We start from the raw sequence: 143,195 nt of genomic DNA, 5'->3' as shown, positions 1-143,195 counted from the left end.
TTCCAGTAGATTTCCTCGGAAGATCTCTCAGGGTAGATCTCCAGTGGATGTACAGGGACAACAGGAGTTCTTGGTAGAGAAGGTTCTCGATTCCAAATTGTCCCGGGATCGGCTGTATTTTCTGGTTCACTGGAAAGGCTATGGTCCGGAGGAAAGGTCTTGGGTCCTGGATAAGGATCTTCATGCCCCGAGGCTCAAGAGGGCATTTTTTCGGGAATTTCCTCAGAAACCTGGCTTTAGGGGTTCCTTGACCCCTCCTCAAGGGGGGGGTACTGTTAGGCGCCGGGGTCCGCTTGATGGTCTGCGCGGCCCGCCTATCAACTAGAGATGCCATGCACGTACAGCCGCCGGCTCCCTAGCAATGCTAGACGCCGGGCGCGCTGAGCCGCACGGACCCTAGCAACGGGGACGCCACTGGTGGACCGCGTTCCCCGTTGCTAGGCTTTAGGAAATTAAGATATTCACCTGCTCTCTGGCCGTGCAGCAAGGCAGCTGCACGGCATTTATTCTAATCAGCCTTTAGCAGCTGATTGGAGGACTCCTTGTTAAATACACTCCCAGGGCTTCTCACAGATGCCGGTAATAGCTTCCTGCATGCTGCCTTTGTTTGCTGAGAGTCTGTTTCCAGTCCTGCTGTATCCGGTCATTCCAGTCCGCAGAAGTCCGGTATTCGGGAGTTGTCATCTCATCCCAAGAGGTCGTTTGGTTCCCTGGAGTCCTGACTGATCACCGTTTTATATCCAGTGGTGTTCGTGAGTTGCGGCTCTGCCGTGTGTTGCGGCTCAGCCGCTTTACCTTTTATATTTTGTGTTTGGAGCATTTGCGGAGGGTTCCGCTTCCAGAAGTCCTCTCTGGTACTCGGCGGTGCCGGGTAGGAGAATTGGACAAGTGGATATTTTGGTTGTCCTTTTTCCTGGCGGTTTCTCAGCACATATTATAGTTTTGAGTTTGCTTAGCCCCTGGCCTGGTTGTTTAGTTAGAGGGCCTCTTGTTATCACCCTGTCTCGGGTTTCCCTTTGTCTCTCATTAAGACCGGGGGGCATCGAAGTTGGGCAGACATAATCCGCCCTTCAAACGCGGCTGCCAAGGGCTCAAGAAACCATAGTCTCGCAGGGGATTTCTGACAACACGGGTGAGACAACAGAGTTAGGGCGCCAAGGGCTATTTTCCTGTCCTGCTCCCTTCCCCAGCATTCCGTTCCAGTGCTCCGGTCCTTGCCATAAGATCTTCTCTGACCAGAGTGCTGGAATCATAACACATACTGGACACAGAAGAGGTTTTCTTCCACTGGAAAGGCTATGGAGATCCAGAGTCTGGTCAAACAAATTCTGAAACCAGCAAGAGTGTTAATCCATCAATGCATTCAGTTGCTGGGGAAGATGGTTGTGGCCTACGAGACCATTCAGTTTGGCAGGTTCCATGCCAGAGTGTTCCAGTGGGACCTGTTGGACAAGTGGTCCGGATCCCACCTACACATGCACCGGAGGATAATCCTGTCTTCCAAGACCAGAATCTCACTCCATTGGTGGCTGCACAGTTCTCACCTCCTAGAGGGGCGATGGTTCGGGATCCAGGACTGGATCCTAGGGACCACAGATGCAACCCTCCGAGGCTGGGGAGCAGTCACACAGGGGGAAAACGTCCAAGGAAGATGGTCAAGTCAGGAAAGTTGTCTCCACATAAATGTTCTGGAGTTAAGGGCCATTTAATAACTGCAGACACAGTACACACTGGGACGGGTGCCCAGCATCCTCAACAGACTAAGAGAAAAGGATTTACCGGTAGGTATTAAAATCCTAGTTTCTCTAACGTCCTAGAGGATGCTGGGGACTCCGTAAGGACCATGGGGATAGACGGGCTCCACAGAGTTCATGATCTTCACTGAGGTAGCGCACAGCACTACAGCTGTGCGCCATTGCTCCCATACACCTCACATACTCCGGTCACTGTAAGGGTGCAGGGCGCAGGGGGGGCGCCCTGGGCAGCAATATAAACCTCTTTTTGGCAAAAATATAACATATATACAGCTGGGCACTGTATATATGTATGAGCCCCCACCAATTTTACAGTTTAAGCGGGACAGAAGCCCGCCGCCGAGGGGGCGGGGCTTCTCCCTCAGCACTCACCAGCGCCATTTTTTCTCCACAGCACCGCTGAGAGGAAGCTCCCCGGACTCTCCCCTGCTTATACCACGGTAGAGAAGAGGGTTGAAAAGAGAGGGGGGGCACATAATTCGGCGCAAATTACATACAGCAGCGCTACTGGACAAACATTAAGTTACTGTGTTATTCCTGGGTTATATAGCGCTGGGGAGTGTGCTGGCATACTCTCTCTCTGTCTCTCCAAAGGGCCTTGTGGGGAAAATGTCTTCAGAAAAAGCATTCCCTGTGTGTGTGGTGTGTCGGTACACGTGTGTCGACATGTCTGAGGAAGAAGGCTATATTAGAGAGGAGCGGGAGCAAATGAATGTGGTGTCTCCGCTGACACCTGATTGGATGGATATGTGGAATGTTTTAAATGCTAGTGTAAACTCATTGTACAAAAGATTAGACAAGGCTGAAGCTTTGGGACAGTCAGGGACTCAACCCATGCCTGATCCTATGTTGCAGGGACTGTCAGGGTCTCATAAGCGCCCACTATCCCAGATTGTTGACACAGATACCGACACGGATTCTGACTCCAGTGTCGATTACGATGATGCAAAGTTACAGCCAAAATTGGCAAAATCCATTCGATATATGATTATGGCAATAAAAGATGTTTTGCACATCACAGAGGAACCCCCTGTCCCTGACAAGAGGGTACATATGTACAAGGGAAAGAAGCCTGAGGTAACCTTTGAGGGGGTCACACGAGCTGAACGAGTTATGTGAAAAAGCTTGGGAATCTCCAGATAAAAGACTGCAGATTTCCAAAAGGATTCTTATGGCGTATCCTTTTCCATCAACGGATAGGTTACGATGGAAATCCTCCCATAGGATGGACAAAGCATTAACACGCACAGCTACAGTTGGAAAATCAAATTTTTTACCTTATGTTCCCTCACAGCATAAGAAAGCTCCGCATTATCAAATGCAGTCCTTTCGGTCACAAAGAAACAAGAAAGTGCGAGGTGCGTCCTTTCTTGCCAGAGGTAGGGGCAGAGGAATAAAGCTGCACAACACAGCTAGTTCCCAGGAACAGAAGTCCTCCCCGGCCTCTACAAAATCTACCTCATGACGCTGGGGCTCCACTGGCAGAGTCCGGCCCATGTGATGTCATGCAGCTGCTCTGGCCACGCCTCCTGTTTCTCCGTTGCCGACCCCATTTTGAAACCGTGCCCCCGCACCGCTCCATCTCCGACTTGGAAATGGAGTGTTGTTGACCCCCCTCCCCCCCCCTTCACCGATTCACAGGCAGAGGTGATCGCATTATCTGCGGGGTGCCGCAGAAAATGCAGGCGGATGCGTATGCTCTTAGCAGTTTTTGCAGTTGGATTGCGATCCAACCTGAATTAGGCCCCATTACCTATCACAATGCACTGCGGGTAGTACAAAATGGGGTTAATATAGGAGAAAAAACCCCAGAGCTGTGCTCCTTAACTGTCCCTGGTGGCTAGTGGAGCGGCTGCCCAGTAATCAGTGTCCACGCCAGTGCGCACACGGCCCGCCCCCATCAGCGGCCTCGTGATCCCGGAGGGCGGTGTGTGTGTGACTGACCTTAGGAAGAAACCGGAGCCTCCGCTGCAGTGACCCAGCAACCGGGGCACGGGAGTATACTGCGCCACTGGGAGTGATGGAGCTGCAGTAAAGAGGTCTATTAGACCTAGCCTGCTGCAGCCCTTGTAGATTCTTATAAAAAAAGTTCTTCTTTTCTTGCCAAAATTAATAGCTAAGAATAGGCTGCCTGAGGCAGCCCCCTGTTAAGTGGCCTGCTACTGAAGGCACCAACTACAAACTGAGCTCCCTGTTCATGGAAGCGAGGTTATAGAGGAGGGGGCGCTGAGCATCTTGGGAACAGTCAAAAGCTTTGAGCCTGTTGGTGCCTCAGATCAAGATCCTACTCTGGTGTACATATACAATGTGAATCCTTGTGGAGTCCAGTGTACCCCACAGAAGAAATGAATGCGTCACACCCATTGGCAGCAACATTAGAATAGCTGCTGATGGGCACAATTGAGAAAGGAAGGGGGGAAAACATTTGAATCCAGCACATATATGTAATTTGAATATGTAATTTGTACCTTCCTACTTTAAAATGTAATGGATGAACCTCACCCTGTGAGAACTATCTTCATGATCAAGAGATCTCATATGCAAGATAAGTATGTGTTGGGATAGGGCTGTGGAGGGCGGCTGCTCGGGCACACCCCTGTCAAGTTAAGGAGATTCAACTGAGGAAGCACAAGGGAACTCTCATCTGGGAACAACAACTGCAGGGAGAACACATTTTCAGACGAATGTGGGAGGGCAGAAGGCTGCCTAATACTGAAGCACCCCCAAACAACAAACCAAATGCAACAACTACTGCAAGCATTCCTGGGGGAAGGCCTGCAGCAGATGGATTTGCATATAGTGATGTCATCCAAGCAGTGGGCATAGTTGGCTGCAACCCTCGTCTGCATATGAAAAGAGAAAAGGGTCACGCAGGGCATGGCGGCCTTTGTGGGGTTGCGCTTGGATGACCCCTAAATCGCTTTATACACCCCCACCCCCCATCAGTGTGGGCTCATGTTGGCCATGCCCCAGCCCCTGAAGCATTCAAGCTGATTTCTTGCAGCAGCTGGACCCAGAAACAGCTCCAGAGTTGCTCTACAAGACAAGTAAAAGGGTGTGAGCACTGCAGCACCACCTGTAGTTTGCATACACACATATATAGGACAGCATCTCTTATATGCCCCAGGGTCAATAAAATAGTATCCTTATCTAGGGTATCCATCCCCTCAGATAAGGTATCCGTCCATGCCGCTACAGCACTACACACCCAGGCCGACGCAATTGCCGGTCTGAGTAAGGTACCTGAATGTGTATAAATGGACTTCAGGGTAATCTCATGTTTGCGGTCAGCAGACTCTTTGAGGGTAGCCGTATACTGGGACGGGAGGGCTACCTTCTTGGATAAGCGTATTAATGCTTTGTCCACCCTAGGGGAGGATTCCCATCGTAACCTATCCGTTGATGGGAAAGGATACGCCATAAGAATCCTTTTGGAAATCTGCAGTCTTTTATCTGGAGATTCCCAAGCTTTTTCACATAACTCGTTCAGCTCATGTGACCCCCTCAAAGGTTACCTCAGGCTTTTTCACCTTGTACATATGTACCCTCTTGTCAGGGACAGGGGGTTCCTCTCTGATGTGCAAAACATCTTTTATTGCCATAATCATATATCGAATGGATTTTGCCAATTTTGGCTGTAACTTTGCATCATCGTAATCGACACTGGAGTCAGAATCCGTGTCTGTATCTGTGTCAACAATCTGGGATAGTGGGCGCTTATGAGACCCTGACAGTCCCTGCAACATAGGATCAGGCATGGGTTGAGACCCTGACTGTCCCAAAGCTTCAGCCTTGTCTAATCTTTTGTGCAATGAGTTTACACTAGCATTTAAAACATTCCACATATCCATCCAATCAGCTGTCGGCGGAGACACCACATTCATTTGCTCCTGCTCCTCTCTAATATAGCCTTCTTCCTCAGACATGTCGACACACGTGTACCGACACACCACACACACAGGGAATGCTTTTTCTGAAGACAGTTTCCCCACAAGGCCCTTTGGAGAGACAGAGAGAGAGTATGCCAGCACACACCCCAGCGCTATATAACCCAGGAATACACAGTAACTTAATGTTTGCCCAGTAGTACTGCAGCATGTAATTTGCGCCAAATTATGTGCCCCCCCCCCCTCTTTTCAACTCTCTTGTCTACTGTGGTATAAGCAGGGGAGAGTCCGGGGAGCTTCCTCTCAGCGGTGCTGTGAAGAAAAAATGGCGCTGGTGAGTGCTGAGGGAGAAGCCCCGCACCCTCGGCGGCAGGCTTCTGTCCCGCTTAAACTGTAAAATTGGCGGGGGCTCATACATATATACAGTGCCCCGCTGTATATGTGTTATATTTTTGCCAAAAAGAGGTTTATATTGCTGCCCAGGGTGCCCCCCCACCCCCCTGCGCCCTGCACCCTTACAGTGACCGGAGTGTGTGAGGTGTATGGGATCAATGGCGCACAGCTGCAGTGCTGTGCGTTACTTCAGTGAAGATTATGAAGTCTTCTGCCGCCTCTGAAGTCTTCTTTTCTTCTCATACTCACCCGGCTTCTATCTTCCGGCTCTGCAAGGGGGATGGAGGCGCGGCTCTGGGACGGACGGCGAGGGTGAGATCCTGCGTACCAATCCCTCTGGAGCTAATGGTGTCCAGTAGCCTAAGAAGCAGGACCTTGCAACTCAGAGAGTAGGGCTGCTTCTCTCCCCTCAGTCCCTCGATGAGGGAGTCTGTTGCCAGCAGTGCTCCCTGAAAATTAAAAACCTAACAAAATACTTTCTGTCAGAAAGCTCAGGAGAGCTCCTGAAAAGCACCCAGTCTCCACTGGGCACAGTATCAAACTGAGGTCTGGAGGAGGGGCATAGAGGGAGGAGCCAGTGCACACCCAGAACTAAAGTCTTTCTTAAAGTACCCATGTCTCCTGCGGAGCCTATCTATCCCCATGGTCCTTACGGAGTCCCCAGCATCCTCTAGGACGTTAGAGAAAATAGGATTTTAATACCTACCGGTAAATCCTTTTCTCTTAGTCCGTAGAGGATGCTGGGCACCCGTCCCAGTGCGTACTGTGCCTGCAGTTATTAAATGGCCCTTAACTCCAGAACATTTATGTGGAGAAAACTTTCCTGACTTGACCATCTTCCTTGGATGTTTTCCCCCTGTGTGACTGCTCCCCAGCCTCGGAGGGTTGCATCCATGGTCCCTAGGATCCAGTCCTGGATCCCGAACCATCGCCCCTCTAGGAGGTGAGAACTGTGCAGCCACCAATGGAGTAAGATTCTGGTCTTGGAAGACAGGATTATCCTCCGGTGCATGTGTAGGTGGGATCCGGACCACTTGTCCAACAGGTCCCACTGGAACACTCTGGCATGGAACCTGCCAAACTGAATGGCCTCGTAGGCCGCAACCATCTTCCCCAGCAACAGAATGCATTGATGGATTAACACTCTTGCTGGTTTCAGAATTTGTTTGACCAGACTCTGGAACTCCATAGCCTTTCCACTGGAAGAAAGCCTATTCTGTGTCCAGTATGACTCCCAGAAACAACAACCGCGTCATTGGGACCAACTGCGATTTTGGCAAGTTTAGGAGCCAACCATGTTGTTGAAGAACTGTCAGGGAGAGTAGATGTTTTGCACCAACTGGTCCCTGGATCTCGCCTTTATCAGGAGATCATCCAAGTACGGCATAATTGTGACTCCTTGCTTGCGAAGGAGAACCATCATTTCCACCATCACCCTGGTGAAAATCCTCGGAGCCGTGGACAGACCAAACGGCAACGTCTGAAATTGGTAATGACAATCCTGAATTGCAAACCTCAGGTAGCTTGATGCAGTGGCTAAACGGGAACATGTAATTAGGCATCCTTATGTCTACCAAAACCATGAAATCTCCTTCCTCCGGACTGGAGATCCCTACCCTGAGAGATTCCATCTTGAAATTGAATTTCTTCAGGTAGAAATTGAGGGATTTCAGATTTAAGATTGGTCTGACTGAGCCGTCCGGCTTCGGGAGCACGAAGAGGCTTGAATAAAAACCTTCTCCCTGCTGACTAAGGCCGATTTGAACAATCGGTGAGGGGGAACGTCTTGAAACCCCAGTTTGTACCCTTGTGACACTATTTGTAAAACCCACGAGTCCAGGTCCAAATTAATCCAGAACTGACTGAAGTGTTTTAGACGTGCCCCCACTGGTGCGGGCTCCTGCAAGAGAGCCCCAGCGTCATGCAGTGGATTTGGCAGAAGCAGAGGACGATCTCTGCTCCTGCGATCTTGAAGAGGCTACAGACCTCTTCCCTCTTCTCCTTCCTCTACCTGCAAAGAAAGGGGAATCTTAACTTCTTGCATATCTATTGGGACAAAATGACTGCGTTAGACAATGATGCGTCTTCATCCGTTGAGAGGGAACATAAGGCAAGAAGGTTGACTTACCTGCGGGAGCTGCCGAGATCAAATTAACTAGGCCGTTGCCAAACAAGGCTTCACCTTCATAGGGAAGAGACTCCCTTTCTTCTTGGAGTCAGCATCAGCATTCCCTTGGTGAATCCACAATGCCCTCCTATCCGAGACTGCCATGAAATTGGCCCGTGAACTCAAGAGTCCTATATCCCTTGCAGTCGTAAGTATGCTGCAGTGTCCTTGATATGATCCAACGTAAGGAGTATCCCATCTCTCCAAGATATCTATATCGGAAGACAAGGTATTCGACCAATTCTTGAATACTACTACTCACCCATGCGCATGTAATGGCAGGTCTAAGTAATGTACCCGTGGTTACATAACTAGAAATAATGTAGCTTCCTGCATATGATCCGCTGGATTTGTGACAGGGCCCCGTGCAGAACAGGGGGTGACTCCCACTTTATTCTGTCCGCAGCAGGAAATGAATAAACAATCGGAAACCTTTTGGGGATTTGAAACCATCTTGTCGAGCTGGCCCAGACTTTCTCAAACAGAGATGGAGGAACGTTACATCAGCTTTCATTATATATCTATATATACATACATATAGACCCCTTTGTCAGGAACAGCAGGGTCCTCAGTGATGTTAATATGTCCTTAATATCCACAATCATGTACTGAATGCTCCTTGCCAATATTGGATCTAATCAGGAAATATTATGGTCGACATAGGAATCAGTATCCGAGTCAGTATCAGTGTGTAGTAACATTTTTGCGGGCCTGAGGGAAAAGAAGCATAGCCATGAACATCACATCTATTCTCTACGTCTGTGTCTGGGACACAGATTTATCCAACCTCACTCTGATATTATTGAAACTTTCACCCAGTCAGTTATTGGTGGTGCCAACAGGGCCACCATCATATGTCTGCATTCCTAATATAGTTTCCTCTTGGGAAAAACATTCAGCCACCGACATGTTGACACACATGTACCAAGTACCCACAGACACATCGGCTTATCGGGGATAGACCTACAGTAAATCTGTCAGAGGGACAGAGAGGATTTTTCAGCTCACAACCCAGCGCCAAAAGTACACAGTCTGGGAAATAATAAACTCTATAGTGATAGACTTGTAACGCTCTATAGATGTGCTGGTGAGGTGAGGAAGAAGCCCCGCCGCTGTAATGGCACGCTTCTGTCCCGCTCAGAAACAAATAATTAATTACGCTGGCGGGGTAAGGACAGTGCCCAGGCACTAATGTCCACTTTTGCCAGCCTTTTGTGAGGAATTTATGCTGCCCAGGGTGCCCCCCCCCCCACCCACCCACATGCCCTGCACCCTGCAGTGCCTGTGTTTGTGTGGAAGCATGGCGCACAGCATTCCGCTCGCTGCGTGGTACCTCAGAATGCCGTCACTGGAGAAGAAGTCTTCTGTTCTTCTGCTACTCGCCTGTCTTCTGACTTCTGGCTCTGTAAGGGGGTGATGGCAGGCTACGGGAGTGGGCATCTAGGCGTACCCAGCGATCAGCACCCTCAGGAGCTAATGGTGTCCTGTCAGCCAGAAGCAGAGCCATTGAACTCACTAGAAGTTGGTCATACTTCTCTCCCCTAAGTTCCACGAAGCAGGGAGACTGTTGCCAGCAGCCTCCCTGAAAATAAGAAAAACTAACATAAGTCTTTTCAGAGAAACTCAGTAGAGCTCCCCTGTAGTGCATCCAGTCTCACTGGGCACAATTCTAAAACTGGAGTCTGGAGGAGGGGCATAGAGGGAGGAGACAGTTCACACCCTTTGAAAGTCTTAAAGTGCCCATGTCTCCTGCGGATCCCGTCTATACCCCATGGTTCTTAATGTGATCCCAGCATCCTCTAGGACGTATGAGAAAACAAATAACACACACACGAGGAGGAGAGAACAAAGGAAGCTATAAGGAGGGGAGGGGAGGGGAGGGGAGGGGGGGGGGAGGTAATGTAGTAAAGGGATATTGGATAAACTACAACCTTATACATATTCATTAATGTACCAGTAGTTAGAAGTAGAAGAGCTCTAACAGAAACCACAAAGCTTATCTAAAGCCACACCACACTGGATATGCCCAATCTCATTTGATCTTTGAAGCAAAGCAGTATTGGACTTTGTTACTACCAAGCAGTCTCCCATCCATGTATTATCAGATTCTTTAGGTGTTTTTAAACTACCAACACCCTTTTCTTGGTACTGTACATTTAATTTTTACACATATTCTTTTATGTACCAGAAGTTAGAAGTAGAAGAGCTCTAACAGAAACCACGAGCTCATCTACAGCCACAGCACACTGGATTTGCCCAATCTCTCCTGATCATGGAAGCTGAGCAGTGTTGGTCCTGGTTTTAGTACTTGGATGGGAGACCACCAGGAAACTGAGGAAGGGGTGACAGGGAAAGTGTGTGACTCAGGCAGGGGTGATAGGGAGATAGTGGGCTGCATATCTCTGCCTCACTGCAGCAGCACATTCCTGCTTCAATGACAGCAGCACATCCCTACCTCACTTATAGCAGCACATCCCTGCCTCGCTGACAGCAGCACATCCCTGCCTCGCTGACAGCAGCACATCCCTGCCTCGCTGACAGCAGCACATCCCTGCTTCACTGACAGCAGCACATCCCTGCTTCGCTGACAGCAGCACATCCCTGCTTCGCTGACAGCAGCACATCCCTGCCTCGCTGACAGCAGCACATCCCTGTCTCGCTGACAGCAGCACAGCACTGCTTCGCTGACAGCAGCACATCACTGCTTCACTACCAGCAGCACATCCCTGCCTCACTGGCAGCAGCACATCCCTGCCTTACTGACAGCTGTATATAGGGCCTAATTCAGACCTGATCCCTGCTGTGCATATTCACACAACAGGAGATCAGGTCTGAAGTGCGTGTGTGCTGGTGCCGCAGTGCACCGGCACATGCCAGAGATGCGATCAGCATCTCTGCCCAGTGAGCGCCTCTGCCTGATTGACAGGCAGAGGCGGTCACTGGGCAGGAGGAGTCGGGCCAGCGGCGTTGTGCCGCCATTTTGGGGGCACAGTCAGGACAACGCAGACATGACCGGACCGTATGGGGGCGGGCCGTGACGGCTGCGTGACATTTATGGCATTTATGTGCAGTCTAGTTTGCACAGTTGATAGAGTGTTGATCTTGCACTATCAATGTAAGCCTCACATAGGTTTGATACACATGTAAGTTTGTTTTTATTTTACTACATTGTGGTTTGTGGCTCTATACCATGTAATGCATGTCTTTTAACAGTAGTCAAGTCTTCCAATGTGCTTGTTAGTGAAACCCAATAGATAGCTTTATTTTATTTTGTTTCTTCAAATATTGAATGCATATGTCTTATAACTTTTTTTTTTCAATATACAGGTTGAGTATCTGTATATACATTTTTATTATAAGATTTTCAATGACACAAGTACATCCAAGTTGCAGATTATGGATTGTGAAGGACAAATCAACCATATAAACAATTTAAGCAATTTAAATTGCATGCAGGTAGTAGAATATCAAACTCCTTGGATGAGAGTTGGTCGTAATAAACTAGGATAGAAAAGAATAAAGTAGAAAATAAGATTTTAAACCTACCGGTAAATCTTTTTCTCGTAGTCCGTAGAGGATGCTGGGGACTCCGTAAGGACCATGGGGATAGACGGGCTCCACAGGAGACATGGGCACTTTAAGAAAGACTTTAGTTCTGGGTGTGCACTGGCTCCTCCCTCTATGCCACAGTTAGAGAAACTGTGCCCAGAGGAGACGGACAGTATGAGGAAAGGATTTTGTTAATCCAGGGCAAGATTCATACCAGCCACACCAATCACACCGTATAACTTGTGATAAACTACCCAGTTATCAGTATGAAAAAACAACATAGCATCAGTGCAGGACCGATGCAACTATAACATAACCCTTATTGAAGCAATAACTATATACAAGTATTGCAGAAGTAGTCCGCACTTGGGACGGGCGCCCAGCATCCTCTACGGACTACGAGAAAAAGATTTACCAGTAGGTTTAAAATCTTATTTTCTCTAACGTCCTAGAGGATGCTGGGGACTCCGTAAGGACCATGGGGATTATACCAATGCTCCAAAACGGGCGGGAGAGTGCGGATGACTCTGCAGCACCGATTGAGCAAACATGAGTTCCTCCTCAGCCAGGGTATCAAACTTATAGTATTTTGCAAAGGTGTGTGAACCCGACCAAGTAGCAGCTTGACACAGCTGTAGTGCCGAGACCCCTCGGGCAGCCGCCCAAGAAGAGCCCACTTTCCTCGTGGAATGGGCCTTGACCGATTTCAGTAACTGCAATCCAGCCATAGAATGCGCTTGCTGAATCGTGTTACAAATCCGGCGAGCAATAGCCTGCTTTGAAGCAGGGGCACCAATCTTGTTGGTTGCATACAGGACAAACAGCGCTTCAGTTTTCCTGACTCTAGCCGTCCTGGCCACGTAAATTTTCAAAGCCCTAACCACATCAAGTAACTCGGAATCCTCCAAGTCACGCGTAGCCACAGGCACCACAATAGGTTGGTTCATATGAAAAGATGAGACCACTTTTGGTAGGAATTGAGGACGGGTCTGCAATTCCGCTCTATCCACATGGAATACCAAATATGGGCTTTTATGTGACAAAGCCGCTAATTCCGACACTCGCCTAGCCGAAGCCAAGGCTAATAACATGACCACCTTCCATGTGAGATATTTTAACTCCACTGTTTTAAGTGGTTCAAACCAGTGTAATTTTAGAAAACTTAACACCACGTTAAGGTCCCAAGGTGCCACCGGAGGCACAAAAGGAGGCTGAATATGCAGCACTCCTTTTACAAAAGTCTGAACTTCTGGAAGAGAAGCCAATTCTTTTTGAAAGAAAATGGATAAGGCCGAAATCTGGACCTTAATAGAGCCTAATTTTAGGCCCAAATTCACTCCAGTTTGTAGGAAGTGAAGGAAACGGCCCAGATGGAATTCTTCCGTAGGAGCATTCCTGGCCTCACACCAAGAAACATAATTTCGCCATATACGGTGTAATGTTTTAACGTTACATCCTTCCTAGCCTTTATCAGCGTAGGGATGACCTCAACCGGAATGCTAGGATCCGGCATTCAACCGCCATGCCGTCAAACGCAGCCGCGGTAAGTCTTGGAACAGACAGGGCCCCTGATGCAACAGGTCCTGTCTTAGAGGGAGAGGCCACAGATCTTCTGTGAGCATTTCCTGCAGATCCGGATACCAGGTCCTCCGTGGCCAATCTGGAACAATGAGGATTGTTCTCACTCCTCTTTGTCTTATTATCCTCAACACCTTGGGTATGAGAGGAAGAGGAGGAAATACATAGACCGACCGGAACACCCACGGTGTCACTAGGGCGTCTACAGCTACTGCCTGAGGGTCTCTTGACCTTGCGCAATACCTCTGTAGCTTTTTGTTGAGCCGGGACGGCATCATGTCTATCTGTGGCAGTTCCCACCGACTTGTAATCTGTGCAAAGACTTCCTGATGAAGTCCCCACTCTCCCGGATGTAGGTCGTGTCTGCTGAGGATGTCTGCTTCCCAGTTGTCCACTCCCGGAATGAACACTGCTGACAGTGCGCTTGCGTGATTCTCCACCCAGCGAAGAATTCTGGTGGCTTGTGCCATCGCCACTCTGCTTCTTGTGCCGCCTTGGCGGTTTACATGAGCCACTGCGGTGACGTTGTCTGACTGGATCAGAACCGGTTGGTCGCAAAGTAAGGTCTCCGCTTGACGTAGGGCATTGTATATGGCCCTTAGTTCCAGGATGTTGATGTGAAGACAAGTCTCTTGACTTGACCAAAGACCTTGGAAATTTCTTCCCTGTGTGACTGCTCCCCAAACTTGGAGGCTTGCGTCTGTGGTCACCAGGATCCAGCCCTGAATGCTGAATCTGCGTCCCTCGAGAAGGTGAGCACTCTGCAGCCACCACAAGAGTGATACCCTGACCCTGGGGGACAGGGTGATCAACCAATGCATCTGTAAATGTGACCCGGACCACTTGTCCAGTAGGTCCCATTGGAAAGTCCTCGCATGGAACCTGCCGAATGGAATGGCCTCGTATGATGCCACCATCTTTCCCAGGACTCGAGTGCAGTGATGCACTGACACCTGTTTTGGTTTCAATAGGTTCCTGACAAGAGTCATGAGTTCCTGGGCCTTTTCTATCAGGAGATAAACCCTCTTCTGGTCTGTGTCCAGAATCATGCCCAAGAAAGACAGACGAGTAGTAGGAATCAACTGCGACTTTGGGATATTGAAAATCCAGCCGTGTTGCTGTAACACTTTCAGTGAAAGTGATACGCTGTTCAGCAACTGCTCTCTTGATCTCGCTTTTATGAGATCGCCCAAGTACGGGATAATTGTGACACCTTGCTTGCACAGGAGCACCATCATTTCCGCCATTACCTTGGTGAAAATTCTCAGGGCCATGGAGAGACCAAACAGCAACGTCTGAAATTGGCAATGACAGTCCTGTACCGCAAATCTGAGTTACGCCTGATGAGGTGGATAAATGGGGACATGAAGGTATGCATCCTGTACACAAATGCGGACAACAGGTGTCAAGCCGTGTGTTGCCTTTGTCAAGCTGTAATAAGTAGGGATAAGGACGTTAACCACCTCGGAACATCCTCCCTTATACGTCACCTGCAGCGCATTCATCATAAGTCAGTGACAAGTTCAAAAACTTTGGATGACAGCGGAAGCAGTCCACTAACCACTAAATCCCTTCCTCTTGTAACCAAGCTCCTGCAAACCACACCACCAACTCCCTCAGTGTCAATTTCCTCCTTAGACAGGAGAGCCAATAGTCCTGCAGGCCATGTCACTGGCAAGTCTGACGAGTCCTCTCCTGCCTGGGATTCCTCCGATGCATCCTTGAGTGTAACGCCTACTGCTGCTGGCGCTGCTGTTGTTGCTGCTGGGAGTCGATCGTCATCCCAGAGGGGAAGTCGGAAGACCACTTGTACTTCTTCCAGTAAGCAATTGACTGTCCAACAGTCCTTTGCGAGGAAGATGAAATATCACAGCAGTCATCCTGCTGCAAAGCGGATAACTCAGGTCTGGGTGGTGAGAAACGTGGTTCCGGTATCCATCGTTAATTTAGAGGCAACTAGAGACTTGATTGAGGTACTTTGTCCCCGGTACCAAATACCCTCTAGGTTCCATTTCTCTAGGCAGGCGATACCGAAAATGTACACAGACCTCAGAAAAAGAGTCACCAGTGTCCTAAAAAATGCAGTTGTACCCAATGTCCACTTGTCTGTGGTTAAGTGGAGCAGGGCAGACTCAGGACTATATGACTGTGACAGCCCACTGGGTAGATGTATTGCCTCCCACAGCAAGAACAGCAGCGGCGGCACCAGTAGCAGCATCTCGCAATTGCCAACTCGTTCCTAGGCAGGCTACGCTTTGTATCACCGCTTTCCATAAGAGGCACACAGCTGACAACCTCTTACGGAAACTGAGGAACATCATCGCAGAATGGCTTACCCCAATTGAACTCTCCTGGGGATTTGTGACATCGGACAACGCCACCAATATTGTGCGTGCATTACATCTGGGCAAATTCCAGCACGTCCCATGTTTTGCACATACATTGAACTTGGTGGTGCAGAATTATTTAAAAAACGACAGGGGCGTGCAAGAGATGTTGTCGGTGGCCCGAAGAATTGCGGGCCACTTTCTGCCTTCAGCCACCGCATGCCGAAGACTGGAGCACCACCAAACATTCCTGAACCTGCCCTACCATCATCTGAAGCAAGAGGTGGTAACGAGGTGGAATTCAACCCTCTATATGCTTCAGAGGATGGAGGAGCAGCAAAAGGCCATTCAAGCCTATACATCTGCCCACGATATAGGCAAAGGAGGGGGAATGCACCTGACTCAAGCGCAGTGGAGAATGATTTCAACGTTGTGCAAGGTTCTGCAACCCTTTGAACTTTCCACACGTGAAGTCAGTTCAGACACTGCCAGCCTGAGTCAGGTCATTCCCCTCATCAGGCTTTTGCAGAAGAAGCTGGAGACATTGAAGGAGGAGCTAAAACAGAGCGATTCAACTAGGCATGTGGGACTTGTGGATGGAGCCCTTAATTTGCTTAACCAGGATTCAATCTGTTGAAATCAGAGCACTACATTTTGGCCGCCGTGCTCGATCCAAGATTTAAAACCTACATTGTATCTCTCTTTTCGGCAGACACAAGTCTGCAGAGGTTCAAAGACCTGCTGGTGAGAAAATTGTCAAGTCAAGCGGAACGTGACCCGTCAACAGCTCCTCCTTCACATTCTCCCGCAACTGGGGGTGCGAGGAAAAGGCTAAGAATTCCGAGCCCACCCGCTGGCGGTGATGCAGGGCAGTCTGGAGTGAGTGCTGACATCTGGTCCAGACTGAAGGACCTTGCAACGATTACTGACATGTCGTCTACTGTCACTGCATATGATTCTGTCACCTTTGAAAGAATGGTGGAGAAAAAGAGGCAATTTGGAGGCCCTTGCACAAACTGGCTTTATTCTACCTAAGTTGCCCTCCCTCCAGTGTGTACTCCGAAAGAGTGTTTAGTGCGGCCGCTCACCTTGTCAGCAATCGGCGTACGAGGTTACTTCCAGAAAATGTGGAGAAGATGATGATCATCAAAATTAATTATAATCAATTCCTCCGTGGAGACATTCACCAGCAATTGCCTCCAGAAAGTACACAGGGATCTGAGATGGTGGATTCCAGTGGGCACGAATTAATAATCTGTGAGGAGGGGGATGTACACAGTGAAAGGGGTGAGGAATCGGAGGATGATGAGGTGGACATCTTGCCTCTGTAGAGCCAGTTTGTGCAAGGAGAGATTGATTCTTTTTTGGTGGGGGCCCAAACCAACCAGTCATTTCAGTCAGTCGTGTGGCAGACCCTGTCGCTGAAATGATGGGTTCGTCAATGTTTTTCTTTTCAATCTAAACCCCTGCAGTTTTCTGTAAGCATCTGCTTCGCTATGATGATCAACAAGTCACAAGGGAAAACACTCAGGGCTGGAGGCGTAGATCTTAGGACCAGCTGCTACAAGCATGGCAGAGGTGTCACTATCACTGGTGACACCCAGAGAGGCGGCGAGGGAGATTGTAATGCAGTGCGCGCAGATAAGCAGCGCAATGGTAAAAAGGAGGCATGGTCTCATAGGTAGGGGCGTGGCCTGAATCACCATTTTGTTGCTGCGGGTATCCCGGGGGTTGGGGGCTGTACCCGGGGACTAGTGTGTGAGTGGTGCTGGCTCCTGCACAGTGACAGAAACTGGGTGTTGCACGTAATGTCACAGTGAAACACCCATATTCTGTCACTGAAGAAGAGCCGGCACTTTGGTGTCACCCCACTTGGCGGGTGACACTCGGGTGTGTGCCGCAACCCCGTTGTGATGCCACTGACCCATGGGAAGCTTTACGTGGCTTACCCATGTGTTAGTAGCCCCAAGCATCTTTTGTGTTAGTCCCTGAAGAAAAACTTCAAATATTGTTTACAATTTTGTAATCAATGGCCTAATTCAGTAAGGATTGCAAATTCTGCTAAGTAACAGAATTTGCAATCCTTTGGTTCGCATGCTGGGGCCACCCATCACAGGGCATGGCCACCCAGCATGCCGCCTCCCTTCTTGACCACGCTGAAATTGCAGTCTCAGTGCAGTTCAGCGTGATCACAAAAAATGGGTTAGCCTCCTGTTGGTGCAGACTGTACGTGTGCGCAGGAAGCCGCCACCATTTTTGTGATCGCAACGGCTGCATGTGATGTCATGCAGCCGCTCTGACCACGCCTCCTGTTTCTCCGTTGAAGCCCTGCCCCCGCACCGCTCCATCTCCGACTTTGAAATGGAGTGTTGCTGACCCCCCCCCGCACCGATTGACAGTCACAGAAAATGCAGGCGCATGCGTATGCTCTTAGCAATTTTTGCAGTTGGATTGCTTATTGTGATTGCAATCCAACCTGAATCAGGCTCTATTACCTATCACAATGCACTGCAGGTAGTACAAAATGGGGTTAATATAGGAGAAAACCCCCCAGAGCTGTGCTCCTTAACTGTCCCTGGTGGCTAGTGGAGCGGCTGCCCAGTAATCAGTGTCCACGCCAGTGCGCACACGGCCCGCCCCCTACAGCCATGCTGGATCACGGTATAGTGTGGGCACAGAAGCCCCTTACCTCCCTTTCATCAGCGGCCTCGTGATCCCGGAGGGCGGTGTGTGTGTGACTGACCTTAGGAAGAAACCGGAGCCTCCGCTGCAGTGACCCAGCAACCAGGGCACGGGAGTATACTGCGCCGCTGGGAGTGACGGAGCTGCAGTAAAGATGTCTATTAGACCTAGCCTGCTGCAGCCCTTGTACATTCTTATAAAAAAAGTTCTTCTTTTCTTGTCAAAATTAATAGCTAAGTATAGGCTGCCTGAGGCAGCCCCCTGTTAAGTGTCCTGCTACTGAAGGCACCAACTACAAACTGAGCTCCCTGTTCATGGAAGCGAGGTTATAGAGCAGGGGGCGCTGAGCATCTTGGGAACAGTCAAAAGCTTTGAGCCTGTTGGTGCCTCAGATCAAGATCCTACTCTACACCACAATGTGAATCCTTGTGGAGTCCAGTGTACCCCACAGAAGAAATGAATGTGTCACACCCATTGGCAGCAACATTAGAATAGCTGCTGATGGGCACAATTGAGAAAGGAAGGGGGGAAAACATTTGAATCCAGCACATATATGTAATTTGAATATGTAATTTGTACCTTCCTACTTTAAAATGTAATGGATGAACCTCACCCTGTGAGAACTATCTTCATGATCAAGAGATCTCATATGCAAGATAAGTATGTGTTGGCAGAGGCGCTCACTGGGCAGAGATGCTGATCGCATCTCTGGCATGTGCAGGTGCACTGCGGCACCAGCACACACACACACACTTCAGACCTGATCTCCTGTTGTGTGAATATGCACAGCAGAGATCAGGTCTGAATACAGCTGTCAGTAAGGCAGGGATCTGCTGCTGCCAGTGAGGCAGGGATGTGCTGCTGTCAGTGAAGCAGTGATCTGCTGCTGCCAGTGAGGCAGGGATCTGCTGCTGCCAGTGAGGCAGGGATGTGCTGCTATAAGTGAGGCAGGTATGTGCTGCTGTCAATGAGGCAGGGATGTGCTGCTGTCAGTGAAGCAGGGATGTGCTGCTGTCAGCGAGGCAGTGATCTGCTGCCCACTATCTCCCTATCACCCCTGCCTGAGTCACACACTTTCCCTGTCACCCCTGCCCCAGTTACCCACTATCTCCCAGTCACCGCTGCCTCAGTTAACCACTATACCTGCGACCCCTGCCTCAGTCACCCACTATACCAGTCACCCCTGCTTTAGTCACCCACTATCTCTGTCACCCCTGCCTCAGTCAACCACTATCTCCATATCACCCCTACCTCAGTCACCCACTATCCCTGTCACCTCTGCCTCAGTCACCCACTGTCACCCTATCACCCCTGCCTCAGTCACCCACTATCCCTGTCACCCCTGCCTCAGTCTCCTACTGTCCCTGTCACCCCTGCCACAGTCATCCACTATATCCCTATCACCCCTGCCTTAGTCACTGACTATCTCCCAGTCACCCCGGCCTCAGTCACCCACTATCTCCCAGTCATACATGCTTCAGTCACCCACTATCTCCCAGTCATCCCTGCCTCAGTCACCTACTGACACCAGTGCAGACATTTCTGCTGCGGCCTCTCCACTCTCCAGCGTGAACGTACTGACGACTGAGGAAATCCGCTTCCCAGTTGAGGACTCCGGGAATGAACACTGCCGATATTGCTGGCAGATGACGTTCTACCCAACTGAGGATTTTTGATACTTCCAGCTTTGCCATGCAATTTCGAGTGCCGCCTTGATGATTTGTGTACACTACCGTGGTGTCGTTGTCCGATTGTTCTTGAACAGGCCTGTTCTGTACTAGAGGCAGGGCCAGTGTCAATGAATTGAACACTGCCCGCAATTCCAGAATGTTTATCGGGAGGAGAGATTCCTCCCTGGTCCACCGATGGTGAAGGGTCGTCATCACGGCCATGACCTTGGTGAATTTCCGAGGTGCCGTGGCCAAACCAGAAGGCAGGACCTGAAATCCAAAAACTAACCAGGCACAACACTGCTTAGCTTCCAACATCAGATGAGATTGGACATATCCAGTGTGATGCGGCTGTAGATGATTTTTGCTGTTTCTAACTTCTACTTCTAACTACTGGTACATCAATGAATAAGTTTCAAAATATAATGCATCAAGAGAACGGTGTTGGTAGTATAAAACTACCTACAGCACCTGGTATTCCCAGGTGGTCTCACATCCAAGAACAAACCAGGCCTAAAATCAGGTGATATTGGGCATATACAGTGTGGTGTGGCTGTAGATGAGCTTAGTGGTTTCTGTTAGAGTTCTTCTACTTCTAACTACTCGTACATAAATGAGTAAGCAGCCGATTTATTAAACCTGGTGAAATGATAATTTGCATGGTGATAAAGTACCAGCCAATCAGCTCCTAATTGCCATGTCACAGGCTGGGTTTGAAAAATGACAGTTAGGAGCTGACTGGCTGGTACTTTATCACCTTGCACTTTATCAGTTCACCAGGCTTAATAGATCTGCCCCAATGTTTCAAAATGGAATGCATCAAGAGAACGGTGTTAGTATTAGAGATGAGCGGGTTCGGTTTCTCTGAATCCGAACCCGCCAGAACTTCATGGTTTTTTTCACGGGTCCGAGCAGACTCGGATCTTCCCGCCTTGCTCGGTTAACCCGAGCGCGCCCGAACGTCATCATGACGCTGTCGGATTCTCGCGAGGCTCGGATTCTATCGCGAGACTCGGATTCTATATAAGGAGCCGCGCGTCGCCGCCATTTTCACACGTGCATTGAGATTGATAGGGAGAGGACGTGGCTGGCGTCCTCTCCATTTAGATTATAAGAGACTGAGAGAGATTTACTGGAGCTGACTAGGAGGAGTACTGTTACTGTAGAAGTGTAGAGACTGAGTGGAGAGAGTTTACTAGTGAGGACAGTGCAGTTTACTTTATAATCCGTTCTCTGCCTGAAAAAAGCGATACACAGCACACAGTGACTCAGTCACATACCATATCTGTGTGCACTGCTCAGGCTCAGGCCAGTGTGCTGCATCATCTATTATCTATATATAATATTATATATATCTGTCTGACTGCTCAGCTCACACAGCTTATAATTGTGGGGGAGACTGGGGAGCACTACTGCAGTGCCAGTTATAGGTTATAGCAGGAGCCAGGAGTACATAATATATTATATAGTGAGTGACCACCAGACACACAGTGCAGTTTATTTAATATATCCGTTCTCTGCCTGAAAAAAGCGATACACACAGTGACTCAGTCAGTCACATACCATATCTGTGTGCACTGCTCAGGCTCAGGCCAGTGTGCTGCATCATCTATTATCTATATATAATATTATATATATCTGTCTGACTGCTCAGCTCACACAGCTTATAATTGTGGGGGAGACTGGGGAGCACTACTGCAGTGCCAGTTATAGGTTATAGCAGGAGCCAGGAGTACATAATATATTATATAGTGAGTGACCACCAGACACACAGTGCAGTTTATTTAATATATCCGTTCTCTGCCTGAAAAAAGCGATACACACAGTGACTCAGTCAGTCACATACCATATCTGTGTGCACTGCTCAGGCTCAGGCCAGTGTGCTGCATCATCTATTATCTATATATAATATTATATATATCTGTCTGACTGCTCAGCTCACACAGCTTATAATTGTGGGGGAGACTGGGGAGCACTACTGCAGTGCCAGTTATAGGTTATAGCAGGAGCCAGGAGTACATAATATATTATATAGTGAGTGACCACCAGACACACAGTGCAGTTTATTTAATATATCCGTTCTCTGCCTGAAAAAAGCGATACACACAGTGACTCAGTCAGTCACATACCATATCTGTGTGCACTGCTCAGGCTCAGGCCAGTGTGCTGCATCATCTATATATATTATATATCTGTCTGACTGCTCAGCTCACACAGCTTATAATTGTGGGGGAGACTGGGGAGCACTACTGCAGTGCCAGTTATAGGTTATAGCAGGAGCCAGGAGTACATATTATATTAAAATTAAACAGTGCACACTTTTGCTGCAGGAGTGCCACTGCCAGTGTGACTGACCAGTGACCTGACCACACTGACCACCAGTATAGTTAGTAGTATACTTATATTGTGATTGCCTGAAAAAGTTAAACACTCGTCGTGTGACTTCACTTGTGTGTTTTTTTTTTTTTATTCTATAAAAATAAAACTCATTCTGCTGACAGACAGTGTCCAGCAGGTCCGTCATTATATAATATATAATATATACCTGTCCGGCTGCAGTAGTGATATATATATATTTTTTATATCATTTATCATCCAGTCGCAGCAGACACAGTACGGTAGTTCACGGCTGTGGCTACCTCTGTGTCTCTGCACTCGGCAGGCAGTCCGTCCATAATTGTAATACCACCTAACCGTGGATTTTTTCCATTCTTCTTTATACATACATAGTTACATAGACATCTTCTCTTTATCAACCAGTCTATATTAGCTGCAGACACAGTACAGTACGGTAGTTCACGGCTGTGGCTACCTCTGTGTCTGCACTCGGCAGGCAGTCCGTCCATAATTGTATACCACCTAACCGTGGTTTTTTTTCATTCTTCTTTATACATACATAGTTACATAGACATCTTCTCTTTATCAACCAGTCTATATTAGCTGCAGACACAGTACAGTACGGTAGTTCACGGCTGTGGCTACCTCTGTGTCTGCACTCGGCAGGCAGTCCGTCCATAATTGTATACCACCTAACCGTGGATTTTTTTCAGTCTTCTTTATACATACATAGTTACATAGACATCTTCTCTTTATCAACCAGTCTATATTAGCTGCAGACACAGTACAGTACGGTAGTTCACGGCTGTGGCTACCTCTGTGTCTGCAGTCGGCAGGCAGTCCATAATTGTATACTAGTATCCATCTCCATTGTTTACCTGAGGTGCCTTTTAGTTGTGCCTATTAAAATATGGAGAACAAAAATGTTGAGGTTCCAAAATTAGGGAAAGATCAAGATCCACTTCCACCTCGTGCTGAAGCTGCTGCCACTAGTCATGGCCGAGACGATGAAATGCCAGCAACGTCGTCTGCCAAGGCCGATGCCCAATGTCATAGTACAGAGCATGTCAAATCCAAAACACCAAATATCAGAAAAAAAAGGACTCCAAAACCTAAAATAAAATTGTCGGAGGAGAAGCGTAAACTTGCCAATATGCCATTTACCACACGGAGTGGCAAGGAACGGCTGAGGCCCTGGCCTATGTTCATGGCTAGTGGTTCAGCTTCACATGAGGATGGAAGCACTCAGCCTCTCGCTAGAAAAATGAAAAGACTCAAGCTGGCAAAAGCAGCACAGCAAAGAACTGTGCATTCTTCGAAATCCCAAATCCACAAGGAGAGTCCAATTGTGTTGGTTGCGATGCCTGACCTTCCCAACACTGGACGTGAAGAGCATGCGCCTTCCACCATTTGCACGCCCCCTGCAAGTGCTGGAAGGAGCACCCGCAGTCCAGTTCCTGATAGTCAGATTGAAGATGTCAGTGTTGAAGTACACCAGGATGAGGAGGATATGGGTGTTGCTGGCGCTGGGGAGGAAATTGACCAGGAGGATTCTGATGGTGAGGTGGTTTGTTTAAGTCAGGCACCCGGGGAGACACCTGTTGTCCGTGGGAGGAATATGGCCGTTGACATGCCAGGTGAAAATACCAAAAAAATCAGCTCTTCGGTGTGGAGGTATTTCACCAGAAATGCGGACAACAGGTGTCAAGCCGTGTGTTCCCTTTGTCAAGCTGTAATAAGTAGGGGTAAGGACGTTAACCACCTCGGAACATCCTCCCTTATACGTCACCTGCAGCGCATTCATAATAAGTCAGTGACAAGTTCAAAAACTTTGGGTGACAGCGGAAGCAGTCCACTGACCAGTAAATCCCTTCCTCTTGTAACCAAGCTCACGCAAACCACCCCACCAACTCCCTCAGTGTCAATTTCCTCCTTCCCCAGGAATGCCAATAGTCCTGCAGGCCATGTCACTGGCAATTCTGACGAGTCCTCTCCTGCCTGGGATTCCTCCGATGCATCCTTGCGTGTAACGCCTACTGCTGCTGGCGCTGCTGTTGTTGCCGCTGGGAGTCGATGGTCATCCCAGAGGGGAAGTCGTAAGCCCACTTGTACTACTTCCAGTAAGCAATTGACTGTTCAACAGTCCTTTGCGAGGAAGATGAAATATCACAGCAGTCATCCTACTGCAAAGCGGATAACTGAGGCCTTGACAACTATGTTGGTGTTAGACGTGCGTCCGGTATCCGCCGTTAGTTCACAGGGAACTAGACAATTTATTGAGGCAGTGTGCCCCCGTTACCAAATACCATCTAGGTTCCACTTCTCTAGGCAGGCGATACCGAGAATGTACATGGACGTCAGAAAAAGACTCACCAGTGTCCTAAAAAATGCAGTTGTACCCAATGTCCACTTAACCACGGACATGTGGACAAGTGGAGCAGGGCAGGGTCAGGACTATATGACTGTGACAGCCCACTGGGTAGATGTATGGACTCCCGCCGCAAGAACAGCAGCGGCGGCACCAGTAGCAGCATCTCGCAAACGCCAACTCTTTCCTAGGCAGGCTACGCTTTGTATCACCGCTTTCCAGAATACGCACACAGCTGAAAACCTCTTACGGCAACTGAGGAAGATCATCGCGGAATGGCTTACCCCAATTGGACTCTCCTGTGGATTTGTGGCATCGGACAACGCCAGCAATATTGTGTGTGCATTAAATATGGGCAAATTCCAGCACGTCCCATGTTTTGCACATACCTTGAATTTGGTGGTGCAGAATTTTTTAAAAAACGACAGGGGCGTGCAAGAGATGCTGTCGGTGGCCAGAAGAATTGCGGGACACTTTCGGCGTACAGGCACCACGTACAGAAGACTGGAGCACCACCAAAAACTACTGAACCTGCCCTGCCATCATCTGAAGCAAGAAGTGGTAACGAGGTGGAATTCAACCCTCTATATGCTTCAGAGGTTGGAGGAGCAGCAAAAGGCCATTCAAGCCTATACAATTGAGCACGATATAGTAGGTGGAATGCACCTGTCTCAAGCGCAGTGGAGAATGATTTCAACGTTGTGCAAGGTTCTGATGCCCTTTGAACTTGCCACACGTGAAGTCAGTTCAGACACTGCCAGCCTGAGTCAGGTCATTCCCCTCATCAGGCTTTTGCAGAAGAAGCTGGAGACATTGAAGGAGGAGCTAACACGGAGCGATTCCGCTAGGCATGTGGGACTTGTGGATGGAGCCCTTAATTCGCTTAACAAGGATTCACGGGTGGTCAATCTGTTGAAATCAGAGCACTACATTTTGGCCACCGTGCTCGATCCTAGATTTAAAGCCTACCTTGGATCTCTCTTTCCGGCAGACACAAGTCTGCTGGGGTTGAAAGACCTGTTGGTGACAAAATTGTCAAGTCAAGCGGAACGCGACCTGTCAACATCTCCTCCTTCACATTCTCCCGCAACTGGGGGTGCGAGGAAAAGGCTCAGAATTCCGAGCCCACCCGCTGGCGGTGATGCAGGGCAGTCTGGAGCGACTGCTGATGCTGACATCTGGTCCGGACTGAAGGACCTGACAATGATTACGGACATGTCGTCTACTGTCACTGCATATGATTCTCTCAACATTGATAGAATGGTGGAGGATTATATGAGTGACCGCATCCAAGTAGGCACGTCACACAGTCCGTACTTATACTGGCAGGAAAAAGAGGCAATTTGGAGGCCCTTGCACAAACTGGCTTTATTCTACCTAAGTTGCCCTCCCACAAGTGTGTACTCCGAAAGAGTGTTTAGTGCCGCCGCTCACCTTGTCAGCAATCGGCGTACGAGGTTACATCCAGAAAATGTGGAGAAGATGATGTTCATTAAAATGAATTATAATCAATTCCTCCGCGGAGACATTGACCAGCAGCAATTGCCTCCACAAAGTACACAGGGAGCTGAGATGGTGGATTCCAGTGGGGACGAATTGATAATCTGTGAGGAGGGGGATGTACACGGTGATATATCGGAGGGTGAAGATGAGGTGGACATCTTGCCTCTGTAGAGCCAGTTTGTGCAATGAGAGATTAATTGCTTCTTTTTTGGGGGGGGTCCAAACCAACCCGTCATATCAGTCACAGTCGTGTGGCAGACCCTGTCACTGAAATGATGGGTTGGTTAAAGTGTGCATGTCCTGTTTTGTTTATACAACATAAGGGTGGGTGGGAGGGCCCAAGGACAATTCCATCTTGCACCTCTTTTTTCTTTTCTTTTTCTTTGCATCATGTGCTGATTGGGGAGGGTTTTTTGGAAGGGCCATCCTGCGTGACACTGCAGTGCCACTCCTAGATGGGCCCGGTGTTTGTGTCGGCCACTAGGGTCGCTAATCTTACTCACACAGTCAGCTACCTCATTGCGCCTCTTTTTTTCTTTGCGTCATGTGCTGTTTGGGGAGGGTTTTTTGGAAGGGACATCCTGCGTGACACTGCAGTGCCACTCCTAGATGGGCCCGGTGTTTGTGTCGGCCACTAGGGTCGCTAATCTTACTCACACAGCTACCTCATTGCGCCTCTTTTTTTCTTTGCGTCATGTGCTGTTTGGGGAGGGTTTTTTGGAAGGGACATCCTGCGTGACACTGCAGTGCCACTCCCAGATGGGCCCGGTGTTTGTGTCGGCCACTAGGGTCGCTAATCTTACTCACACAGCTACCTCATTGCGCCTCTTTTTTTCTTTGCGTCATGTGCTGTTTGGGGAGGGTTTTTTGGAAGGGCCATCCTGCGTGACACTGCAGTGCCACTCCTAGATGGGCCCGGTGTTTGTGTCGGCCACTAGGGTCGCTAATCTTACTCACACAGCTACCTCATTGCGCCTCTTTTTTTCTTTGCGTCATGTGCTGTTTGGGGAGGGTTTTTTGGAAGGGACATCCTGCGTGACACTGCAGTGCCACTCCTAGATGGGCCCGGTGTTTGTGTCGGCCACTAGGGTCGCTTATCTTACTCACACAGCGACCTCGGTGCAAATTTTAGGACTAAAAATAATATTGTGAGGTGTGAGGTATTCAGAATAGACTGAAAATGAGTGTAAATTATGGTTTTTGAGGTTAATAATACTTTGGGATCAAAATGACCCCCAAATTCTATGATTTAAGCTGTTTTTTTGTGTTTTTTGAAAAAAACACCCGAATCCAAAACACACCCGAATCCGACAAAAAAAATTCGGTGAGGTTTTGCCAAAACGCGTTCGAACCCAAAACACGGCCGCGGAACCGAACCCAAAACCAAAACACAAAACCCGTAAAATTTCAGGCGCTCATCTCTAGTTAGTATTGAAAAAATACACACAGCTCCTGGTATTTCCTTGTGGTCTCCCATCCAAGTACTAAAACCAGGACCAACACTGCTCAGCTTCCATGATCAGGAGAGATTGGGCAAATCCAGTGTGCTGTGGCTGTAGATGAGCTGGTGGTTTCTGTTACAGCTCTTCTACTTCTAACTTCTGGTACATAAAAGAATACATGTAAAAATTAAATGTACCAAGAAAATGGTGTTGGTAGTTTAAAAACACCTAAAGAATCTGATACTACCAAGCAGTCTCCCATCCATGTATTAACAAAGTCCAATACTGCTTTGCTTCAAAAATCAAATGAGATTGGGCATATCCAGTGTGGTGTGGCTTTAGATAAGCTTTGTGGTTTCTGTTAGAGCTCTTCTACTTCTAACTACTGGTACATTAATGAATATCTATAAGGTTGTAGTTTATCCAATATGCCTTTACTACCTTACCTTTCAACCCCCCCTCCCTCCCCTCTTCTCCTTATAGCTTCCTTAGTTCTCTCCTCCTCGTGTGTGCGTTATTTGTTTTCTCATACGTCCTAGAGGATGCTGGGGTCACATTAAGAACCATGGGGTATAGACGGGATCCGCAGGAGACATGGGCACTTTAAGACTTTCAAAGGGTGTGAACTGTCTCCTCCCTCTATGCCCCTCCTCCAGACTCCAGTTTTAGTATTGTGCGCAGTGATACTGGATGCACTACAGGGGAGCTCTACTGAGTTTCTCTGAAAAGACTTGTTAGTTTTTTTTATTTTCAGGGAGGCTGCTGGCAACAGTCTCCCTGCTTCGTGGGACTTAGGGGAGAGAAGTATGACCAACTTCTAGTGAGTTCAATGGCTCTGCTTCAGGCTGACAGGACACCATTAGCTCCTGAGGGTGCTGATCGCTGGGTACGCCTAGATGCACACTCCCGAAGCCTGCCGTCACCCCCTTACAGAGCCAGAAGACAGGTGAGTAGCAGAAGAACAGAGACTTCTTCTTCAGTGACGGCATTCTGAGGTACCGAGCAGCGAGCGGAACGCTGCGCGCCATGCTCACACACAAACACAGGCACTGCAGGGTGCAGGGCACAGGGGGGGGGGGGGCACCCTGGGCAGCATAAATTCCTCACAAAAGGCTGGAAAATGTGGACATTAGTGCCTGGGCACTGTCCTTACCCCACTAGCGTAATTAATTATTTCTGAGCGGGACAGATACGCGCCATTACAGCGGCGGGGCTTCTTCCTCACCTCACCAGAACATCTTTAGAGCATTACAAGTCTATCACTATAGAGTTTATTATTTCCCAGACTGTGTACTTTTGGCGCTGGATTGTGAGCTGAAAAATCCTCTGTGTCCCTCTGACAGATTTACTGACGGTCTGTCCCCCATAAGCCGGTGTGTCTGTGGGTACTTGGTATATGTGTGTCAACATGTCGGTGGCTGAATGTTTTTCCCAAGAGGAAACTATATTAGGAATGCAGACATATGATGGTGGCCCTGTTGGCACCACCAATAACTGACTTGGTAAATGTTTCAGTAATATCAGAGTAAGGTTGGATAAATCTGTGTCCCAGACACAGACGTAGAGAATAGATGTGATATTCATGGCTATGTTTCTTTTCCCTCAGGCCCCGCTGGGTCGCAAAAATGTTATTTTGCCCAGTTACTACACACTGATACTGACACGGATACTGATACTTATGTCGACCATAATGTTTCCTGATTAGATCCAATATTGGCAAGGAGCATTCAGTACATGATTGTGGATATTAAGGACATATTAAAATCACTGAAGACCCTGCTGTTCCTGACAAAGGGGTCTATATGTATGTATATATAGATATATAATGAAAGCTGATGTAACGTTCCTCCATCTCTGTTTGAGAAAGTCTGGGCCAGCTCGACAAGATGGTTTCAAATCCCCAAAAGGATTCTGGTTGTTTATTCATTTCCCGCCGCGGACAGAATAAAGTGGGAGTCACCCCCTGTTCTGCACGGGGCCCTGTCACAAATCCAGCGGATCGTATGCAGGAAGCTACATTATTTCTAGTTATGTAACCACGGGTACATTACTTAGACCTGCCATTACATGTGCATGGGTGAGTAGTAGTATTCAAGAATTGGTCGAATACCTTGTCATCCGATATAGATACCCTGGAGAGATGGGATACTCCTTACGTTGTATCATATCAAGGACACTGCAGCATACTTACGTGAGACTGCAAGGGATATAGGACTCTTGAGTTCACGGGCCAATTTCATGGCAGTGTCGGATAGGAGGGCATTGTGGATTCACCAAGAGAATTCTGATGCTGACTCCAAGAAGAAAGGGAGTCTCTTCCCTATGAAGGTGAAGCCTTGTTTGGTGACTGCCTAGTTAATTTGATCTCGGCAGCTCCCGCAGGTAAGTCAACCTTCTTGCCCTATGTTCCCTCCCAACGGATGAAGACGCATCATTATCTGATGCAGTCATTTCGGCCCAATAGATATGCAAGAAGTTAAGATTCCCCTTTCTTTGCAGGTAGAGGAAGGAGAAGAGAGAAGAGGTCTGCATCCTCTTCAAGATCGCAGGAGCAGAGATCATCCTCTGCTTCTGCCAAATCCACTGCATGACGCTGGGGCTCTCTTGCAGGAGCCCGCACCAGTGGGGGCACGTCTAAAACTCTTCAGTCAGTTCTGGATTCATTTGGACATGGACTTGTGTGTTTTACAAATAGTGTCCCAAGGGTACAAACTGGGGTTTCAAGATGTTCCCCCTCACCGATTGTTCAAACATTAAGTTACTGTGCTATTCCTGGGTTATATAGCGCTGGGGTATGTGCTGGCATACTCTCTCTCTGTCTCTCCAAAGGGCCTTGTGGGGGAAATGTCTTCAGTAAAAGTATTCCCTGTGTGTGTGGTGTGTCGGTACGCGTGTGTCGACATGTCTGAGGAAGAAGGCTATATTAGAGAGGAGCGGGAGCAAATGAACGTGGTGTCTCCGCCGACACCTGATTGGATGGATATGTGGAATGTTTAAAATGCTAGTGTAAACTCATTGCACAAAAGATTAGACAAGGCAGAAGCTTTGGGACAGTCAGGGTCTCAACCAATGCCTAATCCTATGTCGCAGGGACTGTCAGGGTCTCATAAGCGCCCACTATCCAGATTGTTGACACAGATACCGACACGGATTCTGACTCCAGTGTCGATTACGATGATGCAAAGTTACAGCCAAAATTGGCAAAATACATTTGATATATGATTATGGCAATAAAAGATGTTTTGCACATCACAGAGGAGCCCCCTATCCCTGACAAGAGGGTACATATGTACAAGGGAAAGAAGCCTGAGGTAACCTTTCCCCCCTCACACGAGCTGAACGAGTTATGTGAAAAAGCTTGGGAATCTCCTGCAGATTTCCAAAAGGATTCCCCTTTCCCATCAACGGATAGGTTACGATGGGAATCCTCCCCTTGGGTGGACAAAGCATTAACACGCTTATCCAAGAAGGTAGCCCTCCCGTCCCAGGATACGGCTACCCTCAAAGAGTCTGCTGACCGCAAACAGGAGATTACCCTGAAGTCCATTTATACACATTCAGGTACCTTACTCAGACCGGCAATTGCGTCGGCCTGGGTGTGTAGTGCTGTAGCGGCATGGACGGATACCCTAGATAAGGCTACTATTTTATTGCCCCTGGGGCATATAAGAGATGCTGTCCTATATATGTGTGTATGCAAACTACAGGTGGTGCTGCAGGGCTCACACCCTTTTACTTGTCTTGTAGAGCAACTCTGGAGCTGTTACTGGGTCCAGCTGCTGCAAGAAATCAGCTTGAATGCTTCAGGGGCTTGGGCATGGCCAACATGAGCCCCACACTGATGGGGGTGTATAAAGCGATCTAGGGGTCATCCAAGCGCAACCCCACAAAGGCCGCCATGCCCTGCGTGACCATTTTCTCTTTTCATATGCAGACGAGGGTTGCAGCCAACTATGCCCATTGCTTGGATGACATCACCGTATGCAAATCCGTCTGCTGCAGACCTTTCCCCAGGAATGCTTGTACTAGTTGTTGCATATGGTTTGATGTTTGAGGGTGCTTCAGTATTAGGCAGCCTTCCGCCCTCTCATGTTCATCTGAAAATATGTGGTCTCCCTGCAGTTCCCTTGTGCTTCCTCAGTTGAATCTCCTTAACTTGACGGGTGTGTGCCCGAGCAGCCGCCCTCCACAGCCCTATCCCAGCACATGCTTTTCTTGCGTATGAGATCTCTTGATCATGAAGATAGTTCTCACAGGGTGAGGTTCATCCATTACATTTTAAAGTAGGAAGGTACAAATTACATATTCAAATTACATATATGTGCTGGATTCAAATGTTTTCCCCCCTTCCTTTCTCAATTGTGCCCATCAGCAGCTATTCTAATGTTGCTGCCAATGGGTGTGACACATTCATTTCTTCTGTGGGGTACACTGGACTCCACAAGGATTCACATTGGGGTGTAGAGTAGGATCTTGATCTGAGGCACCAACAGGCTCAAAGCTTTTGACTGTTCCCAAGATGCTCAGCGCCCCCTCCTCTATAACCTCGCTTCCATGAACAGGGAGCTCAGTTTGTAGTTGGTGCCTTCAGTAGCAGGCCACTTAAGAGGGGGCTGCCTCAGGCAGCCTATTCTTAGCTATTAATTTTGACAAGAAAAGAAGAACTTTTTTTTATAAGAATCTACAAGGGCTGCAGCAGGCTAGGTCTAATAGACATCTTTACTGCAGCTCCATCACTCCCAGCGGCGCAGTATACTCCCGCGCCCTGGTTGCTGGGTCACTGCAGCGGAGGCTCCGGTTTCTTCCTAAGGTCAGTCACACACACACCGCCCTCCGGGATCACGAGGCCGCTGATGAAAGGGAGGTAAGGGACTTCTGTGCCCACACTATACCGTGATCCAGCGTGGCTGTAGGGGGCGGGCCATGTGCGCACTGGCGTGGACACTGATTACTGGGCAGCCGCTCCACTAGCCACCAGGGACAGTTAAGGAGCACAGCTCTGGGGGGTTTTCTCTTATATTAACCCCATTTTGTACTACCCGCAGTGCATTGTGATAGGTAATAGAGCCTGATTCAGGTTGGATTGCAATCGCAATAAGCAGTCCAAATGCAAAAATTGCTAAGAGCATACGCATGCGCCTGCATTTTCTGCGGCACCCCGTAGTTAATGCGATCGCCTCTGACTGTCAATCGGTGCTGGGGGGGGGGGTCAGCAACACTCCATTTCCAAGTCGGAGATGGAGCGGTGCGTGGGCAGGGCTTCAAAATGGGGTCGGCAACGGAGAAACAGGAGGCGTGGTCAGAGCGGTTGCATGACATCACATGCAGCAGCTGCGATCACAAAAATGGTGGCGGCTTCCTGCGCACACATACAGTCTACACCAACAGGAGGCTAACCCATTTTTTATGATCACGCTGAACTGCACTGCGACTGCAATTTCAGCGTGGTCAAGAAGGGAGGCGGCATGCTGGGTGGCCCCAGCATGCGAACCAAAGGATTGCAAATTCTGTTACTTAGCAGAATTTGCAATCCTTACTGAATTAGGCCCATTGATTACAAAATGTATTTGTAAATATTTGAAGTTTTTCTTCAGGGACTAACACAAAAGATGCTTGGGGCTACTAACACATGGGTAAGCCACGTAAAGCTTCCCATGGGTCAGTGGCATCACAACGGGGTTGCGGCCCACACCCGAGTGTCACCCGCCAAGGGGGGTGATACCAAAGTGCCGGCTCCTCTTCAGTGGCAGAATATGGGTGTTTCACTGTGACATTACGTGCAACACCCAGTTTCTGTCACTGTGCAGGAGCCAGCACCACTCACACACTAGTCCCCGGGTGCAGCACTCAACCCCCGGGATACCCGGAGCAACAAAATGGAGATTCAGGCCAACAGGCCACACCCCTACCTATGAGACCATGCCTCCATTTTACCATTGCGCTGCTTATCTGCGCGCACTGCATTACAATCTCCCTCGCTGCCTCTCTGGGTGTCACCAATGATAGTGACACCTTTGCCATGCTTGTAGCAGCTGGTCCTAAGATCTACGCCTCCAGCCCTGAGTGTTTGCCCTTGTGACTTGTTGATCATCATAGCGAAGCAGATTCTTACAAAAAACTGCAGGGGCTTAGATTGAAAAGAAAAACATTGACGAACCCATCATTTCAGCAACAGGGTCTGCCACACGGCTGACTGAAATGACTGGTTGGTTTGGACCCCCACCAAAAAAGAAGCAATCAATCTCTCCTTGCACAAACTGGCTCTACAGAGGCAAGATGTTCACCTCATCATCCTCCGATTCCTCACCCCTTTCACTGTGTACATCCCCCTCCTCACAGATTATTAATTCGTCCCCACTGGAATCCACCATCTCAGATCCCTGTGTACTTTCTGGAGGCAATTGCTGGTGAATGTCTCCACGGAGGAATTGATTATAATTAATTTTGATGATCATCATCTTCTCCACATTTTCTGGAAGTAACCTCGTACGCCGATTGCTGACAAGGTGAGCGGCCGCACTAAACACTCTTTTGGAGTACACACTGGAGGGAGGGCAACTTAGGTAGAATAAAGCCAGTTTGTGCAAGGGCCTCCAAATTGCCTCTTTTTCCTGCCAGTATACATACGGACTGTCTGACGTGCCTACCTGGATGCGGTCACTCATATAATCCTCCACCATTCTTTCAAAGGTGACAGAATCATATGCAGTGACAGTAGACGACATGTCAGTAATCGTTGCCAGGTCCTTCAGTCCGGACCAGATGTCAGCACTCACTCCAGACTGCCCTGCATCACCGCCAGCGGGTGGGCTCGGAATTCTTAGCCTTTTCCTCGCACCCCCAGTTGCGGGAGAATGTGAAGGAGGAGCTGTTGACGGGTCACGTTCCGCTTGACTTGACAATTTTCTCACCAGCAGGTCTTTGAACCTCTGCAGACTTGTGTCTGCAGGAAAGAGAGATACAATGTAGGTTTTAAATCTAGGATCGAGCACGGTGGCCAAAATTTATTGCTCTGATTTCAACAGATTGAATCCTGGTTAAGCGAATTAAGGGCTCCATCCACAAGTCCCACATGCCTAGCGGAATCGCTCTGTTTTAGCTCCTCCATCAATGTCTCCAGCTTCTTCTGCAAAAGCCTGATGAGGGGAATGACCTGACTCAGGCTGGCAGTGTCTGAACTGACTTCACGTGTGGCAAGTTCAAAGGATTGCAGAACCTTGCACAACGTTGAAATCATTCTCCACTGCGCTTGAGTCAGGTGCATTCCCCCTCCTTTGTCTATATCTTGGGTAGATGTATAGGCTTGAATGGCCTTTTGCTGCTCCTCCATCCTCTGAAGCATATAGAGGGTTGAATTCCACCTCGTTACCACCTCTTGCTTCAGAGGATGGCAGGGCAGGTTCAGGAATGTTTGGTGGTGCTCCAGTCTTCGGCACGCGGTGGCTGAATGCAGAAAGTGGCCCGCAATTCTTCGGGCCACCGACAGCATCTCTTGCACGCCCCTGTCGTTTTTTAAATAATTCTGCACCACCAAATTCAATGTATGTGCAAAACATGGGACGTGCTGGAATTTGCCCAGATGTAATGCACGCACAATATTGGTGGCGTTGTCCGATGTCACAAATCCCCAGGAGAGTCAAATTGGGGTAAGCCATTCTGCGATGATGTTCCTCAGTTTCCGTAAGAGGTTGTCAGCTGTGTGCCTCTTATGGAAAGCGGTGATACAAAGCGTAGCCTGCCTAGGAACGAGTTGGCATTTGCGAGATGCTGCTACTGGTGCCGCCGCTGCTGTTCTTGCTGCGGGAGGCAATACATCTACCCAGTGGGCTGTCACAGTCATATAGTCCTGAGTCTGCCCTGCTCCACTTAACCACGGACATGTGGACTAGTGGACATTGGGTACAACTGCATTTTTTAGGACACTGGTGACTCTTTTTCTGAGGTCTGTGTACATTTTCGGTATCGCCTGCCTAGAGAAATGGAACCTAGATGGCATTTGGTACCGGGGACACAGTACCTCAATCAAGTCTCTAGTTGCCTCTGAATTAACGATGGATACCGGAACCACGTTTCTCACCACCCAGGCTGACAAGACCTGAGTTATCCGCTTTGCAGCAGGATGACTGCTGTGATATTTCATCTTCCTCGCAAAGGACTGTTGGACAGTCAATTGCCTACTGGAAGTAGTACAAGTGGTCTTCCGACTTCCCCTCTGGGATGACGATCGACTCCCAGCAGCAACAAAAGCAGCGCCAGCAGCAGTAGGCGTTACACTCAAGGATGCATCGGAGGAATCCCAGGCAGGAGAGGACTCGTCAGACTTGCCAGTGACATGGCCTGCAGGACTATTGGCTCTCCTGTCTAAGGAGGAAATTGACACTGAGGGAGTTGGTGGTGTGGTTTGCAGGAGCTTGGTTACAAGAGGAAGGGATTTAGTGGTCAGTGGACTGCTTCCGCTGTCATCCAAAGTTTTTGAACTTGTCACTGACTTATGATTAATGCGCTGCAGGTGACGTATAAGGGAGGATGTTCTGAGGTGGTTAACGTCCTTACCCCTACTTATTACAGCTTGACAAAGGTAACACACGGCTTGACACCTGTTGTCCGCATTTGTGTACAGGATGCATACCTTCATGTCCAAATTTATCCATCTCATCAGTCGTACCTCAGATTTGCGGTACAGGACTGTCATTGCCAATTTCAGACGTTGCTGTTTGGTCTCTCCACGGCCCAGAGAATTTTCACCAAGGTAATGGTGGAAATGATGGTTTTCCTGCGCAAGCAAGGTGTCACAATTATCCCGTACTTGAGCGATCTCATAAAAGCGAGATCAAGAGAGCAGTTGCTGAACAGCGTATCACTTTCACTGAAAGTGTTACAGCAACACGGCTGGATTTTCAATATCCCAAAGTCGCAGTTGGTTCCTACGACTCGTCTGTCTTTCTTGGGCATGATTCTGGACACAGACCAGAAGAGGGTTTATCTCCCGATAGAAAAGGCCCAGGAACTCATGACTCTTGTCAGGAACCTATTGAAACCAAAACTTGTGTCAGTGCATCACTGCACTCGAGTCCTGGGAAAGATGGTGGCATCATACAAAGCCATTCCATTCGGCAGGTTCCATGCGAATACTTTCCAATGGGACCTACTGGACAAGTGGTCTGGGTCACATTTACAGATGCATTGGTTGATCACCCTGTCCCCCAGGGTCAGGGTATCACTCCTGTGGTGGCTGCAGAGTGCTCACCTTCTCGAGTGACGCAGATTCGGCATTCAGGACTGGATCCTGGTGACCACAGATGCAAGCCTCCAAGGTTGGGGAGCAGTCACACAGGGAAGAAATTTCCAAGGTCTTTGGTCAAGTCAAGAGACTTGTCTTCACATCAACATCCTGAAACTAGGGGCCATATACAATGCCCTACGTCAAGCGGAGACCTTACTTTGCGACCAACCGGTTCTGATCCAGTCAGACAACGTCACCGCAGTGGCTCATGTAAACCGCCAAGGCGGCACAAGGAGCAGAGTGGCGATGGCACAAGCTACCTTTGCATTTTTCTCCCAAACGAAGGACACTAGAATGAAAATTTTAAAGCCTCCTGTTAGTGCTTCATCTACACGGTATAGCCCTGAATTTTCCAATGCGTAGCTCTTTGCAAAAGAGAGATATTGGCAAGGAAAAGCTGTCTTGTACCTTTGCATTTTTCTCCCAAACGAAGGACACTAGAAAGAAAATTTTAAAGCCTCCTGTTAGGCCATCATCTACACGGCATAGCCCTGAATTTTCCAATGCGTAGCTCTTTGCAAAAGAGAGATATTGGCAAGGAAAAGCTGTCTTGTACCTTTGCATTTTTCTCCCAAACGAAGGACACTAGAAAGAAAATTTTAAAGCCTCCTGTTAGGCCATCATCTACACGGCATAGCCCTGAATTTTCCAATGTGCAGCTCTTTGCAAAAGAGAGATATTGGCAAGGAAAAGCTGTCTTGTACCTTTGCATTTTTCTCCCAAACGAAGGAAACTAGAATGAAAATTTTAAAGCCTCCTGTTAGTGCTTCATCTACACGGTATAGCCCTGAATTTTCCAATGCGTAGCTCTTTGCAAAAGAGAGATATTGGCAAGTAAAAGCTGTCTTTCAACTCTTCCACAACTGAAAAACAGATAGTGTTCCCAAGCCTTCCATCCTGTAATATCTTCAGTCTCTCGTCAATGAAGAAAACAATCCCTCCAGCAGACTCTTCAACCACGATACAAGATCACAGCCAAAAGGGCGAGAAGCAACTACACTTGCGTTTAACCAAAATGGCTAAAACTTAGCGGAGGAAAGTGCAGTGCACCAAAACATAAGCTGACACAATCATGGAGAATGCGCCAGCATATATGCTCTTCTATCTATATTTTGCAAACCTGCTCTTGTCCCCTCCAGCTGCTCCATGTAGATTTGACGCCTGGCAAGGTGCATAACCCACTGACAAGCAGGCACACTCCTGCATGAGTTTTCACTCTCACTAGCAGGATGATACACATTCATTTGCATGTGCTCCACCTCTGACACACCGCCCACCCAACCACCCAGTCACCAGAGCCACCCACAAGCCAACTGGCTCCGTGATTTAATTTGCACAGTGCAGTCATCCAGGCAGCATGTCCTTCTCAATGGAATAATCTCTGGTTCCATGGAATCTTCCGCATTGGAATGCTGCGGAACAAAAAGGATTTAAACATTCAGCTTGCTAGCATTCAATGTACCTGCGGCTTGGCTCTAGCACATGGGTCTTCATCCTGTGGCCCTCCAGCTGCTGTGAAACTACACATCCCAGCATGCCCTGCCACAGTTTTGCTATTAAGGTATGCTAAAACTGAGGCAGGGCATGCTGGTATATGTAGTTCCACAGCAGCTGGAGGGTCGCAGGTTGAAGACCCATATTCTAGCATGCCTGTTCTATGATGCATGTTCCGTGATGTCACAATCAGCTTGGAATGGGGTGTCTAGCATGCATTTGCTGACAGCCACTTGAGGGAGACACACATCAGGAGATGCAGCATATCGGAGGTCTTCGATGCCTTTCCAGCAAATGCACACCACCAGCTGCTGGTCTGGACACAAAAAAATACCCACAATTGAAGGCTCAAAATGCCCAACTACAGGATTAATGTAAGTAGTGAATTTAGGAATGAATTTAGAAGTAGGAAATTAAGTTAGTTCACAAGTACATTCAAATTCCGATCTAAAGTCTAGGTAGGCCTCACGTCCTGGCAGCCCCCAGCATTTAAAAATGCCTTGATTAGAGGTAGGGAATTAAATGTAGATAAGAAGTAGACACAAAATAACACTCCACAGAGCAATTATCAGGTGTCTTTATCAATTGTTGCATTTAAAAAATCAAGCAATTAGGGAACACAATGTTGCGACAATGTAACCCTATTTGCAAAATAGTACTAAATAAGTTTGTCGATGTAAGACATTTGCAAAGGCGCAAACAAAACACGCTGGAAAATGCAACTGAATCTGTTTTTGGAGGTTAGAATAGATGCAGGATCAAGTAGCTCAATGGGTAGGGTGTTTGATTAGAATTCAACAGGTTATAGATTTGAATCCTGGGTATGATAGTTTGAGGTGTTATTTAATAAAGTATGTTTATATATTAGTCACACATGGCTTACTTGTACAAATGGCATGTCACCAGTTAGTGCTGACTGCTGATATGCCATTTGCACAAACACGCCATGTGTGACTGTATATGCATTTAAGGAGGGCACCCCGGCAATACCACAAACCATTGAGTGTCTCATGTGCTTTCTCTGAGACCAATCTTGTTATGCCCCTTCCCCACAAGGCATGCGCCTTTTGTCCATATTGCAAAAATGGGGAGGGGAGGGGGGGGGGCATATAATTCTCTGTCACAGGGCACCAAAAAGTCTAGTTATGGCTCTGGTATGCATTATGTAATCTGGCAGACCATATCTCCAACACTGGCTGGTTGGAATAGAAATCCGGTTATCTATGTGAGCAAATGACCATCAACGATTTACTCTCAAACACTAGAAAATGGACAAACATGGTCCCCTAAACAAATTGGTTAAATTTTGGGTTTAACCAATTTGTGTAATGACCATTTTTGACCACTTTTCTAGTGTTTGGGAGCAAATGGTTAATTGACATTTGCTACTATACATTACCAGATTTTCATTCCATCCATCCAGACTGGATAGATAGCCTGACAGATAATTGTGTAGTGTACGCCCAGGATAACTGTCAGTTGTGCTTTCTTTTATGACGGCACATAAATGGGTGGGCAGATCCAGAGCAAGCACTGCCCACTCATGCATAGTTGTCAACTGATGTGAAGTTCCAGGGGGCAATCTCAGTTATAAAGAAAATTATCTGGAAATTGTCCCTAGTTTAAAAAAAAAATTAAAAAAAAATTGATCAACTCCATTTATTTAGTATAATATCCCAGCAGTCAGAACAACATACTTTATTAAATAACACATCTCAAACTACCATACCCAGGATTCAAACCTATAACCTGTTGAATTCTAATCAAACACCCTACCTATTGAGCTATTTGATCCTGCATAAAAATTGTGAACATTATATGAAGCTATTGGTACTTTGCAAAAAAAAAAAGTATCAGCATTACAACGCAGCAGATCCATGCAGTTTGCAGCCACACACTACATGTATCTGCTCAGCCACAATGCTGATTATTTCTTCACAAAGTACAAGGTGAGCTCCAAACAGAATTCTCTAGCTTAGAATTATACCTTTCTATGCCAAACCTAAAAGTCGGGCCCCCCACCCTGGGATCCCCCAGAGGGAGGCCTGCACCGTCATGCGGCAGGCTTGTCCGTTTTGGAAGCAGGCTGATGGGCAGCCCAGGCTTGCTTCAGTCTGGGCTTGGCAGGTCTGGAAGCATGAGCTTGCTTTGGGTATGCCTGACCTTGGGTACGCTTTACCTGAGGGATGAAAGGGCTAAGGGAAAGTACTTTTAGCCTTCTGCGTGGTAGGAGTCATACGAGGTAGGCAAGCTGTTTTAGCAGTAGCCAGATCAGCTACAATCTTATTGAGGTCTTCTCCAAAGAGAGTGTCTCCCTTGAAAGGAAGCACCTCCAGGGTTTTCTTGGAATCCATATCCACCGACCAGGATCTCAACCAGCTGTATAAAGTATTACCTTGGAACTGGCTCTCCACTCCCCATTATCTGGTTATCATGGCTTCCTCCGCCAGTGTCCAGACTCGCTTGCTGAAGCTCGGCCACTTCTTCCTAGCAGCAGGCTCCTGGATCACTGGGCAGCAGAGGTGCTTGGGAGCCGGAAGGGGGCGGAGCAATCAGGCAGGCAGTTGCAGTGCTGCCCAGCTATCTGTGGTGTGAGAAGAAGCAGGGGCACCCCACCGCTGGCAGTGCTGCAGCTAGCGGTGGTGGTAGCGGCGAGGCTGCTGGGCTGGGTCTTGAAAAAGGTGGAAAGAAGGGTGTTACGGCATGGAATGTACAAACTGCGAGACACTGCTGGTAGCGCCTTTGTCTATTTAGTAGGAAGGGCACGTAACAGCCGGGGGGCAATGGAGGAAGCCCCTTTAGGGCTGGAGCCCGGCGGCAACTGACTCCGTTGTCTCTGGCAGTTCTGCCCCTGGACTAGAGGAATGGTCAAGAACATGGCAACATTTAATGCCAAAAAATGCAAAATCATACACGTCTCAAAAATGCAAAGGCTAACTATAATATTAAGGGCATTATAATGGCAAGAGGAAAGCTATCTAAGTATTACTATTTCAGGTGAGCAATGTAACAAAGCAATAGGAAAGGCAAGTCAGATGCTTGTTTGCATAGGTTAAAGAACCAGTAGCAGAAAAAAGTAATACAGGTTGAGTATCCCATATGCAAATATTCCGAAATACGGAATATTCCGAAATACGGACTTTTTTGAGTGAGACTGAGATAGTGAAACCTTTGTTTTTTGATGGCTCAGTGTACACAAACTTTGTTTAATACTCAAAGTTATTAAAAATATTGTATTAAATGAACTTCAGACTGTGTGTATAAGGTGTATATGACACATGAATGAATTCTGTGAATGTACACACACTTTGTTTAATGCACAAAGTTATAAAAAATATTGGCTAAAATGACCTTCAGGCTGTGTGTATAAGGTGTATATGAAACATAAATGCATTATGTGCTTAGATTTAGGTCCCATCACCATGATATCTCGTTATGGTATGCAATTATTCCAAAATACAGAAAAATCCGATATCCAAAATTCCTCTGGTCCCAAGCATTTTGGATAAGGGATACTCAACCTGTAATGCCACTGTATAGGTCCTTGGTACAGCCACATTTAGAATCCTGTGTTCAGTTCCAGAAGCCATATCTCCAGAAGGCTGTAAATACATTAGGGCAACTAAAATTGTGCATGGCCTACATCACAAAACTTACCTGGAAATACTAAAAGATTATGTGTATAGTTTGGAGAAGGGAAGAGGGAACATACAGTAATAGAAACATTTAAATATATAGGGAGGAATGTAATAGGGTGTGAGAATCAGAAAGTGAGAGATTTTGTGTTTTTTCCTGTTGTTTTTTTTTTTTTTTATTGTTTGTTTTTTAAAGTGGCAATCCTTTACATGGCAAAACCAGGTTGATATTTGCCATGTAAAGGATTGCCACCGTGGGCATGTGTAGAAGGGGCACTGCTACTGTTGGCATTATGTGTGTAAGCTGCACTGATATGGTGGTTATGTGTATAAAGGGCACTGCGACTGTGGGTATTATTATTATTATTATTATTATTATTATTATTATTATTACATGCGGTGTAATGACAATAAGATAGTGCTACTGTGTGGCGTATTTTGATTTGGGGTGCTATTGTGTGGCCATGCCCCTTCCTTGTGATACCACACCTTCTTTTTTTAAGGAGCGCACTGTCCCTTTATTAAGTATTGGAGAGAGGGCCCAAATTAATAGTTTGCAGGGAGGCGCCAAACACCCTAGCACTGGCCCTTTGGTAGGGGACAGGATTTGCTTCTGCTTGTGCACATATGTTATGATTGCCAGCCAACAGCACTGGTTTTGCCTATAACACTAACTATAAATATTTTGAATTGGTCCTGGACCACCAATCCAAGGCACCCCTGCAAGTGTCCTGAGGCACCCCAGGGTGCAGTTTGAGAACCACTGGTCTAGTGAGTACCCAGGATAATTATTGTAGCTGGTCTGCGGGTAACAGCTCTCAGATCCACTTCTAGAAAAAATGCAGCAATGTAATTTGAGTGACAAACTGCAGAGATGAACCCTTTCTGTGACTGCTGCACAGGGATCACACAAACTCTATTCATAGGGCTGACTTCACTTAGGGGAGATGTTCTCACCCCGCAAAGAAGTGCGAGTATATACCGCACTTACGGTACCATTGGATTTACAGATATTTTCTTGCAATACACTATGGGGGTCATTCTGAGTTGATTGCTCGCTAGCAGTTTTTAGCAGCCATGCAAACGCATTGTCGCTGCCCACTGGAGAGTGTATATTCACTTTGGAGAAGTGCGAACACTTGAGCAGCAGAGCGCCTGCAAAATCGTTTCAAAATAAGACCAGCACTGTAGTTACACTTCGTGTGCGTTGATTCTAACAACCGAGGGACGGCTTTTGATGTCACACACCCATCCAGCGAATGCCCAGCCACGTCTGCATTTCTTATGCCACGCCTGCATTTTTCCAAGCACTCCCTGAAAACGGTCAGTTGACACCCAGAAACGCCCTCTTTCTGTCAATCTCCTTGTGGCCTGTTCTGTGATTGGAATAATCGCTAGAACTAGTGCAAAACCACAATGGACTTTGTACCCGTACGATGAGCATGCGCATGCACATACTGGGCTATCCAGCTCTTCGGTGGCGGTGGCAGGGACATTCAGAAAAGGGCCAGCACAGCAACATGCATAATAATGGCAATACAGTATGGACCACAGGGACTGGACAAAGTGATGGGGTAAAAGGAGGGGGGAGGGTTTAGTTGGCCTGTTAATTGTTTTCCTGCTTAAATTGAGCAGTTGGTGGATACACTTTAAAAAGCAATATTGGCACTGTGGCCCCATTATTTCTGTTCTTAATACTTGGAGCCCTGAACAAGTGTCCCCTTTGTCCCCCCTGTCACCGGGCCTGTTCAGGCGTTACCTATGGAGAAGCTGCGACATGACATCCTAGGACACGATACTGCACCATGCATCACCATTATATTTCAGTGTGCCTTGTCAATATTTAAATCTTGTTCTGTGTGACGTGAGTTGTAAATGGTTGAAAATCTCTGTGCTACAGTATCGTCACCATGTAGTTATAACAACACCGCAAAACCACCAAAAGACGTGTTTTGGTAGAGGGACTGCTGGAGGGGCCCATTGGGGCCCCCAGTTTGCTACCCCACCCCAGTATACCTGTGCTGTAGCCAGTGGAAGGGGCACTATCTTCCCGGTGATCTCTTAGGGAAGATGGTGCCGCACATAGAAAGCAAAGACTCTGGCTGCACTCTCCTGCCCTCGCTCTAAGCAAGGTGATCGGGCCACAAAAGGACCCCTGTCGGACCCCTGTCGGACCCCGGCCTGTGGGCCACAAAAGGATGCATTGGGGGCGGCATGCGGCCCATGGGTTTGACACCCCTGCCCTAGAGTATCAAAATTTGTTTCACGGCACCCCTAGGCCAAAGTTTTTTTTATTGAGAAATTCAGAAAAAAATATAAAATTAAGTAAATTGTGTTTATAGCATGTCATCCTCAGGTTCAGTTATGTTGTGAGGGAATGGTTTTGCCAATTTAATAAAGTATAAATAATTTTAATTGGTCCTGGACCACCAAACTATGCTACCAGTGCAAGAACCCCAGTTTGGAAACTGCTGCCATAAAATAAACCTTTTTTGTTTTTTTTAAACTACATGTAATACACCTTAGAGCTCAGTTCCTAAAAGGTTTTAAACCCTTGCATACAGTAAACTACACATATTTAAAAATCCTACACCGGGCACAAGTGCTCACGGGCCAATTTCATGGCAGTCTCGGATAGGAGGGCATTGTGGATTCACCAAGGGAATGCTGATGCTGACTCCAAGAAGAAAGGGAGTCTCTTCCCTATGAAGGTGAAGCCTTGTTTGGCGACGGCCTAGTTAATTTGATCTCGGCAGCTCCCGCAGGTAAGTCATCCTTCTTGCCCTATGTTCCCTCTCAACGGATGAAGACGCATCATTATCTGACGCAGTCATTTCGGCCCAATAGATATGCAAGAAGTTAAGATTCCCCTTTCTTTGCAGGTAGAGGAAGGAAAAGAGGGAAGAGGTCTGTAGCCTCTTCAAGATCGCAGGAGCAGAGATCGTCCTCTGCTTCTGCCAAATCCACTGCATGACGCTGGGGCTCTCTTGCAGGAGCCCGCACCAGTGGGGGGCACGTCTAAAACTCTTCAGTCAGTTCTGGATTCATTCGGACCTGGACTCGTGGGTTTTACAAATAGTGTCCCAAGGGTACAAACTGGGGTTTCAAGACGTTCCCCCTCACCGATTGTTCAAATCAGCCTTAGTCAGCAGGGAGAAGGTTTTTATTCAAGCCTCTTCGTGGTCCCGAAGCCGGACGGCTCAGTCAGACCAATCTTAAATCTGAAATCCCTTAATTTCTACCTAAAGAAATTCAATTTCAAGATGGAATCTCTCAGGGTAGTGATCTCCAGTCCGGGGGATAAAGGAGATTTCATGGTTTTGGTAGACATAAAGGATGCCTACTTATATGTTCCCATTTAGCCACTGCATCAAGCTACCTGAGGTTTGCAATTCAGGATTGTCATTACCAATTTCAGACGTTGCCGTTTGGTCTGTCCACGGCTCCGAGGATTTTCACCAGGGTGATGGCGGAAATGATGGTTCTCCTTCGCAAGCAAGGAGTCACAATTATCCCGTACTTGGATGATCTCCTGATAAAGGCGAGATCCAGGGACCAGTTGGTGCAAAACATCTACTCTCCCTGACAGTTCTTCAACAACATGGTTGGCTCCTAAACTTGCCAAAATCGCAGTTGGTCCCAATGACGCGGTTGTTGTTTTTGGGAGTGATACTGGACACAGAAGAGGTTTTCTTCTAGTGGAAAGGCTCTGGAGATCCAGAGTCTGGTCAAACAAATTCTGAAACCAGCAAGAGTGTTAATCCATCAATGCATTCAGTTGCTGGGGAAGATGGTTGCGGCCTACGAGGCCATTCAGTTTGGCAGGTTCCATGCCAGAGTGTTCCAGTGGGACCTGTTGGACAAGTGGTCCGGATCCCACCTACACATGCACCGGAGGATAATCCTGTCTTCCAAGACCAGAATCTCACTCCATTGGTGGCAGCACAGTTCTCACCACCTAGAGGGGCGATGGTTCGGGATCCAGGACGGGATCCTAGGGACCACGGATGCAACCCTCCGAGGCTGGAGAGCAGTCACACAGGGGGAAAACATCCAAGGAAGATGGTCAAGTCTTCCTTGGATGTTTTCATCTCCACATAAATGTTCTGGAGTTAAGGGCCATTTAATAACTGCAGACACAGTACGCACTGGGACGGGTGCCCAGCATCCTCTACGGACTAAGAGAAAAGGATTTACCGGTAGGTATTAAAATCCTATTTTCTCTAACGTCCTAGAGGATGCTGTGGACTCCGTAAGGACCATGGGGATAGACGGGCTCCGCAGGAGACATGGGCACTTTAAGAAAGACTTTAGTTCTGGGTGTGCACTGGCTCCTCCCTCTATGCCCCTCCTCCAGAACTCAGTTTGATACTGTACCCAGTGGAGACTGGGTGCTTTTCAGGAGCTCTCCTGAGCTTTCTGACAGAAAGTATTTTGTTAGGTTTTTAATTTTCAGGGAGCACTGCTGGCAACAGACTCCCTCATCGAGGGACTGAGGGGAGAGAAGCAGCCCTACTCTCTGAGTTGCAAGGTCCTGATTCTTAGGCTACTGGACACCATTAGCTCCAGTGGGATTGGTACGCAGGATCTCACCCTCGCCGTCCGTCCCAGAGCCGCGCCGCCGTCCCCCTCGCAAAGCCGGAAGATAGAAGCCGGGTGAGTATGAGAAGAAAAGAAGACTTCAGAGGCGGCAGAAGACTTCATGATCTTCACTGAGGTAACGCATAGCACTGCAGCTGTGCGCCTTTGCTCCCATACACCTCACATACTCCGGTCACTGTAAGGGTGCAGGGCGCAGGGGGGGCGCCCTGGGCAGCAATATAAACCTCTTTCGCAAAAATATAACATATATACAGCTGGGCACTTTATATATGTATAAGCCCCCACCAATTTTACAGTTTAAGCGGGACAGAAGCCCGCCTCCGAGGGGGCGGGGCTTCTCCCTCAGCACTCACCAGCGCCATTTTTTCTCCACAGCACCGCTGAGAGGAAGCTCCCCGGACTCTACCCTGCTTATACCACGTTAGACAAGAGGGTTGAAAAGAGGGGTGGGGGGGGCACATAATTCGCAAATTACATACAGCAGCACTACTGGGCAAACATTAAGTTACTGTTTTATTCCTGGGTTATATAGCGCTGGGGGGTGTGCTGGCATACTCTCTCTCTGTCTCTCCAAAGGGCCTTGTGGGGAAACTGTCTTCAGAAAAAGCATTCCCTGTGTGTGTAGTGTGTCGGTACACGTGTGTCGACATGTCTGAGGAAGAAGGCTATATTAGAGAGGAGCGGGAGCAAATGAATGTGGTGTCTCCGCCGACAGCTGATTGGATGGATATGTGGAATGTTTTAAATGCTAGTGTAAACTCATTGCACAAAAGATTAGACAAGGCAGAAGCTTTGGGACAGTCAGGGTTTCAACCCATGCCTGATCCTATGTTGCAGGGACTGTCAGGGTCTCATAAGCGCCCACTATCCCAGATTGTTGACACAGATACCGACACGGATTCTGACTCCAGTGTCGATTACGATGATGCAAAGTTACAGCCAAAATTGGCAAAATCCATTCGATTTATGATTATGGCAATAAAAGATGTTTTGCACATCACAGAGGAACCCCCTGTCGCTGACAAGAGGGTACATATGTACAAGGGAAAGAAGCCTGAGGTAACCTTTCCCCCCTCACACGAGCTGAACGAGTTATGTGAAAAAGCTTGGGAATCTCCAGATAAAAGACTGCAGATTTCCAAAAGGATTCTTATGGCGTATCCTTTCCCATCAACGGATAGGTTACGATGGGAATGCTCCCCTAGGGTGGACAAAGCATTAACACGCTTATCCAAGAAGGTAGCCCTCCCGTCCCAGGATACGGCTACCTTCAAAGAGTGTGCTGACCGCAAACAGGAGATTACCCTGAAGTCCATTTATACACATTCAGGTACCTTACTCAGACCGGCAATTGCGTCGGCCTGGGTGTGTAGTGCTGTAGCGGCATGGACAAATACCTTATCTGAGGGGATGGATAGCCTAGACAAGGATACTATTTTATTGACCCTGGGGCATATAAGAGATGCTGTCCTATATATGTGTGTATGCAAACTACAGGTGGTGCTGCAGGGCCCACACCCTTTTACTTGTCTTGTAGAGCAGCTCTGAAGCTGTTACAGTGCCCAGCTGCTGCAAGAAATCAGCTTGAATGCTTCAGGGGCTTGGGCATGGCCAACATGAGCCCCACACCGAAGGAGGGTGGGGGTGTTTAATGCAAACTTGGGGTTATACAAGCGCCGCAAAAGGCCGCCATGCCCTGCATGCCCCTTTTCTCTTTTCATATACAGATGAGGGTTCCAGCCAACTTTGGCCCACTGCTTGGATGACATCACCGTATGCAAATCCGTCTGCTGCAGACCTTCCCCCAGGAATGCTTGCAATAGTTGTTGCATATGGTTTAATGTCTGAGGGTGCTTCAGTATTAGGCAGCCTTCCGCCCTCCCATGTTCATCTGAAAAGATGTGGTCTCCCTGCAGTTGTTGTCCCCAGACGAGAGTTCCCTTGTGCTTCCTCAGTTAAATCTCCTTAACTTGACGGGGGTGTGCCCGAGCAGCCGCCCTCCCCAGCCCTATCCCAACACATACTTATCTTGCATATGAGATCTCTTGATCATGAAGATAGTTCTCACAGGTTGAGGTTCATCCTGGCCCCGCTCCCCGCTGGAGAGCGCTGATGGGGACAGCAGCGGGGCTTCAGCAGAAGGGTGAGTATGTGTGGCCAGAGACCTCCCTTCCCATGTGCAGGCCTGCAGAGTCTGCCACGCAGGATGGGGCATGTGGCACTCTCCCTCCCAGGGGCTCTTCCAGATGTAGCTCCTCAGCAGTATTTTTCCCGGGCTGCGCGGCGCTCTCCCCGACTGGCATCCGCCCTGGAACACTGCCTTCCTCAACGCAACATCAGCAGGGGGCCCTGGCCTCATCACCATCCCAGGTCTTTCTCATGTATGTATCATGTATGTGTGTGTGATATATGTATGAATCATATATGTTTGTGATATATATATATAAATATATATGTATGTATCTATCTATCTATCTATCTATCTATCTATCTATCTATCGTGTGTGTGATATATGTATGTATCTATCATGTATGTGTTATATGTATGTATCACACCTTCCTCTATACATATACATACATACATACATACATACATACATACATACACACACCTATATCTGTACGTACACTGACATACACACACCAACATCTATAGATAAACACGCTGACCCCTAAACGTACACCAACGTACCCACACCTGCATCTATACCTACACATGCTGACACGTGGACGTACACCGGCTTACCCACATGTGAATCTATACATACATGTGCTGACACCTGGACATACACTGATGTACCCACACCTAACATCTATACATACACATGCTAACACCTGGACGTATACAGACGTACCCACATTTGCATCCATGCATATATAGATGTAGGTGTGTGTACGTCAGTGTACGTCCAGGTGTCAACGCGTGTATGTATAGATGCAGGTGTGGGTACGTCTGTGTATGTCCAGGTGTCAGAATGTGTATGTATAGATGCAGGTGTGGGAACGTCAGTGTAGGTTCAGGTGTCAGCGCGTGTATGTATAGATGCAGGTGCTTGTATGTCCAGATGTCAGTGCATGTATGTATAGATGCAAGTGTGGGTACGTCGGTGTATGTCCATTTGTCAGCGCGTGTATATATAGATGCAGGTGCTTGTATGTTGGTGTATGTCCAGGTGTCAGCATGTGTATGTATAGATGCAGGTGTGGGAATGTTGGTGTATGTCCAGGTGTCAGGGCGTGTATGTATGGATATTAGGTGTGGGTACATCAGTGTATGTCCAGGTGTTAGCGCATGTATGTATAGATGCAGGATAATAATCACACAGCGTGCCCCCCACCAATCACAAACCTCCCCCACCCCCTGTATGACATAAACACCGCTAATTCCACTTACACACAATAATTTCAGTTTGCGACCAGGAGCCGGCAATGTATGTGCACCCAAATGAAGCCACTGTACATGCCCTGCAGGCTGCTATGTACTGCACAGGTGCAACAAATGTAAATGCCCTATCTTTAAAATGGGGCATATTTTACTAAATTAAAAAAACCTGTAACTTTCTGTAAAACCTTAACCCCAAAAGGCACTACACTAACATCGGGGTGTAGAGTTGGATCTTGATCCAAGGCACCAACAGGCTAAAGCTTTGACTGTTCCCAGGATGCCTTGCACCGCCTCCTCTACAACCCTGCCCAGTGGCGTAACTAGACCTTTGTGGGCCCCATAGCAAAATTCTGAATGGGCCCACCAGCACTCAACAAGAATGAGTGGCGTTTGGGGTCAGAAAAGTAGAGGGGAAGGGGTCTGACAGAGTAGGGGGCAGGACATGAATGAATAGAAACTGAGGTGTCCATTATATAAAGAAATACAGTATGTGTGTCTGTGTGTATATCACACACACACACACATATAAGGGAAATTCAAATGCCCTCAATTATTGCGCCCATTACACTCTGGTTTAGGTGCACAAAGCACCTAAACCTGAATAAAGTAATGGGCGCGATCATGAAAAGACACCGTTTGGTTGCCCAAATGGGTCTCTTTGCACACATTTCAGCTTGTTTCCCCTGGGGGTAGCTAGCTGAAATAAACATGTCGCACCCGTTGGCAGCAACATTAGAATAGCTGCTGACGGGCACGATTGAGGGAGGAAAGGGACATTTGAATCCAGCCCATAGATGCAATGTGAATATGTAATTTGTACCTTCCTATCTTAAAATGTATATAGTAGTGTTTACACTAGAGGTCTTTCCGAACCCCCTAATCCTAACATTGTAATTTGCTTTAGGGCGCACCTCCAATTAGTCTAGTGTTTCGTATTTTCACATTAAATACTTTCTTGCATTGGTTGGTTAAAGATTAGATCGTATATTTTTCTAGATATAGCTGTGCATAGTCTACAAGGCTACATGCTTCTCCCCTAACTAGAGATGTGCAGCGGGCATTTTTCGTGTTTCATGTTTTGGTTTTGGTTTCGGATCCGCAGTTGTGTTTTGGATACGGACGCGTTTTGGCAAAACCACCCTTTCGGGTTTTGTATTCGGGTGATTTTTTTTTAAAACCTCAAACAGCTAAAATCATAGAATTTGGGGGTAATTTTGATCCTATAGTATTAAGCTCAATAACCATAATTTCTACTCCTTTCCAGTCTATTCTGAACACCTCACACCTCCCAATATTATTTTTAGTCCTAAAATTTGCACCAAGGTCCCTGGATGACTAAGCTAAGCGACCCAAGTGGGCAGCACAAACACCTGGCCCATCTAGGAGTGGCACTGCAGTGTCAGACAGGATGGCACTTAAAAAAATAGCCCCAAACAGCACATGATGCAAAGATAAATAAAAAAAGAGGCGCAAGATGAAATTGTAGTGTGTCTCTCCTGCTCAGTGTCAGTTCTCAGTAGTATCCTCATCAGTGCTCAGTATCACTGCTCATTGTCTTGTGCTGCAATGTGGTGCTCAGTATACTAGAGTACATTACTAATAGTCCAGTGCTGCATCTTGCTGCTCAGTGTCAGTTCTAGTATCCTCATCAGTGCTCAGTATCACTGCTCATTGTCTTGTGCTGCATTGTGGTGCTCAGTATACTACAGAACATTACTAATAGTCCAGTGCTGCATCTGGCTGCTCAGTGTCAGTTCTAGTAATCTCATCAGTGCTCCGTATCACTGCTCATTGTCTTGTGGTGCTCAGTATACTACAGTACATTACTAATACTCCAGTGTCTTGTGCCGCATATGGCTGCTGTAGGGTGCTGTGGTAGTGTCCTGTCACTGTGCATATGTCATCATTCCAGTCACAGTGATATCTGGTATCTATCTAGTGGTATCTAATTCCAGACATTACCACCGTCTAATTCCAGATATATTACTGGCATATAATTCCACACATTAAAAAATGGAGAACAAAAAGGTGGAGGGTAAAATAGGGAAAGATCAAGATCCACTTCCACCTAGTGCTGAAGCTGCTGCCACTAGTCAAGGCAGAGACAATTCAATGCCATCAACATTATGTAATGATTATACAATACATTATATATCATATCATTGTATGGTTGTAAAATACAACTTAAAAACTTTAATGAATAAATACATAAAGTAGCTTTTATGTAACCTTTTTAAACCTATTAGCATAGACCGAATCTCATCGTGTGTATAGGCCTTTAGTTCAACAACAGCATGGGACCAGTTAGTGTGTTTTGACCACTGCACAGCACCTGGTGTTATATAGTAAGCACCACTATGGCATAGTATACAGCATTATGGGCCTGATATGAGTGTGACCAGCGGTGATGTGGAATGCAGTAGGAGGTGCTGTTTAGCAAGCACCACTTCTATATTCACCATGCAGTATATTGTGTGAATATAGAAGTGTTGGCTGTGTTATGTATTAGAGTAATTATTGCAGCTCCCAGCTAAAATTGCAACAATGTAATTTAGTGACAAGCTGCAGAGATTAACCCTTTCTGTGGCTGCTGCACAACCTCTATTCATATCGCTGAATTCAATTAGGGAGATGTTCTCACCCCGCGAGCAAGCGCAGGTATATGCCACACTTAAATGTATGGGTATGGTCTCCATAAAATGAGCGTAGCCTTGCAGGCAAAGACTACCTTACACCCTAGTTCTTGACCCTGCACCAACAGACCTCGGCCACCACAGGGAAAAAAGTACAGTAATTTCCACCATGTTAAGCCCCACACATTAATGCCCTTTGGAACATATTATGTCACACACCACAATATCTGTGATACACTATGCCCTACAGTAAAGCTTCTAATTACTTTTACAAAAACTGCTCAACGCCAAGAGTTTCACGTGCTGGGTGTCATGCTCATTGCCAGGGGTTTCACTCTCTGGGTGTCATGCTCATTGCCAGGGGGAACGCAGTAGGAGGTGTTATATAGTAAGCACCACTATGGCATAGTATATAGCATTATATATATTGTGAGCACTGGTGATGTTGAGTGCAGTAGAGCTGCTGCTGGGTAATTACAATTTACTTCAACCACCAATATATTCTGCTGCACTATATATATGAAGATCTAATTCTGCTGGGTAATTACAATTGACTACAACCACCAATATATTCTGCTGCACTATATCTATATTTGCAAAGCTAATTCTGCTGGGTAATTACAATTGACTACAACCACCAATATATTCTGCTGCACTCTATCTATATATGCAAAGCTAATTCTGCTGAGTAATTACAATTGACTACAACCACCAATATATTCTGCTGCACTATATCTATATATGCAAAGCTAATTCTGCTGGGTAATGCAAATTGAAACATTATTGCATAGTATGTGATTTTTAAGTACTTTTTTAAAGTTTTGAATGATAAAGACCCAGTTTAATCTTTGTGGAATGCCTGGTTGTTGTTTTTAAGGTAATTTATTGCCTGGCATTTGAGGTGGGGGGGGGTTTGGTTACAGATTTCAATTATTGGTTTTACTTGTAATAGTCTTCTACTTAAGTCCAGTCAGCCTCTTAGTCAGCCAGATTCAAGAACTTACTCAGATGGTTCAGGATCTTTCTCTTCGGGTGAAGTCGCAGGAAGATCTTTTGCGAGCTTCCCCAAGGGTAGTCCCTGAACCAAAGATGCATTTGCCTGACCGTTTTTCTGGTGATAGAAAAGAGTTTTTTAATTTTAAAGAATCCTGTAAACTTTATTTTCGTTTAAGACCGACTTCCTCGGGTACTGAATCTCAGCGGGTCGGGTTTATTATTTCTTTGCTCCAGGGGGATCCTCAGACCTGGGCATTTGGTTTAAGAGCAGAGGATCCGGCATTGTTGTCAATTGACGCTTTTTTTGAGTCTTTAGGGCTCTTGTATGATGACCCTGATAGAGAGGCGTCCGCTGAAAGTCAGTTGCGCGCTCTCAGACAGGGTAGAAATCCTGCAGAGGTTTGTTGTACGGAGTTTCGCCGTTGGTACCTGCCAGGTGAGATACTATGATCATGTTGGTGCTTCTCCCAGGGCAAGGCTCACCCATTGCACTCTGGGTGTGCTGCCCCTGTGATTTCCCCAAATGTGGGAAACTTGACTGCATAATTTGTGTTTCCCCTGGTCGGCTCTCGTATAATTCAGATCTCTTTGTCTCAGGTCTCTCTCCAGCCTAGTTTGCTGTCTGTTTCCACTTCTCTTTTCTTGAGCCGCTCCCTTCTATGCCCTTGCGCACTATCCTGACTTCTCCCGTCTGCTTACTTTGTGCCTTCCAACACACAATGCAAACTACAGGTAGTGCTGCAGGGCCCACACCCTTTTACTTGCCTCACAGAGCAGCTCTGGAGCTGTTACAGTGCCCAGCTGCTGCAAGAAATCAGCTTGAATGCTTCAGGGGCTGGGGCATTGCCAACATGAGCCCCACACCGAAGGAGGGTGGGGGTGTTTAATGCGAACTAAGGGTCACCCAAGCGCCGCAAAAGGCCGCCATGCCCTGCATGCCCCTTTTCTCTTTTCATATGCAGACGAGGGTTGAAGCCAACTTTGACCCACTGCTTGGATGGCATTACCATATGCAAATCAATCTGCTGCAGGCCTTCCCCCAGGAATGCTTGCACTAGTTGTTGCATTTGGTTTGTTGTTTGGGGGTGCTTCAGTATTAGGCAGCCTTCTGCCCTCCCATGTTCATCTGAAAATATGTGTTCTCCCTGCAGTTGTTGTCCCCAGATGAGAGTTCCCTTGTGCTGCCTCAGTTGAATCTCCTTTACTTGACAGAGATGTGCCTGAGCAGCGGCCCTCCCCAGCCCTATCCCAAATCATACTTATTTTGCATAGGAGATACCATGGTCATGAAGATTGTTCTCCCAGGTTGAGGTTCATTCATTGCATTCTGGGTATGCTGACCCCTGTGATTTCCCCAAATGTGGGAAACTCGACTGCATTATTTGTGGTAGTGGGGGACTGTGTTTGTGCTTTCCTCTGCTCAGCTCTGGTAAAAATCAGATTTCTATGTCTCAGATCTTCCTCTAGCCTTGTTCTTCTTTCGAGAGTTCCCTTGTGCTGCCTCAGTTGGATCTCCTTCACTTGACAGGGGGGTGCCCGAGCAGCGACCCTCCCCAGCTCTAGCCCAACTCCTACTTACCTGCCAGGTGAGATACTATGATCAGGAAGGTGCTTCTCCCAGGGCAAGGCTCACCCATTGCACTCTGGGTGTGCTGCTCCTGCGATTTCCCCAAATGTGGGAAACTTGACTGCATAATTTGTGTTTCCTCTGGTCGGCTCTCGTATAATTCAGATCTCTTTGTCTCAGGTCTTTCTCCAGCCGAGTTTGCTGTCTGTTTCCACTTCTCTTTTCTTGAGCCGCTCCCTTCTATGCCCTTGCACACTATACTGACCTCTCCCGTCTGCTTACTTGTGCCTTCCAACGCACAATGCATACTACAGGTAGTGCTGCAGGGCCCACACCCTTTTACATGCTTTTCAGAACAGCTCTGGAGCTGTTACAGTGCCCAGCTGCTGCAAGAAATCATCTTGAATGCTTCAGGGGCTGGGGCATAGCCAACATGAGACCCACACCGAAGGAGGGTGGAGATGTTTAATGTGAATTAGGGGTCATCCAAGCGCCACAAAAGGACGCCATGCCCTGCACATCCCTTTTTTCTTTTCATATGCAGACGAGGGTTGAAGCCAACTTTGACCCACTGCTTGGATGACATCACCATATGCAAATCCATCTGCTGTAGGCCTTCCCCCAGGAATGCTTGTACTAGTTGTTGCATTTGGTTTGTTGTTTGGGGGTGCTTCAGTATTAGGCAGCCTTCTGCCCTCCCATGTTCATCTGAAAATATGTGTTCTCCCAGCAGTTGTTGTCCCCAGATGAGAGTTCCCTTGTGCTGCCTCAGTTGAATCTCCTTTACTTGACAGAGATGTGCCTGAGCAGCGGCCCTCCCCAGCTCTATCCCAAATCATACTTATTTTGCATAGGAGATACCATGGTCATGAAGATTGTTCTCCCAGGGTGAGGTTCATTCATTGCATTCTGGGTATGCTGACTCCTATGATTTCCCCAAATGTGGGAAACTTGACTGCATTATTTGTGGTAGTGGGGGACTGTGTTTGTGCTTTCCTCTGGTCAGCTCTGGTAAAAGTCAGATTTATTTGTCTCAGATCTTCCTCTAGCCTTGTTTTTCTTTCGAGAGTTCCCTTGTGCTGCCTCAGTTGGATCTCCTTCAATTGACAGGGGGGTGCCCGAGCATCGACCCTCCCCAGCTCAAGCCCAACTCCTACTTACCTGCCAGGTGAGATATTATGATCATGAAGGTGCTTCTCCCAGGGCAAGGCTCACCCATTGCACTCTGGGTGTGCTGCTCCTGCGATTTCCCCAAATGTGGGAAACTTGACTGCATAATTTGTGTTTCCCCTGGTCAGCTCTCGTATAATTCAGATCTCTTTGTCTCAGGTCTCTCTCCAGCCTAGTTTGCTGTCTGTTTCAACTTCTCTTTTCTTGAGCCGCTCCCTTCTATGCCCTTGCGCACTATCTTGACTTCTCCCATCTGCTTACTTTGTGCCTTCCAACGCACAATGCGAACTACAGGTAGTGCTGCAGGGCCCACACCCTTTTACTTGCCTTACAGAGCAGCTCTGGAGCTATTACAGTGCCCAGCTGCTGCAAGTAATCAGCTTGAATGCTTCAGGGGCTGGGGCATAGCCAACATGAGCCCCACACCGAAGTAGGGTGGAGGTGTTTAATGCGAACTAGGGGTCATCCAAGCGCCGCAAAAGGCCGCCATGCCCTGCACGCCCCTTTTCTCTTTTCATATGCAGACGAGGGTTGAAGCCAACTTTGACCCACTGCTTGGATGACATCACCATATGCAAATCCATCTGCTGCAGGCCTTCCCCCAGGAATGCTTGTACTAGTTGTTGCATTTGGTTTGTTGTTTGGGGGTGCTTCAGTATTAGGCAGCCTTCTGCCCTCCCATGTTCATCTGAAAATATGTGTTCTCCCTGCAGTTGTTGTCCCCAGATGAGAGTTCCCTTGTGCTGCCTCAGTTGAATCTCCTTTACTTGACAGAGATGTGCCTGAGCAGCGGCCCTCCCCAGCCCTATCCCAAATCATACTTATTTTGCATAGGAGATACCATGGTCATGAAGATTGTTCTCCCAGGGTGAGGTTCATTCATTGCATTCTGGGTATGCTGACCCCTGTGATTTTCCCAAATGTGGGAAACTCGACTGCATAATTTGTGGTAGTGGGGGACTGTGTTTGTGCTTTCCTCTGGTCAGCTCTGGTAAAAGCCAGATTTCTGTGTCTCAGATCTTCCTCTAGCCTTGTTCTTCTTTCGAGAGTTCTCTTGTGCTGCCTCAGTTGGATCTCCTTCACTTGACAGGGGGGTGCCCGAGCAGCGACCCTCCTCAGCTCTTGCCCAACTCCTACTTACCTGCCAGGTGAGATACTATGATCATGAAGGTGCTTCTCCCAGGGCAAGGCTCACCCATTGCACTCTGTGTGTGCTGCTCCAGCTATTTCCCCAAATGTGGGAAACTCGACTGCATAATTTGTGTTTCCCCTGGTCGGCTCTCGTATAATTCAGATCTCTTTGTCTCAGGTCTCTCTCCAGCCTAGTTTGCTGTCTGTTTCCACTTCTCTTTTCTTGAGCCGCTCCCTTCTATGCCCTTGCGCACTATCCTGACTTCTCCCGTCTGCTTACTTTGTGCCTTCCAACGCACAATGCGAACTACAGGTAGTGCTGCAGGGCCCACACCCTTTTAGTTCCCTTACAGAGCAGCTCTGGAGCTGTTACAGTGCCCAGCTGCTGCAAGAAATCAGCTTGAATGTTCTTCGTTGATTGATGGAAGAAACATCTTACAAAAACTCTCCAGATTATTGACTTTTTAAAGTTTTTCTAGGAAACGTTCTAGATGAATGCTTATTAGCGTTTGTCAGAATGTACGTTTGCAAAGTGTCTCGGTGGCGCAATCAGTTAGCGTGTTCGGTTATTATCCAAAAGGTTGGTGGTTCAATCCCACCCAGGGACGTAATTTACCTTGTTATCAGATTTTGGTGATCTTTAAGTAGACAAGTCAAAATTTCAAACCCCCTCTTGTGGTGTAGGGTACCTGGCCTTCTCTGATGTAATCAGAGTTAGATTTGATTAAGTGATTTTATAAAAAAAACAGCTAGGAAGCACAATTTAGCAGTGGGTTGCAGAGAAAAAGAAATATGCTGGCAAAAAAATCCAATTGAGTGATTAAACAGCTCTTCATTTTCTTGCTTTATTTTTGTGCTAACAAATTTTTTCTCTGAAAAGTGTCCACAAAGCCAAGTCTCTGATTAACACCTTTGTAGGGATGGTTTTTCACCTATTACTAAATTAAACTTGCTTCATTGGAAAGGCAGCAAGATGCATCGTCATTTCAATATCTACTGAAATAATACAGGTTGACACCAGGAAACATTAACGCCACTGCATCCTTGCTGCTTTCTCATGTGGAAGTCTGTTTAATGTGAAAACAAGGTGATATCTAATTAGCACACAGGTAAGGAATTAAGAAAATCTTTATTTAAGGGTGAAGATGTTTCTCACAAAATCGTTGCCCCAATGCATCATTGAAATTCAAGCTGGAAAGATGATTTTAATATATCACTTGTACATTTTGTATTGCTCTTCTGGTGACAATGTAGTTTGTTTTTGTCAATTACCATTTTAATAATAGGGTAAAGAAAATTAAGTGGATTTTTGAAAGAAAACAATACTGTCAATATACTATTAAACAAATTAAAATGGTAAAAGTTATTGTACTTTAAGTAAAAATAAAAGAGCCAAAATATCAATCCCAATATTGGATTACTTTAATTAAAAAAAATGCATATAGCAGAGGATAGTTTCAATCTGCCTACCTCTGGGTTATCGGCCCAGCATGCTTCCATTGCAGTACTCTGCTGCACATGTAAGTGCAAGAGATCCTGAAGCACTCACTCATCGTGGGAAAGTACCAATGTGTTTCTTCGTTGGTTGATGGAAGAAACATCTTACAAAAACTCTCCAGATTATTGACTTTTTAAAGTTTTTCTAGGAAACGTTCTAGATGAATGCTTATTAGCCTTTGTCAGTATGTACTTTTTGCAAAGTGTCTCTGTGGCGCAATCGGTTAGTGTGTTCGGCTATTAACCAAAAGGTTGGTGGTTCAATCCCATCCAGGGATGTAATTGACCTTGTGATCAGATTTTGGTGATATTTAAGTAGACAAGTCAAAATTTCAAACCCCCTGTTATGGTGTGGGTACCTGGCCTTCCCTGATGTAATCAGAGTTAGATTTGATTCAGTGATTTTATAAAAACAGCTAGGAAGCACAATTTAGCAGTAGGTTGCAGAGAAAAAAAATATGCTGGCAGAAAAATCCAATTGAGTGAATAAACAGCTCTTCATTTTCTGGCTTTATTTTTATGCTATCAAATTTGTTCTCTGAAAAGTGTCCACAAAGCCAAGTCTCTGATTAACACCTTTGTAAGGATGGTTTTTCACCTATTACTAAATTAAACTTGCTTCATTGGAAAGGCAGCAAGATGCATCCTCATTTCAATGTCTACTGAAATAATACAGGTTGACACCAGGAAACATTAACGCCACTGCATCCTTGCTGCTTTCTCATGTGGAAGTCTGTTTAATGTGAAAACAAGGTGATATCTAATTAGCACACAGGTAAGGAATTAAGAAAATCTTTTTTTAAGGGTGAAGATGTTTCTCACAAAATCGTTGCCCCAATGCATCATTGAAATTCAACCTGGAAAGATGATTTTAATATATCACTTGTACATTTTGTATTGCTCTTCTGGTGACAATGTAGTTTGTTTTTGTCAATTACCATTTTAATAATAGGGTAAAGAAAATTAAGTGGATTTTTGAAAGAAAACAATACTGTCAATATACTATTAAAACAAATTAAAATGGTAAAAGTTATTGTACTTTAAGTAAAAATAAAAGAGCAAAAATATCCATCCCAGTTTTGGATTACTTTAATTAACAAAAAAAATGCATATAACAAAGGATAGTTTCAATCTGCCTACCTCTGGGTTATGGGCCCAGCATGCTTCCATTGGAGTACTCTGCTGCACATGTAAGTGCAAGAGATCCTGAAGCACTCACTCATCATGGGAAAGTACCAATGTGTTTCTTTGTTGGTTGATGGAAGAAACATCTTACAAAAACTCTCCAGATTATTGACGTTTTAAAGTTTTTCTAGGAAACGTTCTAGATGAATGCTTATTAGCCTTTGTCAGTATGTACTTTTTGCAAAGTGTCTCTGTGGCGCAATTGGTTAGTGTGTACGGCTATTAACCAAAAGGTTGGTGGTTAAATTCTACCCAGGGACGTAATTGACCTTGTGATCAGATTTTGGTGATATTTAAGTAGACAAGTCAAAATTTCAAACCCCCTCTTATTGTGTAGGGTACCTAGCCTTCTCTGATGTAATCAGAGTTAGATTTGATTCAGTGATTTTATAAAAACAGCTAGGAAGCACAATTTAGCAGTGGGTTGCAGAGAAAAAGAAATATGCTGGCAAAAAAATCCAATTGAGTGATTAAACAGCTCTTCATTTCTGGCTTTATTTTTATGCTAACAAATTTGTTCTCTGAAAAGTGTCCACAAAGCCAAGTCTCTGATTAACACCTTTGTAGGGATGGTTTTTCACCTATTACTAAATTAAACTTGCTTCATTGGAAAGGCAGCAAGATGCATCCTCATTTCAATGTCTACTGAAATAATACAGGTTGACACCAGGAAACATTAACGCCACTGCATCCTTGCTGCTTTCTCATGTGGAAGTCTGTTTAATGTGAAAACAAGGTGATATCTAATTAGCACACAGGTAAGGAATTAAGAAAATCTTTATTTAAGGGTGAAGATGTTTCTCACAAAATCGTTGCCCCAATGCATCATTGAAATTCAAGCTGGAAAGATGATTTTAATATATCACTTGTACATTTTGTATTGCTCTTCTGGTGACAATGTAGTTTGTTTTTGTCAATTACCATTTTAATAATAGGGTAAAGAAAATTAAGTGGATTTTTGAAAGAAAACAATACTGTCAATATACTATCAAAACAAATTAAAATGGTAAAAGTTATTGTACTTTAAGTAAAAATAAAAGATCCAAAATATCAATCCCAGTTTTGGATTACTTTAATTAACAAAAAAAATGCATATAGCAAAGGATAGTTTCAATCTGCCTACCTCTGGGTTATGGGCCCAGCATGCTTCCATTGCAGTACTCTGCTGCACATGTAAGTGCAAGAGATCCTGAAGCACTCACTCATCATGGGAAAGTACCAATGTGTTTCTTCATTGGTTGATGGAAGAAACATCTTACAAAAACTCTCCAGATTATTGACTTTTTAAAGTTTTTCTAGGAAACGTTCTAGATGAATGCTTATTAGCCTTTGTCAGTATGTACTTTTGCAAAGTGTCTCTGTGGCGCAATTGGTTAGTGTGTAAGGCTATTAACCAAAAGGTTGGTGGTTCAATCCCACCCAGCGACGTAATTGACCTTGTGATCAGATTTTGGTGATATTTAAGTAGACAAGTCAAAATTTCAAACCCCATCTATTGTGTAGGGTACCTGGCCTTCTCTGATGTTATCAGAGTTAGATTTGATTCAGTGGTTTTATAAAAAACAGCTAGGAAGCACAATTTAGCAGTGGGTTGCAGAGAAAAAAAATATGCTGGCAAAAAAATCCAATTGAGTGATTAAACAGCTCTTCATTTTCTGGTTTATTTTTATGCTAACAAATTTGTTCTCTGAAAAGTGTCCACAAAGCCAAGTCTCTGATTAACACCTTTGTAGGGATGGTTTTTCACCTATTACTAAATTAAACTTGCTTCATTGGAAAGGCAGCAAGATGCATCCTCATTTCAATGTCTACTGAAATAATACAGGTTGACACCAGGAAACATTAACGCCACTGCATCCTTGCTGCTTTCTCATGTGGAAGTCTGTTTAATGTGAAAACAAGGTGATATCTAATTAGCACACAGGTAAGGAATTAAGAAAATCTTTATTTAAGGGTGAAGATGTTTCTCACAAAATCGTTGCCCCAATGCATCATTGAAATTCAAGCTGGAAAGATGATTTTAATATATCACTTGTACATTTTGTATTGCTCTTCTGGTGACAATGTAGTTTGTTTTTGTCAATTACCATTTTAATAATAGGGTAAAGAAAATGAAGTGGATTTTTGAAAGAAAACAATACTGTCAATATACTATTAAAACAAATTAAAATGGTAAAAGTTATTGTACTTTAAGTAAAAATAAAAGAGCAAAAATATCAATCCCAGTTTTGGATTACTTTAATTAACAAAAAAAAATGCATATAGCAAAGGATAATTTCAATCTGCCTACCTCTGGGTTATGGGCCCAGCATGCTTCCATTGCAGTACTCTGCTGCACATGTAAGTGCAAGAGATCCTGAAGCACTCACTCATCATGGGAAAGTACCAATGTGTTTCTTCGTTGGTTGATGGAAGAAACATCTTACAAAAACTCTCCAGATTATTGACTTTTTAAAGTTTTTCTAGGAAACGTTCTAGATGAATGCTTATTAGCCTTTGTCAGTATGTACTTTTGCAAAGTGTCTCTGTGGCGCAATTGGTTAGTGTGTAAGGCTATTAACAAAAGGTTGGTGGTTCAATCCCACCCAGGAATGTAATTGACCTTGTGATCAGATTTTGGTGATATTTAAGTAGACAAGTCAAAATTTCAAACCCCCTCTTATTGTGTAGGTTACCTGGCCTTCTCTGATGTAATCAGAGTTAGATTTGATTCAGTGATTTTATTAAAAACAGCTAGGAAGCACAATTTAGCAGTGGGTTGCAGATAAAAAAAATATGCTGGCAAAAAAATACAATTGAGTGATTAAACAGCTCTTCATTTTCTGGCTTTATTTTTATGCTAACAAATTTGTTCTCTGAAAAGTGTCCACAAAGCCAAGTCTCTGATTAACACCTTTGTAGGGATGGTTTTTCACCTATTACTAAATTAAACTTGCTTCATTGGAAAGGCAGCAAGATGCATCCTCATTTCAATGTCTACTGAAATAATACAGGTTGACACCAGGAAACATTAACGCCACTGCATCCTTGCTGCTTTCTCATGTGGAAGTCTGTTTAATGTGAAAACAAGGTGATATCTAATTAGCACACAGGTAAGGAATTAAGAAAATCTTTATTTAAGGGTGAAGATGTTTCTCACAAAATCGTTGCCCCAATGCATCATTGAAATTCAAGCTGGAAAGATGATTTTAATATATCACTTGTACATTTTGTATTGCTCTTCTGGTGACAATGTAGTTTGTTTTTGTCAATTACCATTTTTTTTAATAATAGGGTAAAGAAAATTAAGTGGATTTTTGAAAGAAAACAATACTGTCAATATACTATCAAAACAAATTAAAATGGTAAAAGTTATTGTACTTTAAGTAAAAATAAAAGAGCCAAAATATCAATCCCAGTTTTGGATTACTTTAATTAACAAAAAAAATGCATATAGCAAAGGATAGTTTCAATCTGCCTACCTCTGGGTTATGGGCCCAGCATGCTTCCATTGCAGTACTCTGCTGCACATGTAAGTGCAAGAGATCCTGAAGCACTCACTCATCATGGGAAAGTACCAATGTGTTTCTTCATTGGTTGATGTAAGAAACATCTTACAAAAACTCTCCAGATTATTGACTTTTTAAAGTTTTTCTAGGAAACGTTCTAGATGAATGCTTATTAGCCTTTGTCAGTATGTACTTTTGCAAAGTGTCTCTGTGGCGCAATTGGTTAGTGTATAAGGCTATTAACCAAAAGGTTGGTGGTTCAATCCCACCCAGGGACGTAATTGACCTTGTGATCAGATTTTGGTGATATTTAAGTAGACAAGTCAAAATTTCAAACCCCATCTTATTGTGTAGGGTACCTGGCCTTCTCTGATGTAATCAGAGTTAGATTTGATTCATTGATTTTATAAAAACAGCTAGGAAGCACAATTTAGCAGTGGTTTGCAGAGAAAAAAAAATATGCTGGCAGAAAAATCCAATTGAGTGATTAAACAGGTCTTCATTTTCTGGCTTTATTTTTATGCTAACAAATTTGTTCTCTGAAAAGTGTCCACAAAGCCAAGTCTCTGATTAACACCTTTGTAAGGATGGTTTTTCACCTATTACTAAATTAAACTTGCTTCATTGGAAAGGCAGCAAGATGCATCCTCATTTCAATGTCTACTGAAATAATACAAGTTGACACCAGGAAACATTAACGCCACTGCATCCTTGCTGCTTTCTCATGTGGAAGTCTGTTTAATGTGAAAACAAGGTGATATCTAATTATCACACAGGTAAGGAATTAAGAAAATCTTTATTTAAGGGTGAAGATGTTTCTCACAAAATCGTTGCCCTAATGCATCATTGAAATTCAAGCTGGAAAGATGATTTTAATATATCACTTGTACATTTTGTATTGCTCTTCTGGTGACAATGTAGTTTGTTTTTGTCAATTACCATTTTAATAATAGGGTAAAGAAAATTAAGTGGATTTTTGAAAGAAAACAATACTGTCAATATACTGTCAAAACAAATTAAAATGGTAAAAGTTATTGTACTTTAAGTAAAAATAAAAGAGCCAAAATATCAATCCCAGTTTTGGATTACTTTAATTAACAAAAAAAATGCATATAGCAAAGGATAGTTTCAATCTGCCTACCTCTGGGTTATGGGCCCAGCATGCTTCCATTGCAGTACTCTGCTGCACATGTAAGTGCAAAAGATCCTGAAGCACTCACTCATCATGGGAAAGTACCAATGTGTTTCTTCATTGGTTGATGGAAGAAACATCTTACAAAAACTCTCCAGATTATTGACTTTTTAAAGTTTTTCTAGGAAACGTTCTAGATGAATGCTTATTAGATTTTGTCAGTATGTACTTTGGCAAAGTGTCTCTGTGGCGCAATTGGTTAGTGTGTAAGGCTATTAACCAAAAGGTTGGTGGTTCAATCCCACCCAGGGACGTAATTGACCTTGTGTTCAGATTTTGGTGATCTTTAAGTAGACAAGTCAAAATTTCAAACCCCCTCTTATTGTGTAGGGTACCTGGCCTTCTCTGATGTTATCAGAGTTAGATTTGATTCAGTGATTTTATAAAAAAAACAGCTAGGAAGCACAATTTAGCAGTGGGTTGCAGAGAAAAAAAAAATATGCTGGCAAAAAAATCCAATTGAGTGATTAAACAGCTCTTCATTTTCTGGTTTATTTTTATGCTAACAAATTTGTTCTCTGAAAAGTGTCCACAAAGCCAAGTCTCTGATTAACACCTTTGTAGGGATGGTTTTTCACCTATTACTAAATTAAACTTGCTTCATTGGAAAGGCAGCAAGATGCATCCTCATTTCAATGTCTACTGAAATAATACAGGTTGACACCAGGAAACATTAACGCCACTGCATCCTTGCTGCTTTCTCATGTGGAAGTCTGTTTAATGTGAAAACAAGGTGATATCTAATTAGCACACAGGTAAGGAATTAAGAAAATCTTTATTTAAGGGTGAAGATGTTTCTCACAAAATCGTTGCCCCAATGCATCATTGAAATTCAAGCTGGAAAGATGATTTTAATATATCACTTGTACATTTTGTATTGCTCTTCTGGTGACAATGTAGTTTGTTTTTGTCAATTACCATTTTAATAATAGGGTAAAGAAAATTAAGTGGATTTTTGAAAGAAAACAATACTGTCAATATACTATCAAAACAAATTAAAATGGTAAAAGTTATTGTACTTTAAGTAAAAATAAAAGAGCCAAAATATCAATCCCAGTTTTGGATTACTTTAATTAACAAAAAAAATGCATATAGCAAAGGATAGTTTCAATCTGCCTACCTCTGGGTTATGGGCCCAGCATGCTTCCATTGCAGTACTCTGCTGCACATGTAAGTGCAAAAGATCCTGAAGCACTCACTCATCATGGGAAAGTACCAATGTGTTTCTTCATTGGTTGATGGAAGAAACATCTTACAAAAACTCTCCAGATTATTGACTTTTTAAAGTTTTTCTAGGAAACGTTCTAGATGAATGCTTATTAGATTTTGTCAGTATGTACTTTTGCAAAGTGTCTCTGTGGTGCAATTGGTTAGTGTGTAAGGCTATTAACCAAAAGGTTGGTGGTTCAATCCCACCCAGGGACGTAATTGACCTTGTGTTCAGATTTTGGTAATCTTTAAGTAGACAAGTCAAAATTTCAAACCCCCTCTTATTGTGTAGGGTACCTGGCCTTCTCTGATGTTATCAGAGTTAGATTTGATTCAGTGATTTTATAAAAAACAGCTAGGAAGCACAATTTAGCAGTGGGTTGCAGAGAAAAAAAATATGCTGGCAAAAAAATCCAATTGAGTGATTAAACAGCTCTTCATTTTCTGGTTTATTTTTATGCTAACAAATTTGTTCTCTGAAAAGTGTCCACAAAGCCAAGTCTCTGATTAACACCTTTGTAGGGATGGTTTTTCACCTATTACTAAATTAAACTTGCTTCATTGGAAAGGCAGCAAGATGCATCCTCATTTCAATGTCTACTGAAATAATACAGGTTGACACCAGGAAACATTAACGCCACTGCATCCTTGCTGCTTTCTCATGTGGAAGTCTGTTTAATGTGAAAACAAGGTGATATCTAATTAGCACACAGGTAAGGAATTAAGTAAATCTTTATTTAAGGGTGAAGATGTTTCTCACAAAATCGTTGCCCCAATGCATCATTGAAATTCAAGCTGGAAAGATGATTTTAATATATCACTTGTACATTTTGTATTGCTCTTCTGGTGACAATGTAGTTTGTTTTTGTCAATTACCATTTTAATAATAGGGTAAAGAAAATTAAGTGGATTTTTGAAAGAAAACAATACTGTCAATATACTATTAAAACAAATTAAAATGGTAAAAGTTATTGTACTTTAAGTAAAAATAAAAGAGCCAAAATATCAATCCCAGTTTTTTGATTACTTTAATTAACAAAAAAAAAGCATATAGCAGAGGATATTTTCAATCTGCCTACCTCTGGGTTATGGGCCCAGCATGCTTCCATTGCTGTACTCTGCTGCACATGTAAGTGCAAGAGATCCTGAAGCACTCACTCATCATGGGAAAGTACCAATGTGTTTCTTCGTTGGTTGATGGAAGAAACATCTTACAAAAACTCTCCAGATTATTGACTTTTTTAAGTTTTTCTAGGAAACGTTTTAGATGAATGCTTATTAGCATTTGTCAGTTTGTACTTTTGCAAAGTGTCTCTGTGGCGCAATCAGTTAGTGTGTACGGCTGTTAACCAAAAGGTTGGTGGTTCAATCCCACCCAGGGACGTAATTGACCTTGTGATCAGATTTTGGTGATATTTAAGTAGACAAGTCAAAATTTCAAACCCCATCTTATTGTGTAGGGTACCTGGCCTTCTCTGATGTAATCAGAGTTAGATTTGATTCATTGATTTTATAAAAACAGCTAGGAAGCACAATTTAGCAGTGGTTTGCAGAGAAAAAAAATATGCTGGCAGAAAAATCCAATTGAGTGATTAAACAGCTCTTCATTTTCTGGCTTTATTTTTATGCTAACAAATTTGTTCTCTGAAAAGTGTCCACAAAGCCAAGTCTCTGATTAACACCTTTGTAAGGATGGTTTTTCACCTATTACTAAATTAAACTTGCTTCATTGGAAAGGCAGCAAGATGCATCCTCATTTCAATGTCTACTGAAATAATACAAGTTGACACCAGGAAACATTAACGCCACTGCATCCTTGCTGTTTTCTCATGTGGAAGTCTGTTTAATGCGAAAACAAGGTGATATCTAATTATCACACAGGTAAGGAATTAAGAAAATCTTTATTTAAGGGTGAAGATGTTTCTCACAAAATCGTTGCCCTAATGCATCATTGAAATTCAAGCTGGAAAGATGATTTTAATATATCACTTGTACATTTTGTATTGCTCTTCTGGTGACAATGTAGTTTGTTTTTGTCAATTACCATTTTAATAATAGGGTAAAGAAAATTAAGTGGATTTTTGAAAGAAAACAAATTATGCAGTCAAGTTTCCCACATTTGGGGAAATCGCAGGAGCAGCACACCCAGAGTGCAATGGGTGAGCCTTGCCCTGGGAGAAGCACCTTCATGATCATAGTATCTCACCTGGCAGGTAAGTAGGAGTTGGGCTTGAGCTGGGGAGGGTCGATGCTCGGGCACCCCCCTGTCAAGTGAAGGAGATCCAACTGAGGCAGCACAAGGGAACTCTCGAAAGAAGAACAAGGCTAGAGGAAGATCTGAGACAAATAAATCTGACTTTTACCAGAGCTGACCAGAGGAAAGCACAAACACAGTCCCCCACTACCACAAATAATGCAGTCGAGTTTCCCACATTTGGGGAAATCATAGGAGTCAGCATACCCAGAATGCAATGAATGAACCTCACCCTGGGAGAACAATCTTCATGACCATGGTATCTCCTATGCAAAATAAGTATGATTTGGGATAGAGCTGGGGAGGGCCGCTGCTCAGGCACATCTCTGTCAAGTAAAGGAGATTCAACTGAGGCAGCACAAGGGAACTCTCATCTGGGGACAACAACTGCTGGGAGAACACATATTTTCAGATGAACATGGGAGGGCAGAAGGCTGCCTAATACTGAAGCACCCCCAAACAACAAACCAAATGCAACAACTAGTACAAGCATTCCTGGGGGAAGGCCTACAGCAGATGGATTTGCATATGGTGATGTCATCCAAGCAGTGGGTCAAAGTTGGCTTCAACCCTCGTCTGCATATGAAAAGAAAAAAGGGATGTGCAGGGCATGGCGTCCTTTTGTGGCGCTTGGATGACCCCTAATTCACATTAAACATCTCCACCCTCCTTCGGTGTGGGTCTCATGTTGGCTATGCCCCAGCCCCTGAAGCATTCAAGATGATTTCTTGCAGCAGCTGGGCACTGTAACAGCTCCAGAGCTGTTCTGTAAGGCATGTAAAAGGGTGTGGGCCCTGCAGCACTACCTGTAGTATGCATTGTGCGTTGGAAGGCACAAGTAAGCAGACGGGAGATGTCAGGATAGTGCGCAAGGGCATAGAAGGGAGCGGCTCAAGAAAAGAGAAGTGGAAACAGACAGCAAACTAGGCTGGAGAGAGACCTGAGATAAAGAGATCTGAATTATACGAGAGCCGACCAGTCAAGTTTCCCACATTTGGGGAAATCACAGGGGCAGCACACCCAGAGTGCAATGGGTGAGCCTTGCCCTGGGAGAAGCACCTACATGATCATAGTATCTCACCTGGCAGGTAAGTAGGAGTTGGGCTAGAGCTGCGAAGGGTCGCTGCTCGGGTACCCCCCTGTCAAGTGAAGGAGATCCAACTGAGGCAGCACAAGGGAACTCTCGAAAGAGGAACAAGGCTAGAGGAAGATCTGAGACAAAGAAATCTGATTTTTACCAGAGTTGACCAGAAGAAAGCACAAACACAGTCCCCCACTACCACAAATAATGCAGTTGAGTTTCCCACATTTGGTGAAATCACAGGGGTCAGCATACCCAGAATGCAATGAATGAACCTCACCCTGGGAGAACAATCTTCATGACCATGGTATCTCCTATGCAAAATAAGTATGATTTGGGATAGGGCTGGGCCGTGCAATACAAAGAGGGATTCCTCCGCTCAGGGACATTCTATCTAAACCAAACTTACAGAAACTATTGAGGGGAACATGATCTATAAACGACATTAATTGTGAACCTTTGTAACGAATGAGTCGCACGCTACGATCACATAAACTCTACCGTAAATGCGCATACTGCGCGTGCGAGTGCACGCTATTGCGGGTATGCGCTTCCACGGGAGAGCGTACGCATGCGCAGCACGGACCAGTGTGCGGTGCAAATATGGCAGTGTGCATTGAGACATTTTTCTGACTTCGACAGCAGTCACACAGGGGGAAAACATCCAAGGAAGATGGTCAAGTCAGGAAAGTTTTCTCCACATAAATGTTCTGGAGTTAAGGGCCATTTAATAACTGCAGGCACAGTACGCACTGGGACGGGTGCCCAGCATCCTCTACGGACTAAGAGAAAAGGATTTACCGGTAGGTATTAAAATCCTATTTTCTCTAACGTCCTAGAGGATGCTGGGGACTCCGTAAGGACCATGGGGATAGATAGGCTCCGCAGGAGACATGGGTACTTTAAGAAAGACTTTAGTTCTGGGTGTGCACTGGCTCCTCCCTCTATGCCCCTCCTCCAGACCTCAGTTTGATACTGTGCCCAGTGGAGACTGGGTGCTTTTCAGGAGCTCTCCTGAGCTTTCTGACAGAAAGTATTTTGTTAGGTTTTTAATTTTCAGGGAGCACTGCTGGCAACAGACTCCCTCATCGAGGGACTGAGGGGAGAGAAGCAGCCCTACTCTCTGAGTTGCAAGGTCCTGCTTCTTAGGCTACTGGACACCATTAGCTCCAGAGGGATTGGTACGCAGGATCTCACCCTCGCCGTCCGTCCCAGAGCCGCGCCTCCATCCCCCTTGCAGAGCCGGAAGATAGAAGCCGGGTGAGTATGAGAAGAAAAGAAGACTTCAGAGGCGGCAGAAGACTTCATAATCTTCACAGAAGTAACGCACAGCACTGCAGCTGTGCGCCATTGATCCCATACACCTCACACACTCCGGTCACTGTAAGGGTGCAGGGCGCAGGGGGGTGGGGGGGCACCCTGGGCAGCAATATAAACCTCTTTTTGGCAAAAATATAACACATATACAGCGGGGCACTGTATATATGTATGAGCCCCCGCCAATTTTACAGTTTAAGCGGGACAGAAGCCTGCCGCCGAGGGTGCGGGGCTTCTCCCTCAGCACTCACCAGCGCCATTTTTTCTTCACAGCACCGCTGAGAGGAAGCTCCCCGGACTCTCCCCTGCTTATACCACAGTAGACAAGAGAGTTGAAAAGAGGGGGGGGGGGCACATAATTTGGCGCAAATTACATGCTGCAGTACTACTGGGCAAACATTAAGTTACTGTGTATTCCTGGGTTATATAGCGCTGGGGTGTGTGCTGGCATACTCTCTCTCTGTCTCTCCAAAGGGCCTTGTGGGGAAACTGTCTTCAGAAAAAGCATTCCCTGTGTGTGTGGTGTGTCGGTACACGTGTGTCGACATGTCTGAGGAAGAAGGCTATATTAGAGAGGAGCAGGAGCAAATGAATGTGGTGTCTCCGCCGACAGCTGATTGGATGGATATGTGGAATGTTTTAAATGCTAGTGTAAACTCATTGCACAAAAGATTAGACAAGGCTGAAGCTTTGGGACAGTCAGGGTCTCAACCCATGCCTGATCCTATGTTGCAGGGACTGTCAGGGTCTCATAAGCGCCCACTATCCCAGATTGTTGACACAGATACAGACACGGATTCTGACTCCAGTGTCGATTACGATGATGCAAAGTTACAGCCAAAATTGGCAAAATCCATTCGATATATGATTATGGCAATAAAAGATGTTTTGCACATCAGAGAGGAACCCCCTGTCCCTGACAAGAGGGTACATATGTACAAGGTGAAAAAGCCTGAGGTAACCTTTGAGGGGGTCACATGAGCTGAACGAGTTATGTGAAAAAGCTTGGGAATCTCCAGATAAAAGACTGCAGATTTCCAAAAGGATTCTTATGGCGTATCCTTTCCCATCAACGGATAGGTTACGATGGGAATCCTCCCCTAGGGTGGACAAAGCATTAATACGCTTATCCAAGAAGGTAGCCCTCCCGTCCCAGTATACGGCTACCCTCAAAGAGTCTGCTGACCGCAAACATGAGATTACCCTGAAGTCCATTTATACACATTCAGGTACCTTACTCAGACCGGCAATTGCGTCGGCCTGGGTGTGTAGTGCTGTAGCGGCATGGACGGATACCTTATCTGAGGGGATGGATACCCTAGATAAGGATACTATTTTATTGACCCTGGGGCATATAAGAGATGCTGTCCTATATATGTGTGTATGCAAACTACAGGTGGTGCTGCAGTGCTCACACCCTTTTACTTGTCTTGTAGAGCAACTCTGGAGCTGTTTCTGGGTCCAGCTGCTGCAAGAAATCAGCTTGAATGCTTCAGGGGCTGGGGCATGGCCAACATGAGCCCACACTGATGGGGGGTGGGGGTGTATAAAGCGATTTAGGGGTCATCCAAGCGCAACCCCACAAAGGCCGCCATGCCCTGCGTGACCCTTTTCTCTTTTCATATGCAGACGAGGGTTGCAGCCAACTATGCCCACTGCTTGGATGACATCACTATATGCAAATCCATCTGCTGCAGGCCTTCCCCCAGGAATGCTTGCAGTAGTTGTTGCATTTGGTTTGTTGTTTGGGGGTGCTTCAGTATTAGGCAGCCTTCTGCCCTCCCACATTCGTCTGAAAATGTGTTCTCCCTGCAGTTGTTGTTCCCAGATGAGAGTTCCCTTGTGCTTCCTCAGTTGAATCTCCTTAACTTGACAGGGGTGTGCCCGAGCAGCCGCCCTCCACAGCCCTATCCCAACACATACTTATCTTGCATATGAGATCTCTTGATCATGAAGATAGTTCTCACAGGGTGAGGTTCATCCATTACATTTTAAAGTAGGAAGGTACAAATTACATATTCAAATTACATATATGTGCTGGATTCAAATGTTTTCCCCCCTTCCTTTCTCAATTGTGCCCATCAGCAGCTATTCTAATGTTGCTGCCAATGGGTGTGACGCATTCATTTCTTCTGTGGGGTACACTGGACTCCACAAGGATTCACATTGTATATGTACACCAGAGTAGGATCTTGATCTGAGGCACCAACAGGCTCAAAGCTTTTGACTGTTCCCAAGATGCTCAGCGCCCCCTCCTCTATAACCTCGCTTCCATGAACAGGGAGCTCAGTTTGTAGTTGGTGCCTTCAGTAGCAGGCCACTTAACAGGGGGCTGCCTCAGGCAGCCTATTCTTAGCTATTAATTTTGGCAAGAAAAGAAGAACTTTTTTTATAAGAATCTACAAGGGCTGCAGCAGGCTAGGTCTAATAGACCTCTTTACTGCAGCTCCATCACTCCCAGTGGCGCAGTATACTCCCGTGCCCCGGTTGCTGGGTCACTGCAGCGGAGGCTCCGGTTTCTTCCTAAGGTCAGTCACACACACACCGCCCTCCGGGATCACGAGGCCGCTGATGGGGGCGGGCCGTGTGCGCACTGGCGTGGACACTGATTACTGGGCAGCCGCTCCACTAGCCACCAGGGACAGTTAAGGAGCACAGCTCTGGGGTTTTTTCTCCTATATTAACCCCATTTTGTACTACCCGCAGTGCATTGTGATAGGTAATGGGGCCTAATTCAGGTTGGATCGCAATCCAACTGCAAAAACTGCTAAGAGCATACGCATCCGCCTGCATTTTCTGCGGCACCCCGCAGATAATGCGATCACCTCTGCCTGTGAATCGGTGAAGGGGGGGGGAGGGGGGTCAACAACACTCCATTTCCAAGTCGGAGATGGAGCGGTGCGGGGGCACGGTTTCAAAATGGGGTCGGCAACGGAGAAACAGGAGGCGTGGCCAGAGCAGCTGCATGACATCACATGGGCCGGACTCTGCCAGTGGAGCCCCAGCGTCATGAGGTAGATTTTGTAGAGGCCGGGGAGGACTTCTGTTCCTGGGAACTAGCTGTGTTGTGCAGCTTTATTCCTCTGCCCCTACCTCTGGCAAGAAAGGACGCACCTCGCACTTTCTTGTTTCTTTGTGACCGAAAGGACTGCATTTGATAATGCGGAGCTTTCTTATGCTGTGAGGGAACATAAGGTAAAAAATTTGATTTTCCAACTGTAGCTGTGCGTGTTAATGCTTTGTCCATCCTATGGGAGGATTTCCATCGTAACCTATCCGTTGATGGAAAAGGATACGCCATAAGAATCCTTTTGGAAATCTGCAGTCTTTTATCTGGAGATTCCCAAGCTTTTTCACATAACTCGTTCAGCTCGTGTGACCCCCTCAAAGGTTACCTCAGGCTTCTTTCCCTTGTACATATGTACCCTCTTGTCAGGGACAGGGGGTTCCTCTGTGATGTGCAAAACATCTTTTATTGCCATAATCATATATCGAATGGATTTTGCCAATTTTGGCTGTAACTTTGCATCATCGTAATCGACACTGGAGTCAGAATCCGTGTCGGTATCTGTGTCAACAATCTGGGATAGTGGGCGCTTATGAGACCCTGACAGTCCCTGCAACATAGGATCAGGCATGGGTTGAGTCCCTGACTGTCCCAAAGCTTCAGCCTTGTCTAATCTTTTGTACAATGAGTTTACACTAGCATTTAAAACATTCCACATATCCATCCAATCAGGTGTCAGCGGAGACACCACATTCATTTGCTCCCGCTCCTCTCTAATATAGCCTTCTTCCTCAGACATGTCGACACACGTGTACCGACACACCACACACACAGGGAATGCTTTTTCTGAAGACATTTTCCCCACAAGGCCCTTTGGAGAGACAGAGAGAGAGTATGCCAGCACACTCCCCAGCGCTATATAACCCAGGAATAACACAGTAACTTAATGTTTGTCCAGTAGCGCTGCTGTATGTAATTTGCGCCGAATTATGTGCCCCCCCTCTCTTTTCAACCCTCTTCTCTACCGTGGTATAAGCAGGGGAGAGTCCGGGGAGCTTCCTCTCAGCGGTGCTGTGGAGAAAAAATGGCGCTGGTGAGTGCTGAGGGAGAAGCCCCGCCCCCTCGGCGGCGGGCTTCTGTCCCGCTTAAACTGTAAAATTGGTGGGGGCTCATACATATATACAGTGCCCAGCTGTATATATGTTATATTTTTGCCAAAAAGAGGTTTATATTGCTGCCCAGGGCGCCCCCCCTGCGCCCTGCACCCTTACAGTGACCGGAGTATGTGAGGTGTATGGGAGCAATGGCGCACAGCTGTAGTGCTGTGCGCTACCTCAGTGAAGATCATGAACTCTGTGGAGCCCGTCTATCCCCATGGTCCTTACGGAGTCCCCAGCATCCTCTAGGACGTTAGAGAAACTAGGATTTTAATACCTACCGGTAAATCCTTTTCTCTTAGTCTGTTGAGGATGCTGGGCACCCGTCCCAGTGTGTACTGTGTCTGCAGTTATTAAATGGCCCTTAACTCCAGAACATTTATGTGGAGACAACTTTCCTGACTTGACCATCTTCCTTGGACGTTTTCCCCCTGTGTGACTGCTCCCCAGCCTCGGAGGGTTGCATCTGTGGTCCCTAGGATCCAGTCCTGGATCCCGAACCATCGCCCCTCTAGGAGGTGAGAACTGTGCAGCCACCAATGGAGTGAGATTCTGGTCTTGGAAGACAGGATTATCCTCCGGTGCATGTGTAGGTGGGATCCGGACCACTTGTCCAACAGGTCCCACTGGAACACTCTGGCATGGAACCTGCCAAACTGAATGGTCTCGTAGGCCACAACCATCTTCCCCAGCAACTGAATGCATTGATGGATTAACACTCTTGCTGGTTTCAGAATTTGTTTGACCAGACTCTGGATCTCCATAGCCTTTCCAGTGGAAGAAAACCTCTTCTGTGTCCAGTATGTGTTATGATTCCAGCACTCTGGTCAGAGAAGATCTTATGGCAAGGACCGGAGCACTGGAACGGAATGCTGGGGAAGGGAGCAGGACAGGAAAATAGCCCTTGGCGCCCTAACTCTGTTGTCTCACCCGTGTTGTCAGAAATCCCCTGCGAGACTATGGTTTCTTGAGCCCTTGGCAGCCGCGTTTGAAGGGCGGATTATGTCTGCCCAACTTCGATGCCCCCCGGTCTTAATGAGAGACAAAGGGAAACCCGAGACAGGGTGATAACAAGAGGCCCTCTAACTAAACAACCAGGCCAGGGGCTAAGCAAACTCAAAACTATAATATGTGCTGAGAAACCGCCAGGAAAAAGGACAACCAAAATATCCACTTGTCCAATTCTCCTACCCGGCACCGCCGAGTACCAGAGAGGACTTCTGGAAGCGGAACCCTCCGCAAATGCTCCAAACACAAAATATAAAAGGTAAAGCGGCTGAGCCGCAACACACGGCAGAGCCGCAACTCACGAACACCACTGGATATAAAACGGTGATCAGTCAGGACTCCAGGGAACCAAACGACCTCTTGGGATGAGATGACAACTCCCGAATACCGGACTTCTGCGGACTGGAATGACCGGATACAGCAGGACTGGAAACAGACTCTCAGCAAACAAAGGCAGCATGCAGGAAGCTATTACCGGCATCTGTGAGAAGCCCTGGGAGTGTATTTAACAAGGAGTCCTCCAATCAGCTGCTAAAGGCTGATTAGAATAAATGCCGTGCAGCTGCCTTGCTGCACGGCCAGAGAGCAGGTGAATATCTTAATTTCCTAAAGCCTAGCAACGGGGAACGCGGTCCACCAGTGGCGTCCCCGTTGCTAGGGTCCGTGCGGCTCAGCGCGCCCGGCGTCTAGCATTGCTAGGGAGCCGGCGGCTGTACGTGCATGGCATCTCTAGTTGATAGGCGGGCCGCGCAGACCATCAAGCGGACCCCGGCGCCTAACAGTACCCCCCCCTTGAGGAGGGGTCAAGGAACCCCTAAAGCCAGGTTTCTGAGGAAATTCCCGAAAAAATGCCCTCTTGAGCCTCGGGGCATGAAGATCCTTATCCAGGACCCAAGACCTTTCCTCCGGACCATAGCCTTTCCAGTGAACCAGAAAATACAGCCGATCCCGGGACAATTTGGAATCGAGAACCTTCTCTACCAAGAACTCCTGTTGTCCCTGTACATCCACTGGAGATCTACCCTGAGAGATCTTCCGAGGAAATCTACTGGAAGAAACGTATTGTTTCAACAGGGAACAATGAAACGTATTTCCAATCCTGAGAGATCTTGGTAAACGTAACCGAAAGGCAACTGGGTTGACTCTTTTAATAATAAGAAATGGCCCAATAAATTTGGGTCCCAGTCTAGCTGAGGATTGTCGAAGCCTGATGTTGCGAGTCGACAACCACACCCTATCTCCCACCTTAAAAGTGCAAGGACGTCGGAGCCTGTCAGAAAATTTCTTCTCTCGAAAGGCCGCTTTTCTGAGAGCAAGGTGCACCTTTTTCCAAATGGCTCTGAGATGGGAGGTTAAGGTAAGCGAGGAGACTGAGGAATGATGAAAAAAAGAATTAGATCTGGGGTGAAAACCAAAAACTGAAAAGAATGGAGACTCTTTAGTGGAGGAATGACAAGAATTATTGTAAGCAAATTCAGCCAACGGAAGAAACTCGGACCAATCATTCTGGAGTTTGGCTGAATACAAGCGCAAATATTGTTTCAATGATTGGTTAACTCGTTCGGTTTGCCCGTTGGATTGTGGGTGGTAACCGGATGTTAACGACAATTTCATCTTCAATGAGGCACAAAAACATTTCCAGAATTGTGCGATGAATTGTGGACCCCGATCAGAAACAATATCAGTAGGCAACCCATGAAGCCTGAATACATGGCGGAGAAACAAAACTGCCAACCCTTGGGCAGAAGGCAATCGGGGAAGAGCAATAAAATGAGCCATTTTACTAAAACGGTCCACTACCACCCATATGACTCGGAATCCGGCTGAAAGGGGAAGGTCAACCACAAAATCCATGGAAATATGAGACCACGGCCGGAGAGGAACATTTACGGGCATAAGTTGCCCGATGGGCAAGGAACGGGGAACCTTATGCTGTGCACAAACCTGACTTGAATAAACAAATTCCTTGACGTCTTTAGAAAGACCAGGCCACCATACTGAGCGAGAGACTAACTCCAATGTCTTAGAGACTCCTGGATGCCCTGAAACTTTGTTATCATGGAATTCCGTTAAAACAGTAACTCTCAAAAACTCAGGGACGTAAAGACGACCAGCAGGAGTAATTCTAGGAGCTTGGTGTTGAAGCTGTTTTAACTGGGTAAATAAATCTTGTGTGAGGCCCGCCCAGATGACCGAAGATGGAAGTATGGGGGTAACAGGATTGTTATTGTGAACCGGAAGAAAGCTATGTGACAGGGCATCAGCCTTAGTATTCTTGGAACCAGGCCTGAAAGTGATTATAAATTTGAAACGCGTAAAAAATAATGCCCAACGTGCCTGCCGGGCATTAAGCCGCTTAGCCGATTCAATCTATTGCAGGTTCTTATGGTCAGTCAATACCGAAATAGTATGTTTTGCTCCCTCCAGCCAATGCCTCCACTCCTCGAAAGCCCATTTTACCGCCAGTAACTCCCGATTACCAACGTCATAGTTGGATTCAGCGGAGGAGAATTTCCTGGACATAAAGGCACAAGGATGTAACTCCAGAGACTCCGGATCCTTTTGAGAAAGGATAGCCCCCACTCCAACCTCCGAGGCATCAACCTCCACCACAAAGGGCAATTCCGGATTAGGATGTCAGAGGACTGGAGCCGAGACAAAGGCTTGTTTCAAGGCCCGGAAGGACAACTCAGCTTCACGCGACCAGTTGGTAGGATCCGCTCCTTTCTTTGTCAGAGCTACAATGGGAGCAACCAGGTCAGAAAAAGAATGAATGAACCTCCTATAATAATTCGCAAACCCTAAAAAACGCTTAATTGCTTTTAAATTGGTGGGTTGCGCCCAACTAAGGATGGCCTGGAGTTTCTTTGGTTCCATGGAAAATTATGTACCCTAAAAAAGATACTTCCGTGACATGAAACTCACACTTCTCCAGCTTGGCATATAAATGATTCTCACATAACTTTTGAAGAACCAGACGCACCTGGGTAACATGTTGTTCCATTGATTTAGAAAAAATCAGGATGTCGTCTAAGTAAACGACCACGAATTTCCCTAGGAAGTCACGGAGCACATCGTTAATGAGGTCTTGAAAAACTGCCGGAGCATTGGACAGGCCGAACGGCATCACCAGGTATTCGTAGTGACCCGACTGAGTACTGAAGGCCGTTTTCCACTCATCTCCAGATTTAATTCGGATGAGGTTGTACGCTCCTCTAAGGTCAATTTTAGAAAAAATCACAGCAGAACGTAACTGATCAAAGAGTACAGAAATCAACGGCAAAGGATAGGTGTTTTTAACTGAGATCTTATTCAGGGCTCTAAAATCAATGCAAGGTCTAAGCGAGCCATCCTTTTTCTCCACAAAGAAGAAGCCTGCACTTAAAGGAGATTTTGATGGTCTAATAAATCCTTTCTCAAGGCTCTCCTTTACATAATCATTCATAGCCGCAGTTTCTGGCCCGGATAATGCATATAATCTTCCCTTTGGCAATGCGGCACCAGGAATTAACTCAATAGCACAATCATAAGGCCGATGGGGAGGCAGAATGTCCGCATTGCCTTTGGAGAAAACATCAGCAAACTCCTGGTATTCCACCGGAATGAGTTCTGGAATGATAGCTGCTACTCTGACTGGAAACGTGATACATTCCTTATCACAAAAAGTACCCCAATGTGAAATCTTCCCCGACCGCCAATCAATGGTGGGATTATGAAAGGCCAGCCAAGGGTGACCCAGAACAACTGGAACTGCTGGGCAATGTGTAAGAAAGAACTCGATTTTCTCGGAATGTAGAGCTCCTACTGTAAGTAGTACAGGGGGTGTACGGAGAGAAATAATCCCATTAGACAGCGGACTCCCATCTAAGCCATGCATGGTGACACACCTACCCTACAAGGTGAAAAAGCCTGAGGTAACCTTTGAGGGGGTCACATGAGCTGAACGAGTTATGTGAAAAAGCTTGGGAATCTCCAGATAAAAGACTGCAGATTTCCAAAAGGATTCTTATGGCGTATCCTTTCCCATCAATGGATAGGTTACGATGGGAATCCTACCCTAGGGTGGACAAAGCATTAACACGCTTATCCAAGAAGGTAGCCCTCCCGTCCCAGTATACGGCTACCCTCAAAGAGTCTGCTGACCGCAAACAGGAGATTACCCTGAAGTCCATTTATACACATTCAGGTACCTTACTCAGACCGGCAATTGCGTCGGCCTGGGTGTGTAGTGCTGTAGCGGCATGGACGGATACCTTATCTGAGGGGATGGATACCCTAGATAAGGATACTATTTTATTGACCCTGGGGCATATAAGAGATGCTGTCCTATATATGTGTGTATGCAAACTACAGGTGGTGCTGCAGGGCTCACACCCTTTTACTTGTCTTGTAGAGCAACTCTGGAGCTGTTTCTGGGTCCAGCTGCTGCAAGAAATCAGCTTGAATGCTTCAGGGGCTGGGGCATGGCCAACATGAGCCCACACTGATGGGGGGTGGGGGTGTATAAAGCGATTTAGGGGTCATCCAAGCGCAACCCCACAAAGGCCGCCATGCCCTGCGTGACCCTTTTCTCTTTTCATATGCAGACGAGGGTTGCAGCCAACTATGCCCACTGCTTGGATGACATCACTATATGCAAATCCATCTGCTGCAGGCCTTCCCCCAGGAATGCTTGCAGTAGTTGTTGCATTTGGTTTGTTGTTTGGGGGTGCTTCAGTATTAGGCAGCCTTCTGCCCTCCCACATTCGTCTGAAAATGTGTTCTCCCTGCAGTTGTTGTTCCCAGATGAGAGTTCCCTTGTGCTTCCTCAGTTGAATCTCCTTAACTTGACAGGGGTGTGCCCGAGCAGCCGCCCTCCACAGCCCTATCCCAACACATACTTATCTTGCATATGAGATCTCTTGATCATGAAGATAGTTCTCACAGGGTGAGGTTCATCCATTACATTTTAAAGTAGGAAGGTACAAATTACATATTCAAATTACATATATGTGCTGGATTCAAATGTTTTCCCCCCTTCCTTTCTCAATTGTGCCCATCAGCAGCTATTCTAATGTTGCTGCCAATGGGTGTGACGCATTCATTTCTTCTGTGGGGTACACTGGACTCCACAAGGATTCACATTGTATATGTACACCAGAGTAGGATCTTGATCTGAGGCACCAACAGGCTCAAAGCTTTTGACTGTTCCCAAGATGCTCAGCGCCCCCTCCTCTATAACCTCGCTTCCATGAACAGGGAGCTCAGTTTGTAGTTGGTGCCTTCAGTAGCAGGCCACTTAACAGGGGGCTGCCTCAGGCAGCCTATTCTTAGCTATTAATTTTGGCAAGAAAAGAAGAACTTTTTTTATAAGAATCTACAAGGGCTGCAGCAGGCTAGGTCTAATAGACCTCTTTACTGCAGCTCCATCACTCCCAGTGGCGCAGTATACTCCCGTGCCCCGGTTGCTGGGTCACTGCAGCGGAGGCTCCGGTTTCTTCCTAAGGTCAGTCACACACACACCGCCCTCCGGGATCACGAGGCCGCTGATGGGGGCGGGCCGTGTGCACACTGGCGTGGACACTGATTACTGGGCAGCCGCTCCACTAGCCACCAGGGACAGTTAAGGAGCACAGCTCTGGGGTTTTTTCTCCTATATTAACCCCATTTTGTACTACCCGCAGTGCATTGTGATAGGTAATGGGGCCTAATTCAGGTTGGATCGCAATCCAACTGCAAAAACTGCTAAGAGCATACGCATCCGCCTGCATTTTCTGCGGCACCCCGCAGATAATGCGATCACCTCTGCCTGTGAATCGGTGAAGGGGGGGGGGGAGGGGGGTCAACAACACTCCATTTCCAAGTCGGAGATGGAGCGGTGCGGGGGCACGGTTTCAAAATGGGGTCGGCAACGGAGAAACAGGAGGCGTGGCCAGAGCAGCTGCATGACATCACATGGGCCGGACTCTGCCAGTGGAGCCCCAGCGTCATGAGGTAGATTTTGTAGAGGCCGGGGAGGACTTCTGTTCCTGGGAACTAGCTGTGTTGTGCAGCTTTATTCCTCTGCCCCTACCTCTGGCAAGAAAGGACGCACCTCGCACTTTCTTGTTTCTTTGTGACCGAAAGGACTGCATTTGATAATGCGGAGCTTTCTTATGCTGTGAGGGAACATAAGGTAAAAAATTTGATTTTCCAACTGTAGCTGTGCGTGTTAATGCTTTGTCCATCCTACGGGAGGATTTCCATCGTAACCTATCCGTTGATGGAAAAGGATACGCCATAAGAATCCTTTTGGAAATCTGCAGTCTTTTATCTGGAGATTCCCAAGCTTTTTCACATAACTCGTTCAGCTCGTGTGACCCCCTCAAAGGTTACCTCAGGCTTCTTTCCCTTGTACATATGTACCCTCTTGTCAGGGACAGGGGGTTCCTCTGTGATGTGCAAAACATCTTTTATTGCCATAATCATATATCGAATGGATTTTGCCAATTTTGGCTGTAACTTTGCATCATCGTAATCGACACTGGAGTCAGAATCCGTGTCGGTATCTGTGTCAACAATCTGGGATAGTGGGCGCTTATGAGACCCTGACAGTCCCTGCAACATAGGATCAGGCATGGGTTGAGTCCCTGACTGTCCCAAAGCTTCAGCCTTGTCTAATCTTTTGTACAATGAGTTTACACTAGCATTTAAAACATTCCACATATCCATCCAATCAGGTGTCAGCGGAGACACCACATTCATTTGCTCCCGCTCCTCTCAAATATAGCCTTCTTCCTCAGACATGTCGACACACGAGTACCGACACACCACACACACAGGGAATACTTTTTCTGAAGACATTTTCCCCACAAGGCCCTTTGGAGAGACAGAGAGAGAGTATGCCAGCACACTCCCCAGCGCTATATAACCCAGGAATAACACAGTAACTTAATGTTTGTCCAGTAGCGCTGCTGTATGTAATTTGCGCCGAATTATGTGCCCCCCCTCTCTTTTCAACCCTCTTCTCTACCGTGGTATAAGCAGGGGAGAGTCCGGGGAGCTTCCTCTCAGCGGTGCTGTGGAGAAAAAATGGCGCTGGTGAGTGCTGAGGGAGAAGCCCCGCCCCCTCGGCGGCGGGCTTCTGTCCCGCTTAAACTGTAAAATTGGTGGGGGCTCATACATATATACAGTGCCCAGCTGTATATATGTTATATTTTTGCCAAAAAGAGGTTTATATTGCTGCCCAGGGCGCCCCCCCTGCGCCCTGCACCCTTACAGTGACCGGAGTATGTGAGGTGTATGGGAGCAATGGCGCACAGCTGCAGTGCTGTGCGCTACCTCAGTGAAGATCATGAACTCTGTGGAGCCCGTCTATCCCCATGGTCCTTACGGAGTCCCCAGCATCCTCTAGGACGTTAGAGAAACTAGGATTTTAATACCTACCGGTAAATCCTTTTCTCTTAGTCTGTTGAGGATGCTGGGCACCCGTCCCAGTGTGTACTGTGTCTGCAGTTATTAAATGGCCCTTAACTCCAGAACATTTATGTGGAGACAACTTTCCTGACTTGACCATCTTCCTTGGACGTTTTCCCCCTGTGTGACTGCTCCCCAGCCTCGGAGGGTTGCATCTGTGGTCCCTAGGATCCAGTCCTGGATCCCGAACCATCGCCCCTCTAGGAGGTGAGAACTGTGCAGCCACCAATGGAGTGAGATTCTGGTCTTGGAAGACAGGATTATCCTCCGGTGCATGTGTAGGTGGGATCCGGACCAATTGTCCAACAGGTCCCACTGGAACACTCTGGCATGGAACCTGCCAAACTGAATGGTCTCGTAGGCCACAACCATCTTCCCCAGCAACTGAATGCATTGATGGATTAACACTCTTGCTGGTTTCAGAATTTGTTTGACCAGACTCTGGATCTCCATAGCCTTTCCAGTGGAAGAAAACCTCTTCTGTGTCCAGTATGTGTTATGATTCCAGCACTCTGGTCAGAGAAGATCTTATGGCAAGGACCGGAGCACTGGAACGGAATGCTGGGGAAGGGAGCAGGACAGGAAAATAGCCCTTGGCGCCCTAACTCTGTTGTCTCACCCGTGTTGTCAGAAATCCCCTGCGAGACTATGGTTTCTTGAGCCCTTGGCAACCGCGTTTGAAGGGCGGATTATGTCTGCCCAACTTCGATGCCCCCCGGTCTTAATGAGAGACAAAGGGAAACCCGAGACAGGGTGATAACAAGAGGCCCTCTAACTAAACAACCAGGCCAGGGGCTAAGCAAACTCAAAACTATAATATGTGCTGAGAAACCGCCAGGAAAAAGGACAACCAAAATATCCACTTGTCCAATTCTCCTACCCGGCACCGCCGAGTACCAGAGAGGACTTCTGGAAGCGGAACCCTCCGCAAATGCTCCAAACACAAAATATAAAAGGTAAAGCGGCTGAGCCGCAACACACGGCAGAGCCGCAACTCACGAACACCACTGGATATAAAACGGTGATCAGTCAGGACTCCAGGGAACCAAACGACCTCTTGGGATGAGATGACAACTCCCGAATACCGGACTTCTGCGGACTGGAATGACCGGATACAGCAGGACTGGAAACAGACTCTCAGCAAACAAAGGCAGCATGCAGGAAGCTATTACCGGCATCTGTGAGAAGCCCTGGGAGTGTATTTAACAAGGAGTCCTCCAATCAGCTGCTAAAGGCTGATTAGAATAAATGCCGTGCAGCTGCCTTGCTGCACGGCCAGAGAGCAGGTGAATATCTTAATTTCCTAAAGCCTAGCAACGGGGAACGCGGTCCACCAGTGGCGTCCCCGTTGCTAGGGTCCGTGCGGCTCAGCGCGCCCGGCGTCTAGCATTGCTAGGGAGCCGGCGGCTGTACGTGCATGGCATCTCTAGTTGCTAGGCGCCGGGCCGCGCAGACCATCAAGCGGACCCCGGCGCCTAACAGTACCCCCCCCTTGAGGAGGGGTCAAGGAACCCCTAAAGCCAGGTTTCTGAGGAAATTCCCGGAAAAATGCCCTCTTGAGCCTCGGGGCATGAAGATCCTTATCCAGGACCCAAGACCTTTCCTCCGGACCATAGCCTTTCCAGTGAACCAGAAAATACAGCCGATCCCGGGACAATTTGGAATCGAGAACCTTCTCTACCAAGAACTCCTGTTGTCCCTGTACATCCACTGGAGATCTACCCTGAGAGATCTTCCGAGGAAATCTACTGGAAGAAACGTATTGTTTCAACAGGGAACAATGAAACGTATTTCCAATCCTGAGAGATCTTGGTAAACGTAACCGAAAGGCAACTGGGTTGACTCTTTTAATAATAAGAAATGGCCCAATAAATTTGGGTCCCAGTCTAGCTGAGGATTGTCGAAGCCTGATGTTGCGAGTCGACAACCACACCCTATCTCCCACCTTAAAAGTGCAAGGACGTCGGAGCCTGTCAGAAAATTTCTTCTCTCGAAAGGCCGCTTTTCTGAGAGCAAGGTGCACCTTTTTCCAAATGGCTCTGAGATGGGAGGTTAAGGTAAGCGAGGAGACTGAGGAATGATGAAAAAAAGAATTAGCTCTGGGGTGAAAACCAAAAACTGAAAAGAATGGAGACTCTTTAGTGGAGGAATGACAAGAATTATTGTAAGCAAATTCAGCCAACGGAAGAAACTCGGACCAATCATTCTGGAGTTTGGCTGAATACAAGCGCAAATATTGTTTCAATGATTGGTTAACTCGTTCGGTTTGCCCGTTGGATTGTGGGTGGTAACCGGATGTTAACGACAATTTCATCTTCAATGAGGCACAAAAACATTTCCAGAATTGTGCGATGAATTGTGGACCCCGATCAGAAACAATATCAGTAGGCAACCCATGAAGCCTGAATACATGGCGGAGAAACAAAACTGCCAACCCTTGGGCAGAAGGCAATCGGGGAAGAGCAATAAAATGAGCCATTTTACTAAAACGGTCCACTACCACCCATATGACTCGGAATCCGGCTGAAAGGGGAAGGTCAACCACAAAATCCATGGAAATATGAGACCACGGCCGGAGAGGAACATTTACGGGCATAAGTTGCCCGATGGGCAAGGAACGGGGAACCTTATGCTGTGCACAAACCTGACTTGAATAAACAAATTCCTTGACGTCTTTAGAAAGACCAGGCCACCATACTGAGCGAGAGACTAACTCCAATGTCTTAGAGACTCCTGGATGCCCTGAAACTTTGTTATCATGGAATTCCGTTAAAACAGTAACTCTCAAAAACTCAGGGACGTAAAGACGACCAGCAGGAGTAATTCTAGGAGCTTGGTGTTGAAGCTGTTTTAACTGGGTAAATAAATCTTGTGTGAGGCCCGCCCAGATGACCGAAGATGGAAGTATGGGGGTAACAGGATTGTTATTGTGAACCGGAAGAAAGCTATGTGACAGGGCATCAGCCTTAGTATTCTTGGAACCAGGCCTGAAAGTGATTATAAATTTGAAACGCGTAAAAAATAATGCCCAACGTGCCTGCCGGGCATTAAGCCGCTTAGCCGATTCAATCTATTGCAGGTTCTTATGGTCAGTCAATACCGAAATAGTATGTTTTGCTCCCTCCAGCCAATGCCTCCACTCCTCGAAAGCCCATTTTACCGCCAGTAACTCCCGATTACCAACGTCATAGTTGGATTCAGCGGAGGAGAATTTCCTGGACATAAAGGCACAAGGATGTAACTCCAGAGACTCCGGATCCTTTTGAGAAAGGATAGCCCCCACTCCAACCTCCGAGGCATCAACCTCCACCACAAAGGGCAATTCCGGATTAGGATGTCAGAGGACTGGAGCCGAGACAAAGGCTTGTTTCAAGGCCCGGAAGGACAACTCAGCTTCACGCGACCAGTTGGTAGGATCCGCTCCTTTCTTTGTCAGAGCTACAATGGGAGCAACCAGGTCAGAAAAAGAATGAATAAACCTCCTATAATAATTCGCAAACCCTAAAAAACGCTTAATTGCTTTTAAATTGGTGGGTTGCGCCCAACTAAGGATGGCCTGGAGTTTCTTTGGTTCCATGGAAAATTATGTACCCTAAAAAAGATACTTCCGTGACATGAAACTCACACTTCTCCAGCTTGGCATATAAATGATTCTCACATAACTTTTGAAGAACCAGACGCACCTGGGTAACATGTTGTTCCATTGATTTAGAAAAAATCAGGATGTCGTCTAAGTAAACGACCACGAATTTCCCTAGGAAGTCACGGAGCACATCGTTAATGAGGTCTTGAAAAACTGCCGGAGCATTGGACAGGCCGAACGGCATCACCAGGTATTCGTAGTGACCCGACTGAGAACTGAAGGCCGTTTTCCACTCATCTCCAGATTTAATTCGGATGAGGTTGTACGCTCCTCTAAGGTCAATTTTAGAAAAAATCACAGCAGAACGTAACTGATCAAAGAGTACAGAAATCAACGGCAAAGGATAGGTGTTTTTAACTGAGATCTTATTCAGGGCTCTAAAATCAATGCAAGGTCTAAGCGAGCCATCCTTTTTCTCCACAAAGAAGAAGCCTGCACTTAAAGGAGATTTTGATGGTCTAATAAATCCTTTCTCAAGGCTCTCCTTTACATAATCATTCATAGCCGCAGTTTCTGGCCCGGATAATGCATATAATCTTCCCTTTGGCAATGCGGCACCAGGAATTAACTCAATAGCACAATCATAAGGCCGATGGGGAGGCAGAATGTCCGCATTGCCTTTGGAGAAAACATCAGCAAACTCCTGGTATTCCACCGGAATGAGTTCTGGAATGATAGCTGCTACTCTGACTGGAAACGTGATACATTCCTTATCACAAAAAGTACCCCAATGTGAAATCTTCCCCGACCGCCAATCAATGGTGGGATTATGAAAGGCCAGCCAAGGGTGACCCAGAACAACTGGAACTGCTGGGCAATGTGTAAGAAAGAACTCGATTTTCTCGGAATGTAGAGCTCCTACTGTAAGTAGTACAGGGGGTGTACGGAGAGAAATAATCCCATTAGACAGCGGACTCCCATCTAAGCCATGCATGGTGACACACCTACCCAAAGGTAACTGAGGAATGCCTAAGGCCTTAGCCCAAGTTAAATCCATAAAGTTTCCTGCAGCTCCACTGTCAACAAAAGCCGACACCAAAGAACTGAGGCTGCCAAAGGAAACTTTAACTGGGACTAAAAGGGAGTTATTCGAGGAGATAAGCTGCAGACCTAGGTGAACCCCCTCACAATTCACCTGGTCAAAGCGTTTCCCGACTTGTTCGGACAATTACGAGCAAAATGTCCCTTACCCCCACAGTACAGACAAAGACCAGAATTTTGCCTTCTGGCTCTTTCTTCAGGAGACAGCCGGGAGAGACCCATCTGCATGGTCTCCTCTACGTCTTCAGGAATGGAATATACACACGGACTTGTCCTTACAGGTGCTCCTTTTTCAGCCCTCCGCTCTCTGAGACGACGATCAATCTTAATAGAAAGCTCCATGAGTTTATCGAGAGTCTCAGGAGCAGGGTACTGAAGGAGACTGTCTTTTATAGACTCTGATAAGCCGAGGCGAAACTGACTGCGCAGGGCTGGGTCATTCCAGCCACAGTCGTTCGACCAACGGCGAAACTCCGTACAATAAACCTCTGCAGGATTTCTACCCTGTCTGAGAGGGCGCAACTGACTTTCAGCGGACGCCTCTCTATCAGGGTCATCATACAAGAGCCCTAAAGACTCAAAAAAAGCGTCAATTGACAACAATGCCGGATCCTCTGCTCTTAAACCAAATGCCCAGGTCTGAGGATCCCCCTGGAGCAAAGAAATAATAAACCCGACCCGCTGAGATTCAGTACCCGAGGAAGTCGGTCTTAAACGAAAATAAAGTTTACAGGATTCTTTAAAATTAAAAAACTCTTTTCTATCACCAGAAAAACGGTCAGGCAAATGCATCTTTGGTTCAGGGACTACCCTTGGGGAAGCTCGCAAAAGATCTTCCTGCGACTTCACCCGAAGAGAAAGATCCTGAACCATCTGAGTAAGTTCTTGAATCTGGCTGACTAAGAGCTGACCAGGATTTGGCCCTAAACCTGTTGGATTCATGAGGCCGATAAACTCTCACAAAACTGAATGAGAAAAAATTAAACCCCGTTTAATTTTAAGTTTTGGTATGGCCGGTAATAATGTTATGATTCCAGCACTCTGGTCAGAGAAGATCTTATGGCAAGGACTGGAGCACTGGAACGGAATGCTGGGGAAGGGAGCAGGACAGGAAAATAGCCCCTGGCGCCCTAACTCTGTTGTCTCACCCGTGTTGTCAGAAATCCCCTGCAAGACTATGGTTTCTTGAGCCCTTGGCAGCCGCGTTTGAAGGGCGGATTATGTCTGCCCAACTTCGATGCCCCCCCGGTCTTAATGAGAGACAAAGGGAAACCTGAGACAGGGTGATAACAAGAGGCCCTCTAACTAAACAACCAGGCCAGGGGCTAAGCAAACTCAAAACTATAATAAGTAGACAAGTCAAAATTTCAAACCCCCTGTTATGGTGTAGGGTACCTGGCCTTCTCTGATGTAATCAGAGTTAGATTTGATTCAGTGATTTTATAAAAACAGCTAGGAAGCACAATTTAGCAGTGGGTTGCAGAGAAAAAAAATATGCTGGCAGAAAAATCCAATTGAGTGATTAAACAGCTCTTCATTTTCTGGCTTTATTTTTATGCTAACAAATTTGTTCTCTGAAAAGTGTCCACAAAGCCAAGTCTCTGATTAACACCTTTGTAAGGATGGTTTTTCACCTATTACTAAATTAAACTTGCTTCATTGGAAAGGCAGCAAGATGCATCCTCATTTCAATGGTAAGTCAACCTTCTTGCCCTATGTTCCCTGTCAACGGATGAAGACGCATCATTATCTACCGCAGTCATTTTGGCCCAATAGATATGCAAGAAGTTTAGATTCCCCTTTCTTTGCAGGTAGAGGAAGGAAAAGGAAGAGGTCTGTAGCCTCTTCAAGATTGCAGGACCAGAGATTGTCCTCTGCTTCTGCCAAATCCACTGCATGACACTGGGGCTTTCTTGCAGGAGCCCACACCAGTGGGGGCACGTCTAAAACTCTTCAGTCAGTTCTGGATTCATTCGGACCTGGACTCGTGGGTTTTACAAATAGTGTCCCAAGGGTACAAACTGGGGTTTCAAGACGTTCCCCCTCACCGATTGTTCAAATTGGCCTTAGTCAGCAGGGAGAAGGTTTTTATTCAAGCCTCTTCGTGGTCCCGAAGCCGGACGGCTCAGTCAGACCAATCTTAAATCTGAAATCCCTCAATTTCTTCCTAAAGAAATTCAATTTCAAGATGGAATTTCTCAGGGCAGTGATCTCCAGTCCGGAGGACGGAGATTTCATGGTTTTGGTAGACATAAAGGATGCCTACTTACATGTACCCATTTAGCCACTGCCTCAAGCTACCTAAGGTTTGCAATTCAGGATTGTCATTACCAATTTCAGACATTGCCGTTTGGTCTGTCCACGGCTCCGAGGATTTTCACCAGGGTGATGGCGGAAATTATGGTTCTCCTTCGCAAGCAAGGAGTCACAATTATCCCGTACTTGGATGATCTCCTGATAAAGGCGAGATCCAGGGACCAGTTGGTGCAAAACATTGCACTCTCCCTGACAGTTCTTCAACAACATGGTTGGCTCCTAAACTTGCCAAAATCGCAGTTGGTCCCAATGACGCGGTTGTTGTTTTTGGGAGTCATACTGTTAGGCGCCGGGGTCCGCTTGATGGTCTGCGCGGCCCGGCGCCTAGCAACTAGAGACGCCGTGCACGTACAGCCGCCGGCTCCCTAGCAACGCTAGACGCCGGGCGCGCTGAGCCGCACGGACCCTAGCAACGGGGACGCCACTGGCGGACCGCGTTCCCCGTTGCTAGGCTTTAGGAAATTAAGATATTCACCTGCTCTCTGGCCGTGCAGCAAGGCAGCTGCACGGCATTTATTCTAATCAGCCTTTAGCAGCTGATTGGAGGACTCCTTGTTAAATACACTCCCAGGGCTTCTCACAGACGCCGGTAATAGCTTCCTGCATGCTGCCTTTGTTTGCTGAGAGTCTGTTTCCAGTCCTGCTGTATCCGGTCATTCCAGTCCGCAGAAGTCCGGTATTCGGGAGTTGTCATCTCATCCCAAGAGTTCGTTTGGTTCCCTGGAGTCCTGACTGATCACCGTTTTATATCCAGTGGTGTTCGTGAGTTGCGGCTCTGCCGTGTGTTGCGGCTCAGCCGCTTTACCTTTTATATTTTGTGTTTGGAGCATTTGCGGAGGGTTCCGCTTCCACAAGTCCTCTCTGGTACTTGGCGGTGCCGGGTAGGAGAATTGGACAAGTGGATATTTTGGTTGTCCTTTTTCCTGGCGGTTTCTCCGCACATATTATAGTTTTGAGTTTGCTTAGCCCCTGGCCTGGTTGTTTAGTTAGAGGGCCTCTTGTTATCACCCTGTCTCAGGTTTCCCTTTGTCTCTCATTAAGACCGGGGGGCATCGAAGTTGGGCAGACATAATCCGCCCTTCAAACGCGGCTGCCAAGGGCTCAAGAAACCATAGTCTCGCAGGGGATTTCTGACAACATGGGTGAGACAACAGAGTTAGGGCGCCAGGGGCTATTTTCCTGTCCTGCTCCCTTCCCCAGCATTCCGTTCCAGTGCTCCAGTCCTTGCCATAAGATCTTCTCTGACCAGAGTGCTGGAATCATAACATTATTACCGGCCATACCAAAACTTAAAATTAAACGGGGTTTAATTTTTTCTCATTCAGTTTTGTGAGAGTTTATCGGCCTCATGAATCCAACAGGTTTAGGGCCAAATCCTGGTCAGCTCTTAGTCAGCCAGATTCAAGAACTTACTCAGATGGTTCAGGATCTTTCTCTTCGGGTGAAGTCGCAGGAAGATCTTTTGCGAGCTTCCCCAAGGGTAGTCCCTGAACCAAAGATGCATTTGCCTGACCGTTTTTCTGGTGATAGAAAAGAGTTTTTTAATTTTAAAGAATCCTGTAAACTTTATTTTCGTTTAAGACCGACTTCCTCGGGTACTGAATCTCAGCGGGTCGGGTTTATTATTTCTTTGCTCCAGGGGGATCCTCAGACCTGGGCATTTGGTTTAAGAGCAGAGGATCCGGCATTGTTGTCAATTGACGCTTTTTTTGAGTCTTTAGGGCTCTTGTATGATGACCCTGATAGAGAGGCGTCCGCTGAAAGTCAGTTGCGCGCTCTCAGACAGGGTAGAAATCCTGCAGAGGTTTGTTGTACGGAGTTTCGCCGTTGGTACCTGCCAGGTGAGATACTATGATCATGTTGGTGCTTCTCCCAGGGCAAGGCTCACCCATTGCACTCTGGGTGTGCTGCCCCTGTGATTTCCCCAAATGTGGGAAACTTGACTGCATAATTTGTGTTTCCCCTGGTCGGCTCTCGTATAATTCAGATCTCTTTGTCTCAGGTCTCTCTCCAGCCTAGTTTGCTGTCTGTTTCCACTTCTCTTTTCTTGAGCCGCTCCCTTCTATGCCCTTGCGCACTATCCTGACTTCTCCCGTCTGCTTACTTTGTGCCTTCCAACACACAATGCAAACTACAGGTAGTGCTGCAGGGCCCACACCCTTTTACTTGCCTCACAGAGCAGCTCTGGAGCTGTTACAGTGCCCAGCTGCTGCAAGAAATCAGCTTGAATGCTTCAGGGGCTGGGGCATTGCCAACATGAGCCCCACACCGAAGGAGGGTGGGGGTGTTTAATGCGAACTAAGGGTCACCCAAGCGCCGCAAAAGGCCGCCATGCCCTGCATGCCCCTTTTCTCTTTTCATATGCAGACGAGGGTTGAAGCCAACTTTGACCCACTGCTTGGATGGCATTACCATATGCAAATCAATCTGCTGCAGGCCTTCCCCCAGGAATGCTTGCACTAGTTGTTGCATTTGGTTTGTTGTTTGGGGGTGCTTCAGTATTAGGCAGCCTTCTGCCCTCCCATGTTCATCTGAAAATATGTGTTCTCCCTGCAGTTGTTGTCCCCAGATGAGAGTTCCCTTGTGCTGCCTCAGTTGAATCTCCTTTACTTGACAGAGATGTGCCTGAGCAGCGGCCCTCCCCAGCCCTATCCCAAATCATACTTATTTTGCATAGGAGATACCATGGTCATGAAGATTGTTCTCCCAGGTTGAGGTTCATTCATTGCATTCTGGGTATGCTGACCCCTGTGATTTCCCCAAATGTGGGAAACTCGACTGCATTATTTGTGGTAGTGGGGGACTGTGTTTGTGCTTTCCTCTGCTCAGCTCTGGTAAAAATCAGATTTCTATGTCTCAGATCTTCCTCTAGCCTTGTTCTTCTTTCGAGAGTTCCCTTGTGCTGCCTCAGTTGGATCTCCTTCACTTGACAGGGGGGTGCCCGAGCAGCGACCCTCCCCAGCTCTAGCCCAACTCCTACTTACCTGCCAGGTGAGATACTATGATCAGGAAGGTGCTTCTCCCAGGGCAAGGCTCACCCATTGCACTCTGGGTGTGCTGCTCCTGCGATTTCCCCAAATGTGGGAAACTTGACTGCATAATTTGTGTTTCCTCTGGTCGGCTCTCGTATAATTCAGATCTCTTTGTCTCAGGTCTTTCTCCAGCCGAGTTTGCTGTCTGTTTCCACTTCTCTTTTCTTGAGCCGCTCCCTTCTATGCCCTTGCACACTATACTGACCTCTCCCGTCTGCTTACTTGTGCCTTCCAACGCACAATGCATACTACAGGTAGTGCTGCAGGGCCCACACCCTTTTACATGCTTTTCAGAACAGCTCTGGAGCTGTTACAGTGCCCAGCTGCTGCAAGAAATCATCTTGAATGCTTCAGGGGCTGGGGCATAGCCAACATGAGACCCACACCGAAGGAGGGTGGAGATGTTTAATGTGAATTAGGGGTCATCCAAGCGCCACAAAAGGACGCCATGCCCTGCACATCCCTTTTTTCTTTTCATATGCAGACGAGGGTTGAAGCCAACTTTGACCCACTGCTTGGATGACATCACCATATGCAAATCCATCTGCTGTAGGCCTTCCCCCAGGAATGCTTGTACTAGTTGTTGCATTTGGTTTGTTGTTTGGGGGTGCTTCAGTATTAGGCAGCCTTCTGCCCTCCCATGTTCATCTGAAAATATGTGTTCTCCCAGCAGTTGTTGTCCCCAGATGAGAGTTCCCTTGTGCTGCCTCAGTTGAATCTCCTTTACTTGACAGAGATGTGCCTGAGCAGCGGCCCTCCCCAGCTCTATCCCAAATCATACTTATTTTGCATAGGAGATACCATGGTCATGAAGATTGTTCTCCCAGGGTGAGGTTCATTCATTGCATTCTGGGTATGCTGACTCCTATGATTTCCCCAAATGTGGGAAACTTGACTGCATTATTTGTGGTAGTGGGGGACTGTGTTTGTGCTTTCCTCTGGTCAGCTCTGGTAAAAGTCAGATTTATTTGTCTCAGATCTTCCTCTAGCCTTGTTTTTCTTTCGAGAGTTCCCTTGTGCTGCCTCAGTTGGATCTCCTTCAATTGACAGGGGGGTGCCCGAGCATCGACCCTCCCCAGCTCAAGCCCAACTCCTACTTACCTGCCAGGTGAGATATTATGATCATGAAGGTGCTTCTCCCAGGGCAAGGCTCACCCATTGCACTCTGGGTGTGCTGCTCCTGCGATTTCCCCAAATGTGGGAAACTTGACTGCATAATTTGTGTTTCCCCTGGTCAGCTCTCGTATAATTCAGATCTCTTTGTCTCAGGTCTCTCTCCAGCCTAGTTTGCTGTCTGTTTCAACTTCTCTTTTCTTGAGCCGCTCCCTTCTATGCCCTTGCGCACTATCTTGACTTCTCCCATCTGCTTACTTTGTGCCTTCCAACGCACAATGCGAACTACAGGTAGTGCTGCAGGGCCCACACCCTTTTACTTGCCTTACAGAGCAGCTCTGGAGCTATTACAGTGCCCAGCTGCTGCAAGTAATCAGCTTGAATGCTTCAGGGGCTGGGGCATAGCCAACATGAGCCCCACACCGAAGTAGGGTGGAGGTGTTTAATGCGAACTAGGGGTCATCCAAGCGCCGCAAAAGGCCGCCATGCCCTGCACGCCCCTTTTCTCTTTTCATATGCAGACGAGGGTTGAAGCCAACTTTGACCCACTGCTTGGATGACATCACCATATGCAAATCCATCTGCTGCAGGCCTTCCCCCAGGAATGCTTGTACTAGTTGTTGCATTTGGTTTGTTGTTTGGGGGTGCTTCAGTATTAGGCAGCCTTCTGCCCTCCCATGTTCATCTGAAAATATGTGTTCTCCCTGCAGTTGTTGTCCCCAGATGAGAGTTCCCTTGTGCTGCCTCAGTTGAATCTCCTTTACTTGACAGAGATGTGCCTGAGCAGCGGCCCTCCCCAGCCCTATCCCAAATCATACTTATTTTGCATAGGAGATACCATGGTCATGAAGATTGTTCTCCCAGGGTGAGGTTCATTCATTGCATTCTGGGTATGCTGACCCCTGTGATTTTCCCAAATGTGGGAAACTCGACTGCATAATTTGTGGTAGTGGGGGACTGTGTTTGTGCTTTCCTCTGGTCAGCTCTGGTAAAAGCCAGATTTCTGTGTCTCAGATCTTCCTCTAGCCTTGTTCTTCTTTCGAGAGTTCTCTTGTGCTGCCTCAGTTGGATCTCCTTCACTTGACAGGGGGGTGCCCGAGCAGCGACCCTCCTCAGCTCTTGCCCAACTCCTACTTACCTGCCAGGTGAGATACTATGATCATGAAGGTGCTTCTCCCAGGGCAAGGCTCACCCATTGCACTCTGTGTGTGCTGCTCCAGCTATTTCCCCAAATGTGGGAAACTCGACTGCATAATTTGTGTTTCCCCTGGTCGGCTCTCGTATAATTCAGATCTCTTTGTCTCAGGTCTCTCTCCAGCCTAGTTTGCTGTCTGTTTCCACTTCTCTTTTCTTGAGCCGCTCCCTTCTATGCCCTTGCGCACTATCCTGACTTCTCCCGTCTGCTTACTTTGTGCCTTCCAACGCACAATGCGAACTACAGGTAGTGCTGCAGGGCCCACACCCTTTTAGTTCCCTTACAGAGCAGCTCTGGAGCTGTTACAGTGCCCAGCTGCTGCAAGAAATCAGCTTGAATGTTCTTCGTTGATTGATGGAAGAAACATCTTACAAAAACTCTCCAGATTATTGACTTTTTAAAGTTTTTCTAGGAAACGTTCTAGATGAATGCTTATTAGCGTTTGTCAGAATGTACGTTTGCAAAGTGTCTCGGTGGCGCAATCAGTTAGCGTGTTCGGTTATTATCCAAAAGGTTGGTGGTTCAATCCCACCCAGGGACGTAATTTACCTTGTTATCAGATTTTGGTGATCTTTAAGTAGACAAGTCAAAATTTCAAACCCCCTCTTGTGGTGTAGGGTACCTGGCCTTCTCTGATGTAATCAGAGTTAGATTTGATTAAGTGATTTTATAAAAAAAACAGCTAGGAAGCACAATTTAGCAGTGGGTTGCAGAGAAAAAGAAATATGCTGGCAAAAAAATCCAATTGAGTGATTAAACAGCTCTTCATTTTCTTGCTTTATTTTTGTGCTAACAAATTTTTTCTCTGAAAAGTGTCCACAAAGCCAAGTCTCTGATTAACACCTTTGTAGGGATGGTTTTTCACCTATTACTAAATTAAACTTGCTTCATTGGAAAGGCAGCAAGATGCATCGTCATTTCAATATCTACTGAAATAATACAGGTTGACACCAGGAAACATTAACGCCACTGCATCCTTGCTGCTTTCTCATGTGGAAGTCTGTTTAATGTGAAAACAAGGTGATATCTAATTAGCACACAGGTAAGGAATTAAGAAAATCTTTATTTAAGGGTGAAGATGTTTCTCACAAAATCGTTGCCCCAATGCATCATTGAAATTCAAGCTGGAAAGATGATTTTAATATATCACTTGTACATTTTGTATTGCTCTTCTGGTGACAATGTAGTTTGTTTTTGTCAATTACCATTTTAATAATAGGGTAAAGAAAATTAAGTGGATTTTTGAAAGAAAACAATACTGTCAATATACTATTAAACAAATTAAAATGGTAAAAGTTATTGTACTTTAAGTAAAAATAAAAGAGCCAAAATATCAATCCCAATATTGGATTACTTTAATTAAAAAAAATGCATATAGCAGAGGATAGTTTCAATCTGCCTACCTCTGGGTTATCGGCCCAGCATGCTTCCATTGCAGTACTCTGCTGCACATGTAAGTGCAAGAGATCCTGAAGCACTCACTCATCGTGGGAAAGTACCAATGTGTTTCTTCGTTGGTTGATGGAAGAAACATCTTACAAAAACTCTCCAGATTATTGACTTTTTAAAGTTTTTCTAGGAAACGTTCTAGATGAATGCTTATTAGCCTTTGTCAGTATGTACTTTTTGCAAAGTGTCTCTGTGGCGCAATCGGTTAGTGTGTTCGGCTATTAACCAAAAGGTTGGTGGTTCAATCCCATCCAGGGATGTAATTGACCTTGTGATCAGATTTTGGTGATATTTAAGTAGACAAGTCAAAATTTCAAACCCCCTGTTATGGTGTGGGTACCTGGCCTTCCCTGATGTAATCAGAGTTAGATTTGATTCAGTGATTTTATAAAAACAGCTAGGAAGCACAATTTAGCAGTAGGTTGCAGAGAAAAAAAATATGCTGGCAGAAAAATCCAATTGAGTGAATAAACAGCTCTTCATTTTCTGGCTTTATTTTTATGCTATCAAATTTGTTCTCTGAAAAGTGTCCACAAAGCCAAGTCTCTGATTAACACCTTTGTAAGGATGGTTTTTCACCTATTACTAAATTAAACTTGCTTCATTGGAAAGGCAGCAAGATGCATCCTCATTTCAATGTCTACTGAAATAATACAGGTTGACACCAGGAAACATTAACGCCACTGCATCCTTGCTGCTTTCTCATGTGGAAGTCTGTTTAATGTGAAAACAAGGTGATATCTAATTAGCACACAGGTAAGGAATTAAGAAAATCTTTTTTTAAGGGTGAAGATGTTTCTCACAAAATCGTTGCCCCAATGCATCATTGAAATTCAACCTGGAAAGATGATTTTAATATATCACTTGTACATTTTGTATTGCTCTTCTGGTGACAATGTAGTTTGTTTTTGTCAATTACCATTTTAATAATAGGGTAAAGAAAATTAAGTGGATTTTTGAAAGAAAACAATACTGTCAATATACTATTAAAACAAATTAAAATGGTAAAAGTTATTGTACTTTAAGTAAAAATAAAAGAGCAAAAATATCCATCCCAGTTTTGGATTACTTTAATTAACAAAAAAAATGCATATAACAAAGGATAGTTTCAATCTGCCTACCTCTGGGTTATGGGCCCAGCATGCTTCCATTGGAGTACTCTGCTGCACATGTAAGTGCAAGAGATCCTGAAGCACTCACTCATCATGGGAAAGTACCAATGTGTTTCTTTGTTGGTTGATGGAAGAAACATCTTACAAAAACTCTCCAGATTATTGACGTTTTAAAGTTTTTCTAGGAAACGTTCTAGATGAATGCTTATTAGCCTTTGTCAGTATGTACTTTTTGCAAAGTGTCTCTGTGGCGCAATTGGTTAGTGTGTACGGCTATTAACCAAAAGGTTGGTGGTTAAATTCTACCCAGGGACGTAATTGACCTTGTGATCAGATTTTGGTGATATTTAAGTAGACAAGTCAAAATTTCAAACCCCCTCTTATTGTGTAGGGTACCTAGCCTTCTCTGATGTAATCAGAGTTAGATTTGATTCAGTGATTTTATAAAAACAGCTAGGAAGCACAATTTAGCAGTGGGTTGCAGAGAAAAAGAAATATGCTGGCAAAAAAATCCAATTGAGTGATTAAACAGCTCTTCATTTCTGGCTTTATTTTTATGCTAACAAATTTGTTCTCTGAAAAGTGTCCACAAAGCCAAGTCTCTGATTAACACCTTTGTAGGGATGGTTTTTCACCTATTACTAAATTAAACTTGCTTCATTGGAAAGGCAGCAAGATGCATCCTCATTTCAATGTCTACTGAAATAATACAGGTTGACACCAGGAAACATTAACGCCACTGCATCCTTGCTGCTTTCTCATGTGGAAGTCTGTTTAATGTGAAAACAAGGTGATATCTAATTAGCACACAGGTAAGGAATTAAGAAAATCTTTATTTAAGGGTGAAGATGTTTCTCACAAAATCGTTGCCCCAATGCATCATTGAAATTCAAGCTGGAAAGATGATTTTAATATATCACTTGTACATTTTGTATTGCTCTTCTGGTGACAATGTAGTTTGTTTTTGTCAATTACCATTTTAATAATAGGGTAAAGAAAATTAAGTGGATTTTTGAAAGAAAACAATACTGTCAATATACTATCAAAACAAATTAAAATGGTAAAAGTTATTGTACTTTAAGTAAAAATAAAAGATCCAAAATATCAATCCCAGTTTTGGATTACTTTAATTAACAAAAAAAATGCATATAGCAAAGGATAGTTTCAATCTGCCTACCTCTGGGTTATGGGCCCAGCATGCTTCCATTGCAGTACTCTGCTGCACATGTAAGTGCAAGAGATCCTGAAGCACTCACTCATCATGGGAAAGTACCAATGTGTTTCTTCATTGGTTGATGGAAGAAACATCTTACAAAAACTCTCCAGATTATTGACTTTTTAAAGTTTTTCTAGGAAACGTTCTAGATGAATGCTTATTAGCCTTTGTCAGTATGTACTTTTGCAAAGTGTCTCTGTGGCGCAATTGGTTAGTGTGTAAGGCTATTAACCAAAAGGTTGGTGGTTCAATCCCACCCAGCGACGTAATTGACCTTGTGATCAGATTTTGGTGATATTTAAGTAGACAAGTCAAAATTTCAAACCCCATCTATTGTGTAGGGTACCTGGCCTTCTCTGATGTTATCAGAGTTAGATTTGATTCAGTGGTTTTATAAAAAACAGCTAGGAAGCACAATTTAGCAGTGGGTTGCAGAGAAAAAAAATATGCTGGCAAAAAAATCCAATTGAGTGATTAAACAGCTCTTCATTTTCTGGTTTATTTTTATGCTAACAAATTTGTTCTCTGAAAAGTGTCCACAAAGCCAAGTCTCTGATTAACACCTTTGTAGGGATGGTTTTTCACCTATTACTAAATTAAACTTGCTTCATTGGAAAGGCAGCAAGATGCATCCTCATTTCAATGTCTACTGAAATAATACAGGTTGACACCAGGAAACATTAACGCCACTGCATCCTTGCTGCTTTCTCATGTGGAAGTCTGTTTAATGTGAAAACAAGGTGATATCTAATTAGCACACAGGTAAGGAATTAAGAAAATCTTTATTTAAGGGTGAAGATGTTTCTCACAAAATCGTTGCCCCAATGCATCATTGAAATTCAAGCTGGAAAGATGATTTTAATATATCACTTGTACATTTTGTATTGCTCTTCTGGTGACAATGTAGTTTGTTTTTGTCAATTACCATTTTAATAATAGGGTAAAGAAAATGAAGTGGATTTTTGAAAGAAAACAATACTGTCAATATACTATTAAAACAAATTAAAATGGTAAAAGTTATTGTACTTTAAGTAAAAATAAAAGAGCAAAAATATCAATCCCAGTTTTGGATTACTTTAATTAACAAAAAAAAATGCATATAGCAAAGGATAATTTCAATCTGCCTACCTCTGGGTTATGGGCCCAGCATGCTTCCATTGCAGTACTCTGCTGCACATGTAAGTGCAAGAGATCCTGAAGCACTCACTCATCATGGGAAAGTACCAATGTGTTTCTTCGTTGGTTGATGGAAGAAACATCTTACAAAAACTCTCCAGATTATTGACTTTTTAAAGTTTTTCTAGGAAACGTTCTAGATGAATGCTTATTAGCCTTTGTCAGTATGTACTTTTGCAAAGTGTCTCTGTGGCGCAATTGGTTAGTGTGTAAGGCTATTAACAAAAGGTTGGTGGTTCAATCCCACCCAGGAATGTAATTGACCTTGTGATCAGATTTTGGTGATATTTAAGTAGACAAGTCAAAATTTCAAACCCCCTCTTATTGTGTAGGTTACCTGGCCTTCTCTGATGTAATCAGAGTTAGATTTGATTCAGTGATTTTATTAAAAACAGCTAGGAAGCACAATTTAGCAGTGGGTTGCAGATAAAAAAAATATGCTGGCAAAAAAATACAATTGAGTGATTAAACAGCTCTTCATTTTCTGGCTTTATTTTTATGCTAACAAATTTGTTCTCTGAAAAGTGTCCACAAAGCCAAGTCTCTGATTAACACCTTTGTAGGGATGGTTTTTCACCTATTACTAAATTAAACTTGCTTCATTGGAAAGGCAGCAAGATGCATCCTCATTTCAATGTCTACTGAAATAATACAGGTTGACACCAGGAAACATTAACGCCACTGCATCCTTGCTGCTTTCTCATGTGGAAGTCTGTTTAATGTGAAAACAAGGTGATATCTAATTAGCACACAGGTAAGGAATTAAGAAAATCTTTATTTAAGGGTGAAGATGTTTCTCACAAAATCGTTGCCCCAATGCATCATTGAAATTCAAGCTGGAAAGATGATTTTAATATATCACTTGTACATTTTGTATTGCTCTTCTGGTGACAATGTAGTTTGTTTTTGTCAATTACCATTTTTTTTAATAATAGGGTAAAGAAAATTAAGTGGATTTTTGAAAGAAAACAATACTGTCAATATACTATCAAAACAAATTAAAATGGTAAAAGTTATTGTACTTTAAGTAAAAATAAAAGAGCCAAAATATCAATCCCAGTTTTGGATTACTTTAATTAACAAAAAAAATGCATATAGCAAAGGATAGTTTCAATCTGCCTACCTCTGGGTTATGGGCCCAGCATGCTTCCATTGCAGTACTCTGCTGCACATGTAAGTGCAAGAGATCCTGAAGCACTCACTCATCATGGGAAAGTACCAATGTGTTTCTTCATTGGTTGATGTAAGAAACATCTTACAAAAACTCTCCAGATTATTGACTTTTTAAAGTTTTTCTAGGAAACGTTCTAGATGAATGCTTATTAGCCTTTGTCAGTATGTACTTTTGCAAAGTGTCTCTGTGGCGCAATTGGTTAGTGTATAAGGCTATTAACCAAAAGGTTGGTGGTTCAATCCCACCCAGGGACGTAATTGACCTTGTGATCAGATTTTGGTGATATTTAAGTAGACAAGTCAAAATTTCAAACCCCATCTTATTGTGTAGGGTACCTGGCCTTCTCTGATGTAATCAGAGTTAGATTTGATTCATTGATTTTATAAAAACAGCTAGGAAGCACAATTTAGCAGTGGTTTGCAGAGAAAAAAAAATATGCTGGCAGAAAAATCCAATTGAGTGATTAAACAGGTCTTCATTTTCTGGCTTTATTTTTATGCTAACAAATTTGTTCTCTGAAAAGTGTCCACAAAGCCAAGTCTCTGATTAACACCTTTGTAAGGATGGTTTTTCACCTATTACTAAATTAAACTTGCTTCATTGGAAAGGCAGCAAGATGCATCCTCATTTCAATGTCTACTGAAATAATACAAGTTGACACCAGGAAACATTAACGCCACTGCATCCTTGCTGCTTTCTCATGTGGAAGTCTGTTTAATGTGAAAACAAGGTGATATCTAATTATCACACAGGTAAGGAATTAAGAAAATCTTTATTTAAGGGTGAAGATGTTTCTCACAAAATCGTTGCCCTAATGCATCATTGAAATTCAAGCTGGAAAGATGATTTTAATATATCACTTGTACATTTTGTATTGCTCTTCTGGTGACAATGTAGTTTGTTTTTGTCAATTACCATTTTAATAATAGGGTAAAGAAAATTAAGTGGATTTTTGAAAGAAAACAATACTGTCAATATACTGTCAAAACAAATTAAAATGGTAAAAGTTATTGTACTTTAAGTAAAAATAAAAGAGCCAAAATATCAATCCCAGTTTTGGATTACTTTAATTAACAAAAAAAATGCATATAGCAAAGGATAGTTTCAATCTGCCTACCTCTGGGTTATGGGCCCAGCATGCTTCCATTGCAGTACTCTGCTGCACATGTAAGTGCAAAAGATCCTGAAGCACTCACTCATCATGGGAAAGTACCAATGTGTTTCTTCATTGGTTGATGGAAGAAACATCTTACAAAAACTCTCCAGATTATTGACTTTTTAAAGTTTTTCTAGGAAACGTTCTAGATGAATGCTTATTAGATTTTGTCAGTATGTACTTTGGCAAAGTGTCTCTGTGGCGCAATTGGTTAGTGTGTAAGGCTATTAACCAAAAGGTTGGTGGTTCAATCCCACCCAGGGACGTAATTGACCTTGTGTTCAGATTTTGGTGATCTTTAAGTAGACAAGTCAAAATTTCAAACCCCCTCTTATTGTGTAGGGTACCTGGCCTTCTCTGATGTTATCAGAGTTAGATTTGATTCAGTGATTTTATAAAAAAAACAGCTAGGAAGCACAATTTAGCAGTGGGTTGCAGAGAAAAAAAAAATATGCTGGCAAAAAAATCCAATTGAGTGATTAAACAGCTCTTCATTTTCTGGTTTATTTTTATGCTAACAAATTTGTTCTCTGAAAAGTGTCCACAAAGCCAAGTCTCTGATTAACACCTTTGTAGGGATGGTTTTTCACCTATTACTAAATTAAACTTGCTTCATTGGAAAGGCAGCAAGATGCATCCTCATTTCAATGTCTACTGAAATAATACAGGTTGACACCAGGAAACATTAACGCCACTGCATCCTTGCTGCTTTCTCATGTGGAAGTCTGTTTAATGTGAAAACAAGGTGATATCTAATTAGCACACAGGTAAGGAATTAAGAAAATCTTTATTTAAGGGTGAAGATGTTTCTCACAAAATCGTTGCCCCAATGCATCATTGAAATTCAAGCTGGAAAGATGATTTTAATATATCACTTGTACATTTTGTATTGCTCTTCTGGTGACAATGTAGTTTGTTTTTGTCAATTACCATTTTAATAATAGGGTAAAGAAAATTAAGTGGATTTTTGAAAGAAAACAATACTGTCAATATACTATCAAAACAAATTAAAATGGTAAAAGTTATTGTACTTTAAGTAAAAATAAAAGAGCCAAAATATCAATCCCAGTTTTGGATTACTTTAATTAACAAAAAAAATGCATATAGCAAAGGATAGTTTCAATCTGCCTACCTCTGGGTTATGGGCCCAGCATGCTTCCATTGCAGTACTCTGCTGCACATGTAAGTGCAAAAGATCCTGAAGCACTCACTCATCATGGGAAAGTACCAATGTGTTTCTTCATTGGTTGATGGAAGAAACATCTTACAAAAACTCTCCAGATTATTGACTTTTTAAAGTTTTTCTAGGAAACGTTCTAGATGAATGCTTATTAGATTTTGTCAGTATGTACTTTTGCAAAGTGTCTCTGTGGTGCAATTGGTTAGTGTGTAAGGCTATTAACCAAAAGGTTGGTGGTTCAATCCCACCCAGGGACGTAATTGACCTTGTGTTCAGATTTTGGTAATCTTTAAGTAGACAAGTCAAAATTTCAAACCCCCTCTTATTGTGTAGGGTACCTGGCCTTCTCTGATGTTATCAGAGTTAGATTTGATTCAGTGATTTTATAAAAAACAGCTAGGAAGCACAATTTAGCAGTGGGTTGCAGAGAAAAAAAATATGCTGGCAAAAAAATCCAATTGAGTGATTAAACAGCTCTTCATTTTCTGGTTTATTTTTATGCTAACAAATTTGTTCTCTGAAAAGTGTCCACAAAGCCAAGTCTCTGATTAACACCTTTGTAGGGATGGTTTTTCACCTATTACTAAATTAAACTTGCTTCATTGGAAAGGCAGCAAGATGCATCCTCATTTCAATGTCTACTGAAATAATACAGGTTGACACCAGGAAACATTAACGCCACTGCATCCTTGCTGCTTTCTCATGTGGAAGTCTGTTTAATGTGAAAACAAGGTGATATCTAATTAGCACACAGGTAAGGAATTAAGTAAATCTTTATTTAAGGGTGAAGATGTTTCTCACAAAATCGTTGCCCCAATGCATCATTGAAATTCAAGCTGGAAAGATGATTTTAATATATCACTTGTACATTTTGTATTGCTCTTCTGGTGACAATGTAGTTTGTTTTTGTCAATTACCATTTTAATAATAGGGTAAAGAAAATTAAGTGGATTTTTGAAAGAAAACAATACTGTCAATATACTATTAAAACAAATTAAAATGGTAAAAGTTATTGTACTTTAAGTAAAAATAAAAGAGCCAAAATATCAATCCCAGTTTTTTGATTACTTTAATTAACAAAAAAAAAGCATATAGCAGAGGATATTTTCAATCTGCCTACCTCTGGGTTATGGGCCCAGCATGCTTCCATTGCTGTACTCTGCTGCACATGTAAGTGCAAGAGATCCTGAAGCACTCACTCATCATGGGAAAGTACCAATGTGTTTCTTCGTTGGTTGATGGAAGAAACATCTTACAAAAACTCTCCAGATTATTGACTTTTTTAAGTTTTTCTAGGAAACGTTTTAGATGAATGCTTATTAGCATTTGTCAGTTTGTACTTTTGCAAAGTGTCTCTGTGGCGCAATCAGTTAGTGTGTACGGCTGTTAACCAAAAGGTTGGTGGTTCAATCCCACCCAGGGACGTAATTGACCTTGTGATCAGATTTTGGTGATATTTAAGTAGACAAGTCAAAATTTCAAACCCCATCTTATTGTGTAGGGTACCTGGCCTTCTCTGATGTAATCAGAGTTAGATTTGATTCATTGATTTTATAAAAACAGCTAGGAAGCACAATTTAGCAGTGGTTTGCAGAGAAAAAAAATATGCTGGCAGAAAAATCCAATTGAGTGATTAAACAGCTCTTCATTTTCTGGCTTTATTTTTATGCTAACAAATTTGTTCTCTGAAAAGTGTCCACAAAGCCAAGTCTCTGATTAACACCTTTGTAAGGATGGTTTTTCACCTATTACTAAATTAAACTTGCTTCATTGGAAAGGCAGCAAGATGCATCCTCATTTCAATGTCTACTGAAATAATACAAGTTGACACCAGGAAACATTAACGCCACTGCATCCTTGCTGTTTTCTCATGTGGAAGTCTGTTTAATGCGAAAACAAGGTGATATCTAATTATCACACAGGTAAGGAATTAAGAAAATCTTTATTTAAGGGTGAAGATGTTTCTCACAAAATCGTTGCCCTAATGCATCATTGAAATTCAAGCTGGAAAGATGATTTTAATATATCACTTGTACATTTTGTATTGCTCTTCTGGTGACAATGTAGTTTGTTTTTGTCAATTACCATTTTAATAATAGGGTAAAGAAAATTAAGTGGATTTTTGAAAGAAAACAAATTATGCAGTCAAGTTTCCCACATTTGGGGAAATCGCAGGAGCAGCACACCCAGAGTGCAATGGGTGAGCCTTGCCCTGGGAGAAGCACCTTCATGATCATAGTATCTCACCTGGCAGGTAAGTAGGAGTTGGGCTTGAGCTGGGGAGGGTCGATGCTCGGGCACCCCCCTGTCAAGTGAAGGAGATCCAACTGAGGCAGCACAAGGGAACTCTCGAAAGAAGAACAAGGCTAGAGGAAGATCTGAGACAAATAAATCTGACTTTTACCAGAGCTGACCAGAGGAAAGCACAAACACAGTCCCCCACTACCACAAATAATGCAGTCGAGTTTCCCACATTTGGGGAAATCATAGGAGTCAGCATACCCAGAATGCAATGAATGAACCTCACCCTGGGAGAACAATCTTCATGACCATGGTATCTCCTATGCAAAATAAGTATGATTTGGGATAGAGCTGGGGAGGGCCGCTGCTCAGGCACATCTCTGTCAAGTAAAGGAGATTCAACTGAGGCAGCACAAGGGAACTCTCATCTGGGGACAACAACTGCTGGGAGAACACATATTTTCAGATGAACATGGGAGGGCAGAAGGCTGCCTAATACTGAAGCACCCCCAAACAACAAACCAAATGCAACAACTAGTACAAGCATTCCTGGGGGAAGGCCTACAGCAGATGGATTTGCATATGGTGATGTCATCCAAGCAGTGGGTCAAAGTTGGCTTCAACCCTCGTCTGCATATGAAAAGAAAAAAGGGATGTGCAGGGCATGGCGTCCTTTTGTGGCGCTTGGATGACCCCTAATTCACATTAAACATCTCCACCCTCCTTCGGTGTGGGTCTCATGTTGGCTATGCCCCAGCCCCTGAAGCATTCAAGATGATTTCTTGCAGCAGCTGGGCACTGTAACAGCTCCAGAGCTGTTCTGTAAGGCATGTAAAAGGGTGTGGGCCCTGCAGCACTACCTGTAGTATGCATTGTGCGTTGGAAGGCACAAGTAAGCAGACGGGAGATGTCAGGATAGTGCGCAAGGGCATAGAAGGGAGCGGCTCAAGAAAAGAGAAGTGGAAACAGACAGCAAACTAGGCTGGAGAGAGACCTGAGATAAAGAGATCTGAATTATACGAGAGCCGACCAGGGGAAACACAAATTATGCAGTCAAGTTTCCCACATTTGGGGAAATCACAGGGGCAGCACACCCAGAGTGCAATGGGTGAGCCTTGCCCTGGGAGAAGCACCTACATGATCATAGTATCTCACCTGGCAGGTAAGTAGGAGTTGGGCTAGAGCTGCGAAGGGTCGCTGCTCGGGTACCCCCCTGTCAAGTGAAGGAGATCCAACTGAGGCAGCACAAGGGAACTCTCGAAAGAGGAACAAGGCTAGAGGAAGATCTGAGACAAAGAAATCTGATTTTTACCAGAGTTGACCAGAAGAAAGCACAAACACAGTCCCCCACTACCACAAATAATGCAGTTGAGTTTCCCACATTTGGTGAAATCACAGGGGTCAGCATACCCAGAATGCAATGAATGAACCTCACCCTGGGAGAACAATCTTCATGACCATGGTATCTCCTATGCAAAATAAGTATGATTTGGGATAGGGCTGGGGAGGGCCGCTGCTCAGGCACATCTCTGTCAAGTAAAGGAGATTCAACTGAGGCAGCACAAGGGAACTCTCATCTGGGGACAACAACTGCAGGGAGAACACATATTTTCAGATGAACATGGGAGGGCAGAAGGCTGCCTAATACTGAAGCACCCCCAAACAACAAACCAAATGCAACAACTAGTGCAAGCATTCCTGGGGGAAGGCCTGCAGCAGATGGATTTGCATATGGTGATGTCATCCAAGCAGTTGGTCAAAGTTGGCTTCAACCCTCGTCTGCATATGAAAAGAAAAAAGGGATGTGCAGGGCATGGCGTCCTTTTGTGGCGCTTGGATGACCCCTAATTCGCATTAAACATCTCCACCATCCTTCGGTGTGGGGCTCATGTTGGCTATGCCCCAGCCCCTGAAGCATTCAAGATGATTTCTTGCAGCAGCTGGGCACTGTAACAGCTCCAGAGCTGCTCTGTAAAGCATGTAAAAGGGTGTGGGCCCTGCAGCACTACCTGTAGTATGCATTGTGCGGTGGAAGGCACAAAGTAAGCAGACGGGAGAGGTCAGGATAGTGCGCAAGGGCATAGAAGGGAGCGGCTCAAGAAAAGAGAAGTGGAAACAGACAGCAAACTAGGCTGGAGAAAGACCTGAGACAAAGAGATCTGAATTATATGAGAGCCGACCAGAGGAAACACAAATTATGCAGTCAAGTGTCCCACATTTGGGGAAATCGCAGGAGCAGCACACCCAAAGTGCAATGGGTGAGCCTTGCCCTGGGAGAAGCACCTTCCTGATCATAGTATCTCACCTGGCAGGTAAATAGGAGTTGGGCTAGAGCTGGGGAGGGTCGCTGCTCGTGCACCCCCCTGTCAAGTGAAGGAGATCCAACTGAGGCAGCACAAGGGAACTCTCGAAAGAAGAACAAGGCTAGAGGAAGATCTGAGACAAAGAAATCTGACTTTTACCAGAGTTGACCAGAAGAAAGCACAAACACAGTCCCCCACTACCACAAATAATGCAGTCGAGTTTCCCACATTTGGGGAAATCACAGGGGTCAGCATACCCAGAATGCAATGAATGAACCTCACCCTGGGAGAACAATCTTCATGACCATGGTATCTCCTATGCAAAATAAGTATGATTTGGGATAGGGCTGGGGAGGGCCGCTGCTCAGGCACATCTCTGTCAAGTAAAGGAGATTCAACTGAGGCAGCACAAGGGAACTCTCATCTGGGGACAACAACTGCAGGGAGAACACATATTTTCAGATGAACATGGGAGGGCAGAAGGCTGCCTAATACTGAAGCACCCCCAAACAACAAACCAAATGCAACAACTAGTGCAAGCATTCCTGGGGGAAGGCCTGCAGCAGATTGATTTGCATATGGTAATGCCATCCAAGCAGTGGGTCAAAGTTGGCTTCAACCCTCGTCTGCATATCAAAAAAGAGAAAAGGGGCGTGCAGGGCATGGCGGCCTTTTGCGGCGCTTGGATGACCCCTAGTTCGCATTAAACACCTCCACCCTCCTTCGGTGTGGGGCTCATGTTGGCTATGCCCCAGCCCCTGAAGCATTCAAGCTGATTTCTTACAGCAGCTGGGCACTGTAACAGCTCCAGAGCTGCTCTGTAAGGCAAGTAAAAGGGTGTGGGCCCTGCAGCACTACCTGTAGTTTGCATTGTGCATTGGAAGGCACAAAGTAAGCAGACGGGAGAAGTCAGGATAGTGCGCAAGGGCATAGAAGGGAGCGGCTCAAGAAAAGAGAAGTGGAAACAGACAGCAAACTAGGCTGGAGAGAGACCTGAGACAAAGAGATCTGAATTATACGAGAGCCGACCAGGGGAAACACAAATTATGCAGTCAAGTGTCCCACATTTGGGGAAATTGCAGGAGCAGCACACCCAGAGTGCAATGGGTGAGCCTTGCCCTGGGAGAAGCACCTTCATGATCATAGTATCTCACCTGGCAGGTAAGTAGGAGTTGGGCTAGAGCTGGGGAGGGTCGCTGCTCGGGCACCCCCCTGTCAAGTGAAGGAGATCCAACTGAGGCAGCACAAGGGAACTCTTGAAAGAGGAACAAGGCTAGAGGAAGATCTGAGACAAATAAATCTGACTTTTACCAGAGCTGACCAGAGGAAAGCACAAACATAGTCCCCCTCTACCACAAATAATGCAGTCGAGTTTCCCACATTTGGGGAAATCACAGGGGTCAGCATACCCAGAATGCAATGAATGAACCTCACCCTGGGAGAACAATCTTCATGACCATGGTATCTCCTATGCAAAATAAGTATGATTTGGGATAGGGCTGGGGAGGGCCGCTGCTCAGGCACATCTCTGTCAAGTAAAGGAGATTCAACTGAGGCAGCACAAGGGAACTCTCATCTGGGGACAACAACTGCAGGGAGAACACATATTTTCAGATGAACATGGGAGGGCAGAAGGCTGCCTAATACTGAAGCACCCCCAAACAACAAACCAAATGCAACAACTAGTACAAGCATTCCTGGGGGAAGGCCTGCAGCAGATGGATTTGCATATGGTGATGTCATCCAAGCAGTGGGTCAAAGTTGGCTTCAACCCTCATCTGCATATGAAAAGAGAAAAGGGGCGTGCAGGGCATGGCGGCCTTTTGCGGCGCTTGGATGACCCCTAGTTCGCATTAAACACCTGCACCCTCATTCGGTGTGGGGCTCATGTTGGCTATGCCCCAGCCCCTGAAGCATTCAAGCTGATTTCTTGCAGCAGCTGGGCACTGTAACAGCTCCAGAGCTGCTCTGTAAGGCAAATAAAAGGGTGTGGGCCCTGCAGCACTACCTGTAGTTCGCATTGTGCGTTGGAAGGCACAAAGTAAGCAGACGGGAGAAGTCAGGATAGTGCGCAAGGGCATAGAAGGGAGCGGCTCAAGAAAAGAGAAGTGGAAACAGACAGCAAACTAGGCTGGAGAGAGACCTGAGACAAAGAGATCTGAATTATATGAGAGCCGACCAGGGGAAACACAAATTATGCAGTCAAGTATTGGAAAATTCAGGGCTATGTCGTGTAGATGATGGCCTAACAGGAGGCTTTAAAATTTTCTTTCTAGTGTCCTTCGTTTGGGAGAAAAATGCAAAGGTACAAGACAGCTTTTCCTTGCCAATATCTCTCTTTTGCAAAGAGCTGCGCATTGGAAAATTCAGGGCTATGTCGTGTAGATGATGGCCTAACAGGAGGCTTTAAAATTTTCTTTCTAGTGTCCTTCGTTTGGGAGAAAAATGCAAAGGTACAAGACAGCTTTTCCTTGCCAATATCTCTCTTTTGCAAAGAGCTACGCATTGGAAAATTCAGGGCTATGTCGTGTAGATGATGGCCTAACAGGAGGCTTTAAAATTTTCTTTCTAGTGACCTTCGTTTGGGAGAAAAATGCAAAGGTACAAGACAGCTTTTCCTTGCCAATATCTCTCTTTTGCAAAGAGCTGCGCATTGGAAAATTCAGGGCTATGTCGTGTAGATGATGGCCTAACAGGAGGCTTTAAAATGTTCTTTCTAGTGTCCTTCGTTTGGGAGAAAAATGCAATGGTACAAGACAGCTTTTCCTTGCCAATATCTCTCTTTTGCAAAGAGCTGCGCATTGGAAAATTCAGGGCTATGTCGTGTAGATGATGGCCTAACAGGAGGCTTTAAAATTTTCTTTCTAGTGTCCTTCGTTTGGGAGAAAAATGCAAAGGTACAAGACAGCTTTTCCTTGCCAATATCTCTCTTTTGCAAAGAGCTACGCATTGGAAAATTCAGGGCTATGTCGTGTAGATGATGGCCTAACAGGAGGCTTTAAAATTTTCTTTCTAGTGACCTTCGTTTGGGAGAAAAATGCAAAGGTACAAGACAGCTTTTCCTTGCCAATATCTCTCTTTTGCAAAGAGCTGCGCATTGGAAAATTCAGGGCTATGTCGTGTAGATGATGGCCTAACAGGAGGCTTTAAAATTTTCTTTCTAGTGTCCTTCGTTTGGGAGAAAAATGCAAAGGTACAAGACAGCTTTTCCTTGCCAATATCTCTCTTTTGCAAAGAGCTACGCATTGGAAAATTTAGGGCTATGTCGTGTAGATGATGGCCTAACAGGAGGCTTTAAAATTTTCTTTCTAGTGTCCTTCGTTTGGGAGAAAAATGCAATGGTACAAGACAGCTTTTCCTTGCCAATATCTCTCTTTTGCAAAGAGCTGCGCATTGGAAAATTCAGGGCTATGTCGTGTAGATGATGGCCTAACAGGAGGCTTTAAAATTTTCTTTCTAGTGTCCTTCGTTTGGGAGAAAAATGCAAAGGTACAAGACAGCTTTTCCTTGCCAATATCTCTCTTTTGCAAAGAGCTGCGCATTGGAAAATTCAGGGCTATGTCGTGTAGATGATGGCCTAACAGGAGGCTTTAAAATTTTCTTTCTAGTGTCCTTCGTTTGGGAGAAAAATGCAATGGTACAAGACAGCTTTTCCTTGCCAATATCTCTCTTTTGCAAAGAGCTGCGCATTGGAAAATTCAGGGCTATGTCGTGTAGATGATGGCCTAACAGGAGGCTTTAAAATTCTCTTTCTAGTGTCCTTCGTTTGGGAGAAAAATGCAAAGGTACAAGACAGCTTTTCCTTGCCAATATCTCTCTTTTGCAAAGAGCTACGCATTGGAAAATTCAGGGCTATGTCGTGTAGATGATGGCCTAACAGGAGGCTTTAAAATTTTCTTTCTAGTGTCCTTCGTTTGGGAGAAAAATGCAAAGGTACAAGACAGCTTTTCCTTGCCAATACTGAAGACAATTTCCCCACAAGGCCCTTTGGAGAGACAGAGAGAGAGTATGCCAGCACATACCCCAGCGCTATATAACCCAGGAATAGCACAGTAACTTAATGTTTGAACAATCGGTGAGGGGGAACATCTTGAAATCCCAGTTTGTACCCTTGGGACACTATTTGTAAAACACACGAGTCCATGTCCGAATGAATCCAGAACTGACTGAAGAGTTTTAGACGTGCCCCCACTGGTGCGGGCTCCTGCAAGAGAGCCCCAGCGTCATGCAGTGGATTTGGCAGAAGCAGAGGATGATCTCTGCTCCTGCGATCTTGAAGAGGATGCAGACCTCTTCTCTCTTCTCCTTCCTCTACCTGCAAAGAAAGGGGAATCTTAACTTCTTGCATATCTATTGGGCCGAAATGACTGCATCAGAGAATGATGCGTCTTCATCCGTTGGGAGGGAACATAGGGCAAGAAGGTTGACTTACCTGCGGGAGCTGCCGAGATCAAATTAACTAGGCAGTCACCAAACAAGGCTTCACCTTCATAGGGAAGAGACTCCCTTTCTTCTTGGAGTCAGCATCAGCATTCTCTTGGTGAATCCACAATGCCCTCCTATTCGACACTGCCATGAAATTGGCCCGTGAACTCAAGAGTCCTATATCCCTTGCAGTCTCACGTAAGTATGCTGCAGTGTCCTTGATATGATACAACGTAAGGAGTATCCCATCTCTCCAGGGTATCTATATCGGATGACAAGGTATTCGACCAATTCTTGAATACTACTACTCACCCATGCACATGTAATGGCAGGTCTAAGTAATGTACCCGTGGTTACATAACTAGAAATAATGTAGCTTCCTGCATACGATCCGCTGGATTTGTGACAGGGCCCCGTGCAGAACAGGGGGTGACTCCCACTTTATTCTGTCCGCGGCGGGAAATGAATAAACAACCAGAATCCTTTTGGGGATTTGAAACCATCTTGTCGAGCTGGCCCAGACTTTCTCAAACAGAGATGGAGGAACGTTACATCAGCTTTCATTATATATCTATATATACATACATATAGACCCCTTTGTCAGGAACAGCAGGGTCTTCAGTGATTTTAATATGTCCTTAATATCCACAATCATGTACTGAATGCTCCTTGCCAATATTGGATCTAATCAGGAAACATTATGGTCGACATAAGTATCAGTATCCGTGTCAGTATCAGTGTGTAGTAACTGGGCAAAATAACATTTTTGCGACCCAGCGGGGCCTGAGGGAAAAGAAACATAGCCATGAATATCACATCTATTCTCTACGTCTGTGTCTGGGACACAGATTTATCCAACCTTACTCTGATATTACTGAAACATTTACCCAGTCAGTTATTGGTGGTGCCAACAGGGCCACCATCATATGTCTGCATTCCTAATATAGTTTCCTCTTGGGAAAAACATTCAGCCACCGACATGTTGACACACATATACCAAGTACCCACAGACACACCGGCTTATGGGGGACAGACCGTCAGTAAATCTGTCAGAGGGACACAGAGGATTTTTCAGCTCACAATCCAGCGCCAAAAGTACACAGTCTGGGAAATAATAAACTCTATAGTGATAGACTTGTAATGCTCTAAAGATGTTCTGGTGAGGTGAGGAAGAAGCCCCGCCGCTGTAATGGCGCGTATCTGTCCCGCTCAGAAATAATTAATTACGCTATTGGGGTAAGGACAGTGCCCAGGCACTAATGTCCACTTTTTCCAGCCTTTTGTGAGGAATTTATGCTGCCCAGGGTGCCCCCCCCCCCCGTGCCCTGCACCCTGCAGTGCCTGTGTTTGTGTGTGAGCATGGCGCGCAGCGTTCCGCTCGCTGCTCGGTACCTCAGAATGCCGTCACTGAAGAAGAAGTCTTCTGTTCTTCTGCTACTCACCTGTCTTCTGGCTCTGTAAGGGGGTGACGGCAGGCTGCGGGAGTGTGCATCTAGGCGTACCCAGCGATCAGCACCCTCAGGAGCTAATGGTGTCCTGTCAGCCTGAAGCAGAGCCATTGAACTCACTAGAAGTTGGTCATACTTCTCTCCCCTAAGTCCAACGAAGCAGGGAGACTGTTGCCAGCAGCCTCCCTGAAAATAAAAAAAACTAACTAGTCTTTTCAGAGAAACTCAGTAGAGCTCCTCTGTAGTGCATCCAGTATCACTGCGCACAATACTAAAACTGGAGTCTGGAGGAGGGGCATAGAGGGAGGAGACAGTTCACACCCTTTGAAAGTCTTAAAGTGCCCATGTCTCCTGCGGATCCCGTCTATACCCCATGGTTCTTAATGTGACCCCAGCATCCTCTAGGACGTATGAGAAAACAAATAACGCACACACGAGGAGGAGAGAACTAAGGAAGTTATAAGGAGAAGAGGGGAGGGAGGGGGGGTTGAAAGGTAAGGTAGTAAAGGCATATTGGATAAACTACAACCTTATACATCAGGCATGTCCAAACTGCGGCCCTCCAGCTGTTGTGAAACTACATATCCCAGCATGCCCAGACACAGTTTTGCTGTCAGGGAATGCTAAAGCTGCGTCAGGGCATGCTGGGATGAGTAGTTTCTCAACAGCTGGAGGGCCGCAGTTTGGACATGCCTGTTATACATATTCGTTAATGTACCAGTAGTTAGAAGTAGAAGAGCTCTAACAGAAACCACAAAGCTTATCTAAAGCCACACCACACTGGATATGCCCAATCTCATTTGATTTTTGAAGCAAAGCAGTATTGGACTTTGTTAATACATGGATGGGAGACTGCTTGGTAGTATCAGATTCTTTAGGTGTTTTTAAACTACCAACACCATTTTCTTGGTACATTTAATTTTTACATGTATTCTTTTATGTACCAGAAGTTAGAAGTAGAAGAGCTGTAACAGAAACCACCAGCTCATCTACAGCCACAGCACACTGGATTTGCCCAATCTCTCCTGATCATGGAAGCTGAGCAGTGTTGGTCCTGGTTTTAGTACTTGGATGGGAGACCACAAGGAAATACCAGGAGCTGTGTGTATTTTTACAATACTAACACCGTTCTCTTGATACATTCCATTTTGAAACATTGGGGCAGATCTATTAAGCCTGGTGAACTGATAAAGTGCAATGTGATAAAGTACCAGCCAGTCAGCTCCTAACTGTCATTTTTCAAACCCAGCCTGTGACATGGCAATTAGGAGCTGATTGGCTGGTACTTTATCACCATGCAAATTATCATTTCACCAGGTTTAATAAATCGGCTGCTTACTCATTTATGTACGAGTAGTTAGAAGTAGAAGAACTCTAACAGAAACCACTAAGCTCATCTACAGCCACACCACACTGTATATGCCCAATATCACCTGATTTTAGGCCTGGTTTGTTCTTGGATGTGAGACCACCTGGGAATACCAGGTGCTGTAGGTAGTTTTATACTACCAACACCGTTCTCTTGATGCATTATATTTTGAAACTTATTCATTGATGTACCAGTAGTTAGAAGTAGAAGTTAGAAACAGCAAACATCATCTACAGCCGCATCACACTGGATATGTCCAATCTCATCTGATGTTGGAAGCTAAGCAGTGTTGTGCCTGGTTAGTTTTTGGATTTCAGGTCCTGCCTTCTGGTTTGGCCACGGCACCTCGGAAATTCACCAAGGTCATGGCCGTGATAACGACCCTTCACCATCGGTGGACCAGGGAGGAATCTCTCCTCCCGATAAACATTCTGGAATTGCGGGCAGTGTTCAATTCATTGACACTGGCCCTGCCTCTAGTACAGAACAGGCCTGTTCAAGTACAATCGGACAACGACACCACGGTAGCAGTGGTGGGATTCAGCCGGTTCGCACCGGTTCCATAGAACCGATACCTAATATTAGGTACAGTTCTGAGAACCGTTTGCTAATGAGCACTGCCAGGGATATATTTGCACCGGAAGCCCTCTATCCTAGCCTGAGCTGCCGCCCGCACACCAGCCCGCCAGCACAGACCGGTGACCGCAACAGGGCCGAGCGTCATTGTTTGTGTACCACTGCAGAGTTCCTCTGCGCCCGGCCCTGTCCTGCTGACTCCTCCTCTCCCTGGAGTCCTGACATGCGCAGTAAGCATGTCCAGACGCTGAGAGAGGGTGGACCGGGCGCGGAGGAACTCTGCAGTGCTACACAGACACAAGGCCCTGTTGCGGTCTGTGCGGGGGGGCGGGTGTGCGGACGGCAGCTCAGGTTAAGCAGGGGTGACAGAGGGCTCCACCACTAGTTCCGGAATGCCCGTTCCTATGAGGCACCATTTTCAGGAGCGGAGCGGTCACTCACCTATCACCACCTACCACCAGCGTGCAGCTGCATCGAGGAATCAAGTGCAGGACCTGTCCTGTGGTAAGGGCGACTGGCTGGGGGGGTATGTATGTAGTCCCTCTTTTCATCTACTTTTGTGTACCTCTTTTATTGTTCTTATTGGAGTATTAAATACGTGAATTATTAAACTACCTTTAGGTATGTCTTTTGGTATACTTAAAATGGTCATTAGGACATAGAACCGGTTGTTAATTTATTTGAATCCCACCACTGCACTGTAGTGTACACAAATCATCAAGGCGGCACTCGAAATTGCATGGCAAAGCTGGAAGTATCAAAAATCCTCAGTTGGGTAGAACGTCATCTGCCAGCAATATCGGCAGTGTTCATTCCCGGAGTCCTCAACTGGGAAGCGGATTTCCTCAGTCGTCAGTACGTTCACGCTGGAGAGTGGAGAGGCCGCAGCAGAAATGTCTGCACTGGTGTCAGTAGGTGACTGAGGCAGGGATGACTGGGAGATAGTGGGTGACTGAAGCATGTATGACTGGGAGATAGTGGGTGACTGAGGCCGGGGTGACTGGGAGATAGTCAGTGACTAAGGCAGGGGTGATAGGGATATAGTGGATGACTGTGGCAGGGGTGACAGGGACAGTAGGAGACTGAGGCAGGGGTGACAGGGATAGTGGGTGACTGAGGCAGGGGTGATAGGGTGACAGTGGGTGACTGAGGCAGAGGTGACAGGGATAGCGGGTGACTGAGGTAGGGGTGATATGGAGATAGTGGTTGACTGAGGCAGGGGTGACAGAGATAGTGGGTGACTAAAGCAGGGGTGACTGGTATAGTGGGTGACTGAGGCAGGGGTCGCAGGTATAGTGGTTAACTGAGGCAGCGGTGACTGGGAGATAGTGGGTAACTGGGGCAGGGGTGACAGGGAAAGTGTGTGACTCAGGCAGGGGTGATAGGGAGATAGTCGGCAGCAGATCACTGCCTTGCTGACAGCAGCACATCCCTGCTTCACTGACAGCAGCACATCCCTGCCTCATTGACAGCAGCACATACCTGCCTCACTTATAGCAGCACATCCCTGCCTCACTGGCAGCAGCAGATCCCTGCCTCACTGGCAGCAGCAGATCACTGCTTCACTGACAGCAGCACATCCCTGCCTCACTGGCAGCAGCAGATCCCTGCCTTACTGACAGCTGTATTCAGACCTGATCTCTGCTGTGCATATTCACACAACAGGAGATCAGGTCTGAAGTGTGTGTGTGTGTGTGTGTGTGTGTGTGCTGGTGCCGCAGTGCACCGGCACATGCCAGAGATGCGATCAGCATCTCTGCCCAGTGAGCGCCTCTGCCAACACATACTTATCTTGCATATGAGATCTCTTGATCATGAAGATAGTTCTCACAGGGTGAGGTTCATCCATTACATTTTAAAGTAGGAAGGTACAAATTACATATTCAAATTACATATATGTGCTGGATTCAAATGTTTTCCCCCCTTCCTTTCTCAATTGTGCCCATCAGCAGCTATTCTAATGTTGCTGCCAATGGGTGTGACACATTCATTTCTTCTGTGGGGTACACTGGACTCCACAAGGATTCACATTGTGGTGTAGAGTAGGATCTTGATCTGAGGCACCAACAGGCTCAAAGCTTTTGACTGTTCCCAAGATGCTCAGCGCCCCCTGCTCTATAACCTCGCTTCCATGAACAGGGAGCTAAGTTTGTAGTTGGTGCCTTCAGTAGCAGGACACTTAACAGGGGGCTGCCTCAGGCAGCCTATACTTAGCTATTAATTTTGACAAGAAAAGAAGAACTTTTTTTATAAGAATGTACAAGGGCTGCAGCAGGCTAGGTCTAATAGACATCTTTACTGCAGCTCCATCACTCCCAGCGGCGCAGTATTCTCCCGTGCCCTGGTTGCTGGGTCACTGCAGCGGAGGCTCCGGTTTCTTCCTAAGGTCAGTCACACACACACCGCCCTCCGGGATCACGAGGCCGCTGATGAAAGGGAGGTAAGGGGCTTCTGTGCCCACACTATACCGTGATCCAGCATGGCTGTAGGGGGCGGGCCGTGTGCGCACTGGCGTGGACACTGATTACTGGGCAGCCGCTCCACTAGCCACCAGGGACAGTTAAGGAGCACAGCTCTGGGGGGTTTTCTCCTATATTAACCCCATTTTATACTACCTGCAGTGCATTGTGATAGGTAATAGAGCCTGATTCAGGTTGGATTGCAATCACAATAAGCAATCCAACTGCAAAAATTGCTAAGAGCATACGCATGCGCCTGCATTTTCTGTTACTGTCAATCGGTGCGGGGGGGGGGTCAGCAACACTCCATTTCAAAGTCGGAGATGGAGCGGTGCGGGGGCAGGGCTTCAACGGAGAAACAGGAGGCGTGGTCAGAGCGGCTGCATGACATCACATGCAGCCGTTGCGATCACAAAAATGGTGGCGGCTTCCTGCGCACACGTACAGTCTGCACCAACAGGAGGCTAACCCATTTTTTATGATCACGCTGAACTGCACTGAGACTGCAATTTCAGCGTGGTCAAGAAGGGAGGCGGCATGCTGGGTGGCCATGCCCTGTGATGGGTGGCCCCAGCATGCGAACCAAAGGATTGCAAATTCTGTTACTTAGCAGAATTTGCAATCCTTACTGAATTAGGCCATTGATTACAAAATTGTAAACAATATTTGAAGTTTTTCTTCAGGGACTAACACAAAAGATGCTTGGGGCTACTAACACATGGGTAAGCCACGTAAAGCTTCCCATGGGTCAGTGGCATCACAACGGGGTTGCGGCACACACCCGAGTGTCACCCGCCAAGTGGGGTGACACAAAAGTGCCGGCTCTTCTTCAGTGACAGAATATGGGTGTTTCACTGTGACATTACGTGCAATACCCAGTTTCTGTCACTGTGCAGGAGCCAGCACCACTCACACACTAGTCCCCGGGTACAGCCCCCAACCCCCGGGATACCTGCAGCAACAAAATGGTGATTCAGGCCACGCCCCTACCTATGAGACCATGCCTCCTTTTTACCATTGCGCTGCTTATCTGCGCGCACTGCATTACAATCTCCCTCGCCGCCTCTCTGGGTGTCACCAGTGATAGTGACACCTCTGCCATGCTTGTAGCAGCTGGTCCTAAGATCTACGCCTCCAGCCCTGAGTGTTTTCCCTTGTGACTTGTTGATCATCATAGCGAAGCAGATGCTTACAGAAAACTGCAGGGGTTTAGATTGAAAAGAAAAACATTGACGAACCCATCATTTCAGCCCATATTTGGTATTCCATGTGGATAGAGCGGAATTGCAGACCCGTCCTCAATTCCTACCAAAAGTGGTCTCATCTTTTCATATGAACCAACCTATTGTGGTGCCTGTGGCTACGCGTGACTTGGAGGATTCCGAGTTACTTGATGTGGTTAGGGCTTTGAAAATTTACGTGGCCAGGACGGCTAGAGTCAGGAAAACTGAAGCGCTGTTTGTCCTGTATGCAACCAACAAGATTGGTGCCCCTGCTTCAAAGCAGGCTATTGCTCGCCGGATTTGTAACACGATTCAGCAAGCGCATTCTATGGCTGGATTGCAGTTACTGAAATCGGTCAAGGCCCATTCCACGAGGAAAGTGGGCTCTTCTTGGGCGGCTGCCCGAGGGGTCTCGGCACTACAGCTGTGTCAAGCTGCTACTTGGTCGGGTTCACACACCTTTGCAAAATACTATAAGTTTGATACCCTGGCTGAGGAGGAACTCATGTTTGCTCAATCGGTGCTGCAGAGTCATCCGCACTCTCCCGCCCGTTTTGGAGCATTGGTATAATCCCCATGGTCCTTACGGAGTCCCCAGCATCCTCTAGGACGTTAGAGAAAATAAGATTTTAAACCTACTGGTAAATCTTTTTCTCGTAGTCCGTAGAGGATGCTGGGCGCCCGTCCCAAGTGCGGACTACTTCTGCAATACTTGTATATAGTTATTGCTTCAATAAGGGTTATGTTATAGTTGCATCGGTCCTGCACTGATGCTATGTTGTTTTTTCATACTGATAACTGGGTAGTTTATCACAAGTTATACGGTGTGATTGGTGTGGCTGGTATGAATCTTGCCCTGGATTAACAAAATCCTTTCCTCATACTGTCCGTCTCCTCTGGGCACAGTTTCTCTAACTGTGGCATAGAGGGAGGAGCCAGTGCACACCCAGAACTAAAGTCTTTCTTAAAGTGCCCATGTCTCCTGTGGAGCCCGTCTATCCCCATGGTCCTTACGGAGTCCCCAGCATCCTCTACGGACTACGAGAAAAAGATTTACCGGTAGGTTTAAAATCTTATTTTCTACTTTATTCTTTTCTATCCTAGTTTATTACGACCAACTCTCATCCAAGGAGTTTGATATTCTACTACCTGCATGCAATTTAAATTGCTTAAATTGTTTATATGGTTGATTTGTCCTTCACAATCCATAATCTGCAACTTGGATGTACTTGTGTCATTGAAAATCTTATAATAAAAATGTATATACAGATACTCAACCTGTATATTGAAAAAAAAAAGTTATAAGACATATGCATTCAATATTTGAAGAAACAAAATAAAATAAAGCTATCTATTGGGTTTCACTAACAAGCACATTGGAAGACTTGACTACTGTTAAAAGACATGCATTACATGGTATAGAGCCACAAACCACAATGTAGTAAAATAAAAACAAACTTACATGTGTATCAAACCTATGTGAGGCTTACATTGATAGTGCAAGATCAACACTCTATCAACTGTGCAAACTAGACTGCACATAAATGCCATAAATGTCACGCAGCCGTCACGGCCCGCCCCCATACGGTCCGGTCATGTCTGCGTTGTCCTGACTGTGCCCCCAAAATGGCGGCACAACGCCGCTGGCCCGACTCCTCCTGCCCAGTGACCGCCTCTGCCTGTCAATCAGGCAGAGGCGCTCACTGGGCAGAGATGCTGATCGCATCTCTGGCATGTGCCGGTGCACTGCGGCACCAGCACACACGCACTTCAGACCTGATCTCCTGTTGTGTGAATATGCACAGCAGGGATCAGGTCTGAATTAGGCCCTATATACAGCTGTCAGTAAGGCAGGGATGTGCTGCTGCCAGTGAGGCAGGGATGTGCTGCTGGTAGTGAAGCAGTGATGTGCTGCTGTCAGCGAAGCAGTGCTGTGCTGCTGTCAGCGAGACAGGGATGTGCTGCTGTCAGCGAGGCAGGGATGTGCTGCTGTCAGCGAAGCAGGGATGTGCTGCTGTCAGCGAAGCAGGGATGTGCTGCTGTCAGTGAAGCAGGGATGTGCTGCTGTCAGCGAGGCAGGGATGTGCTGCTGTCAGCGAGGCAGGGATGTGCTGCTGTCAGCGAGGCAGGGATGTGCTGCTATAAGTGAGGTAGGGATGTGCTGCTGTCATTGAAGCAGGAATGTGCTGCTGCAGTGAGGCAGAGATATGCAGCCCACTATCTCCCTATCACCCCTGCCTGAGTCACACACTTTCCCTGTCACCCCTTCCTCAGTTTCCTGGTGGTCTCCCATCCAAGTACTAAAACCAGGACCAACACTGCTCAGCTTCCATGATCAGGAGAGATTGGGCAAATCCAGTGTGCTGTGGCTGTAGATGAGCTCGTGGTTTCTGTTAGAGCTCTTCTACTTCTAACTTCTGGTACATAAAAGAATATGTGTAAAAATTAAATGTACAGTACCAAGAAAAGGGTGTTGGTAGTTTAAAAACACCTAAAGAATCTGATAATACATGGATGGGAGACTGCTTGGTAGTAACAAAGTCCAATACTGCTTTGCTTCAAAGATCAAATGAGATTGGGCATATCCAGTGTGGTGTGGCTTTAGATAAGCTTTGTGGTTTCTGTTAGAGCTCTTCTACTTCTAACTACTGGTACATTAATGAATATGTATAAGGTTGTAGTTTATCCAATATCCCTTTACTACATTACCTCCCCCCCCCCTCCCCTCCCCTCCCCTCCCCTCCTTATAGCTTCCTTTGTTCTCTCCTCCTCGTGTGTGTGTTATTTGTTTTCTCATACGTCCTAGAGGATGCTGGGATCACATTAAGAACCATGGGGTATAGACGGGATCCGCAGGAGACATGGGCACTTTAAGACTTTCAAAGGGTGTGAACTGTCTCCTCCCTCTATGCCGCTCCTCCAGACTCCAGTTTTAGAATTGTGCCCAGTGAGACTGGATGCACTACAGGGGAGCTCTACTGAGTTTCTCTGAAAAGACTTATGTTAGTTTTTCTTATTTTCAGGGAGGCTGCTGGCAACAGTCTCCCTGCTTCGTGGAACTTAGGGGAGAGAAGTATGACCAACTTCTAGTGAGTTCAATGGCTCTGCTTCTGGCTGACAGGACACCATTAGCTCCTGAGGGTGCTGATCGCTGGGTACGCCTAGATGCCCACTCCCGTAGCCTGCCATCACCCCCTTACAGAGCCAGAAGTCAGAAGACAGGCGAGTAGCAGAAGAACAGAAGACTTCTTCTCCAGTGACGGCATTCTGAGGTACCACGCAGCGAGCGGAATGCTGTGCGCCATGCTTCCACACAAACACAGGCACTGCAGGGTGCAGGGCATGTGGGTGGGTGGGGGGGGGGGCACCCTGGGCAGCATAAATTCCTCACAAAAGGCTGGCAAAAGTGGACATTAGTGCCTGGGCACTGTCCTTACCCCGCCAGCGTAATTAATTATTTGTTTCTGAGCGGGACAGAAGCGTGCCATTACAGCGGCGGGGCTTCTTCCTCACCTCACCAGCACATCTATAGAGCGTTACAAGTCTATCACTATAGAGTTTATTATTTCCCAGACTGTGTACTTTTGGCGCTGGGTTGTGAGCTGAAAAATCCTCTCTGTCCCTCTGACAGATTTACTGTAGGTCTATCCCCGATAAGCCGATGTGTCTGTGGGTACTTGGTACATGTGTGTCAACATGTCGGTGGCTGAATGTTTTTCCCAAGAGGAAACTATATTAGGAATGCAGACATATGATGGTGGCCCTGTTGGCACCACCAATAACTGACTGGGTGAAAGTTTCAATAATATCAGAGTGAGGTTGGATAAATCTGTGTCCCAGACACAGACGTAGAGAATAGATGTGATGTTCATGGCTATGCTTCTTTTCCCTCAGGCCCGCAAAAATGTTACTACACACTGATACTGACTCGGATACTGATTCCTATGTCGACCATAATATTTCCTGATTAGATCCAATATTGGCAAGGAGCATTCAGTACATGATTGTGGATATTAAGGACATATTAACATCACTGAGGACCCTGCTGTTCCTGACAAAGGGGTCTATATGTATGTATATATAGATATATAATGAAAGCTGATGTAACGTTCCTCCATCTCTGTTTGAGAAAGTCTGGGCCAGCTCGACAAGATGGTTTCAAATCCCCAAAAGGTTTCCGATTGTTTATTCATTTCCTGCTGCGGACAGAATAAAGTGGGAGTCACCCCCTGTTCTGCACGGGGCCCTGTCACAAATCCAGCGGATCATATGCAGGAAGCTACATTATTTCTAGTTATGTAACCACGGGTACATTACTTAGACCTGCCATTACATGCGCATGGGTGAGTAGTAGTATTCAAGAATTGGTCGAATACCTTGTCTTCCGATATAGATATCTTGGAGAGATGGGATACTCCTTACGTTGGATCATATCAAGGACACTGCAGCATACTTACGACTGCAAGGGATATAGGACTCTTGAGTTCACGGGCCAATTTCATGGCAGTCTCGGATAGGAGGGCATTGTGGATTCACCAAGGGAATGCTGATGCTGACTCCAAGAAGAAAGGGAGTCTCTTCCCTATGAAGGTGAAGCCTTGTTTGGCAACGGCCTAGTTAATTTGATCTCGGCAGCTCCCGCAGGTAAGTCAACCTTCTTGCCTTATGTTCCCTCTCAACGGATGAAGACGCATCATTGTCTAACGCAGTCATTTTGTCCCAATAGATATGCAAGAAGTTAAGATTCCCCTTTCTTTGCAGGTAGAGGAAGGAGAAGAGGGAAGAGGTCTGTAGCCTCTTCAAGATCGCAGGAGCAGAGATCGTCCTCTGCTTCTGCCAAATCCACTGCATGACGCTGGGGCTCTCTTGCAGGAGCCCGCACCAGTGGGGGCACGTCTAAAACACTTCAGTCAGTTCTGGATTAATTTGGACCTGGACTCGTGGGTTTTACAAATAGTGTCACAAGGGTACAAACTGGGGTTTCAAGACGTTCCCCCTCACCGATTGTTCAAATCGGCCTTAGTCAGCAGGGAGAAGGTTTTTATTCAAGCCTCTTCGTGCTCCCGAAGCCGGACGGCTCAGTCAGACCAATCTTAAATCTGAAATCCCTCAATTTCTACCTGAAGAAATTCAATTTCAAGATGGAATCTCTCAGGGTAGGGATCTCCAGTCCGGAGGAAGGAGATTTCATGGTTTTGGTAGACATAAGGATGCCTAATTACATGTTCCCGTTTAGCCACTGCATCAAGCTACCTGAGGTTTGCAATTCAGGATTGTCATTACCAATTTCAGACGTTGCCGTTTGGTCTGTCCACGGCTCCGAGGATTTTCACCAGGGTGATGGTGGAAATGATGGTTCTCCTTCGCAAGCAAGGAGTCACAATTATGCCGTACTTGGATGATCTCCTGATAAAGGCGAGATCCAGGGACCAGTTGGTGCAAAACATCTACTCTCCCTGACAGTTCTTCAACAACATGGTTGGCTCCTAAACTTGCCAAAATCGCAGTTGGTCCCAATGACGCGGTTGTTGTTTCTGGGAGTCATACTGGACACAGAATAGGCTTTCTTCCAGTGGAAAGGCTATGGAGTTCCAGAGTCTGGTCAAACAAATTCTGAAACCAGCAAGAGTGTTAATCCATCAATGCATTCTGTTGCTGGGGAAGATGGTTGCGGCCTACGAGGCCATTCAGTTTGGCAGGTTCCATGCCAGAGTGTTCCAGTGGGACCTGTTGGACAAGTGGTCCGGATCCCACCTACACATGCACCGGAGGATAATCCTGTCTTCCAAGACCAGAATCTTACTCCATTGGTGGCTGCACAGTTCTCACCTCCTAGAGGGGCGATGGTTCGGGATCCAGGACTGGATCCTAGGGACCATGGATGCAACCCTCCGAGGCTGGGGAGCAGTGACAATGTTAAATTCCTTTGTCGTATAATCAACCCTTACGAAGCTAAGAACACTGTACGCTGTTTGCTTAAGAAGTACCGTAATGGTACGCTATCTGCGTAGCGATCGCTCAGCCGTAGGCGAGACGCTCAAGCGTCACGTTCGCTCACGGCCTAGTGATCACAGGACACGTTATTGGTTATGTCTAGGGGAAAGATTCGCTGTAACGTAGCGTACGCTCGAGACCACGAGGAGGTCACCAGCGGTGCAGACGCTCACAGCACAATATCTTTATATTTAAACCTTTTAACAATGTAATGCGCTATATACCTTAATGTGAATACAGGGTGTAAATGCAACTTTGTGTAGCCTGACTACCTACAAAGCTGTTTGAGCGTCACCGACGCTCAAGTGAACACTTAACACTATAGTAAATACACAGATACTGTTTTAGGGTTCCAAAGCCTATTATCTGTATTATATCTAGTATACTTGTAAAAGAGTAACACAGTACAAATGATACACTACAATATAACAAAGCCTTCCTAACCAAACACCTAACTAAGGGATAAACTACAATACTATCCTGGCCTAACACAATACAATACAATACTATAAAGTATAGTCTAGGGGAGTTACGAGAGAAAAGAGAAAATAGAGAGAGAGAAATAGACACAGAGGGAGAGAGAGAGGAATTGGCTCACAGAAAGACAATGATTACGGAGAGAACTTACGCACAAAGGGTATGATCGCCTGCGCCTCGATATCCAGCTCCCGATTATCAGCAGATAACCGTTGATGAGAGAGTGAGAGCTGGATGTGGTCGGCCTGCCTATTTATGCCCCACACACAATGCAATCTCCTGGTCCTACAATCCTTCAGTTTATTGGACACAGGAATTCGGCCCTGTACTGTAACCAAAGGTCATAGGTTGATTCATACAGGTGGGCTGTGCTGAGTTTAAACGGCTCAGGTGGGTGGGAAACTGGGTTTCCCGCCGCATACCTGAGTATGGGTAAATAATAGAAATGGACATAAACTTCTTATGTTCATAACTATTCGCACGAGCGATTAATACGCTCCAAACCAACACCGGAATATTGCTAATTAAATACTCTTCCGATGGGTATCAAACACTGCTGTATGACTCCTGTTAGACCCTTCGTGCAATACAAAGAGGGATTCCTCCGCTCAGGGACATTCTATCTAAACCAAACTTACAGAAACTATTGAGGGGAACATGATCTATAAACGACATTAATTGTGAACCTTTGTAACGAATGAGTCGCACGCTACGATCACATAAACTCTACCGTAAATGCGCATACTGCGCGTGCGAGTGCACGCTATTGCGGGTATGCGCTTCCACGGGAGAGCGTACGCATGCGCAGCACGGACCAGTGTGCGGTGCAAATATGGCAGTGTGCATTGAGACATTTTTCTGACTTCGACAGTCCACCCTTTGGCAGTCAATAATAACTGCCACAAAATATTTAAGGAGAAAAATGTAAGTCAGGGGTTAATTGATTTCCATGGTGGGGAAAGGAGGAAGAATGGAGTAGGTGTGAAGAGAGTATGACCTAGTGAGAAAGCAGGAGCATGTGTGTATGAGTCCATGTTTGGGGGGGGGGTCATGTATCATCGTGCCGTACGTGTGGTAAATCAAGCTTCGAGGTATTGCGAAGTATACATTTGAATTCCTTCTTATCCTGTGGTACAGGTCTGTGGATGGGCTGTCAAACTCTACCGAGCTCATTTCGGCTGTGGTTGTAACACAATGGGGATGCACATTTTAGTTGATGATACATGAATTGGGGGGGTATGTGGTTGCTGCTATCTGTACCTGTATTCCCTATCGACTATGTGTGTTATTACCTGAGGGTTGCAGAGATGAAGATAAAGAACACTTACGAAAAATGCAATGATATTCTATGTCAGGTTTATGTACGTTCGTCGATTGAGGTCTTGATTGGTGTCGTTTGATTGCAGTCTTCTTCTTTGTGCTTTTGCTCATAAATCGTGAGTAAAGCAAACAACGTCCATGGATTTACAAAAAAAAATGTTGGGCTAGCGTGATTTTAAAGTTCCTAGGGAAACTGGGGTACCCATGGCATTGTCCATAAAATCTTGTATATCAGGTCGTCTGCTCTTCTTCTTTCCATCTTTCCGTTGTCGGCCCCTTGGCTCATCAGGTCCTTCGTCTACGTGGGTCTTTGTACCTCGGAGGAAAACATAGAAATGGGTGAAAGACGGACCGTATACTCATTACATCATTACGTCATGGTTTCTAGCATTGGGTCATAAATCAAATCCAGGTTAATTACAGTTTCCTCACTCCTCAAGCTCATCACTTTCGTACTTTGTTTACACCTCATCAAAGCCTGCCCGCATCTAAATATCAATCCAATAGATATAACGACACCTAAGATACACAGGAGAAACTTTCCAACATCCATTATGATTCCTTGAGCCCATTCTCCCAAACCGGAGAACCAATTTCGCGGGTTCAACCATGACACCCAACCAGTCAGCTCATTACCTACAGCAGCAAGGGTGAGATTGTGTTTCCGACGAAATTCCCACTTTAATTGCAGAATATCATCCATCTTTTGGTCTATGACCTCTACCGGATCCTCGGTACTATTTGTGATGTACGTGCAACACTTTATGCCGTACTGTGTTGCCAATGTAACACAATATCCGCCTGTTACTGCTGTAAGGTAATTAAGAACCATCCTATGCTGAACTAGTTCTGTTTTGTAAGCTTGAAGTTCTCTTCCAGTGTATCTAAACGTGTCATCATACATTTCAGTGATATTATCTAACAAATTGGCGAGTGCGGAAATGTATTTATAATTCATCACTCCTCGAGCGGTACGAGTGAAATCTAACGCTACCAGAACCTGAATCCCGGTGGATTCATGGATAAGATCAGAGGCCGGATGCTCTAACCTTTCTGACAGTTGTCTTTTAACAAGGTGCTCGTAGTGAGTGTGAGTATAAGGAGCTTGGGCACCACGGTGTATGTCCTTCATTTTGTCATGTGTTACAGTCATCACTTCAGGCAATACTTTTCCAATATAACACAATCCTTCAGAGTTTGGGGCAAGCCACTTGTACGCCTTTCTCCCGCATATGAAATATGCATCATCGGGGAGAACATAAGGGACGGAGAAGGACATGACCATGTTACAAACCTTCCAGGTGAAATCTCCTGACCCTAATTCTTCCATCTGCCTAATGCACGTATCGGTCTGTACGATATGTGCACAGTATCCTGGTGATACCTCTCCAACTCTAGTAATCCTATTTCCTAAAGTATATCGATACCGAAAAGATTTTCCTCTACTGGCTATGTGGCGTACGAGCTCTGTATCTGTAGGCATTCTATCTGCTCTGTGTGAAAAGGTCATGGAAAGGTTGCTCCATGACACTTCCCAATTTCCCGGTTTTCTAGGATTGGAGATGTTAAAACATAGGAGGGACCTATCCACATGGTATTGGTGGAGCTTCAAACTAGGAGGGCTGGAGATGTTAAACCTCCGGTCCACCGGTCTCCCACCACTTAGCTCAAGTACTTCCCCTAACGTTAAAGGAAATGGTACTAGCCCTGATTTGCTGTGACCCTGAGGTACTTGAGAGCATACCCAACAATCTGTTTGGTTCAACACGTTACCCACTAGAGAGTGATAGTCACTCAATGGATGCCGGTCCATATGGATATTAAAACTAGATTGGCATTGCTTTATGCATCCATCTTCAACCAGATTACCACAGAGCCTACAGATACAATTTTCCTCAGCTAACAATCCATCACAATTTCTTCTATCGGATCGTTTTCTGATACTCGCCTTTGCTTGTTGGATTGGTTGATCTTGGAAAACTACGCCTCCATCATCATAATCGGAACCCATTCCAGAACCTCTCTCGACCTCTATGGTACTCTCGCCGGAACAGACTGCTCTGGTCAACATCATGGTTAACATCAAAATCCGGATCACAGTCTCTTTGGGCAAGTCCATCTTTGAGGAGGAAATGGAGAAGAATGAGAAAGGGGAAAAAGAAATATCAAGGGAGAAGGGATGGGAAGTGGAGAAAAACAATAAAAGGGAGAAGGGAGTCGACAACTGCTTTCGATCTTCAAGGCTCAGGTGCCGCCTCAGTCCTCCTGGAACAGACACTCCAGTGATACAACCTCTACCGTCTGTTCCTTATCACGGGACTTCTCTGGGTCAGCAACCTTCTTGCAGTGGGATGAATGGACCCACGTCTCTCTCTCAGCAACCTTCAATGCTGTGGTGCTAGTCAATAAGACCTGGTATGGTCCTTCCCATCTATCAATAAGACAACCTGAGCGTAGAAAATTTCGTATCATTACATAATCCCCAGGTTCAATGTCATGACAATTACTATCTGGTAAATCAGGAATCACCAACTTCAGATTATCATTTTGACTCCTCAACTGCTTACTCATGTTAATCAAGTACTTTACAGTTACTTCATTGTTACATTTCAAATCATCCTGAGGGTTAATCATGACATGCGGTTGTCGACCAAACAGAATTTCAAAAGGAGACAGATTAAGAGGGGACCTGGGAGTGGTTCTGATGCTATATAAAACAATGGGTAAAGCTTCTGGCCATGTCAATCCTGTCTCTGCCATTACTTTACTCAATTTATTTTTAATAGTGCTGTTCACTCTTTCGACCTTCGCACTCGCCTGTGGACGGTACGGAGTGTGCAGCTTGCTATCAATTCCCATCAACTTACACATTCCTTGAAAGACATCACCTGTAAAATGGGTACCCCTATCACTTTCAATGATTCTAGGGATACCATATCTACATACAAATTCCTGCACGATTTTCTTAGCTGTAAACATAGCAGTGTTTGTAGCTGCTGGAAAAGCTTCGACCCAATTCGAGAAAACATCTATACAGACAAGTACATACTTTAAGTTTCTACATGGGGGCAATTGGATGAAGTCAATTTGTATTACTTGGAAAGGGCCGCCGGCAGGTGGGATATGGGAGGGTTCTGTAGGTATTGCCTTTCCAATATTCTTTCTCAGACAGGTAAGGCATGACATTGCTCTTTTACCAGCATGAGAGGAGAATCCTGGGGCGCACCAGTATGCTCTTACCAATTTGCACATCCCCTCCTTGCCTAGATGAGTCAGCCCGTGAGCTGCTTCAGCCAGACATGGAAGGTATGCCCTGGGGGCCACTGGTTTACCATGTCCATCCGTCCAGAGCCCTGAGGGCTCCTGGCCATATCCCTTTGCCTTCCAGACTGCTCTCTCTTGAGTGGAACACAAATTCTGCATCTCACACAACTTCTGTGTGTTGATGGTATTAAATACCATCAACTGTGTGGTGTCTGTCCGTATGGGGGTAGCAGCTGCAAGCTTTGCAGCTTCGTCTGCTCGGCTGTTACCAAGGGATACTGGGTCTTGGCTATACGTATGTGCTTTACATTTGATAACAGCCACTCTGTCGGGTTCCTGTATCGCTGTTAGAAGCCTTTTTATATACGCTGCATGCGCTATCGGTGTGCCAGCTGCCGTCATGAAATTTCTGAGCCGCCATAGGGCTCCGAAATCATGGACTACCCCGAACGCGTATCTAGAATCGGTGTAGATATTGGCAGACTTACCCTTAGCCAATTCACATGCTCTGGTTAGGGCGACCAGTTCAGCAACCTGGGCTGAGTGAGGTGGGCCTAGCGGTTCCGCTTCTATGGTGTCTTGGTCATCTACGACTGCGTATCCAGTACACAAGTCTCCCGAGTCTGACTGTCTGTGACAACTACCGTCCGTGTAGAACGTGAGTTCTGCATCTTCTAGTGGATTGTCACTGATGTCAGGCCTTGCGGTAAAATTTTGGGTCAAATATTCCATACAATCATGTGCATCCTCCTTTGTATAAAATCCTCCTTCCCCATCACTCTCACCTCCCACCCTTTGTGCCTGTCCAGGCACACCTGGGAGAAATGTTGCAGGGTTTAATGCGCTGCATCTCCTTATGGTGATGTTTACTGGGGCCATTAATGCCAATTCCCATCTCGTAAACCTTGCTGATGAGACATGTCTGGTTTGGGCAGAATTTAATAAGGCAGATACTGCATGTGGTGTATGGATTGTGAGGTTGTGGCCTAGCACGACATCTTCGCTTTTCGTCACTAGCAATGCTATCGCCGCAACGCTACGCAAGCATGTGGGGAGGGACCGCGCTACCGTATCTAGCTGAGCGCTGTAGTATGCAACTGGCCTGCTGGCGTCACCGTGTTTTTGTGTTAGTACACCTGCTGCGCACCCAGCACTTTCTGTTCCGTATAGTTCAAAGGGTTTCCCATAGTCTGGCATACCTAGTGCAGGTGCCTGCGTTAGACACTGTTTGAGTCTCTCAAATGCCGTTTCAGATTCGTCTGTATGCGAAATCCGATCAGGTTTGTTTGAGGAGACCATTTCCTGCAGAGGTAGTGCCAATATGGAAAACCCTGGGATCCAATTACGGCAATACCCACACATCCCTAAAAACGTTCTGATCTGTTGCTGGGTTTGTGGTAGTGTCATGTCTCTAATGGCTTGGATTCTATCAGCGGTCAGGTGTCTCAGTCCTTGTGTTAGACAGTGTCCCAAATATTTTACCTTAGTCTGGCATAATTGTAACTTGTCTTTGGAAACCTTGTGACCTGTGTCTGAAAGGTGAAACAGGAGTTGTTTCGTATCTTTCAGAGAGGCTTCCAGTGAATCTGAACACAGTAGTAAATCGTCCACATACTGTATCAATACTGATCCACTTTCTGGTTGAAAAGACTGTAAACAATCATGCAAAGCCTGAGAAAATATACTTGGACTATCTATGAAACCTTGGGGTAATCGAGTCCACGTGTATTGGACTCCTCTGTATGTAAATGCAAACAAATATTGGCTGTCAGGGTGCAGAGGTACCGAAAAGAAAGCGGAGCAGAGGTCAATGACAGTGAAAAATTTGGCAGTGGGAGGAATTTGCATTAGGATGACAGCTGGATTAGGCACTACAGGGAATTGACTCTCAACTATTTTGTTAATCCCCCTTAGATCCTGCACTAGCCTGTAACCCCTCCCCCCACTCTTTTTAACAGGGAAGATGGGACTATTTGCTGTGCTGGACGTTCTTACTAGAATGCCCTGCTGTAGCAAGCGCTCTATTACGGGAAAAACTCCTAACTCCACCTCTGGCTTCAGAGGATACTGTGGGATTTTTGGAGCTATCCTACCATCTTTTACTTGTACTACTACTGGAGCTACGTTTGCCATTAATCCAGTGTCCTGTCCATCTTTTGTCCAAAGTGACTCTGGTATCTGAGATGTCATCTCTTCTACCTGGGATGGGTTCCTATTTGTCATAATGGTGTGTGACATTAATTTTGATGGGGAGTCTAACATGTCTCGTACTTCCTGAGCGTGATTCTCAGGTATGTCCAAGAATACACCTTCAGGAGTACAATAGATGACGCAACCCATTTTGCATAGTAAGTCTCTTCCCAGGAGATTGGTAGGTGCCGATGCAGCCAGCAAAAAGGAATGCTTGGTATGCAAAGGTCCTATTGTAATCTCTGCTGGTTTGCTAACAGGGTAATGCTGGACTACTCCTGTTACTCCCATGGCTGGAACTGTCCTACCAGTGGTTCTCATGCCCACTGTCGAATTTATCACTGACTTGGCCGCCCCTGTGTCTACAAGAAAATTTAAAGTTTTACCAGCCACATTGATTGCAATCTCTGGTTCGCTTCCAAGACTGGCAATCAATTTAACTGGCTGCAGATTACAGGTATGGCCACACCCCTATTGGGTATGGTGACCTCCCTGAATCCCAGTGGCAGCAACTACTTGTGGGGGAGTTAGCTGGGAACTACCAGAGGCGTGCCAATCTCTGTTCGGGGGGTATCTTTTTGTTTCCCCTGTATATGGCTCAAAACTCCGCCTCTGTGGACCCTGCTCCCAATGTCGTGTGTGGTGTTGTTGTCTGGGGGGTTGAAAAGATCTTTGTACATTCTTTGATCTACATTCTCGTGCAAAATGTCCTGGTCTGTTACAAGAAAAACATGTTATTCCACTTGCCTTACCCACAGGATTCGGTGGTACATACGCAGGCTGCCTTGTGGTCAGCGCCTGTATACTTACGGACATCAACTTATCACTTTGCGACTCCCTGTGCCTAGTGATGTTTTTGTCGTGATCAACAGCAGCCTCTCTCAAAGTGGACACTGACAGACCTCGCCAACATGGTTGTGTGGTCTGTACCCTAGCCTTTAATGTTTCTTTCAAACCATCCATCAGTACAGATACTGCTACTTCTCGATGGTTTGGGTTGGTCTTTATGTCTTCTATACCAGTGTATTTTGCCATTTCTGATAATGCCCGGTGGAAATATTCTGCTGCCGTTTCAGACTCTTTTTGTTTGATGGAAAATAGTTTATTCCATTTAGCAACGGCTGGGAAATATTCTTTTAGCTGCAAATTTATCCTTTTTACATTATCCTGGTCGTACACATCTGTAAGTGGTACCTCTTTGTCTAGTCCACAATCAGCCAAGAATTTAACTGGGTCGACACTGGGGGGTAAGCAAGCTCTTAGCACTACCTGCCAATCCTTATTATTGGGCTCTAAAGTGTTTCCTAGATCCCTGATATATTTTTGGCTTGCCACTAAATCCTTTCTGGGGTCTGGGAATTCAGACACTATGGTCCTTAATTCCATTCTAGTGAACGGGCAATACATGGCGATGTTCCTGATGGGTGTGACTCCTGATGCATCTGTTTTCCCATTGGGAACTACTATCACCTTAACTGGATTAACTCTTATAACTTCACTCTGTGTAGATTCTACAGCTTGGGGTGTAAGTGTTTCAGTGTAATGCATGGTGCCGTACTTACCTGATGACACGACCTCACCTATCCCTCCGCTAGGGGCCTTCACTAATCTCGTGGCTGTTGATGTGCCTACTGTAGTCTCTGAAATGGTGGCTGCAAGAGAGAGAGCTGAAATTGTTGATGGATCGTCTTCTTGGTCACACTCCTGGGGAAGGTTCAAAACAGGGTACAACTTGCACGGGTTAATACTTGCATGGGTTATTTGGTTAACATCATTAACATTAACATGGTTACTAAGAGTTTTAGTTTTACAACCCAGTGCGTCTTTCTCCGTAATCAACTTCTCTCCTGATATATATGGTGGAGGAGGAGCTGTGGCTATCAGTTTCCTTACTGCCCCAGATCCTGCCGCCAGAGCCAAACCTCTCTGTATCTCACCTTCCTGGTGCCACAACTGTAAATAATCATAATGCTGAATTCGTCTCTTTGTTGGTTTTACGAGACATATCCTCCTCCTTAAATTTTGTAACACTTCCGGGCTGAAACTACCTATTCTTGGGAACTTGTCCCTGTCTTGTACAGTCATTCTCTCCCATTCATCACATAAAACCTCTGTGTGACTACCGTATTTTTCACACATAATGTATCTTGCCGACCCAACTGGTCGGTTCACAGAATCAACCTGAACCAGGGTTGATCGCCCCCTACCTGAGCAACTGGCCCCCATCGTCTGTAGGTGTTGCTTAGTCCTCCTTGGATTTTCTGTATCAAGGTTTTCAGCAAGCCTTTACAGACAACCAAATTACTCCACAGTAGGCCGGCGGTGGCGGTTTACCGAGTACCCCACTCACTCGCCCACCTCGACCAATACGACCTGATCACACCGATATGGTGCTGGCGTACTCGATACAGGGCCCCTATGGAACCTTCAGTTTACTGGAACATATGAGGGATACCCGCAGGACACTTACTCTTTCCAGTAAAGTTTAGGTTGTTGGATAGTTCCTGAGTGACCAGCGAACTTCCCTTCCAAAAATAAAAAATTACACAAATCACGTCAGAATGTACAAATAGCGTTTATGACCTTCGTACACAAATAGTACCGGTCAGGTTTACTAATGCACACAATTACGTGCGGTACAATCGTTCAGCACATAAGCAACTAATCTTATGTGCGGAGCGACCAGTGGAATCGAAAATTTCGGCTGCGAATTCCTTCAGCCAGAGCTTAATGGCCTATATGGGTTCTGCACCAACACCCCAGGCGTTGTGCCACTGGACTTTTATAGCGGACCTTTTTACCTTATGACCTCCTGGTCTTGTTACCTTATGACCTCCTGGTCTTGTTACACTATGACCTCCTGGTCTTGTTACACCTTATGGTCCGCTATACTCTAATGCTCAAATATTTATTTAACCAGAGATGCCTCCCTAGCCACCGTATATGTCACTTACACGTATGTTCCTTGACGAGTACTCGGCTTTCCTTTTGGTTCCCCCTTTAAAATTGTATAAACACACTCACTCAACACATGTACACTTTTGTTTCTACCTCTATTTCTGCGCAGAAATTTGTCTTCAGCCCAAGTGTGTTACTAATTAGGAGCAGGATCTGTTAAACTAAATTTCGGGTTTTCCAAAAATTGATTTGCGTTATTTACCGCGTCGCGTTATCTACCGCTGTGCGTTACTTATCGCCTTTGCGCTAATTATCGCTTTGCGCTAAAATCCACTTTATCACAACTTGAGCTACGTGGACGTAACCAGACGCTACGTTGCGTAATGTACGCTGCGTGCGTCTGCCTTTCGGATTGCGTACGCTAGTCTTTGTTAGCGACACGTGTACGCAATGCAGAGGATCCACCGTAACACAATATTTATTTATCAATGTAGATGATCCCTGATCATCCACCGCAATCCACACTGCACACTGGCTGCCTCGTCTCTAAGACAAAACCGTGTTCTATACTTTAATTATTACTTTTACTATTAAATAACAGCAAATCTCTTTTTGCACTTTCTATCAACTATAAAAATTGGCAAACAGGAATAGTGATATACGAAAAATGAAATATACAAGTGGAAAGAAATGCAGGTATATGCGTGCGTACGCAAGACAAAAGAAAAATAAACAGTTTTAAAAGACACAAGCGTTTTGTTCTTACTTCCGGTTACCGGGTTCCTTCAGCACTCTTTACCTAAGCGAAGCAGACGCTTATCCCGTCAGCAACTGTGAGACAACCTCCCACCCTTTTGCTGGGGGATAAAGTCTGCTGATCTACCTAGTGCAGATGTGAAAAGGACCGGGCGAGCCCGCAATTGACAATGTTAAATTCCTTTGTCGTATAATCAACCCTTACGAAGCTAAGAACACTGTACGCTGTTTGCTTAAGAAGTACCGTAATGGTACGCTATCTGCGTAGCGATCGCTCAGCCGTAGGCGAGACGCTCAAGCGTCACGTTCGCTCACGGCCTAGTGATCACAGGACACGTTATTGGTTATGTCTAGGGGAAAGATTCGCTGTAACGTAGCGTACGCTCGAGACCACGAGGAGGTCACCAGCGGTGCAGACGCTCACAGCACAATATCTTTATATTTAAACCTTTTAACAATGTAATGCGCTATATACCTTAATGTGAATACAGGGTGTAAATGCAACTTTGTGTAGCCTGACTACCTACAAAGCTGTTTGAGCGTCACCGACGCTCAAGTGAACACTTAACACTATAGTAAATACACAGATACTGTTTTAGGGTTCCAAAGCCTATTATCTGTATTATATCTAGTATACTTGTAAAAGAGTAACACAGTACAAATGATACACTACAATATAACAAAGCCTTCCTAACCAAACACCTAACTAAGGGATAAACTACAATACTATCCTGGCCTAACACAATACAATACAATACTATAAAGTATAGTCTAGGGGAGTTACGAGAGAAAAGAGAAAATAGAGAGAGAGAAATAGACACAGAGGGAGAGAGAGAGGAATTGGCTCACAGAAAGACAATGATTACGGAGAGAACTTACGCACAAAGGGTATGATCGCCTGCGCCTCGATATCCAGCTCCCGATTATCAGCAGATAACCGTTGATGAGAGAGTGAGAGCTGGATGTGGTCGGCCTGCCTATTTATGCCCCACACACAATGCAATCTCCTGGTCCTACAATCCTTCAGTTTATTGGACACAGGAATTCGGCCCTGTACTGTAACCAAAGGTCATAGGTTGATTCATACAGGTGGGCTGTGCTGAGTTTAAACGGCTCAGGTGGGTGGGAAACTGGGTTTCCCGCCGCATACCTGAGTATGGGTAAATAATAGAAATGGACATAAACTTCTTATGTTCATAACTATTCGCACGAGCGATTAATACGCTCCAAACCAACACCGGAATATTGCTAATTAAATACTCTTCCGATGGGTATCAAACACTGCTGTATGACTCCTGTTAGACCCTTCGTGCAATACAAAGAGGGATTCCTCCGCTCAGGGACATTCTATCTAAACCAAACTTACAGAAACTATTGAGGGGAACATGATCTATAAACGACATTAATTGTGAACCTTTGTAACGAATGAGTCGCACGCTACGATCACATAAACTCTACCGTAAATGCGCATACTGCGCGTGCGAGTGCACGCTATTGCGGGTATGCGCTTCCACGGGAGAGCGTACGCATGCGCAGCACGGACCAGTGTGCGGTGCAAATATGGCAGTGTGCATTGAGACATTTTTCTGACTTCGACAGCAGTCACACAGGGGGAAAACATCCAAGGAAGATGGTCAAGTCAGGAAAGTTTTCTCCACATAAATGTTCTGGAGTTAAGGGCCATTTAATAACTGCAGGCACAGTACGCACTGGGACGGGTGCCCAGCATCCTCTACGGACTAAGAGAAAAGGATTTACCGGTAGGTATTAAAATCCTATTTTCTCTAACGTCCTAGAGGATGCTGGGGACTCCGTAAGGACCATGGGGATAGATAGGCTCCGCAGGAGACATGGGTACTTTAAGAAAGACTTTAGTTCTGGGTGTGCACTGGCTCCTCCCTCTATGCCCCTCCTCCAGACCTCAGTTTGATACTGTGCCCAGTGGAGACTGGGTGCTTTTCAGGAGCTCTCCTGAGCTTTCTGACAGAAAGTATTTTGTTAGGTTTTTAATTTTCAGGGAGCACTGCTGGCAACAGACTCCCTCATCGAGGGACTGAGGGGAGAGAAGCAGCCCTACTCTCTGAGTTGCAAGGTCCTGCTTCTTAGGCTACTGGACACCATTAGCTCCAGAGGGATTGGTACGCAGGATCTCACCCTCGCCGTCCGTCCCAGAGCCGCGCCTCCATCCCCCTTGCAGAGCCGGAAGATAGAAGCCGGGTGAGTATGAGAAGAAAAGAAGACTTCAGAGGCGGCAGAAGACTTCATAATCTTCACAGAAGTAACGCACAGCACTGCAGCTGTGCGCCATTGATCCCATACACCTCACACACTCCGGTCACTGTAAGGGTGCAGGGCGCAGGGGGGTGGGGGGGCACCCTGGGCAGCAATATAAACCTCTTTTTGGCAAAAATATAACACATATACAGCGGGGCACTGTATATATGTATGAGCCCCCGCCAATTTTACAGTTTAAGCGGGACAGAAGCCTGCCGCCGAGGGTGCGGGGCTTCTCCCTCAGCACTCACCAGCGCCATTTTTTCTTCACAGCACCGCTGAGAGGAAGCTCCCCGGACTCTCCCCTGCTTATACCACAGTAGACAAGAGAGTTGAAAAGAGGGGGGGGGGGCACATAATTTGGCGCAAATTACATGCTGCAGTACTACTGGGCAAACATTAAGTTACTGTGTATTCCTGGGTTATATAGCGCTGGGGTGTGTGCTGGCATACTCTCTCTCTGTCTCTCCAAAGGGCCTTGTGGGGAAACTGTCTTCAGAAAAAGCATTCCCTGTGTGTGTGGTGTGTCGGTACACGTGTGTCGACATGTCTGAGGAAGAAGGCTATATTAGAGAGGAGCAGGAGCAAATGAATGTGGTGTCTCCGCCGACAGCTGATTGGATGGATATGTGGAATGTTTTAAATGCTAGTGTAAACTCATTGCACAAAAGATTAGACAAGGCTGAAGCTTTGGGACAGTCAGGGTCTCAACCCATGCCTGATCCTATGTTGCAGGGACTGTCAGGGTCTCATAAGCGCCCACTATCCCAGATTGTTGACACAGATACAGACACGGATTCTGACTCCAGTGTCGATTACGATGATGCAAAGTTACAGCCAAAATTGGCAAAATCCATTCGATATATGATTATGGCAATAAAAGATGTTTTGCACATCAGAGAGGAACCCCCTGTCCCTGACAAGAGGGTACATATGTACAAGGTGAAAAAGCCTGAGGTAACCTTTGAGGGGGTCACATGAGCTGAACGAGTTATGTGAAAAAGCTTGGGAATCTCCAGATAAAAGACTGCAGATTTCCAAAAGGATTCTTATGGCGTATCCTTTCCCATCAACGGATAGGTTACGATGGGAATCCTCCCCTAGGGTGGACAAAGCATTAATACGCTTATCCAAGAAGGTAGCCCTCCCGTCCCAGTATACGGCTACCCTCAAAGAGTCTGCTGACCGCAAACATGAGATTACCCTGAAGTCCATTTATACACATTCAGGTACCTTACTCAGACCGGCAATTGCGTCGGCCTGGGTGTGTAGTGCTGTAGCGGCATGGACGGATACCTTATCTGAGGGGATGGATACCCTAGATAAGGATACTATTTTATTGACCCTGGGGCATATAAGAGATGCTGTCCTATATATGTGTGTATGCAAACTACAGGTGGTGCTGCAGTGCTCACACCCTTTTACTTGTCTTGTAGAGCAACTCTGGAGCTGTTTCTGGGTCCAGCTGCTGCAAGAAATCAGCTTGAATGCTTCAGGGGCTGGGGCATGGCCAACATGAGCCCACACTGATGGGGGGTGGGGGTGTATAAAGCGATTTAGGGGTCATCCAAGCGCAACCCCACAAAGGCCGCCATGCCCTGCGTGACCCTTTTCTCTTTTCATATGCAGACGAGGGTTGCAGCCAACTATGCCCACTGCTTGGATGACATCACTATATGCAAATCCATCTGCTGCAGGCCTTCCCCCAGGAATGCTTGCAGTAGTTGTTGCATTTGGTTTGTTGTTTGGGGGTGCTTCAGTATTAGGCAGCCTTCTGCCCTCCCACATTCGTCTGAAAATGTGTTCTCCCTGCAGTTGTTGTTCCCAGATGAGAGTTCCCTTGTGCTTCCTCAGTTGAATCTCCTTAACTTGACAGGGGTGTGCCCGAGCAGCCGCCCTCCACAGCCCTATCCCAACACATACTTATCTTGCATATGAGATCTCTTGATCATGAAGATAGTTCTCACAGGGTGAGGTTCATCCATTACATTTTAAAGTAGGAAGGTACAAATTACATATTCAAATTACATATATGTGCTGGATTCAAATGTTTTCCCCCCTTCCTTTCTCAATTGTGCCCATCAGCAGCTATTCTAATGTTGCTGCCAATGGGTGTGACGCATTCATTTCTTCTGTGGGGTACACTGGACTCCACAAGGATTCACATTGTATATGTACACCAGAGTAGGATCTTGATCTGAGGCACCAACAGGCTCAAAGCTTTTGACTGTTCCCAAGATGCTCAGCGCCCCCTCCTCTATAACCTCGCTTCCATGAACAGGGAGCTCAGTTTGTAGTTGGTGCCTTCAGTAGCAGGCCACTTAACAGGGGGCTGCCTCAGGCAGCCTATTCTTAGCTATTAATTTTGGCAAGAAAAGAAGAACTTTTTTTATAAGAATCTACAAGGGCTGCAGCAGGCTAGGTCTAATAGACCTCTTTACTGCAGCTCCATCACTCCCAGTGGCGCAGTATACTCCCGTGCCCCGGTTGCTGGGTCACTGCAGCGGAGGCTCCGGTTTCTTCCTAAGGTCAGTCACACACACACCGCCCTCCGGGATCACGAGGCCGCTGATGGGGGCGGGCCGTGTGCGCACTGGCGTGGACACTGATTACTGGGCAGCCGCTCCACTAGCCACCAGGGACAGTTAAGGAGCACAGCTCTGGGGTTTTTTCTCCTATATTAACCCCATTTTGTACTACCCGCAGTGCATTGTGATAGGTAATGGGGCCTAATTCAGGTTGGATCGCAATCCAACTGCAAAAACTGCTAAGAGCATACGCATCCGCCTGCATTTTCTGCGGCACCCCGCAGATAATGCGATCACCTCTGCCTGTGAATCGGTGAAGGGGGGGGGGAGGGGGGTCAACAACACTCCATTTCCAAGTCGGAGATGGAGCGGTGCGGGGGCACGGTTTCAAAATGGGGTCGGCAACGGAGAAACAGGAGGCGTGGCCAGAGCAGCTGCATGACATCACATGGGCCGGACTCTGCCAGTGGAGCCCCAGCGTCATGAGGTAGATTTTGTAGAGGCCGGGGAGGACTTCTGTTCCTGGGAACTAGCTGTGTTGTGCAGCTTTATTCCTCTGCCCCTACCTCTGGCAAGAAAGGACGCACCTCGCACTTTCTTGTTTCTTTGTGACCGAAAGGACTGCATTTGATAATGCGGAGCTTTCTTATGCTGTGAGGGAACATAAGGTAAAAAATTTGATTTTCCAACTGTAGCTGTGCGTGTTAATGCTTTGTCCATCCTATGGGAGGATTTCCATCGTAACCTATCCGTTGATGGAAAAGGATACGCCATAAGAATCCTTTTGGAAATCTGCAGTCTTTTATCTGGAGATTCCCAAGCTTTTTCACATAACTCGTTCAGCTCGTGTGACCCCCTCAAAGGTTACCTCAGGCTTCTTTCCCTTGTACATATGTACCCTCTTGTCAGGGACAGGGGGTTCCTCTGTGATGTGCAAAACATCTTTTATTGCCATAATCATATATCGAATGGATTTTGCCAATTTTGGCTGTAACTTTGCATCATCGTAATCGACACTGGAGTCAGAATCCGTGTCGGTATCTGTGTCAACAATCTGGGATAGTGGGCGCTTATGAGACCCTGACAGTCCCTGCAACATAGGATCAGGCATGGGTTGAGTCCCTGACTGTCCCAAAGCTTCAGCCTTGTCTAATCTTTTGTACAATGAGTTTACACTAGCATTTAAAACATTCCACATATCCATCCAATCAGGTGTCAGCGGAGACACCACATTCATTTGCTCCCGCTCCTCTCTAATATAGCCT

The 143,195-nt window shown here is 45.9% G+C and overlaps 25 non-coding genes and 1 pseudogene across 25 annotated transcripts; 14 read left to right on the top strand and 12 right to left on the bottom strand.

The window, feature by feature from the left end:
- Positions 1-54,106: 54,106 nt before the first annotated feature.
- Positions 54,107-54,269, top strand: LOC135041072 (U1 spliceosomal RNA). The gene has a single exon (XR_010234797.1). It is a non-coding gene; the product is annotated as a U1 spliceosomal RNA (small nuclear RNA).
- A 671-nt stretch (positions 54,270-54,940) lies between these two features.
- On the top strand, positions 54,941-55,104 carry LOC135041084 (U1 spliceosomal RNA). Its single transcript, XR_010234808.1, has one exon. It is a non-coding gene; the product is annotated as a U1 spliceosomal RNA (small nuclear RNA).
- Positions 55,105-55,256: 152 nt separating this feature from the next.
- Positions 55,257-55,419, top strand: LOC135041095 (U1 spliceosomal RNA). Its single transcript, XR_010234819.1, has one exon. It is a non-coding gene; the product is annotated as a U1 spliceosomal RNA (small nuclear RNA).
- Positions 55,420-56,089: 670 nt separating this feature from the next.
- LOC135041091 (U1 spliceosomal RNA) lies at positions 56,090-56,253 on the top strand. Its single transcript, XR_010234815.1, has one exon. It is a non-coding gene; the product is annotated as a U1 spliceosomal RNA (small nuclear RNA).
- A 152-nt stretch (positions 56,254-56,405) lies between these two features.
- On the top strand, positions 56,406-56,568 carry LOC135041099 (U1 spliceosomal RNA). The gene has a single exon (XR_010234823.1). It is a non-coding gene; the product is annotated as a U1 spliceosomal RNA (small nuclear RNA).
- A 671-nt stretch (positions 56,569-57,239) lies between these two features.
- On the top strand, positions 57,240-57,403 carry LOC135041076 (U1 spliceosomal RNA). Its single transcript, XR_010234801.1, has one exon. It is a non-coding gene; the product is annotated as a U1 spliceosomal RNA (small nuclear RNA).
- A 152-nt stretch (positions 57,404-57,555) lies between these two features.
- LOC135041109 (U1 spliceosomal RNA) lies at positions 57,556-57,718 on the top strand. The gene has a single exon (XR_010234832.1). It is a non-coding gene; the product is annotated as a U1 spliceosomal RNA (small nuclear RNA).
- Positions 57,719-68,186: 10,468 nt separating this feature from the next.
- Positions 68,187-68,345, bottom strand: LOC135041103 (U1 spliceosomal RNA). Its single transcript, XR_010234827.1, has one exon. It is a non-coding gene; the product is annotated as a U1 spliceosomal RNA (small nuclear RNA).
- A 152-nt stretch (positions 68,346-68,497) lies between these two features.
- LOC135041080 (U1 spliceosomal RNA) lies at positions 68,498-68,661 on the bottom strand. The gene has a single exon (XR_010234805.1). It is a non-coding gene; the product is annotated as a U1 spliceosomal RNA (small nuclear RNA).
- A 687-nt stretch (positions 68,662-69,348) lies between these two features.
- LOC135041111 (U1 spliceosomal RNA) lies at positions 69,349-69,474 on the bottom strand (annotated as a pseudogene).
- A 152-nt stretch (positions 69,475-69,626) lies between these two features.
- Positions 69,627-69,790, bottom strand: LOC135041088 (U1 spliceosomal RNA). Its single transcript, XR_010234812.1, has one exon. It is a non-coding gene; the product is annotated as a U1 spliceosomal RNA (small nuclear RNA).
- A 22,418-nt stretch (positions 69,791-92,208) lies between these two features.
- Positions 92,209-92,371, top strand: LOC135041071 (U1 spliceosomal RNA). Its single transcript, XR_010234796.1, has one exon. It is a non-coding gene; the product is annotated as a U1 spliceosomal RNA (small nuclear RNA).
- Positions 92,372-93,042: 671 nt separating this feature from the next.
- LOC135041083 (U1 spliceosomal RNA) lies at positions 93,043-93,206 on the top strand. Its single transcript, XR_010234807.1, has one exon. It is a non-coding gene; the product is annotated as a U1 spliceosomal RNA (small nuclear RNA).
- A 152-nt stretch (positions 93,207-93,358) lies between these two features.
- On the top strand, positions 93,359-93,521 carry LOC135041094 (U1 spliceosomal RNA). The gene has a single exon (XR_010234818.1). It is a non-coding gene; the product is annotated as a U1 spliceosomal RNA (small nuclear RNA).
- Positions 93,522-94,191: 670 nt separating this feature from the next.
- Positions 94,192-94,355, top strand: LOC135041090 (U1 spliceosomal RNA). Its single transcript, XR_010234814.1, has one exon. It is a non-coding gene; the product is annotated as a U1 spliceosomal RNA (small nuclear RNA).
- Positions 94,356-94,507: 152 nt separating this feature from the next.
- LOC135041098 (U1 spliceosomal RNA) lies at positions 94,508-94,670 on the top strand. Its single transcript, XR_010234822.1, has one exon. It is a non-coding gene; the product is annotated as a U1 spliceosomal RNA (small nuclear RNA).
- Positions 94,671-95,341: 671 nt separating this feature from the next.
- LOC135041075 (U1 spliceosomal RNA) lies at positions 95,342-95,505 on the top strand. Its single transcript, XR_010234800.1, has one exon. It is a non-coding gene; the product is annotated as a U1 spliceosomal RNA (small nuclear RNA).
- Positions 95,506-95,657: 152 nt separating this feature from the next.
- LOC135041107 (U1 spliceosomal RNA) lies at positions 95,658-95,820 on the top strand. The gene has a single exon (XR_010234831.1). It is a non-coding gene; the product is annotated as a U1 spliceosomal RNA (small nuclear RNA).
- A 10,468-nt stretch (positions 95,821-106,288) lies between these two features.
- On the bottom strand, positions 106,289-106,447 carry LOC135041102 (U1 spliceosomal RNA). Its single transcript, XR_010234826.1, has one exon. It is a non-coding gene; the product is annotated as a U1 spliceosomal RNA (small nuclear RNA).
- A 152-nt stretch (positions 106,448-106,599) lies between these two features.
- LOC135041079 (U1 spliceosomal RNA) lies at positions 106,600-106,763 on the bottom strand. The gene has a single exon (XR_010234804.1). It is a non-coding gene; the product is annotated as a U1 spliceosomal RNA (small nuclear RNA).
- Positions 106,764-107,433: 670 nt separating this feature from the next.
- Positions 107,434-107,596, bottom strand: LOC135041105 (U1 spliceosomal RNA). Its single transcript, XR_010234829.1, has one exon. It is a non-coding gene; the product is annotated as a U1 spliceosomal RNA (small nuclear RNA).
- Positions 107,597-107,748: 152 nt separating this feature from the next.
- LOC135041087 (U1 spliceosomal RNA) lies at positions 107,749-107,912 on the bottom strand. Its single transcript, XR_010234811.1, has one exon. It is a non-coding gene; the product is annotated as a U1 spliceosomal RNA (small nuclear RNA).
- A 671-nt stretch (positions 107,913-108,583) lies between these two features.
- Positions 108,584-108,746, bottom strand: LOC135041104 (U1 spliceosomal RNA). Its single transcript, XR_010234828.1, has one exon. It is a non-coding gene; the product is annotated as a U1 spliceosomal RNA (small nuclear RNA).
- A 152-nt stretch (positions 108,747-108,898) lies between these two features.
- Positions 108,899-109,062, bottom strand: LOC135041078 (U1 spliceosomal RNA). Its single transcript, XR_010234803.1, has one exon. It is a non-coding gene; the product is annotated as a U1 spliceosomal RNA (small nuclear RNA).
- Positions 109,063-109,735: 673 nt separating this feature from the next.
- On the bottom strand, positions 109,736-109,898 carry LOC135041101 (U1 spliceosomal RNA). Its single transcript, XR_010234825.1, has one exon. It is a non-coding gene; the product is annotated as a U1 spliceosomal RNA (small nuclear RNA).
- Positions 109,899-110,050: 152 nt separating this feature from the next.
- On the bottom strand, positions 110,051-110,214 carry LOC135041086 (U1 spliceosomal RNA). The gene has a single exon (XR_010234810.1). It is a non-coding gene; the product is annotated as a U1 spliceosomal RNA (small nuclear RNA).
- Positions 110,215-143,195: the final 32,981 nt, after the last annotated feature.

The sequence above is a fragment of the Pseudophryne corroboree genome, unplaced genomic scaffold (genome assembly GCF_028390025.1).
Source record: "Pseudophryne corroboree isolate aPseCor3 unplaced genomic scaffold, aPseCor3.hap2 scaffold_791, whole genome shotgun sequence".
Classification (NCBI taxonomy): Eukaryota; Metazoa; Chordata; class Amphibia; order Anura; family Myobatrachidae; genus Pseudophryne; species Pseudophryne corroboree.
Note: the sequence above shows the minus strand (reverse complement) of the source record. Positions and strands in the feature narration are given on the sequence as shown.